We start from the raw sequence: 129,206 nt of genomic DNA on the forward strand, positions 1-129,206 counted from the left end.
CTAGACAGGAGGAACACAAGTGGGAAACGGGGTGAAGGGCCCAGCCAAGACTCCCCTAACCACCAGCCTCCTACAGGCACAGAGGATGAGGACCCGGGTTCAGAGTGAGAGGCCCCACAGGATGCTTCCCTGAGGGTGCCGCCTCTTCTCTTCCGGGTGTCCCAGTGGACCAGGCAGCATGCCGACTCTACCCCGCGCCTCCTATCCTCGACACTGGCATTCCAAGCCAGGCCCACAGTGAACTCAGTGAGTTTCTTCTAGGACTCTCGGCATCGGGCAGTGGTGGTGTACAGATGTGCTGTCGCCCTCAAGGGCCGGAGCGACCCCGCTCTCCCTCCCACTTCCATGACAGCACCACGGGGCCAGCCTCGAACTCTGTACCCCACACCCGGCACACAGTCGGGACCCAATAAATGAATGACCAGTGAGTGGCTTCCTGTGTGATGCGGGGCAGAGGGCGGGAGGCCGGCAGGCCAGGAGAGTTTCCAGAACTGCAAAGACTACACAGCCCAGGGACTGTTCTCCGGTGGGGAAAAAACCTTGGGACACAGGAAGAGCAGGGAAGAAAGCAGGAGTTATTTCAGAGTGGAAGCTCCAGAGCCCAGCCTGTGGGCTGTTCCCCGCAGGGTGAGGAACACAGGGGTTCAACTCCACGTGTCTCCTGTGGAGGGGAACTGGGTCCCAGGTCACTGCCAGTTCTCCCGTACAAGGCGGCCCTGCATTGTCTGCTTGGCTTTCAGGACAGGCTGTGGTCCTCGGCCAAGAGCTCCCAAGGAACGGAACAGCTCCCACCTCCCATCGGCCTCTGGTACACAGGCCCTCGTCCCTGTGCTGAGGCAGGGAGGGCACAGAGGACTCCAGGATGCTTGGAAAGGCCACAGCCCAAAACGAAACCCTAGGGGAAGCCTACGGAATGAGAGGGGCTGGACTTTGGCTGAGCTGGATGTGGGGCTCAGCAGTCAACAAGATGCATTTTATTCACTAGACTACAAAATGCTTAGCTTCTCCATGGCCTTCTCTCCAAATAGGAAATGTGTTATTCTGGGCATGTGATTTTTTTTTTTTACTTCCTGGTACTGGGGATTGAACCCAAGCCCCTAGCTGCATCCCCATCTCTCTTATTTTGTTTTTGGAGACAGGGTCTCACTAAATTGCTACATTGCTAAATTTCTTAAGCTGTGCCACACTTGGTCTAGGCATTCAATTCTTTGTGATAAGGGACAGGGATGGAGGTCGGGGTAGGCTGTATTTTAAAAGGAAAGGAAAGCCAGGCGTGGTGGCACATGCCTGTAATCCAGCACTTAGGAGGCAGGGGCCAGGACTGGCATGAGTTCAAGGCCAGCCTGAACTTCATAGTGACACCCTGTCTCAAAAAGTCAAAACTAACTAAATAGACAGAGAGGAAAGCCAAGCACAGTGGCCCATGGCTGTAATAATCCCAACTATTTGGGAGTCTGATATAGCCAGATCATGAGTTCAAATCCAGCCTCAGCAGTTTAGCAAGACCCTTTCTCAAAAAAAGAGCTGGAGCTGAGTCTGGGAAGCTGAAGCAGGAGGATCACAAGGTCAAATCCATGCCGGGAAACTCAGTGACTCAGTGAGACCCTGCCTCAAAGTAAAAATAAAAAAAGGCTGGAGATATAGCTCAGGGCAAATGCCCTGGGTTTGATCCCAGGAGACACAGCTAAGTGGCAGAGCACTTGCTTTGCGTGCACGAGGCCTTGGGCTCAATCCCCATTACTGGGGAGAAGAAAACGACATTAGTAAGTAACAGGAGCTCCTTAGTGAACACAGTCCACTCTCAAACTCAGTATGTCCCAACACTGACATCTGATCTGTGTCTTCTAATGGCACCTGATACACTCAGCTGCCAAGGAGTCTCCTGCTCCTCACCCACACCTCCCCTGGCTCTTGATCTCCCCAAATCTGCCTCAAACTCATCCACCTCTGCCCTCCTCACTCTCACCGCTAATGGAAGCCACCTCCACCCACTGCTAGGGCGCAGTGGCCTCTTCACAGACCTCCTTGCTGTCCATTTTACCAGCCACCCACCTGTTCTTCCTCCACTGTGACCTTTCGAAGCTGGGAAACCAGCTCATGTTCAGCCCTCTGGCCAGCTTAGGAATGCTGTCCTAGGCTCAAGGCCCTGTGCTCTCTGGTCTCTCCCTGCAGTGACGCTCACCATCAGTGTCCCGACTCACATGCCACACGCTTGCTGACTGGGGTCTGGACACAGGCCCGATCTCTTGCTTATCCCAGGATATTCAGACCCAGAACAAAGGCCCTTTTTAAGACTCAGCGTCCTAGTTCCCAAGCTCAACTAATTCCCTTCTGCTATGCTTTGACAATATTTTGTCCCTCTCTCTTATTGCTCATATTAGAAACAATACACATTTAGCATGTTTTCTCCAGGAGACTGGCAATCATTGGTGTATCAGCATGTATCATATACAGGGCCACTGCAATGGCACCCATAATATCTACTAACTGAATGTATGTAATGCATTCGGCAGGTGACAGTGAGCCACGCACCTGAAATTACACAGGAAATGAAGGCCAGGCACTGAGCCAAGATGGTTTCATGCCATATAAGCCCAGCCTGAACATTTCCAAGTCACAGGTGTTATGACAAGGATGGCTCCAAAGCAACTGCTTTTTAGCTGTGCCCATTTCCCGAAGTCTGAGCCCCCACATACCAGCCCAAGAGGCTCCTTCCTGATGAAATCATTTTAGGAACTGTTACATCCTTTCTCCCTCTTGGAAAACCCCAATGCTCATTAGCTTACTGAAGGTTTGGAGAAGGATGTAAGTCAGGAAACATACCAGTATTTAACTTGGGGTGTTTTCCAAATTTATTTGACCACAGTGGCCCTTTTGCTCATACTTTGGTATTTAATGGAACACATTTGGGGACAGCTGGAATAGAGGCTTTCCCAGTAAACAGAGGAGGGATAATGGGGTGATCCAACTGCAGGCGGAGGCGATGTGTAAGCGATGGTGGAAGCTATGTGGGTTGAGTCAGCTTATGGAAAGGCTTGGAAGCCAGGATAAACACGAACCAAGCCAATGAACTAAGGGAGCCACATACATTCTTGAGCAAGGAACTGCTGGGCCCAGTCTTCACTCTTCCTGACCCACTTAGGGAGGTGGCTAAGACTCCTAAGGTCAACCAGAGGCCTCAGAGGAATCTGACTGACAGCTGATAATGCTGAGTGGCCAACCTGGGGCTGAACTGAGTGTCACGTGCGTAAGGACAGCTCAAAGTGGGCATTCTCCTCGGCGCACGCCTTCCAGTCACAGGCCAGGGGCTGACGGTGACAACAGGGCCAGACCCAACCCCAGCCATTTAGTTTGAGTGCTATGGACTCATTCCAAAACGTGGTTTAGAACAGTTGGCCTCTCAATTTCACAGGCTGGTGGGTCTCAGCTGGATGTCTCGTTAGCTTCCTGTGGCATCAGCAGGGGGCGCTCACAAGGCCTTGTTCTGGGATGGCCGCCTCCAGGAAACCTTAGTGTGGGGTTTTGGTGCTAACTGGAGCGCCTCAGCTTACCTACCATGGTATTATAGGCTTTCTCCTTGCTCAGCAGTTTACCTCAAGCTTCTGCTTTGGAAACATATTAGCTCAGTGGAAATAGCAAAATGCGGAAGTTACTAGAATGCTACTTCCATAACATTCATCAGTCAAGATACGTCACAAAGCAGTCTGCCTGCACTAGGAGAGGAGGAAAAGCACACCAGTTATTGGAAGAAGCAGCTCACCCACGTAGGCGTGGAGCAACTGTTGGCTTTGGAGATACCTGGAAGACTTTTCTGACCACTTTGGAATAAATGGGGGTGCTGTGCTCAGAAACAGGAACAAAGACTGGCTTCTTGGAATGAACGTAACTTTTTGAGGATAAAGGTGTTTATATCACACAGGGAACACTTGGGAGGAGCCATGGAGCCAAAGTTGAACAATAGCATGGGCTATTTTCTTCACTCTTGGGCACAAATAAACAAGCCCCCAGCCCCCAGGTGGTGGTGACATGGCATGTATCTATCGGTATTGCCCAAGAGGGAAGAGACAGACCGATGTGCTAGCATCGGGGCATTTTCACCACTGGGTGATCCTTTGTTTCCTTCTTAGTGACATTTGCTGGCATGGCTGAAGACACCACAAGGGAAGGGAGCAATTAAGCTGCCCCCATCAACAGGAAACGGTCTGAAAGAGGCAGCCATCCACGTTTGGAGCCAAAAGTGCTGGAGAAAAACCAGCTGAGGTCCAATTCTAGAATTCCATGATCCCAACGAACAGCAAATGTCGTTTCTAAAATCCCAGCACACATCACAGACTATTATTTAGCAGAAGGGGTTGTTGTAGTTCATTCTTGTGACACACAGACCTGTCCATTTTGTCCATGTGTCCCGGTGCGGCCCATTGGGAGGAAGGAAGCTCATGGCGAGCCACAGGCAGAAAGCATTCCTGGGGCTTTTCAAACCAGGGCTTCTTAACCTCCTGTCCAGGAATGGACTTCAAAGGCATAATTTCCTAAACTGCAAATGTGCTATTTGCATAGGTGCATTAAAAAAAAAATCCAGTGTTTTGATCAGATTCCCAAAGGTCAGAAGCAAACAAAGCAGGTAAAGAGCAAGGCTGCTGTTTCACCTGCCACCTCATAAAAACCCTCTGTTGCTTTAATGCCAGGACCTCAACTGCTTGTCCAGGACTAGGCAGTGAGATTGAGGACTACCCTTGAGAAGTCAACACACATCCAAAGAGCCGTCTTCCTCTGCTCCGTGTTCCGGAAGGAATGCGAACAGGGAGCAAGCTGTGCTTGAGCTCTGTATCCTGGCTTTAAATGCCACGTGGCCCCAACCTTGACCTGGACCAACTGGCTTGACGTGGACAGCTCTACTCCAGGTCATCCCCAGCCCCAGCCGTGCAACCTGTCAGAGCTGTGGGGACCAATAAAGGTGAAGCCGAGTCCAAGCACCCTGCCCTCTGCAGGGTACACTGTGTCACTAAGAAGTACCGTGACTTACTATTCCTGTGTGAGAAACCGGACAGCAGCGGTGGCACCAGGACCAGAGCTCATGACAGTGTTGTCCGAGTATGGGATCTGGACTCCGAGAAGTGAGGCTCTCATTCTATTGCTGCTACTTACTCAGCAGCGGGACCTCTGTGAGCCTCAAACCTTCTCATCTGGAAAAAAGGGATCTAATCTCTACTTACAGCATTATGAGAACTGAAGGGAGCGAGCAGGCACAGGGCCAGTCTGCTCCAGAAGCGGAAGCAGGGCCAGAGCGAGGCACGTCTTTTGCTTCTTGGTTTCACCCTCTGGCCCCCAACTTGCTGCTGCTAAGATCAACTAAAACCAACTTATTTTCTGGGAGTTTCCACCAGCTTCATCCATATCACTGCAATGGAAGCCTGAACAAGGACTATCTAGAAGGGAGAGGAATCAATTTTTTTTTTTGGTACCAGGGATCGAACTCGGGTCCTTGCACTTGCACTTGCGCAGCAGGCGGCAAAACCACTGAGCTAAATCCCCAGCCCAAGGAATCAATTATTAAGGAATCACAATCTCTTCCACTGGAGATGGAAGAGGCAGCTCCAGATGGGTGATGGGTTTCAGGAACCAGATCCTTGAATAAGCACAGATTTTTGCCCTTCTCAGGAAAGAGTCTGAGCAGCTTCATTTACGCACATTTTTAGGTGAAGTGTCACAGGGAGACAGAGCCTCACTCCAGGCGGCCAAGGGAAGTGAATACCCTTCCCATACCTGTAGGGGTCCATGTCAGAAGTCTTCATTAATGTTCAGGGTAGCAGCCAGCCTAGAGGTTTGCAGTCAGTCTGTGGCACAAAACCCCAACACCTGTACCTCCCAGGATTCCAGGCTCACGGTCCATATTACCTACTTCAGTATTTTCAACATGTGAAGAGCAGAATTTCTCTGCTACAAATATTTACAATAGGGAGATTTGGGCACACATTAGTCTAAGAAAAGATGAATACAAGGGTCCTTTTACAACCATAAGCTTCTCTCCGTCTCAACCCCCACCCCTCAGTAAGAGGCACATGGGATTTTTTTTTTTTTTGAGTCTTGCTGTGTTGCCCTGGCTGGCTTCAGACCTGCAATCCTCCTGACGCAGCCTTGGTAGCTGGATCTTTGGGCATGTTCCACCTCCCCCACCTCTACAGTAGGATCCTAGTCTGCCCACAGGGATGGGTTCTCAGTGCTCCCAGCTGCAAGGAGCAAAACCATCCCAGCAAACACATTTCCCACCTCCTCCTTCCCATCAGAGAGGAGAGCGTGCCCAGCCTTCCTCCCTGAACTAGGTAAACGCCCCAGGAAATTTACAACTTTCAGAAATGTAACCTGAGAGAGGGACAAGGATTAGAGTTGATCCAGCTCACTACTGGCTGCCTCCCATCAGTACCCACTGTACCCCACCTCTCCTAACTTTCTGCTGGATCCTCTCCCCCAAGAGCAGAGGGAAATGACCTCAGTGAGAGAATGAGTCATGCTGAGCAGGCATCGCTGTGCACACCTGTGAGCTGGCACCGAGGGAGGCAGATGGACCGCGGCCCCCGAGCCACACGAGCTCAGGAGCGCTCCCTCTACAGACAGCTACGTCCCAGGGAAAAAACGGTCCCAGAGCCGCCAGCGCATCTCTCAAAGGTTTCCTGTCAGAGAGAACAGGTCCCCAGTGTGGTGACGAAGCAGCAGGCCGGCTGTAGCACTGCCACCCACAGAAGAGAGCCCAGGAGAGAGCCGTGAGCAGAGAACATGCTTTATTGAGTAGATATAGAAGAGCACATTCTACCACACACGGGGAAGGATGTGGCGTCTGTAGAAGGCCTTCACCCCTTAAGAAAACCCCCAGTGAAGTTGCTTTTGGATAAGGTTGAACAGTGATACTGGAGGGGAGACGCCACGGACCATGCTTAAAACCAGCTCCCCGCAACCCACAGTGAGTATCAGCAGTGTACAGAGATGACTAGAGCAAGGCACAAATGACCAGAGTCGGGATTGTGGGGAGGGCGACATGTCAAACGTCAAAGGCTGCCCCAAGATAGCAGGTTCTAATGGGCGTGGGAGAAATTAGAGGGAGCATCTCTTCCTGTACTCGGACAACAACGAAGTAGGAAACCAGAGGAGAGGGGGACGGCGGCACATCCCAAAGAGGAAGAGGAGGGAGGAGGAGCTTTGAGGGGTGGAAGTACTTCAGATCTACAGGAGGGGGTGACGCTGCTGGAGAAGCAAACCTCGGCATTGCGGCCACTCTGCCTCACTGAGTCACAGGCTGCGATGTGGAAACCATTTCCGGTCACTCTCAACTTCTCCCAGAGGCTCAGGGCAAAATCAGTGTGACTGATGTGCAAGTGGAGGGTTGTGCAGCAGAGCTAACCAGTTACCGTAGAGCATGATCAAGAGAGCTGGAAAGTATTTTGGCACCTGCAAAAGTAAAGGGGCCAAGGGACAAAAAGAGCATGTTCACTTCAGGACACTTTTTGGTGAAGCGAAAAGAAGCATCCGTTCTCTTCCGCCAAGACTCTGCCCACTGCCCACAGGTGAGCACCGATCCATATGGAATCACCGCCTTATTCCTCTCGCCATCATCTGATTCAGATGGATTATTCGCTGTGACCGAGACTAATGCCTGGGAGGCTCTTCGCAAGTCCTTTGCTCTGGTCAGCCAGGTAAGGACAGAAAGGGAGGCATAAAAGGGAAAGCGAGGTGCAATCTGAGGTGAACAGTCCCAGGTGCTGCCCCTTCCCCACCACTCCCCAAACACGAGTGGGAGGAGTAACCGCAAAGGTCCTGCCGTGGCAACCGCATTGGAGGTCTGGTGACCAGGTGGCAAGAAGCACTAGAACGAAGCTCAGAGGACACGACACACCTCATGGGGCAGAGGACACGAGGCGGAACCAGTGACTGGACAGGTACAGTACCGGAACAGAACTCCTTGGGTCAGTGCTACGAGGGAGCCGCACCATAGGCTGGTGCGGGTCCCATCCAGGCAACCTCACTGAGGCCGAAACAACAGTTCCTCAGAACCAGCGTCTGCAGTGATCACGAGGGCGGAGCCAGGACAGACCCGAGGGGCGTGGCCTTCCCAAAGGGTACTGCACTTGCCAATCAAGAGAGCAACAGAAATGACAGACAGATCCCTAAGGGATGGATTCCTACTGCTGGGGTTCGCTGGCTCAAAGAGTGATGGACCACTTTAAGTGCCCTTGGGAGGGGTCCATTTTAAGCAGCTTGGATCCATGGTTTTATTGGAGTTGGACCGTTTGGCCTCTTTGGCTATCCACTCATCAATCAGGTCCTGGGAAGAACAAGGAGGATTATTAGACGCATGCAACATGCATGCCCGGACACAGATTCCAAAACGACTACTGGCCAAGAAGGAATCACCAAGAGGTTAACAATATGTTTAGGTACAGAAAATACTATGTTTGTTTCTTCATTTGTGACAGGGTCTTGCTATGTAGTCCAGATTGACATTGAGCTATTATATAGCCCAGGTTGGCCTCAGACTTGTTGTGATCCTCATGCCTCAGCCTTCTGAGTGCTGAGATTATAAGTATGCGCCACCACAAACAGCGAAAATATTATCTTTTGATCTTTGAGCTGCTTTCCAACCTAATCCATTTCTTCCTTCCTTGCCTGTGATGAGGAGTGAAAATTCTTCATCAGTTTATTAGATGTAGGAGTCAACTAAAAAATTTAAAAATGAGCATGGGCTGAGATGAAATTTGTGAAATAATCTAAGGCTACTTTTTCTACACTAGGAAAACCATCAAATGATAGAAGTGCTGTGCAACATAAAAGCTGCTTAACTTATGTCATCCAATTTGAGATAAGAGCCTACAAAAAGCTCCTGACAAGGACAAAGCAGGAGGCCAGGGGTGGTGGCCCTTGCCTATAATCCCAGCACGTGGGAGGCTGAGGTAGAAGGATCACCACAAGTTCGAGGCCAGCCTGGGCTACAAAGTGAGTTCAAGGCTAGCTACATAGCAAGACCCTGCTCAAAACAAAATGCAACAAAACAAGGTAAGGGAAAGCTTAATATTAAAGCCAATGTGGGCCTCACTGCCAACTCAAGAAACGAGGCCAGTGGAAGGTGCTTGTACTCGAACCACTCCAAGGAGGGATGTTCCCTTCAGTGGCCAGGCCCATGGGCCTCTGCTCTGAGTCAGGGGCACTGGACAAGAAGCAAGCAGCTGCTAAAAGCCTCACCTGCCTCTTTAAAACCAGGTGTTTTCCTTTCCAATACTTGAGCATTTGAAGGGCTTGCAGAGTGCTGACAATGTCCACGGGGTTCACAGCCGTCTCCTGGCTGATTTCTGAAACAGAAGAGCTCCTGAGAACCTGGCCAGACTGCAGACCCCACCTTCCCGACGGTCCTTTCTCTCGCGGGGGGGGGAATCCAAAGGGCTAAAATCTTTGGTACTCAATGTTCAGAAAATGTGCACAAAGCATGAGTTTCACCAGTCCAAGTAACTATTTGTAATACTTGCTGGGTATTTCAGCAAGAAGCTACTCTTGGCCCCTCAGAAGTCAAGGTTGAATACAGATCAAACTCAATGCCTCAGTGTTTGCGTGAAAAGGCAGGGATACCTTTCTTAGGGCTCCCACATGTGTCAAAATACTTGAAATTTTTCTTCTTGACTTTGGTAAGGATTAAAGTGCTGGCAACTCCAGAAAGGAGAAACTGATTCCTAACCACTCCAGGACCCAAGGGAGGGGCTCTGCAGTGGCCCCTATTTGGTGGGCCATCTCTTCCCAGCTGCAGGAAACAGTGGGGCACTGTCTTTACAGGGCCAAGTGGGAAAGCCAGAGTATAGAGTGGACGATTAACCATTCCCAGCAGTTAAAAACAAACCTTTGATAGAAATCTCTTTGCCTTGGAAATTATGCAGGTAGCGGAGCAGCACTTCTTTCCAGTAACTGCGATAGCTTATGAGCCCCAGATCTGAGAGCGGTCGTTCTGGGGAGCCGACTTTTTCCTCCACTTTGGAAAGTAAATAACCTACCAGGAACAAACACAGACTTTTTCTAGCAACACTGTAGCTCATCCTAATAGCAAAGATCAGTATGCTAACGTGGTAGGCTTAATTAAGGACAATCCATTCTGTGGTACCCATTGGGGTTCAGCCATTCAATGAGACATGTGGTGTCGCCACTCTGTAACATGCTCCCTTTGTATAAACCGAAGGGGAGAATATGTAATTGTATAACTTACATCAGGCACTAAAAAACCCCTGGAGCCAGGGCCAGGGATTTAGCTCAGTGGTTCCGCCGCCTGCCTCGCAAGCGCAAGGTCCTGAGTTCGATCCCCGGTTAAAAAACAAAAACAAAAACAAAAAAACCCTGGAGCCAGAGGTCAAAAATAGCCAGGTGTAGGGGCTGGGGATTTAGCTCAGTGGTTTCACTGCCTGCTGCACAAGCTCAAGGACCCAAGTTTGATCCCCGATACCAAAAAAAAAAAAAAAAAAAGCCAGGTGTGGTGGAACACGGCTATTAATCCCAGCACTAGGGAGGCTAGGGGGATCGTCCCGAGTTTAAGGCCAGCCTGGGCTACATAGTGAGTTCAAGACCAGCCCGAACTATACAGCAAAACCCTGTCTCCCAAAAACAGACACACAAAAATGAGAAAGATGGGGAACAAAAAGGAGAAGCCATTTCATTACATAGCTTCTTATGTATTTGAAATCTTTGAACTTCACTTATTTATTTATTGAGGCAGGGTCTTATTATGTAGCCCAGGCTGGCCTCAAACTTGCAATGATCCATCTGCTTCAGCCCCGAGTGCCGGGACTATAGGCGTACACCACCAAACCGGCAAAAGAAACATTTTTATGGAACAGATCCAACTGTTGATCAGAGGCGTTGTGTTCTGGGCCCCAGCACAGTGACTCGAGTCTGCAGCTCTTCTCACCACTGTAAGCACATCAGTCCTCCTGGCTGGGGAACAGCCATGCGGCATCACACCTAGGGGCCACTATAAATCACCAACAAGCAGCTCAAAAATGGAGCACTAACAAACTACAAATGACACTTGCTCACAGAAGAGCCCAAACACGACACTTTATTTGGAGGCAGCTGAGAGTATGTACTTCCAGGGACTCTGTTTGTCCTGCTCTGTGCTTGGCTGTGAGTGATCAAAAAAGCCCCGAGACTGACTCTGGGGTAACACATTAAATTTTGTGAGCGGACAAATTCACAAAGTCCATAATGAATGAGGACAGTGGTGCAATGCTCAAAGCCTGTATCAAGTACCTGGGTTTCCTCTAGACAAGTCCTTAAAAGAGTTAAATCGCAAATATCAAAAGCCCAGATTTGAGGCCTTACATATACATATGCTGTGTTTCAAAGTCTCAACCTGGGATAATCCCAAAGAGCTTATTGTATTGCTCTGCATTCCTACTCATTAAGTACTAGCTCTGGCTCCTGGACTCATTCAGTATTCAATGTGAATGAGGCAGACAGACCATGTCCAGGTTTTCCCCACCTGCTCATTCATTTGCTACACACATGCCAGGAACTGTAGAGATGACAAACAACTTTCATGGGGTGCCTGGCTGCCTCATGGAGCTGATGAGTTCGCACTTTCACTTACTGAAATCAATGAGCATCTTGCCGTAGCCCTGTCTCATGTACTGAGGCATGGTAAGGATACAGGATACGTTGTAGTTGAGGAATGAATTCTTTTCCTAAAATCAAGAGTAAATAGAATAGCAGGTCACATGAGGATTTGGAGCTAAAGGTGCCCGCACCCCCACAGACACCCAATAAGGCAAAACTCTTTTTTTTTGGTACTGGGGATCAAACTCGGGACCTTGCACTTGCGAAGGAGGCGCCGGAACCACTGAGCTAAATCCCCAGCCTACCGCACCCTTTCTGATGGCCACAGTCTTGAATCCCGGGTTTCTCTAGCCCTGTGACTGCCAGTCTCATTTGAAGGGGCCGGCTCTGGCTCCTTGACAGCCGCAGAGCAAAGCGAGGTTAAGGCTATGGAGTCATTCTACAGCAGCTCTCTTTAAAAGCGAATTTTCAAAAGGAGACTGTCTACCAGAAGAGAAGGGAAACAAAATATAAGTCCTTATTTCTGAAAGGGGATCGAAAAATGACCAAATCACATCTTCTATGATCCATTTATTTGAAATGTCCAGAAGAGGCAAAGTTATAGACAGAAAGACTAGGAGGGGTGGGTGGCAATGGGGCCTCACTGTTCTTGTGTACAGCATTTCTTTTCGAGATGATAAAAAACTGACAACTGCACTGTGGTCATATAACTCTGTGAATATACTAAAACTATCAAGTTGCATTACTTGGAGGCAGTGAGTCGTATGGTATATGGATTTTATTTCAATTAAATTGTTATGCTAAAAAGTCATAACCCAAATCTGCCACAGAGCCATTGATGCTCAAGGGGCTGTGCTACAAGCCCAGTGCAAGAATCAGGTGATCGGAATTTATTCTTGGTTTTAAGCTAGCGACATAGATGGCAAAGCCGGGAGAGTTGGCTTGACTACAAGATGTGGGCTTGAGGGTTAGTAGGGAGAGCTGAGCCAGTAATTAATAGGCAGCTCCAGCCCACAAGTCCAGAAATGAATAAACCAGAAGCTTTTAATAAAGACTTGAACGTTTTCATTAAGCTATCTGACACATGGGTTTGCCTTTTTTCTTAAGGGAAGGGCTGATTGTTATCCAGGGCATGACCTCTTCCCAGCAGGGACCTGAGCCCCCAAATGCACCCATTCCCTGCTCCAGCCAGGAACTTCATCTCCAGACCCCGCTGACCTTGGAAAAATATCCAATCAGGTGACAGCCAGTGTTGTCCGCTTCTGTCATAACGTAGAACAGGAAGGGCTCTACATCATAGTATAATGTCTTGTGGTCCAGAAATAGCTTGGCCAACAGGCACAGGTTTTGGCAGTAGATCTAGAAGCAGAGAAAGAGTTTTTGGGTGGGCCGGTGGGTTCCAAACCTAGCAGACAAAAGCCTAAAATTGATGGCCGTGCCATTATTATCCATGACGTGGAAGGAACTCTTCCAGTGCCAAAGTGCATGAACTAACCATCTTCTTTTACAAGGCGGGGTGAAGATAAAACACCCTCCTTTGGACACCTGTGTGCTCAACGCCACCGCCACTGCCACCGCCACCCTGGGTTTTCTCCTGGGTTGCCACATCTTACTTTGTTTTTCTTGCCATCTACTTCGAACACCGAGATGGAGCCTTTGCGATATATCTCATCTCCAGGCGGGTGTTTCCACACACACTTGGCCTGCAAGAGAAAGAGTTCACATCAGGGAACCCAAGTCTACTTACGGGAAAGGCACCACCTCAAAGGGAACAAGAACCACATGTCAGAGTTGGTTAACTTGAAGACATACAGCAAAAGAGATTTCTTTTTCCAGTAAAACAAATAAAAGCTTTTAAAGTCACAGCAATATACTCAAGGCATTTTTACAGCAGTTTGGAACAAGTTTTCTGGATGACGTTCTGGCCCTGTCTCAGCCCAGGAGATTAAGATCATCTACTCTGTGAAAGTCATCAATAAGAACACCTTGGTGTATTATAAAACGCCTCGCACCAACAGGAAATTCTTAAGCGGCTTATTTTTAGCAGCTTAGAGTGACTAAGTAGTGTACTTTACTCTCACCTTTACCAGGCTGTTTTTCAGATTAGAAAAGGGAGCCACAGTGATAAAAAACCATTAACCACTGCCTGTCCTTGTGCGTGCAAATATGGACTCTGTCACACAAGGGTATAAGGGAAAGTCCTTAGCTTCCAACCAAAGCCAAGCGGCCTGGCGGAGTAGCGGGCAGCTGGGAGGCAAATGGCCACAAGGGGGCACAAGGACCCCGTTTCCTCACACAAGAGCACAACGTATAGAATGATTTTTCTTTTGGTGGTGCTGGTATTGAACCTGGGGCCTCATGCATGCTAGGCAAGCTCTCTGCCTCGCAGCTGCACCCTTAGCCTTGCCAGAAGGTTTTTGTTTTTGTTTTGGTACTGGGGATCGAACTCAGGTTCTTGCACTTGCAGAGCAGGTGGCAGAACCACTGAGCTAAATCTCTGGCCCTTGCCAGAAGTTTTAACAGTCATCCACTGCTGTAATTAGGCGAATTCTTGAGCGGTTTTAAGTAAATACACTTCAAAATGCTTAAAAATAGTCATGGTGGTGCCTGTTTGCCACGCCAGCTACCTGGGAGGCTGAGGCAGGAGGATCAGAAGTTTGAGCTCAGCCTGGGCCACTTAGCGAGATTCTGTCTTGAAATAAAGAATAACATAACAGGGCTGGGGACGCAGCTCAGAGAAAAGGCCTGGGGTTCAATCCCCAGTACCTCCCCAAGAATGTTTTTAAAAATTCTATATATGTGGGACATTTTTAATTAAATACTTTTCTTGTGTTTTTTTTTTGTCAATCAAAAATCACAATCCTTAAGGATTGAGCTGTATAATGGATGCTGAGAAATGGGAAGAAAGTGTTCAAATGGGAAGGGGAACAAGGGAGGAAGGAGGGAGAAAGGAAGGAAGGGACAAGAAAACAAGTGAAAATAGAAGGAAAAAATGGAAACAGAGCTTTTGTACAGAGGGAGGAGAGGGGGAATGGGATAAAATAAAATAATCACAATCCAATTTGGAAAATGTAAACACAAATATTTACTAAAGGGGATCATTCTGAATTCCATCCATCATTTGTTACTGTCTCTACCCCTTTACCCACGCTGGCTCTTTCTGACCCTAACTAAATTAATGAAACCATCAGATCCTGTGTTTAGAAGCAGAAGCCAAGGCAAAGACAGAGCACTACAGTGATCACACCAGAGCTCTGGGAAGCAGAAAAGTGATCGACTGGAATCAGTTTGTATTGCTTAGTTGGTCTGAATTTACCTAGTTTCTTGCCCTGTTGGCTATTTCACTGGTTTGTGTTACTAAATAGCAAAGAAAGAAGTGCAAGTGGTAAGGAGCCCATATCATTAGTTTTCATCTGAGGCCTACAGTCTGTGCCAGATCCAGTCCTGACACCGCCTCTCTGTGTCCCAGTGTCCCCCAGGCCATGGCCCCACTGCCCTCTGGCAAGGGCGCGGGAGTTTCAAGGGCTTAAACGAAAGCAGCGGCCCTGGACCACAAACCCACAGACCTTGTGCTCCAGAGCCAGGAACACAAAAAAGCAGTGCCACTCAACTGGGGAGCAGGCCAAGAAGGACAGGAACCACAGGAAGCCTGAGTTGTGAGTGTTTAGCATCACAGAAACCCCAGAAGATAAAGATGGGGAAGAAGAGACACCCTGGAAGGTCCCCAAAACTCTTGCTATCTAAATAACAAAAGTGCTTCTGTCTAAAGAGGGGTCTCCACCCCTTGCATGTTGCCCATCCCTACTTCACAACAGAAATTCTCTTAAGACAAAGCTTTTTATTCCATAACAAGGGAAAGAAAAATGGGTGAAAGCTGCAAAAAAATCTACCAAGCCCATTTATCAATGAGAAAGTCAGATTCAAGTCTTGATTTTTTTTTTTTTGGTATGGGGGCTCGAACTCGGGTCCTTGCACATGCGCAGAAGGCGGCGAAACCACTGAGCTAAATCCCCGGCCCAAATGGATAGTTCATCCTTTCTCTCTTTTTTTTTTTTTTGGTACTGGGGATCGAACTTGGGTCCTTGTGCTTGTGCTGCAGGTGGCAAAACCACTGAGCTAAATCCCCAGCCCCAACAGCAGAGTATAATAAAATTAAAAAACATATTGTTTACAGAAAAAAATCAGCAAAGTCAAATTCTTCAAAAGTCTGAATTACTAGGAAAAGCAATTAAGGGAAGAGGATGAAAATATTCATGTTAGTAATAAGAAAGGTAAACTTCTTACATAATCTGAAAGTGTTAATACTTATTTTCTTTAAATAATGTTCTTCCCAGAAGGCATAGTGCATCTGTGATTATCTGTTGGTATTTGAAAGTCGTGAAGATTTTTCAGTAATATCTATTGAATTAATTGTGATTGCCACGGGCATGTGGGAAATCGGTTGGGATTTTACTAGTAAAGATTTTCTGTATTTTAAAATAAAAACCAAAACCCAAGAAGACTGACTGAGGTACCCGAGGATACACTCTGTTCATTTCACAATCTGTCACAGTAAATGCACTCATTCACCACCCAAAAGGTGAGCCACGCTGTCTCTGCCCTGCCTAATAAGGCCCTGTACTTCCGGCTAGTCTGGGACTTGCAAAGCCTGCGGGCAGAGGTAATTCATATTCTGAGGAAGGAAGAAAAAAGCCAGGGCGGTGCCCGTGACAGGCTGTGGTTAAGGCCTTCTGCCGCTCTGGCTGCCACGCAGCACTGCCCAGTCCGCAGCCTGAACACTTGGTCCTGACACGCAGACATGAACTCCCTGCACCTCACCCCATTGCTGTGACCACTGGGAGCTGCTAGGAGTGGGGCCTGTGTGGGGCCAAATCCGGACACACCATAACGTGGCCACCACGGTCCAGGCAGAGGAACCCAAGCCAACTCACCATGTGCCGGCGGAGTATCGTTTGGCTCTTCATGTATTTTAAACAGAATTCACACATGTAGAGACGTCCCAGCCGCGCATACTCCTCAGGATAGGGAGAATGGTACCAAGTATCGAGCTCATAGCGGCCAAAGGCGATTGTTTTAATCATGTTGCTCCCCTCTGTAATTTGCCCTTGCAGCCTTAACTTCTCCTATTGCCAAGAGAAATCAAAAGTCAAAGGAGGATTAGAATTTGTTGTCTTAAAAAAAAAAAAGGAAGCTCGTGTGCAGGTCACCATGCTAAAGTGATGAAAAAACTCAGGACAGATTTGGCTTCTACCCACGAGCAACTCACACTAAAGGGGCTCAGTGGGGCAGGTGTGTGGGAACCCCCACCTATGCTGTCCAGAGCCCAGGGCTCAAAAGTGGCTCCCCTGCCACCTGCAGGGCCCCATCAGAATGAGTCTGGAATACACACTTTTTTCCCTTTCATCAGCCTAAACCAAACTGAATCCAAAAGGTAAGCTACTAGATATAGGCACTCTACTCTTGCAAAAATTCTTAGACAAGATTATTTAGAATGTGACTTCCTTGCCTACAGAAGAGTTTTATAAAGTCACGTGAATCTCAGTAACACGGACCCACCATACCCACTTATAGTAGGCTCTTTCAACAATGTTTTTTTTTTTGGTACTGGGGATTGAACTCAGGACCTTGTGCTTGTGCGACAGGCACCGGAACCACTAAGCTAAATCCCCAGCCTCAACAATATTTTTGAAGTGTAGATGGAAATTTAATCTTGCAATCGAAGAAGTAAACATGTCTGGTTCTCCAGCTCCTTCGGTGGCATTGAACTGACCACAGAAGTGGCTTGGAAGGGGACCCAGGTGGAGGGCAGTGCAAGCAGCTGGGAGGAAACCAGCGGCGGCAGCCTAAGTCTGCAGGCAGCCAACAAGCCCTGGCTCCTGTTTCTAACCAATCTAGTACTGGAGAGAATTTTACACGAGTGGGAAGGGTGGTGGTGGTGTGCGGATTAGAGGGACTACAGATGAGATTCACTTTATAAACCGAGTTTCCCTGGTCCCATTTGCATCTGTTAAATCAGAGATAAACCCAATCAATAGAATTTTCTTGATGCAAATTTATTAAAAATTCTGTCTAGGAAATCAAAGTCGAGCATGAACTGAATGTAAGTGAAAAGCAAAGACCTGTAAAACTCGTCCTTGTCAAAGTTTAGCTTTTTGGAGAAAGTCTCGCTATATAATCCAGGCTGGCCTCGAACTCATGGTGATCCTCCTGCCTCAGTCTCCCAAGTGCTGGGATTACAGGCGTGTGCCACCACACCTGGGTTCCTCACTGTCAAAGCTTAATTCACAACAGTAGCCAGACATAGTGGTAAGCAGCTGTAGTCCCAGCATTGGGGAGGCTGAGGCAGGAAGACTGCTGAGCCCAAGAGTTCCAAGCCAGCCCATGCAACTTAAGCTCCATGGCATAGTGGGAAGCCATCTCAAAAATCAACAATAAAAAACATATACTGACAACATTTTGCCTTCACTGTTACTCTCAAGGTTCTAGGGCAGTGGTGATGAGCCTATAGCACACGTACCACAGCAGGCTTTTGGGTCATTCAAAGCTCTAAAAGGTTCGCCATCAGTTTCCAAGCAAAGCAACTACTGAAAGATGTGAGGGAACCCTGCAGCAGAGGTCCTGCTGGGTTAATAAGTAGACAAAGGAGAAGGACACTTGGCAGTACCTAGGTCCTCAGAATTGCCAATTACCGCAAGGAGACAAAAGGACACCCCACGGACAATGGTGCCCACCGGAACTTCCAGCTGGGGTGGAAGGGCAGGAAAAAAAAAGCAAGGAATTCGAGTAAGGGAGATAACAGGGAAGGACAATCTCCAAAGAAGGACAGGAGATTTAAGCAGCAAGGGACATTTACTGCCCATCAAACTGGTTGCTAATCATTTTTCTTGGCCATTCGAAATGCCTTCTCCAAAGGCCCTCAGCTCGGAGGTTTTAACACTCACCAAGTCCTCCGAGGCCCGGGCTTGTGCTCTGCGGAAGAGATCCAAGTCATACTCGCTTGTCAGGTTTTCTAAGAGAGGTTCCCGAGTGTTTCCGTAGGTCTGCCTGTGCTCCTAGGAAAATAACCAGAGCATGACACTCTGCTTCTAACTTCACAGCTCTTTCCTCTCGATGGATGACCACCGCAACTCTAATCTACTCACTTTGTGTCTACACACGAGGCGACAGGGACTGAGCCCACAGCAGACTATTTAGTCCACCAGACGCCTGCTACCCACCCTAGCAACGCCCCCAGAGCCCCCTACAGCTCCGGAAGGGGGTGTCTTCTATCTCTAAGTGCCCACCTGCACCACCAGAATCTACGCCTCCATTTCTCCAGGAGAAAATGTTGCAGGGCAGTATAAAACATGAAGCCCGGAGGCGCTACAAATCTCGAGTCCTGAGATCTGGCCATGCTCTGATCTGATTTTCCAAGCCTCCAGGTTTAAAGATGTCAGACTGGAAGGAAAGTCCACCGGCAGCCGGACGGAGCAGTCCTTTGTAAATCCTTTCACGTGACTCCCTGTCCACCAAGGGCATGAGGCTGCCTGGGGAAAGGTAGGAGCTTCTAAGGCCAGTTTCTGGGCTGGGCTGAGTCAATAGCAGCGCGACCGTCTAGCCTGGACAAGGCCCTGGAGCCCAACACTGCCAAAAACAAAACCAAACCAAGAATCACAGAGTCAGAACTCCTAAGTCAAACTATCCTAAATCAGGGGTATCTGCAGTAAGGAGGTAGACAGAAAAACAAAACAAAACAAGAAGATGGGATTCAAGTGGCAAATTTTGTTATGTCTATTTTACCACAATAAAAATTATTTTAAAAACAACAAACCAAAGGAAAAAAAAAGGTGAAAATAAAATTGTCAAGTATGGCAGCGCACACCTGTAAGCCCAACACTCCGGAGGCTGAGGGAGGAGGATTTGCCAGGAGTTCGGGGCCAGCCTGGGCTACATAGCAAGACCGTATCTCCAAAAAAACATTGAAACATAACAAAACTCCAAACCAAGTCCACAAGAAAATTCGGCTGTACTGTTTTTAAAATGTCTTACTAAATATTAAGCAAGACTAAAAAAAGAGAAAAGTCATAGAGAATCAAAAGCATAAAAATAACCCAGTTTTAAACTAACTTTCAAATCTTACCATGGCCATCACTGTAAGTACCCTTTCCCTGGGAGAAAATCAGACCAGGCAGCTTCGCGGTTAACTCTGCTTCTAGTCCTTCGCTCCGGGCTCCGGGCTCCACCTCCTCCGGCAAGAGGCCATGGAGTTAAGTGGACTGCACAGCCCGGGAAGAACCAGGAGGTCCAGCACACATTGGCACTTGAAGAAGCCTTTCACCTGGACCATTAACCCTGTTAAAACTGCTTCCTGTTGATCTGGTTCCACAACCTATGGACTCTGTCACCTACATAAGACTTAGGTTTTAAGGATTACTCATTTCTTCTAGTTTCATGAATGTCAAAAAAAGATCTTTTGTTTTTTGTTTTGTGAGACACAGTCTCACTGTGTAGCCCAGGTTGGCCTCGAACTCACAGCGATCCTCCTGCCTCAGCCTCCCCAGTGCTGGGATGACAGGCATGTGCCACCACACTCGGCAAAAAGATCTTTTAAAAGAAAATCCTATACGGCATTTTTATAAGAAAACCTGATCTTAAATTTAGTGAAAAGCAGGTATTTGTAAGATTAAAAACTGCATAAACTTTTACGTCAGATGCTTTTTCTACCTGTATGATTTTGGGCCAAGTTTTGTTTTGTTTTGGTTTGGTTTGGATTTTTTTGAGAAAAGGTCTCACTATGTAGCCCAGGCTGGCCTGGAACTCACAGTGATCCTCTTGCCTCAGCCTCCCAAGTGCTGGGATGACAGGCGTGTGCAACCACACCCGGCTCAGTTATATCTTCTAAAGCCCAGTTTTCCCACCCATAAAACAGTAAAACACCATCTGTCATACAGGGCTGCTCCATGGAGTAACACGTTCATAACAGGACCTCAATTCATGCCTCACTGCCGGGCAGCTCAATCACCAGTGCCATGTGTGCGCATGCACGCGCACACGCGCGCGCGCACACACACACACACACACACACACACACGACTGTCCCGTGCGTGACTGTCCCGTGCGTGATTTCTAACACTAGTGGTTCAGGCCACTGGATGGGACAGCCATGCGTGTACCAGTGGGGGTTCGGGCCAGCAGGAATGTGTGCTAAGGGAGCATCACAAGCACTCAGGAAATGGCAGCCCTGTATCATGACTCCACTACCCAACTCGTAGATGGGCAAGCACACGACATGCCACCCCCCAGCCAGCTGCTAGAGCCCTCCCTGGGGCACATACCCATGCAGTCTCACACCACAGGCATTTATACCAGCAAATTCACTCCCACAACACCCCACCTATTGGCCTGATCTGTTCATTCCGGGTTATTATAAAGACTGTGAGGACTGTTAAAAGCCGTGCTATTCAAAAATCATACATTTAATAATCTATTCAAATGATTAAAAAGCACATTCCACTTCTTCAAAAAAATTAAAATACTCATCAGAAGAAGACTAAAACAATATATAGCTAGGCTGGTGGCGCACGTATAAAATCTTAGGACTTGGGAGGCTAAGGCAGGAGGATCCCCCAAATTCAAGGCCAGCCTGAACTACACAGTGAGACCCTGCCTAAACATTTCTCTCTCGCTCTCCTGTCTCTGTCTCTCTCTGCAAGGGTCTCACTAATTGTGGGCAGGCTGCTCTCAAACTTGTGCACTCAAGAGACCCTCCTACCTCTGACTTCCAAGGAGGTGGGATTACAGGGATGTACCATTATCCCCAGCTATTTGTAGGATCTTCCTAAGTAAGCATGTATGTATTAATACATTTACAATAAATCTTTACCTAAGACTCTAATTTTATGCAAAAGAAGTTGAAAATTTTTTAATGAAATGAGAAAATTAGTTTGGAACATTTAAGTAAAAAGACAGAATTCAAAGGGTAGGAGTATGTATAGTTGGAGTGTAATTATGCAAAAAGCTAAGATATGTCCCAAAATGCAAGCTGTGGCTACTTTTCAATAGAATTCATCTTTTCTTCTTCTGTATACGTTTCTTTTTTTTTTTTTTTTTTTTTTTTTTGGTATCGGGGATTAAACTCGGGACCTTGCACTTATGAGGCAGGCAGCGGAATCACTGAGCTAAATCCCCGGCCCCTACTTTTGTTAACTGTTCCTTTTTTCCCTCAGTATGGTGATTGAACCCAGGGCCTTCATGCTGAGCTACATGCACCTCCAGCCCTTTTTTGAGACAGAGTCTGGCTAAGTGGCTAAACTGCCCAGGCTGGGCTTAAACTTGCAATCCTCCTGCCTCAACCTGCCACAGAGCTGGGATTACAGGTGTGTGCCACCACACCAAGCTTGTTCCTTATTCTTTTTTTTTTGGTACCGGTCGAACTCAAGTCTTTGCATTTGCACAGCAGGCGGCGAAACCACTGATCTAAATCCCCAGCCCCCTTATTCTTTACTAATTATGTACATTATTTTCAAAGTTTAAAAAAATGCAATGATATACACCACCCAACAAATACTTTATACTATGGAGGAAATTTATTTTTCCATTTAAATCAGTAGATTACTGGAAATTTGAATATTTGTCCTTTATATGAACATTTACCAATGTCATGGTATTGTTCTCGTGCAGTGATGGTGAACCTTTTAGAGCTTTCAATGATGCAAACAGCCTGCTACAACACACGTGGCACAGGTTCACCACCACTGTTCTAGTAGGTAAATTTAGTTGTTTTTTTTTTCGGTACGGGGGATTGAACTCAGGACCTTGAGCCTGTGAGGCAGACAGCACCACTGAGCTAAACAGTGGGTAAATTTAACACTAAAATTATAGGGAAAGGACTGGGGTGTAGCGCAGTGGTACAGTGCCCAGCATGCGCAAAGCCCTGGTTTGATCCCCAGAACCTTTGAACAAATTAACAAACAAATAGGAAAGTTTTCAAACAACTAGAAAAATCAATGGGTGTTTTCTTTGTTTTTGTTTTTTTGAGATAGGGTCAGGCTGGCCTTGAACTGTCTGTAGCCCAGCCTGGTCTAGAATTCAGTGATCCTCCTGCCTCAGGCTCCCAAGTGCTGGAATTACAGGGGTGTACCACCACACTCAGCCAAAGTTTTAAAAATATAGATTTCAAGCTGGATGCGATGGTGCACACTTATAACCCTGCCCGGCTACTCACTTGATAGCCACATGGAGAAAAGAGCAAACTGAAAAATCTGAAAAGACAGATGCCTAGAGCAAGAGAAGCAAATCCAATAGCCGAAGTTCGTGCTAATAGGTACTGAACTTCTCCTCACCATGTATTTCTCTTTCTGTTCTTTGCTCAGTCCAGAATTTCTTTTCTTCCTAAGTTCAGCCACCTTTTCTTTATATCGCAGCTGCCTTTCTGTTGGTGCCTAAAAGGAAAAAAGAGAGAACTGAGAAAGCTACATAGAAAATTCATTATGAAGCCAGGCTTCAGAAGTGTCAAAATCAAAGCAACAAAGCTTTTTTCTTTGTTTTTTTTTAGGCAGGGTCTTGCTGTGTAGTTTAGGCTGGCTTTGAACTCACAATAAAGCCCAGGCTGGCCTCCAGCTCTTGGCGATCCTCCTGCCTCAGCCTCCCAAGTGCTGGGATCACAGGTGTGTGCCGCCACGCCCGGCAAAAATTTTTTAAAGGGGAAGAAAATGCCAGCACATTACAGTCACATTGTGACGAATACAGCAATTTTATAATTCCAAATTAGGGTTCCCTAGCACCCAGATCATACCGTTACTAGGAGTTAAATACGGGTTCAGAATAACAGTTTTTAATAATAATACAAATTAAGAATAGTAGCCTCTACCAAAGCAATAGGAATACAGATTCTTTCAACACAATAAGCATTTACCGAATGCTGTTTTTGAAGTAACGGTTACTAGCTAACAGTGACACAAAATAATAATTTTGCAGCTATACTTACAGAGCACTTCTTACCTGCCACCACACACTGGGGACAGCACCTACTCACACTTAATGCAGCTCATGACCTACCCAGGCAGGGTTTTTTTGTTTGTTTTGTTTTTTGAGACAGGGTCTCATTATGTAGTTCAGGCTGTCCTTGAACTCCTGGAGATCCTCCCGCCTCTGCCACCTGAGTGCTAGGATTACAGGTGTGCACCATCACGGCCACCTTTTTATTCTTTGAGACAGGGTCTTCCTCTATAATCAGGCTGGCCTCAAACTCAAAGAGATCTTCCAGCCTCAGCCTCCAGAGTGCTGGGATTATAGCCATGTGCCACCATGTCCCGGCAGGTAGGCATTTTTCATTCCTCTTTTTTTTTCCCTTTGCAGTACCGGGGATCTGAACTCAGGTCCTTTGCACTGAACTACACCCCCAGCTCTTTAGTTTTTCAGTGTCTTGCTATATTGCCCAGGTGCAATTTTTCTACCTTAGCCTCCCAGAGTGGGAGGAATACAGGTGTCCACCACCCCACACACACATCATTCTTTTTTTTTTTTGGTACTGGGGATCAAACTTGGGACTCTGCCCTTTCGAGGCAGGTGGCCGAACCACTGAGCCAAATCCTCAGCCCTTCTTAATGAAGAAGTAAAGTTTAGGGAGATTAGCTGACCTGCCCAGGGCAAGTAAGAGATCACAGCATTCAGATCCAGATCTGTTTCCTCACTTCATCCTGTTTCCTCTGCCATACAGATACTTAGATGATAAACTATGTACAACACAGGCGGACAGCAAGAATGAGGCAGATTCACTGCAGGCAGGAGCAAACTGGAACAAGTCCTACTTCAGCTAGGAGCTGCAAGAGGCCTCGAAGGAGAATTACAACCTCCCTGCTCGCTACATGTACAGAGTTCTGGGCAGGAAAAGAGCAAGAGGAAGACTAAAGCCATTTAGAAAGGAAGGAGGGCCCAAGCACTGCCAACATGGCCTGAATCTTCAGGAGGCGGGAAGATAGTCAGAGCCAGGGTGCTGCCTGGAGCTCACAGGAAGAGAGAAGTGACCTGGTCGACAAGTGTCAGGTGCTGAAGAAGTCCCTGGTGACCTTGGACATGGGCCAACAAGGGGAACGGGGTCAGAGGGCAAACTATAACGAGTTAGCAAAGGAGCGCAAGGCGAGGAAATGGCACAGCAAGTGCAATTTTTCAAATAATCAAGAGCATCTTTCATTACTCTTATTACTGAAAGTAGCATGATCCCTCCACTTAGGAGGTAGAACATTTGCTTTGTGAAAACTATTTGGAAAACAAACATCATCTTTCTGAATTTATGCCTGGAAGAGCAATTATTTAGATGAACCCTGGGAAACAAGAGGCCCAAATGGGCCAATGAAGACAGTTATGGGCGAAGGAGACCCATGACATAGATCTCCACCTGTGGGCGGCCAGAGCATCACAAGGCCCGTACCTGGTGCCTGGTTGCATGCCTGTTGTTGTCATCTTGCCTGTGGGACAGCATCCTTTCTTCTATCTGCTTATCCCGGCTCTGTGCTCTCACCTGCAACCATCAACAACGTCAATAAATCCACCCGCTCCTAGGACTGCGTTTACTTACAGCATAAGAACACGGTAACTATCCCGGAAGTTACATTGTACTCTGAAAGCAGAAGTACACTTGTCATAGTCTTTAAGAAAGAGGCACGCAAGCTTCACGTTACACTTTCTCAGCCATTGACTAAGGATCAGAGAAGCTAAAGGATCACAGCCAAATGGTAGCAAAGCTAATGAAGTCTGATGACTGAGCCTGGATTCTTTCCACATAAAATGGACAAGAAACCTCGAAGAAGTGCAATAGAGTAAGGAAGTACAAAGAAACAGAGAACCTAAGTTCCAGCCAGGCACAAAGATGTGTGCCTATAGTCCCAGATACACAAGAAGCTGAGACAGGAGGATTGCTTGAGCCCAGGAATTCAAGGACAGCCTAGGCAACACAGAGCACGCGAAGGAGAGGAGAGAGAGGAGAGAGGAAGAGAAAGAAAACCTACAGGAAACTGAACTCTGTAGCTACATAATCTCAGACAAATCCCATCAGCTCTCAATAGTTTCAATTTCATCATCTGGAACTGAGATCTCACATCCAACTGCCTCTTCAATTTCACCACTAAAACAGCAGTGCCACAACAGAGCAACTAATACTCCCCACAAATCCGATCCACCCAAACCTCCTTGATACCAATAAATGAAAACACCATCTCAAAAGCTGATGGGGTGGGGGATTTAGCTCAGTGGTGCCACCACCAGGCGCAAGGCCCCAAGTTGATCCCTGGTACCAAAAAACCCCAGAACAACAACAAAAAGCTGATCAGGTTAAATAACTAGAGTTACCCTTGATTCTTCTTTTCCTCACACCTCATATTAAATCCATCCGCCAGTCTAGTAACTTGCTCCCTTCCAAAAGCCACCGAGAATCCTGGATGTTCTCAGGCTTCACACTGATCCCACATGGGCTCGGGTTACCACTTCCTACCAGACAGGAAGGGTGGTCCTCGAGTCACTCATCTACCCGACAATCCATTCTCCACTCACTAGCAAGTTATGATTTCAACAAAATGCTTGTGAAACTGTAACCATCTCTGCTAGGTCCTCCAAATGCCTTCCGCTGCCATCAGAAATAAAAACATACTCCCTAAACCAGGCATGGTGGCACACATCTGTAATCCCAGCACTGGGGAGGCTGAGGCAGGAGGATCTCCATGAGTTCAGGACCACTCTCAGCTACACAGTGAGTTCAAGGCCAACCTGGACTACATAGTGAGACCCCATCTCAAAAAACACTTGGATCAAAAAAAAATTAAAAAATAAAAGTAAGGGCTGGGGATTCAGCTCAGTGGTTCCACCACCTGCCTCACAAGTAGAAGGACCTGAGTTTGATCCCCAGTACCAAAAAAAAAAATTAAAAAAATAAAAAATATAATAAAATAAAAATTATAAAAAAAACAAAACTTGGATCCTACTTCCTCATCTCCCATCAAACTCCAGCCAGACAGCCAAATTTCCATCCCTCAAACCCAACAGTGTGTCCACACCTTATGGCATCTTCACTTGCTATTCCTTCTACTTCACTACCTCTTCACCAAGACCTTTACATACCTACCTGTCTCTTTGCTGTCATCCACAACCCAGATCAAATGCCAGTGTTTCAGAAAGCCCTTCCTTAACCACACCCCCAGCACAAGCAGTGTGTTCTCCCCAACCCCTAAAAGTCACTGCCTTTAGTCTTGATTTTTCACAGTATTTATCACTCTAGGGAATTCTTTGTTTTTTGAGACAGGGTCTCCTTAAGTAGTTCAGGCTGGCCTCGAACTCACAGGGTGCTCCTGCCTCAGCCTCCCAAGTGCTGGGATTACAGGCGTGCACCACCACACCCGGCTCACTCTAGGAGAATTCTTCACTGATTAATTTTTAGGCATTGCCACCTCCCTCCCGGAGAGTGTAAACTCCCTGAATGTAGTCTTTTACCTTCTTCACTGAACCCTGAGATAACTGTAACCCAAAATATAAACAAGGAGCAAACAAAAGAGAGATAATAGGAAGTGGATAGATATTTCTCAAATGCAAGGGGGACCAGGGATTTCGAGAGAGAAGGACAGGGGATGAAAAAGGGAATCAAGATGTGTTCCATTCATGCACCAACTCCACACAAGGAATGTGAACATCATGTACTACAAACATGGACTCATTAAAAAAATAGATGGCTAACTAAAAATGGCACCATCACTGACCGAAAGGTTTACTGGGACTCTCGCGTGCAGCCCTACACATGCAGAGGATTTTTAAACACTAAAGCCTTCGCTGGGCAGGAGATGCACGCAGCTCAGTGTAGAGCCCTTGCCTAGCACGTGTGAAGCCCAAGACTTGATCCCCGGCACCGCAAAAAAAACAAAACCAACCAAAGAAAAACTAGAACTATTTAGAACAGGGTGAAACTGTCCGGTCTTCCCATTTGGGACTCTCAGTGTAACAAAGATACTTCGTGTTCAGAAATTCTCTACCCTCCAAGCACACGTTCCACAGACAAAGACGGATTATGCTAAGTCTCACTGCCCTTATGAAATAAGAAAATTCACGACACAAGTATTTTCCTTTTTTCAGTATTTTCTTCCCCAGACTGAAATTTTTCTTTTTCTGTAACTGTTTTTATTCTTTTTTTTTTTTGGTACCGGGGATTGAACTCAGGTCCTTGCGCTTGCAAGGCAGGTGGCAAAACCACTGAGCTAAATCCCCAGCCCGTTTCTATAACTGTTTAAGTAACACGCTGATATAGTTACACGGCAACTTTTTTTTTAAAGATAGGATCTTGCTAGGGCCAGGGATATATATAGCTCAGTGGCACGGCGCCTGCCTCGAGAGCACAGGGTCCTGAGTTCGATCCCCAGTACCAGAAGAAAAAAAAATAGATAGGGTCTTGCTAAATTCCCCAGGCTGGCCTCAAACTCAGGATCCTCCTGCCTCAGCCTCCCAAGTGCTGGTATTACAGGTCTGAGCCACCACAACCAGCTAACAATTTTTACAATTATACATTTGGAAGATTTTGATGTAAAACCAACCACAGTATAAACTGTTACATTTAAAGGTACATAAAAAAGGATCTATTAGAAGTAGATCACAGTTATTTTGAGAGGAAGAAGAACCCAGCGCCTGGCCAGCTTCTGAATCATGGTGGCAGACTCACTGGTGCTTTGATCTTACTGAAGACCACAGGAAGACAACAGCAAGAGCCTACACTGAGCAGAAAAGGCTGCCCTGCTCACAAAAAGATTTGGAATGAAGTAAACTAAGAGCAGAGTTCTCAATCATACAGTCCATATCAACAGTGGATGTATACTACTGTGCTGAAAGACTAAACACATGAAGAAATGTTCACCCTGTGGTCTGCTTCTCTATTAGAGAACAAGTTCCTGAATCAAAAAGAACTAATGTTAGCTGGGAATCTAATTTTCCTCAAAATGAAACCTGCTCGGACAAGCACAAACCTGGGACACAGGCTTTGTTGGCAAAGTAACAACCAAAAACCAAGACTTTAGTTTAACCAAAGTACTTAGGGTGACCTGCCCAAATACTCCCCAAGCAATCTATCTAATTAACATGTTCAATTCTTGCTTCCCTATAATTAGTTCTTTGGTTTCACCCTTGTAGAAGCAACCCAAGAACATTCAAATGGAACCTCAGGCTCTACTCTCAAATCCATTATCCATATCCCAAAGGTGACTAATTTCAAGAATTTAACAGAAGAATTAGCCAGGAATAGGTGTGACTTTGAGTAAGAAAAAGGAAAAGTTTTCTGTAGAAATGGACAGAGAAAGAGGAAAAGAATTATGGAAAAAATTTAAAAAGCAAAATACCTTCATAGATTTGGAAAGAGAAAATCTAATGCATATATACCGAGATCACACATCTATGCAAATTATGCCTTAGTACAACAAGCATGTCCCTAGCGGTCTTTGAAGTCAATTTTCTATGGAAAATATCAATGCACTGGTGGTCAGTGTACCAAATAGTCTATGTTCATGTCTTCCAAAGCACTCACTAAATATTGTAACTCTTTTGCCTGTCCAAGCAGTTTTCAAAAACACATTTTTTTTTTTTTTACTATTTCTCCACTAAAGCATAAGGACGAGGACCTGGCCCATCTTGTGCACCACTACAGCCCGTGTGCACCCAAGCACCAGGCCACCAGCAAGCTCTCCCCGAGGTGCACAGAGAGAAGAGAGGGCGGTTACCTTGCATTCATCAGCAGAGAGGTTGTGATAGAGCGGGCATCCTGAGATGGAGAAGTGTCGCTCATGTTTCCCAGTGAGGTGTCCTGTTAAAGAAGGGGAGAGGTCACTCCTGGAAAGACGTAAACTCCAAAAACGACATTTCTCTCTACAGTGAGCCTGTCTGCTTGCTATTCCATCTTTATGGATCAGACTGAACCAACAAAAGGTAAGTGCCATTAGGATCACAACTTGTACCCAACAAAGTCCTTTTCTTTCACAGAACACACTTGGCAATCTTTTAACATACCTGTGTATGTTTAATATAAATTGTAGTTCCTTCTATTCTGATGATATACATACTACCAAACCCCAAAATGTCATCATGAAGCATTCATTTATAATAAGGCACAAAACTACAAACAGGTACACTTTTTTCGTGGGTTAAATTAATCATGTCATGTATAAGTGTACTAGTCTTTCTACTATGTGATACTATCCAATTTAAATTTCATTCCTTTCAATAAGCTTTTGAAACTTATGAAAAATGGAGAAGAAAACAGCCTATTCGTCATATAAGCCAGCACTCTCAGAGACTGAGGCAGGAGGATGCCAAGCTAAGCAATTTAGGGATTTAGCAAGACCCTTTCTCAAAATAAAGAATAAAAAAAGGACTGTTGATGTAGCTCAATACAAAAGCCCTGGATTCTATCTGTAGTGCCTAAAAAAAAAAAAATGAACAAAAAACAAAAAAGAAGAAAGGGAATAGGGAATTATTTCCTCATATATATCTCTTCAACCAAGAGGGTTTTTTTGTTTGTGTGTTTGTTTTTGGTACCAGGGATCGAACTCAGGACCTTGAGCTTGCAAGGCAAGTGCAGTGCCACTGAGCTAAATCCCTGGCCCTGTCAACCAAGAGGTTTTATAAGACAGAGTCCGAAAAGGCTGGTGAGACAATGCCAACGGGGTAAAAAGATAAATTAGCTAAGCTGAATTACAAGTCTACAAAAATCTTCACCGTTCTTTCGTGGAAAAAAGAAATTTAATTTTAGGTAAAAGATATACTGAGATTTAAAAACTTACGCAACAGCTGGGTGTGACAGCACATATCTGTTATCCCAACACTCTGGGAGGCTGAGGCAAGCAGACTGCACGCTTGGACCCAGCCTGGGCAACTTACTGACTTAGTGAGACCCTGTCTCAGAAAATAAAAAGGGCTGGGGTAGCTCAGTCCAAAGTCCTTGGGTTCAATTCCCAGGGCCACCCAATTTTTAAAAAATGATATAACATGATTTATAGAGTCAGCTTTGAAGAGCCAAAACAGTCCAAGAATTTGAGGGGATGGGTTTGTGATATTCAGACTGCGAGATCTCTAGGACTGCGTCATTAAACGTGGAATTTTAGAAAGCCATAGGCTTATAGTCACGCACCCCATAACAATGTTTTGGTCAACAACGTACGACATATGTGACAGTGGCCCTGTAACATTGAAACGGCTGAAAACTTACCGCCTGGTGATACCTTAGCCGTTGCAACACAGTACTGTGAGCTGTAGCTCGTGTTTTTGATGACACTGGTGGAAGCAAAGCACTTCAGTGATCAGACACTGTGTAAAGCGTAGTGTTGCTGCTATGCAAGCTTGTTTAGATACAGACATTCTCTCACTGTACTGCACTCTGCAGATAGTACTTTTTTTTTTTTTTAACAAATTAAAGGTTTGGGGCCAATCTGTCAAGCAAGTCTACTGACAGGGTTTTTTCCAACAGCTCAGTCGATCGTTAGCATGTTTTAAGAAAAAAGTATTTTTAAATTAAGGTGTGTGCTTTTTCCCAAAGGTTTAAAACTATAGTATAGTGTATACGTAACTTTTGCATGCACTGGGAAACCAGAATATTCATAGGGAAGGACACCTCCTCTCCCAATGCAGGCCTTCCCACCTTAGACAAAGGCTTAAGGCTGACATCTGCCCTTCAGCTCAAAGCTTCAAATCATGCTGAGAATGCGTAAAAGATTCAGTAAGGGTTAAAAGTCTTCTGAAAACAATGAGACTTATTTATCCAAGAAGAAATCTTTTATTTTGTTTATACTTATAAATACACAAAGCCAGGAGACTTAATACTGAAGTCACAAAAAGCCAGGGGCTCATGTGGACTCTAATAAGTCTCACAGTCTCTCTTTTTTTTTTTTCTGGTACTGGGGGGATCGAACTCAGGACCTTGCACTCCAAATGGAGGTGTGGCACCACTGAGCTAAATCCCTGGCCCTCACAGCCTCTTGATATGAAATCTATTTTTCTCATTTCCTTAGCAGCTGTGGCCATGAGACCATCATTCTGCACTGGCTCTGCTCTGATGGCCTTCATAAGTGGGAACTACATGCCATATAATGAGACCTGGTCCTTTCTGGTTTTGCTTTTTCTGGGAAAAGGAGGGAATTGTTCACTGAGAAAAGCTCTCAAATGTCAGATGTGGTGGTGTACACCTGTGATCCCAGCATTCAGGAAGCTGAGGCAGGAGAATCTCCAAGAGTTCAAGGTCAGCCCGGGCTACATAGTGAGCTCAAGAAAAGCCTGAGCTACATAGGGAAGCCCCGTCTCAAAAAATCAAAAGGAAAAAAAGAAAATCTCTCAAACTCAATGGTCCATCATAGTTAATTTCTTTGCACTAGATTAATTATGAATAAAAACTGAAATACTTTTATTCAAGTGGACCAATCACTATTACTGATAACACTGAAGAGTCTAAGAAGCTAAATCACAACAGAACACTGAACATTTCTGCATGATCCTAACTCCAGAGACAGAGAACCACAGAACCCTGGGCATTGTAAAGCAGGGCCATACTGACCTAGAGAATTACAGCCTGGCGTAGGACACTTCATATTGAAATTGTAGCTCTCATGGAAGCGGCGGCGCTTGGGGCGATGAGAGAGGTCGCTGCCTGAATCCTTCAGGGACATGTCCTTGGCAATGCTCTCATCGTGGGACACGTTGGGGCTGGAGATGTCTATGTCAGACTCAGAAGAGGGTGCGTTTCCAGTTGGAGTTCGAGGTGGTGATTCGTCATGATCGGCTGCATTTTTTGTTTCTAAAGCAAAAGTAATTGACAGAATTTGTGAATGAAGTTCATTTACTTAAAAGTTTATTATTCCCAAGAGTTTAGGGGCTCTCGATCAAGGATTGCAAACCAAATGCCTTCAGGGACTGGGCAAGCTCAAAAAGTTCACTGTTCATATAAAGGGGACAACTACTCTTCAGCCACAGCCAACTACTACTATGGGCAAATGACCAGTTTAAAAACAAGCTATCAATTGAGGTTTTTTTTCAAGACAGGGTCTCACTATGTCATTCAGGCTGGCCCTGAACTCACAGCCATCCCTCCGGCCTCAGCCTCCCGAGTGCTGGGATTATAGGCGTGCGCCACCACGCCCAGCTCAACTCAGATTTTTATATAAAATCTCTGTATTTCCAAATACTGGCAACAAATTTTAAAATGTTAAATAATGTCCAAGCAACGCACCATATTGGTAGGCTAGAAGAAGCTCAGCACCTTCTAATCTCTAAGGCTTTGGGCTTGTGAACCCAAATGTCATAGGCTAACTGAGCAGAGACCACTTCTACTCAGAAATCTGGAGGTAAACAGACTTATGATAAGCACGGCTCTAAGAGAATTGGGCGAAGCCTTCTCCGTCTGTGGTTGAGAAGGCCCTACTCCCTTTGTCCTGTTCCAAGTCCAATCTCATACATGTCAGAGAAACTCCACAACCAGACTGTCCTCAGCAAGACAAAAGCACCAAGCACAGCCAGCTGGCTTTGGTCTGCCTCAGGAATCCCTGTGGTGCCCACACCCTCCTTCGGGGACCCAGCAGATCCTCTGTAATGAGTACCACTCACCTCTATCTGAGAAATCGACCACCTGCTCGGTTTCTGAGCCAGATGAACGCGTCTGCCGAAGGGGGTACTTTTTTGGAGTCACCGGGTTGGGCTGCTGCTGACTACGGGTCACTCTTCGGGTGGAATACGCAGGCTCCTCAGTGCCAAAGGACTGCAAGTTTCTAACGGGGCTGGAGTCTGATCCCAATTTTAAAAGATCATAAAATAAAGGAAAAGAGAAGAAAATCGGTTTTACTTCTTATCCATATATGATTTGTTAGAATGTAGTTGCTCTTCTTCCTCTTCATAGTCCACAAAATGCAACAAATCCTGAGAATATCTATTTTATTAAATAACACATAAGCAAAAGAGTTCAGTTCAGATATAGAGCTATAATACAGTACAGCACAGTGTTAACAGTTTAAGATCTGTAGTTGGGAATTTACCTCAGTGGTTCCGCCCCCTGCCTCGAAAGCGCAAGGTCCTGAGTTCAATCCCCGGTACCAAAAAAAAAAAAAAAAAAAATGATCTGGAATCTAGACTGAACATAATTCAACTCCATACCACAAAAGCACCTAGCTGTGGCATCTTGAGCAAGTTAATCTGTCAAGCCTGTTTCTGGCCCACAAAAAAGGATGTTGGGCGAGGTGGCGCATGCCTTTAATCCCAGCACTCTGGAGACTGAGGCAGGAGGATTATTGAGTTCAAAAACAGCCTGGGGTAGGTAGTAAGTACAAGGCCAGACTGAATTACATAGTGAGACCCTGTCTCAAAAAAGCAGGAAAAAAAAAAAGGAAAGGACATTCCTCAAAGCCCCAGCCTAAAAAAAATATTCTGTTACTAACAGTATGATATAATGACAGGTAAATATTTCCTTTCTTTAGGGGCCTCTTCTGTCTCAAAATAGAAAATCATAACACCCTAAGGATAGGAACACAGCTTCTTAAATTCTTTTGGATGGCAAAACCTATTCTGGAGACTCAGCAGCCCTTTACACCTCCTACCTGATGACAAAAGAAATAAAAGAAATTCAAACCAAAATTAAAGCATATTTTAGACAACACTATCCTATGATAATGCATAAATTGTAAAGACTCGAAAGAAGACTGGAAAAAAAAAAAAGAAAAGACTGAAACCCTCAAACTTTCAGGTGGGAAGTTAGTACCCAGCAAGCTGTACGTCTGCGTGCCCCTGGGGGCGTGTTCACGAGGCAGTCTACATTTTGCTCTTGAGAAAGCAGCCTCACTTAGACTACACTGTCAATGATGCTCCTGGGATTTACGTGACTCTCTGGTCACCAAGTACAAAGACTACAAAGAGACCCAGAACTTAGGCACTTCCGACCTGTCTCGAACATAACTTTCAGGTGTCCAGGGCATGGCCAATTACTCTTTCTAACAATATTATCTCCCTATCTTTGCATATGTTGTTCCCTCTGCCTAGCATAACATTCTCCCATCTTGTAAATTCCTGAGATCTTGTGAGGCTTCCTCTGGCAGGCCTGCTCTAAATTGCTGCCCCACAGCTGGGCTTCCAGAGCACTCTAAGTAAATAAATCTCTGGGCTGGGGATTTAGCTCAGTGGCACTGCGCCTAGCTAGCAAGTCCAAGGTCCCGAGTTTGATTCCCAGTACAAAAAAAAAAAGGACAAGCAAATAAATCTCTGTCAAAGCCCTTTCCACAGTGCATCCCATTACCAATTCACAGGGGGGGCAGGCAGTCCACACCTGTGATCCCAGCACCCTGGAGGCTGAGGGTGGAGGATCCCAAATTTCAGCCCAAACTGGGCAACTTAGCCAGACTCTCTCTCAAAATAAAGAGGGCTGGGGATGTAGATCACTCCAAAAGCCCTGGGTTCAGTACAAAACAAAAACATTCATTATCAATTTACATATCTTTATCATACACTAAACTCTGAGCTTTGTTAAGGCAGGATTTATGATCTTTCTTTTTTTTTTTTTTTGGTACCAGGGATCAAACTCAGGACCTTGCGCTTTCGAGGCAGGCGCTGGAACCACTGAGCTAAATCCCCGCCCCGGATTTATGATCTTTCTATTCAGGTATCCTAGTCTAGCATAGTTATTAAATTATAGCAGCAGTTTATGAACAGGTCCACTGTGGTAGAAACTGAAAAAGTTCTGAAATCAAGATAAAATATCTATACTTCTGTGAAAAAATATCTTAAAAAATGGTTAGGAATGGTTAAGAGAGAATATTCCGACTGACATTTTTCTCCCATTTTGTAACATGCTTATATAGCAGTAACCAATCAACATTAGTTATTCAAGTGCTCAAAGAATATTATAATTTTTCCCTTGACATATTATCATCTATTGATCAGCATTCTATGTTGACTGTAATCCTCTTTCATCCCCCAGGAATCCCTGAGCAAACCACAGGAGTCAAAGCTACCCTCAAATCTAAGCCCCAATGGCTCACTGCACTAGAGACACTCCAATACTTTTTTTTTTTTCTTGGTTTTTTGAGACAGGACCTTGCTATGTAGCTCAGGCTGGCCTGGCCTTGAACTCATGGCAATCCTCCTGCCTCAGCCTCCCAACTGCTGGGATTACAGGCATGCACCACCACGACCAGCTAGTCAAGATTCTTTTTCTTACTATCAAATTCTGGGTATTTACCCACTGATATTTGGGAACAAACAGTTCTATTCATCAAATGTGTATCTAAGTACATTCCAAAATAAAACACGCTTCCTCCCCCCTCACCAGGGATCGAACTTGAGTCCTTGTGCTTACACAACAGGGAGCGAAGCCACTGAGCTAAATCCCCAGCCCATAAAACATGCTTTTACAAGCATTGAGCCTCATGCAGGAACAAGTTCAGGAGACTATTTTAAGCCCCTCAACCCTTCTAACAGAGTGGTTTTACCAAAGGTGATACTGTGGTCTTAAAAAATAAATTACTCAAGACACACCTGTGCCCCAGAGCCACAAATCCTCTATGTATGCAAACCAGACACTACACCAATAGAAGCATTTGTAAAAATAGGCTGCTTCTGCATTTGCCCTACATTTTACCAGATTCTGTCATCTATACCAAGCCAAGGGCTAATTTCCACATTACTTGTACGACAATACAATGACCAGTTAGTCTACGTCGAGGCTCGCTCAGGAAGAAGGAGGATCTTACCTTGGGAACTCTGGCTGAGCCTGGCGGAGGAGCGGGTGACGCGGGCAGAGCGGCGTGATGTGCCATCGCTCTCGGAACTGTCTGTGTGCTCGAGATCTGTAGAAAAATCGGAATCTTCCGTTCCATCTGAACTACTGCCTGCATTCCTCTGCAATACCATAGATCCAGACATTAGCACAGAAGCATTGACTGTATGGGTTTTCATTAGCACTGGAAATAAAATGAATCACAACACTAGAAACACCAAGTTCAAACCTAAGGAAGAACTCCACAGGCATTTCCCCTCCCTCCCCAGAGCCAGCTTCCCTTTATTTGGGACATTTTAATGGAACAACCTACACACAGGCACCTTTGCTAAGTAAATGAAGACAGGAGAATGAATTCTTACTGTATTATTACTAATTATGAGCCAAGTCTATTTGGCGATCAGTACCACTAACTGGAAATGAAAGCACGCAACTCAAAATGGTCTGGCTGACATAAGCACACAAAGGAAAAGTCCAAGACAGTATGGAAAATGTTGGCAAAAGGGCCCCATTTAAAATGTTAGGGAAAATTGAATTCCAAGTCTCCATGAATGGGGATCACATTTTTTTTTGGGGGGGATCACATTTTTTAAAAACCATACACTAGGTGGGGTGTGGCTCAGTGCTAGATCCCCAGCACCACACACACACACACACACACACACACACACACACACACAAAAAAAAAAAAACCCTAAAAATCACATACTATTTCAAAATATGAAGCAGAGCCAGGTGTGGTGGTGCATGCCTGTCACTAGCACTCAGGAGGCTGAACTAGGAAGACGGCTGTGTGTTCAAGGCCAGCCTGGGCTATATAGTGAGTTCAAGACCAGCCCCGCAATACATAGTGAGACCCTGGTCTAAAAAAAAAAAATACACACACACACACACACACCCTAAAACAATGGCTTGTAACTTGACTGCAAAGGAACTTAAGCAGAAAAAGATAAAAATTCTTCTTCCTTATCCCAGCTATCCTTGACATTTCTCCACATGATTGCCAGAAGTACTAAAAAAGATAACTTGTACTCAAGACTAACGGATATTCAAAAACAAGTTTTTAAAAATTCATATTTCAGTTAATAGTTACTTGTTAATTATTACAGTGAACAGCCATAAAGATAATTTGATCAACTGAACATTAACACTATATTTTTCACCAAACTGGAAAGCAAAGAGTATAGTGCTAGAAGCACCACTGAGCTTCAATCTATAAATAGGTCATGTGCCATTGAGCCATATCCCCAGCCCTAAGACTTGGTTCTTTCTTCAAAGAGCAAGCCACTTAGGACTACTTGTGTTTAGAATTCACAATGTTTTAGACTTTTAAAAAGGGGATACTTCACATATACTCTGTAAATAACACTCCATAACGAATACGTCAGTATTTCTGCAGCAAACTATATAAACAGTCCTATTAAATGAGACACATAAAAACTGTTAAGTGGGCTCCAGGTAGCTTAGGACAGCTTTGCCACAAATCAAGTTACTAAAAAACTGAGATTTTCGAGAATGCATTGTATTTGGAAATTGCAGAAAGGGAATTGTGGACCAAGGCAACGATATTCTTTCTGCATTTCATAACATAAATACCACCTACCAACTTAGGTCATTTAGGAGACATTACAAGTGTAAATATTTGAGTTGGAAAGCTTCTGTAAAAAGAGAGTTCTGCAGAAGTGAGCAGAATACCACCAAGCTTTGCAAATATTCCATGAGTAATCTTTCCAAAAGTGAACAGAACTGGGGATTTAGCTCAGTGGTGCCGCCGCCTGCCTCGCAAGGGCAAGGTCCTGTGTTCGATCCCTGGTGGCAAAAATAAAAAATTTAAAAATAAAAACAAAAATGAACAGATATCTCAGAAAGAGTCACAGCAAATAGCTGGGAGGAAAGGGACTCTTAAAGCCACTTGTCCAATTACCCAGATATGCGAATCTCTGACCTCTGACCAGCTCTTCCTGGCTTGACCTTGAAACTACACGTTGAATTACATTTGTTCTACAGCTCTGGCTCTCCCATTGCCTGACAAGTGGCTTGGGAGACTCCATTAGGCTTCCACGTGTTCAATTGTAAAAAAAGATGGAAGTGTTCCTGTGTGACCTTTTAATCCTAAAAAGTTTTTTCTTTTAATTTTACGAACTACATTTTCTAGGCACTGCCAAACTAAGCATATAATGGAAGATGCTGGCTTAGACGCAACAGGCCCGGGTCTGATCCCTTGGGAGTGGGCGCTGGTTCCCCACCACCCACTTCCCTGCTTTGTTGTGCCCACACCTGGGAGGGAAAGCGGCACAACAAACCCCGCCTCTGCGCCTATCAGCATCCCCACCAGGAAGGGCGGGGACTCGGGCCATCCAATCATGGCCCTGGTAAACCGCGCCCCCACGGGACAGACTGCCAAGCCTGGCCAATCAATGCAAGAGGGATCGTTCTCCATTGCCAATCGCAGAGTGCCGGGGCCGGGCCCAGAGACCACCCCCGCACGCGGGGAGGTGACCGTTGACCCAAACAGGCGGCGTCATCAGCCAATCCATATGCTTCAAGACGTTTCATCGGCCAATTAACAATAAGAACGCCTCCGATCCAGGCAAGCAGAGGGCGGGAATAATTGCAAGCATAGGCCGAGGCCCGGTTTGGGCCCACATTTTTCCATCGGGTACGGCAGAAGAAAAGCGAGGGTAGCTGAGCTAGGTTTGGGGTAGGGAGAAGTTGGATCTCAATCATGGTGAGGCATGGCCAACTACGTCACGTTGCTCCATCGACTGTTCTTAGAAACCCGCCATCCCTCTTCTCCCATTCCTCACCTTCCTTCGCGGCATTGCCGGCGGCTGCGGCCCGACGATTCCGATTCGGGCAGCGGCAGCAGCAGGAGGAACGGTGGCTCCGGCGGGCTCCGTGGCGGCCTCTGTAGCAGTCCCAACCCTGCGGACGATCTCAAGTGCCTCTTGCTTCCCAGCGTCTAGAGCTTTCTGCGCAGGCGCCGCGGGCTGAAGCGCTCTTTCCTTCACTTCCGGCTGGGGCTCGCATCACGTGACGTTATGGGCCAGAGAGGGTGCTGGGAGGTTCTTTCCTTTGGGTGAAGCTAATGAGCGCCATTTTGGAATTGGGCAGGAAGTGACACAAATAATAGAACCTTGGGCCGACCATTTTTAGTTTGGTGAGTGGCACCCTTTGTGGGCGTGAGTAGCCTTTCTTGTGTGGGGCAAAAAGCCCAAGAGTTGAAGTTAACGGTTTTCGTCATTATCTTGGGCAAAATTTCTCTTCCCGGTCGTGTTTTTCTGGAGTCAAGGAAGGAAACCCCCAGAACCCATCAGGTTGCCGAGATTTAACCTCTTCGTTGCCTAATTGACTAAAAGACGTTTACGTTTCTCATATAAACTCAAAAGTTAGGCAGGGGTATTTTGCACAAGAAACTGTGTTTTAAGAGCTATTCTTGGGTCCCAAGGGTTTGGAGTGGGGATTTAAATTAGGAACGAAAGAGTAGCGATCGTCAGGAGGAAGTTTCCTGTCTGGTAGAGGAGACATTGTCCTTGCCGCTAGTGAACAGCAAGTAAGTTAGTTGTTCACGTTGGAGGAAGAGGCAGAGCCCTGCTCCAAAAACTAGCTCTGAGGAATTCCCAGTTGAGCTCTGTTTCGAGCGCCCACCTCGTTGTCCCACTGCGTGTGGGTTTGAGAAAGTGGGGCGCGGGGGGGTTCTGTTTCTTGAATGTGAAGGTGCTTTACTAGAGTCTTAGAAACGTGGAACCCCACTCAGCTCAAATAACCTCTGTATTCCATATGCTTGCTTGAGCCAAGAGTTGGAGGAGGGAGAAAGGAAGAAGGAATATTTTTAGTGAAGCTGGAACCAGGAAAGGAATGGATATTTACATAATAATGAAAGGTCCTAGGAAGGAAAGGTTGGTCTGGTCAAGAATATTAGGCCAGAAAAAAAAAAAAAGAATATTAAGCCAGAAGAGCCATCAGAAAAAAACTAGAAAATAGAGAGCAGGCAGGAGGATTTAACCTCCCTAGAGGAAGACAAGAGAAGCAATGCTGGGCGGAGACCGACTGGCTGGAATCCAGGCAAGGTCCATCCCTAAATTAGGATCCTGGAGCCCAGTTTCGACCTGGGGCAGTTAAGATGGAGAGTTCCACTGGAGCAGAGTTGAAAGAACGAAGCAGCTGAAGATAAACACCTGATTGATGTATGAGATGAAGAACTCCAAGGAGTTTAAGTTCCAGTCGGTTTGCCAGCATTCACTCTCCTTGGCAATTGCCTGGGCCGTTTTTGACACAGGCAGCTTTTTTATTTAGTATTTAGGTTTTAGTGCTTAAAATAACTACCTTTGATAACTTGGGTTGAACTGCACATAACAACTTATTTGAAAATGGCTCATGTTTCTTTTGTATCCTTTCAGCACTCATGCATTTAATTTCACACTATTGCTGTTACTTTGTACTTCCTGCTGTATTTGTGAGATCATTCTTGGATGTTCTAGCTCCCTAACTGGTGATAAGGATCTCATATTAAGAGCATATCTTAGGCTGGGCATGGTGGCACACACCTGTGATCCCAGCACTCAGGAGGCTGAGGCAGGAGGATCACAGTGAGTTTGAGGCCAGCCTGGGCCTAAGTTCAAGGCCAACCTGAATTACATAGTGAGAACCTGTCTCAAAAAAAAAAAAAAAAAAAAAAGTATCTCAATTCTTCTGTGTACTCTTTTCTAATAGTGCCCTGTTCATGTTCTACCCACTGTAAATACTTGCTAGTCCGTTAGAATATCATTACCATTCCCATCATTACAGATACTCAGCATTAGTTAATCTCCTACACTGGATTCTCTAACATTGCAGCTGACACTAAAGAGTTTACAATTTCAGATCTGGATGAAGAGGCCCACACATGGAATCCTACCACTTGGGAGGCTGAGGCAGGAGGACTGCTGTGAGCTCCAGGCCAGTTTGGGCTACGTAGTTGAAGGCCAGCCTGGAATACATAGTGAGACCCTGTCAGCCAGGTATGGTGGTGGATGCCTGAAATCCCAGCTATTCTGGAGCCCTAGGGAGGAAAATTCCAAATTTGAGGCCAGCCTGGGTGATTTAGCAAGATCTTGTCTCAAAACAAAAAGGGATGCAGCTGTAACTCAGTATAAAGGCCCTGGGGTCACTTCTCAGTACCCAAAAATAAATAAGAAAAGGTCTGGAGATGTAGCTCAGCATGAAGCCCCTGGGTTCAATTCCTAGTACTGCAGAGGGAGGGGAAGAATTTGGTTTTGCTTAGATATGGTTCTTATCCTTGGCATGTGCACATTCTGTTGGAAAGATGAAGAAAACTAATTCCAGTAGGATAGAAATATGATCTTAAGGAGAAAAATGTGTTCTTGAGAGGACAGTAGACCAGCTAGGTATATTTAGAATAAGGAAGAAAAGTCTTAAAAGCTCTCTGTTTTTCTTTTTAACCAACTATAATCTTTACTTGGAGAGTCATTTTCATCACAACACAATTACAAGCAGGAACTGTTGGCTTCAAAGTCTTTCCCCAGTGACCTCTGCCCATTCTCATCTCCCAGACCCAACATGGGCACAATCCAAAGTTCTCCCCACATTTGCACTTCCTCACGGGCTCTTCTTCTTACTTGAATGTATTTCCCAATCCTCTTTAGAAAGATCTTTCTTCAGAGCCAGACGTAATGGGCCACACTTGTCATCCCAGCATTCACAGACAAGAGGTTCACAGGTTTCAGGACAGCCTGGGCAACTTAGACCCTGCCTCGAAATTTAATAGAAGTTGTGTTTGTTTGTTTTTAATGCCTGGGAATGTAGCTCAGTGCAGAGTCATTTGGTTCCCCCAGTACTGGTGGGAAAAAATCTTCAGAGAGTCTTGCTTGATTTATTCTTTCTAAGGTAGTAGGGCATAATGATAGATTGCACTGACTTAAATAGTTTTCCTCATACCATTGGTCAACACACTGTTCCCTCCTCTCTTAAAGGCAGTAGGAACATAAATCCTATTTGTGGTATTGATCAGTTCTACTGGTGTCCAGCATAAGATATCATATCTTAGTTACTTTCTCATTGGTGTGACAAAATACCGACACCCACAAGTTAAAGGAGGGGAGGTTTATTCTGGCTCATGGTTTGTAGAGGTTTCAGTCCATAGTCAGGTGGTTCTAAGGCAGGGCAGCATGGCAGAGGGGCCTGGCGGGTCAGGCATGGTGGTCCACACCTATAATCCAGCACTCAGGGGCCTGAGTCAGGAGGATCGCTGGGAGTTCAAGGCCAGCCTAAGCTACATCATAGCAAGACCCTGTCTCAAAAACAAAACAAAACAGGGCCGGGGATGTAGCTCAGTGGTTCCGCCGCCTGCCTCCCAAGCACAAGGATCCAAGATCGATCCCCGGTACCCGCCCCCCCAAAAAACCCACCAAAACAAAACAGGGCATGCCGGGGATAAACAGTTTGTGGCATGGCTAGCAGGAAGCAGCAGCCATCAAGGGAAGAACACTCTACTACTGAGCTAGATCCCCAGCCCTTTTTTATTTTTTATTTCGGAACAAGATCTTGCTATAAGTTGCCCAGGCTCAGCTCAGACTTGCCATCTTCCTGCCTCTGCCTCCAAAATAGCTGGAATTATAGGTGTCTACCTAGCTGGACAAGTTTTTAAGTTTATAGGTGCCTTAGTCTTCTCTGTACATTGGGGACACTAATAGTCACCTCACAGGTTGCTGTAAGGAATGAAGGAGGTGATTCTTGTAAAACACTCAGCAAAGCTCCTCAGAGTTAGTGTTCAATAAATGGCTGTTGTCACTTATACTTCCAGGCACCCTAGTCATGGCCATAACATCGTAATGTTTGTGACTATACCTTCACGTGGCCTCAGTGGTGGTTTGCTTCTGTCTGTTCAACCTCTCTGCAGCTTAGCGACAGAGTGATGACCTAGGCATTATATAGCAGGCACTGAGTCACACCAAGATGGCCAGAACACCCTCTTCCTCCCGAAGGAGCTTTGAGCCCAGCAGGGATGACAGGACAGGAAGCCCAAGATCCGAAACACATGGGGAAGTAGAAGGATGAGTAAGGCCTGGTGGTACAGAGGAGGAAGTGGAGTGCTTCATCTGTATACATAGAAGAAGTGAAACAAGAGTCAACATTATGGGATGAATTTTTGTCACTGGACATGGGAAATAGGACTTTCCATGCGAAGGGAATTGAGGTGAGGGTGACTGAGTTGGCGTGGAGTTGAGGTGCTTCCTAGAAAAGCATAGGACTGTTGTTGGGTTCGAGTTCGTACACAGCCCTCAGTGCCCTGCTAAGGCACCAGACCAGAGGTGATGGGCAGCCTCTTTTCTCCTTCTTCCTAATGAGAGTCTTGCTATACAGTTCAGGCTGGCCTGGAACTCTCAGCGATCCTCCTGCCTCAGCCTCCCAAGTGCTGGGATCACAGGTGTGCACCCCCACCCCCGGCACAGTGGGCTGTTTCTGAAGGACTTGAAGCACAGTAGTCTTGTGATCAGACTTGCATGTTAGAGAGCTCTTTCTGGCAGCTGTTAGGGGAATGATTGGAGTGGCAGGGAGACCCAAGGCAAAGATTGGCTAAAATGATAACCTTAGCCAGGGAGGAGGGGCCATTGAGATGAGCAGTGACCGTGGGCACAATCTTTGTGTGTGCCCTTGTATATTTTCTCACTTCAGTCTGTGTCTTGTCTCCCCAGTTACGTCTGTAAGCTCCTTAAAAGATCTCTCAAATTCCTTTTTAAAGGTTCCTTCACCAGTGGAATGGTAAGTGCCATGTTTCAAATACAGTTGCAATGGTTCATGCTTTCTTCAAAGGCCTGGGAGCTCCTGGGGGCTGGGAACCTTGCTTGGGGGGCCACATTGTCTCCAGCTTCTCCCTCGCTGCCTGGTGCCTAAAAGGGCTCAGTAAATCAGGTGGCACTGACTTCTCTGTTCCAGAACCCCCACCAGGTGTTGACTCAGTAAAGGTCTGTACAGAACCAGCCTTTCTCTCCTGTAAGCCTCCTCTTGACCAGCCATGTGCCCAGGCCGGACAGGGAGAGGTGTTTCCTCTGTGTGCGCAGAACTGTCTTGGGAGGTTGGGAAACAGAAACAGAAACATGCCTGGACCTTTTCGAGACAATGCCAGGGTAGAAAGGCTCATCTCCTAACTTCTGAATAAAAGTGTTGGCCTACTTCCTATCACTTTGGGAGAATCTCAGGCTGCTGGGTGCTGACATGACCACGATTCATATTAAAATCTTTTCATTTATAGCTGCATTAAAAATAGAGTTAGAAACTGGACTTGGTGGCACAAACCTGTAATCCCAGCACTCAGGAGGCTAAGGCAGGAGAATGGCCCTGAGTTCAAGGCCAGCCTGAACTGTCTAGCAAGACCCTGTCTCAAAAGAACAAACAAAAATAGAGTCAGCATAGTCACTAATGGACCCTGCTTCCTTTCTCTTGCTGGATGCGGCCTGGCACACCTCATACCTTCTGGGCCCTTGTGAATGTGCTGCTTCTTTCACCCTCAGCCCCATCCGGAGCCCACCTAGGGGGGCGGGAGTTACTGGACAGATCCCAGCAGGCTCAGCCACAGCTCCCCGCCTCTGCAGCTGGGGTTATAAATAACTACCAAAGCTAAACAGTCAAATAACCACATTTTGAAAACTGCTAAGAAAAAAAAATCACTCTAGCCCATCTCAATAGCAATTCTCCCACCCCTCTCCTTCATCCACTCCCTTCCCTCCACTTATCTGCTCCCTTCCCTGATCCACACCCCTGGGGAACTCTGAGCACAAAGCTGTCTCATGATGAAGACATCCTTTTCTATATTTGACAGGGCCAAAGCCCTCCAGGGCTGTAGTTCTAGTTGCATGATGTTGTTATGGCAGCAGAGGCCTCGGGGCAACATATGTTCCTCACTGTAATTGGGTTTTCTCTAACAGACCGGCTCTCCCTGGGTTCTCTGTACCCAAACTCACTTAACCGAGAAGGCCAGGGAATTGCCTTTACAGATGGGTCTTCATCCCACCCCCACCCCCACCCCACCCCCGCAAAACCGATTCCTCTTTATTCCCAAGGATGTAATGTATCCAGTAATGACAGATTGAGATCTTTTAGATTGCAGGCATTTTCCTGTATATGTTCTTGAGCATCTTATATGTGCTAGGCACTGGGCTGGGAGCTGAGAATGCAGTGTGGGTAAGCTGATATCCTTCTGTCAATGGAGGGCAAGTATATATGGGAGGGGGGGACACAATTTTCACCAGCCCTCAGCCCCCTCCATCTGTTCAGAATTACTAACTAGCTCAGTATAATAACACAAAATAAAATTTTGATCTTTTACCTTACCATTACTGCAAAGCAGCTGTATTTTATTTTATTTTATTTATTTTTGGTACCAGGGATCAAACTCGGGTCCTTGTGCTTGTAGGGTAAGCAGCAGAACCACTGAGCTAAATTCCTGGCCCTAAGCAACTTTTTCTTAAATGTAGTCTTCCAATTGTTCTCCACTTGAAAAATTCTTTTTTAGACAGAGCCTCGCTAAGTGGTTCAGGCTAGCCTCGAACCCTTGGGGGGGTCCTCCTGCCTCGGCCTCCAAAGTGCTGGGTGTTGCAGGTGTGCATCACCATGCCTGGCTCTCATGTTTTTATGTATGCCTCTTATATACTGCTTTTATTTCTTTCCCCAAAAATACCACTAGTTCAAGGATACCAATTCAAGATCTTATTCCCAGAACTAAGTGCTATTTTTTAAAATCTTACAATATTAATAAAAATGGAAAATTTGCCCTCAAATGGGGTTTTGATTTTATTTTTAGTGAAGATATACTCTAGTTGTCTGTGTGTTTGTTTCCTTTTCTGTGAAATCCTACTCATTGTTAATTTTGCTAGTGGGGTCTTGATGTTTTTCTTTTAAATTTGAATTAGAAAAGGAAGAAGAGAAATGCTGTGTTCAGGCCACTTTCAGTTACAGAGTCAGTGTCATAAGGCAGGACATTCACTTCATAACTGTTTCTCTGGTATTCTCTGCTCGCTCTTATCCTTTGGCCTCACAATCACACTTAGTGGTGAATTCTGTCAAGAAAACATGCCACTGAGAAGAGTGAGATTGTGAAAGAACGTGTAGATGATATGGATGAAGGTTATGTCCTACTCCATAAAGTGTTGATGAGCCACTTTGAAAGCCATAGTCAGCTGAGCATGGTGGTACGTGCCCATAACTCCAGCATTTCGGGAGCTGAGGTAGGAGCATTTCAAGTTCTAAGCCCAGCCTGGGCAATTTAACAACTTAGCAAGATGTGTCTCAAAAATATTTTTTTTAGGCCGGGGATTTACCTCAGTGGTTCCGCCGCCTGGCTCACAGGCATGAAGACCCAAGTTCGATCCCCAGTACCATCCCCACCCCACCCCCAAAAAAATTTTTTTTAGCTGGGTATCGTGGTGTATGCCTGCAATCCCAGCGCTTGGGAGGCTGAGACAGGAGGATCATTGCAAGTTGGAGGCCAGCCTGGGCTAGGTAATGAGTTCAAGGCCAGCCTGAATTATATAGCAAGACCCTGTCTCCCTGGAGATGTAGCTCAGTGCAAAGACCCTGGGTTCAAGCCCCCATACTGTGGGGGAAAGCCCCTATACTTCATGGCCATAAGAACTGTGACGATAGTTCTGTAGACACCATTTTTCTGGTGATGTGAGAACTAAAAATTTCCCAAAACAGACCAACACAGTAGGATGGAAAATGACCTTGCATTCTGCCATTTATAAAATTCTGCCATTTATTTGTTGAAAGATGCTTTTCCAGGAAAGAGGACTAAGAATGGGTGCCCCTGAGTCACTGACACATGCTGACCCAAACTCCCTCGAGACTGACTGTACCCAAATGTGAGTCAGCTGGCCAAGATGAAGGATGCAAGCCACAGTCAGGAAAAGCATTTCCTCTACTTACCCAAGATGCGCCTGTCCATGGTCCAAGCCCACACCCCGGTTTTGTCAGCCTTGCTCTGACCAGCAGAGGTTACTGACCCCAGCCCTATCTCAGGGCTTGAGGGTGATTTTCTCACCAGTCTGCAAATTACATGAGGATGAGTGGGCACCTGGTCATTTTGTTCCCAGCCCAGCCTTGCCAGCAGATGTCACTGCATCAAACCACATGCTCTGAAGAGATAGATATCTGGGAGCAAAGAGGGCTTCAGGAAGTCTGAGTCTAAACCCTCATTCTCATAGCTTGCACCAATACCCCTGCGAATTATGAAGGATGTGAACACTCATGTTCCAATGGTACCATGGCCCAAACTGCCAGGTCAAGGCCCAAGACGCCAGGAAGAGTCAGAGCTCTGATCCAGAGGCCTCCCCAGACTGAGTATGGAGCGCAGCTGGTGGAGGAAGTGGGCAGGGCTACCAGACCATTTCTGGGGGGTGGGGGTGCACATGATAGAGTTATCTAGGAGCAAGGACTATCGTCTTGGGGTTGTTCCAACCACCACTGTGCAGCTGATACCTTGGGCAAAGAACTCCACCCGCCCTCCACCCTGCTCCTCTGTCCCTTGCCTGAGGGCTGTAGGCTGGGGCTGATCCATTGGTCTGGGGGCCCTTTCATTGCCAGCCAGGAATTGTCACATGATGGCAGCACAGTAGGAAGGTTCCTAGCAGCTCCCATTCCTTCAAGACAAATGGAAGTGGCATTAGCAATCTGGGGGAAAGGCCACTTCTGGCTCTCCCAGGAGTGGCCAGGGTGAGAAGTCTGAAGCCTTATGTGGCCTGCAGGTCCTGCAGTGAGTGTTCTGGCCAGCTCTGTAAGCCCATCCCACGCGGCCCTCTGCCTCAGTCCCTGTGCTGCTGGCTCTGTGGCCTCCCTGCAGTCCCTCAGAGTGCACTTCTGCCTCAGGGCCACGGCGCACACTCTACTCGGCCTGGCATGTTCTTTCCTCTTCCTCGCTTCACCTCTTTCCATTCACCTTGCAGATGTCAGCTTAAATGTTGTCTCCTGCAGGAAACCCTTGCCTGAGACTTCTAGACCAGATCAAGGTCCCCACTTGTACACTCTTGTCACACCATCCTTTTCTGCATAGCACTTGTCTCAGTTTGCAGTTATATATTTATGTGTGCAATGCTACGATTCTTTTTGATTCTTTTTTTTTTTTTTGGTACCAGGGATTGAACTCAGGTCCTTGTGCTTGCGCAGCAGGCGGCGAAACCACTGAGCTAAATCCCCAGGCCAATGCTACAATTCTTTCCTTTCTATTTCCCCCAGCGCTAACCCCAGACTGTAGGTTCCATGAGGACAGTGTCCACTTTACCATTGCCTTCCCAGCGCCTCACAGAGTCCCTGGCACTACTGTAATAGGCACTCATTAACTACTGAATGTATCCCTGAACTCAGGTGCAGGAAGTTAGTTCACACAGTGTTACACGCATTCATATAGTATTTGCATATGAGATACAGTGCCTAATTCTGTACTCTACCTGCTAAGGAAGACATATATAAAGAAAAGTTTTCAGATTGGTCAAAGTGGAGGTTACCATATGAGAAAAAAGATTATGGAAAGATGGTTAGGATCCATGTGTATGACAGACTCCCTGGAGAGAGAAACAGAGAGAGAGAGAGACAGACAGAGACCTGTGTTATTCACCCACATGTCCCCAAAATTGAGCCTGGTACCTGGCACATGGTAGGGGTTCAAGAAATACGTGTTGAACTGTTTGGTTGATAAAGCTTTAAGGGGATAGATTCAACCTAGGGATAAGGTAATATGCAATTATTCACTTGGGAAATTTCAGAGGCTAAAAAAAGCCAAGTATGAATAGGGTCAGGAAGAGTTCCTTTACATGTACAGACAATAGCTACACAATGGACTGTTTCAGGGACATTAGGGCCATTCAGGGCTCATCCCTTGACCTTTTGAGACCATACTCATGAAGGGCAATTACCATGCACTCTCACAAAATGCATCTTGTTTCCACCAGCAGGGGCCACATTCTAAACTACATAAATCACCCACTGGTCTCACCCTCACCCAGGTCTCAGTGTGGTCACCTTCTCTGCCCTCTGCACTCTCGGGCACAGGGTCTCTTGGTCCCTTGGGTGTATTCTACCCTGTTTCCCACCACAGAAGGGAAAATCCCAGAAGTTGGTGCCCTTCAGTCTGAAGTAAAACGGGCTGCATCTCTCGGGGCAACCAGTGCCTGGGCCTGGTATTCCTGAGCCCACAGTGGGGAGGCCATTAGCCTCGCTCCCTGGAATCCCTGCAACCAGCATCCCTGGCATTGAGCCTTCCATCCCTGGCACTTAACCCTCTGGCCCCATAGGAAGGGACCTTTCAAATAGTTTTTCTTGCAGCTATGGAGGGTTCGAAAGAATTCTTGTACGTTAAAAAAAATAAATCCTCCCAAAACAAGAGCTATTGAGCTGCTCAACCTCACTTATTTCTTCCCTCTCTCAGCAGTGTGGAGCTTAAAAAAAAGGTTGAGGATTTGGGCTTATGTCCATTAGCCTTATTCCAGCCAATTCCACTGGTGTCACGCAGGGTGGTAAAAGAGTCCTGGGTCCAGGAAGGGGTGAAGGCTGCATCCTGGCTCAAAGCTGGCCTGAAGGCCCAGGCATCAAGAGAACAGGTACCATGACGCTTGACTGTGGTATGCTGCTGCTTCATGGAAACTCGTCTCTGGTCTTCCCCTCTTTGGCTCGCCACCCCATGCCTTCCTGCAGCCTATAAATCACTAAGTATCAGGTACTGCCTGGAGGACCCTGCCCCCCATGCCTGCTCTGAGGCTCCCTGCCAAGTGGAGTTGCAAACCAAGCACCGAGAGAGGAGAGAATGGGCTGCAGGCAGGGATGCCATCACTTAGCATCCGGGCACAGTGGCCAGTGCCCTTCCCACAGCAGTCAGCAGGCTAGGCAGTGGATGCAGCCAGCAAGTTCTCCTCTGGCTACCCCACCCCAGAGGTGGGGAGACAGAGTCAAAGGCTGAGTCCTCTTCTCTTGATCTTTTTGTGGTTGCAGAATTAAAGCACACTTCTGCTCCTGAATAGATTCTTACCTCCTCTTCCAAGTCCCACCTAATGCCTCCTCTAGTGGCTTCTCTTTTGATCCCCATGAAGACCTTTCTCACTTGCCCTAGCACACTACTGGTCTTTCTTTCTTCCTTCCTTCCTTTCTTTTTTTTTTTTGAGACAGGGTCTCACTGTATAGTTCAGGCTGGACTTGAACTCACTATGTAGCCCAGGCTGACCTTGAACTCATGGCAATCCTCCTGCCTCAGCCTCCCGAGTATACCACCAATTTTTAAAATAAATTTTATTTTATCACATTCATTCCCCCTCCCCTTACCTACTGGCATTTCTTAAGAGTACTGGCAGGCTTTCTTAAAGGGCAGCACCACCCTGCCACCCCCTTTCATCTTTTTCTAATTTCTCCTTAATGGAACACCATCCCTTACACCATCTCCTACACTTCTCTCCTTTCCCAAGGTAGAAAGCTGGAGAAAAGGGAATGCATTTGGCCCCAGGCTAGCCATGACAGGCAGAGACACACTAATGTCTTTGTGAGGTTCAACTCCCATTCTGGGGGCAGCTAGGCACCACCAAACTCACTTCCATTGTTTCTGAGCAATTGAGACACAGACAGTTTCAGGGAGTTCAGGGTTGGGGAAGCAAGAGAACTGGCTTATATGGCATAACTAGTCTGGCCTGTATTCCTAATTCTGACCTTTAAGCTCTGGGTCCAGGAGTGGACTTCCAAGTCTGGGTCCCTCTGACTCAGAACGCTGAACACTTCAGTAGTGATTATGTACAGTCTTTGAAACCAGGCCCTGTCACTTTTAACTACCGTAAGCTCTGTAGCCCATTCCCTAACCTCTCTCTGAAGGTTAAACCTACTGTACCTGCTATACAGAGTAGTCATGGGGAAAGTAAAGTAGTTTAATGCAATCATGTGTGCAAGTTGCTTAACTTATAGCAAGCACCCACCAAGTAGAAATTTCCTCTATGCTGTCATGGGGGCACATGGCCAGCTTACCTGCCTTCCTTCCTTCCTGGAGCCCTGAAGTTACTGTCTCCACAGGGGAGGGGGGTTCCTTGGGCTTTCCAAGAAATGCAGACCCCCCCACACACTGGTTCAGGAACCCCCTTACTTGCCTGGGATGTATTCTGAATTGAGTGTTTTAGAGCCAAGAAATTGACACAGTTGGTGTCTAAACCTGGAGTCAGTATTCAGGACCAACCCTCAGGAGGCTAGAGAATTGGATGGTGCTTTTGGGTGGGACTTCCAGGGAAGGTGCTAACTTGTGCGATATTATCAGAGTGGCATAGAAGAAACAAGGCCAGGGGTTTCCTAGCCCAGCAGAATACAGGCTCCTTTGTGGACTATCACCAGGCCTTTGCCAAAGTTGAATGGAAGTAGGAGTCACAGAGGCCACTGGTGGAATGTACTGGATGGAACATGCCAGGCTCTTCTGCTCCACAACAAAACCCCTCAAGGCATTGAGCCATGAGGGGCTTCCAGAATTGGGTTCCAGTTCTGTACCCTGTACATGCACAGCAGGAGAAACCACATCCTCTGCAAAGAACATGATTCTAAGGTGCCACCCAGCTGCTAAGTAGGAGGGGCATCAGTCCAGCCTTTTGAGACTTTTTTGTTAGAGACATGGCTGCCAAGGCCATTTTATTGAGCCAGAGCCATCTTGTGGAATAGATGTGTTGGGTACAGGAAATCCACAGGAAGATCCTGGAATAGATCTAATTCAGTCAGGACTGAAGTGTTGGCCAGGATGTAATCAGGGCCTCATTTACTTCAATCAGTGGCAGATTTACAGAGATGCTAATATCAGAGACCCTCATTGACACACACTCCTCCCAAAGCCCTATACCTGATTCTATGTTTGTAATTCCCTTTACTTAAAAAGGAAGTGCAAAGTGATTTTTAAGAAAAGAAGGGTTGGGGTGTAGCTCAGGGGTAGAGAGCACTTGCCTAGTGTGCAAGAGGGCCTGGGTTCCATCTCCAGCACTGCAAAAAAAAAAAATAGGGCTGGGGATTTAGCTCAGTGGTGCTATGCGCAAGGACCCGAGTTTGATCCCCAGTATCAAAAGAGAAAAAGAAACAGCAGACCTCACAAACGTGGGGCCTTCCCTGCTTTCAGTCTGCAGGAAATTTGGCCTCAAGTTTCAAGAGTGATCAAAAATACTAGTTGGAGAAACAATCAAATACTTAACTGACATTGAATTAATATGGTTGGAAGTAGTGGTTTGGCGTAGTTGCTGACAGATGACACACCTTGTAGATCCTTTTGCTCAGAGTCGGAGAAAGGATAATAAATGTAAAATGGCTTAGGAGAAATTATAATGCTACCTATAAGCTAGTATAAAATAATTGGTTTACATGGGCATGGTGGCACAGGCCTATAATCACCTCAAGAGGCTGAGGCAGAAGGATTGCCGTGAGCTCAAGGCCAGCCTGGGCTACATAGTAAGACCTTGTGGAGAGATAGAGATGAGAGAGAGAGAGGAAGCGAGCGCACAAGAGAACTACAAAGTGAACATGTAAGTCAAGAGAATCACTAGTATCTGACAAGGTCAGTTGAGGAACATTTGGAAAAAGCAAAATAAAACTGGAAATTGAAGGAAACGTACATAAACTGAATAAGAATCTGTAGTGGTGCTTTGCAGTCATTGGTTGCAAAAGCCCCTTATAGATAACATTTTTGGCTCAAAATAAGCTTTGGAGCTCATGTCCTCAGTCTAAAGGAAATCCAGCACAGACCAACTTGCAAATCATGCGTCCTTTCTGCTACGTTTATAATACCCTTGAATTGGATTCTGATGATACTTGATGCCTCACTCAGTGCGTGGGTGAGAGGAAGGGCGAGGGGTTGAATTTGAAATCAAATGGAGAAATGTCAAAAGTATTAGAACTTATTTGCCCCAGAGGCAGTGACATTTTTGAGACGACTCACACAACAGTAGAGGAAGAGAAATCTGAAGGGGGAATGAAGCAAATGAGCTTTTTAGTTTACATGCAGACCACTGGAGTGGACCGAACCAACACCTCCCCTCCAAGGACTTTTTTTTGGGGGGTGAGGCAGGGCCTTGCTCTGTAATTTAGGCTGGCCTTGAGCTCACTGTGTAGCCCAGGCTGGCCTCAAACTTGGGGTAATCCCCCTGCCTCAGCCTCCCAAGTGCTGGGATTTCAGGCAGGTACCACCACGGCCGGCTTACTGTTCCAAAGACTTTTATCTCTAGGGTTGGGGGTGCCTGAGAAAGTGGATGTAGGAGGTGCTCTGGAAACTAGCTGGCTCCCCCAGAAACGCAAATCACACACACAAAATGGAACTAGAGTGTATTTAATCCATGTTTCTGTGAAGCCACTTCTTTGTGCTGGTCACAGTGCTAGATTGTAGGGTGATAACAAAGACACACCTGTTGTCCTTAGGAAGCTTTTCTGTTTTAAAAAATGAGAAATATCAGCCTAGGTATTCCTGAAACACATGGTCCATCTCCCACAATGACTTTTAGTAACATTAAGGGGGCAGATATATTTATTTCCTGGAACAGTTCCCTAAAAAGATTAGCAAAGTCCTCGGGCATAGTGACACATGCTTATAATCCCAGCTACTCAGAGGCTGAAGCAGGAGGATTGCAAGTTCAAGGTCAGCCTGGGCAATTGAGCAAGACCTTTTCTCAAAATAAAAATAAAAAACTGGGGGATGTAACTCAGCAACAGAGCACAGTGGTAGAGCCCTTGCCTAGCATATGCAAGGCCCTAGGTTCAATCTCTAGTACAGCAAACATCATCACAAATACTTAGGAGGCTGAGTCAAGAGGACTGTAGCAAGTTCGAGGCCAGCCTGGGCTACATAGGGAGTTCAAGGCCAGCCTGAACTACATAGCAAGACCCTATCTCAAAAAACAAAACAAAACAAAAAAGAATAAATAAAGATTAGCAGCATCTCTCATATGTCATGGATCCCTCATCTATAAATTCCTTATACTTTTATTTAAAAAACAGTTTGATTGAAGTATAACTTACACACCACACAATCTACCCATTATACATGTGTATTCCTAGAATGTTGTTTTTGATTTCAGTTAACTTATAGAATTGTGAACCAATATCACATTCCAGCTGAGGAACATTCCACCACCCCAGAGAGTTCTATTGGTTCTGTTTCCAGGTGATCTCTACTCCCACCCCTCACCCCGGGCAAGCACTGATCTGCTTTCTGTCTGTATAAATTTGAATTTTCTGGACGTTCTGTATACAAAGATCATGCAATATGTAGTCTTTCATGTCTGGCTTCTTTCACTTAGCACAATGTTTTCAAGTTCAATCCATGTTGTAGCATGCATTGGGATTCTGCTCCTTTGTATTGATAATAGTAGTCTACCTAAATTCTTGTAAAAGTTATTTATGTGTTGAGACAACACCACCCAGAATGCAGGAGGCCTGGTCCCTTTCATTCTCTGAGTGGCCTTTGGCAACGTCTTCCCTTGTCTGGGTTTCCTTTTCTCCATCCCGTTGTGACGAATCATACATATCTCTATTATGTCCCTTCCAGTTATTTTCTTTTAAGAATTCATGTGCTTTTCATGGGCTGCCTGCCATTCAGCCCAATATTCTAGAATTTTAATGTTTTTCTTATGTTTCCTCTTTACCTGTCTGAAAATTTCTGCCATATCATTATTGTTCAGGATAAGGCCCCTTTATCTTTAAAAAGCTACAATTTAACAAGAAAATTGGATTCCCATTGAGAGCCACAGGAGAGTTCAGGGATGAATGCCATCCCATTCAAATGAAGCCAAGAACAAGTGGAGGACCAAAGAAGATGTGGTGGGCCACTGCAAGGGACAAAACATGTCAGAGAAAGCGCAGGAGGTCAAAACCCAGGCCAGCTGGTTACCCTGGGAGTAACAGGGAAGGGGTTCAGGGAGAGGGCGGCTACCAGGACAGGAAGAGGGGCTAAGGAATCAGACCCCTCCCTACCCTGTTCCCTTAACCTCATTCATTCCCGCAAACCTCCTTCCCAGTCCCTCTCAGGCTGCTCTGCTCCTTCAGTTCTGACCCCATTTCCTCAGGATCTCGTTCCCCGGTTCCCTGAGGAGCCAGGCCTGACATTTCAGACCGAGGCTGAGTAAAGGAGGTAGGTCGGAAAAAAGCACTGTGAGTCCGCGGCGTCTTCTTTTCCATTGCACTATTTTGGAATTCAGGGGCCAAAGACGTAAGTGCATTGACATTTACCAAAAACTTCAGAGACAGGCAGGCCCCCAGGGACCAAGGGGAATCAAAGCTTCTCTAATCTTTGCTGAGCAGTCGCTACTGGGTATATTTTGGAGGATACAAATGTGGAACTCCCATTCTTGTGAGTTATTGTGGCATAAATGGACACATGGAGCAGGATTCAGGTGTCCTGGATGCAGGGCAGAGAGTGCCTTTAGAACCGTCAAGTTCCAGTGACAACCATGGTTAGTCCAGTGGTCAGGAAGAAGAGGCCACAATTCCCCCACAGCCTCTTGTCCTTGGTGGTCCTCTGAGTCTTACTGCTCTTAAACCCTCCAGCCATATAGGGACTGCTTGGGGGGAGTCACTATACCACTGACTCACTGCTGTAGGAAACGTAAGTCCCATTTCTTGAGTCCTCATTTATTTGTGACAGCTGTGGATATCCCAAGACCAATCTGGGATCCAGGGTCTTAGCATTTGCTGTTTGAACCCCACGAAGCAAATAAATGTCCTAGAGATGAAAAATTATCGATATATTTGGTGAATGGAACCTTCCACTTTTGAAGTTTTTCAAGTGCCTACCTCTGACCCAAAGTCTCTGAAAGTAGGAACCAGGTTAGGTCTTTCATCTGGAATAGATCCAACCCAGTGGCACTTTACGTACAAGCCTCAAGGCCTCCTGGGCTGTGAATTCCAGAATAAGGACCACATCTCCAGCATTATTGTCGTTCCTTAGTGCCTAGCTCAGAGTCTGGCATAGTGGTCATTTCAATAAATACGTGACAAGTGCATTAATGGAAGGCAATGATATTGCTAAGGATGGAGGTAGGAACAGTAATGAAAGTTTTCTCAAAAGCAAGAAAACAGTTTGTAACTCCAGGCATAGCAGCACACGACCTCCTATAGCCATTGAAGTGGCTGGTTTTAGGAAACAGACAGGAGCTCATCTTTGAGGTCCTTATCCTTCCATCATACCCAGGCCAGGAGAAGCTATCAGGACAGAGAGGCGAACAAGAGCCACCTGGTTGGGCATGGTACCTAGTAAAGAGAGGACAGATTTCCCTACACACACCTCCTCCTACCCCTTTAGCTAAGGTCAACTTCAGTCTTTTGCTAGCAACTTATCAGGAAAGACCATAACTTTCTGAACTCGGAAGATTCCATTCTTTGGCTGTGCCACCTCCAGTAGCTCTTTTTCCACTGTCCAGGTCTTCAATTCCTGGTACCTTGGCCTTAGAATAAGGTTTAGAATCTCCAAGGCAACAATATGTCTGTACAATGATATGTCATTTTATCTTTTCTTTTTCCAGTACTGGGGATTGGACCCAGGCCCTTGTACATGCTAGTCAAGCCCTGTACCACTGAGCTACACTTCCACCTATTGCCTGACAGCAAAAGGGTGAAACCACTGGTATGTCATTTTATCTTTAGAACAAGCCTGTGGGGTTAATGGAGCAGGGGTGATCTGGCATAGAGAGAAAAAGCCATTTGCCCAGAGTGTTTCAAGATTCCTGTGTTTCAAGATTACCTCTAATATACATGATAAGGTTCAATCAATAAAAACTACTCATCTTCTCCCAAGGCTTCTAAGAATCTACATGTTGAGAGGTCCTCAAGGCTATAGGTTTTCAGGCAAGAACAGATTTTAACACACCAATTGGTTTACCCTTTTGCTGTCAGGTAATAAGTCTAGAGCAATGACGGTGAACCTTTTAGAGCTTTCAGTGATAACAAACAGCCCGCCATGGCACACATGCTATAGACTCACCACCACTGGCCTAGCGTGTTGGTTGGGAAAGTTCTTGAATCTGGAGTCAACAAAATTAGGATGTAAGTCCTTAGTCTGCCATTTATTAACTTGATGACCTTGGGTAAGTCTGAGACTTCACCTATTGTAGAATGATGACGATGATGTTTGCACTTCCTACCTGACATGCCTACTGTGAGAATTAAATGAGATGATATATATGAAAGTTATAAGACACTAGACAAATGTTAACTTTCACATCTCAGCCAGATTTACATTTTTAGAGATTCTTTATGTAAAATGTCAATAGTAAACCTTCTGTGTTCATGAGAAATTTTTTACAACCATAGGGTTTAGGGGCTCGGCTCCAGAGTCAGGCTCCCTCAATAACCTTAGGCATGTTGTTTTTCTCTGAAGCTTCAGTTAAAGAGGATAAAATACCTGTCTCGTAGGTGTGATAGTGAGTATTCAATGAGATAATGTATGCACAATGCTTAACATGGACCTGGCTTGGAAAAAGAAACTTAATGAATGTTAGTTCCTACCATTACTGCTTTTATTAATGAAGATATGAAGCAAGGTGGTCCAATAAGATATGGTAGAGTTCTGAGTCAAAAGGAGTCAAAAGGACTTCTTTGGACTTCAGTTTCCCTCCTTGGACCATGGTAAGAATCTATGGTTTGCCTCTTCCAGATAATCATGAGGGTCTTTAAAAACTGCAGGAAAACCTTGGACTGGTTGAAACTGAGAAACAGTATTAGTGTAAGATATTCTTTAAAAAACCAAGCTAAGTCTATATAGACTAAGTTTTTATCAGTTCATCAGTTTTGTTCATTCCTATCTGCTTTTGATAAAGTGGTCCTCTTCGTGAAAAAGGAGGACAGCATTTCTGCAGTCAACCAAAAAATTCCCATGTCATTTTTTTTTCTTCTCCCATGTCAGATTTTGAAGCAAATCCTTCCAACCTGCAAGAACGCCATCTTTGTGAAGAAACCCTCTCTACAGAATGTCCCTTGGCTTCACTGGTTCTGTGTATGTAGGCTGATTTAATATTCAGTCAATCCTTGGATTTCACTTCCAGTATATCTGCTTCCAATATTTAATCCCAGCATGACATCTCCTCGCCTCACAGCGTGCTCCCAGTGTACCCTCCTTCACTCTGATTAGAGTGGCTTCAGGGAATACCTTCCTTTTAACATTAAACTGGGTAAAAACAGAAATAGAAAGATAAATCTGTAGCAAGATCAAAAATAGAATTCATAGCTAAATATAAATCTAGAGGGAATTATCCAATTATTTGGATGGTCCCTCACCACAGACAATCCAGGGTTGACTGACTTTTGCTTTTTCCATATATAGAACAAAATGGTTAACAAATACAAGAGCAACATGTTTTCTTTTGAAGAGTCATAATTTTTAATGGTACTTTAAGTGCAGCTTTCTTCTCCCAATGCCTTTATATATTACAGCATGTGATTTTCAAAATTGCATACATTTTCTTTGGGGACAATCCAGTCTCATTTTGACTTGTGGGTCAGAGAGCACTAAAGTGGGAAGACCATGATTTACTAATGGAGTCACTTTGCAAACTTTAGGCAAGTTTCTCTGTCGCTTTGGTGTTTCTACTCTGCCGAAGTGGACTTGGAATGGTCGACTCTGCCGGAAAATTCCCACCCCCCCCTTTCCCGCGAGTCCCAGCCTAATTTACCGGCTAACGTGTTTTTTTTAACGTTGGACCAACCTCCAGTAGGAAGCTGGGAACGTGGAGGAAAACAAATGTGAATGTCACATGAGGCAAGGTAGCCATTAAGTGCGCCCATATAATGCAAATCCCATGCAAATGATATACAAACTTTACAGTACTTTGTGGCATCTTAATTTGGAGCTTGCGAGCAGCTCTGAGAGCCTACGAGGATTTAAAACTAGTGTTTTTAGGTTAAACTAAATGTAATGCCTTTTGAAGTTATCACTTTCTCCGTGCTACTGGGGCTCAACAGTTTAAAGTTTGACACTCCGCCCCCCACAAAGATTTCACTGTTTGATTCCAACCTACACCGGCCCCGCCCCTTCAAGCCTGACGTCACGTGACATCATATTTGCATACTACCTGGGACTGGGTGTGACGCTCCCCCTTTCTGAGCCTTTTCATTGGTGGTGCTGAAGAACCAGCCCTTTCGGGACGGTCCAATCAGCGGACTCTTGGACGTAGGACAGCTGGAAGGGGGCGGGGTGGGGTGGGGTCTTGGGTTGGATCGCTAGGCTTACCTACCAATCATCCGCGGGAAAGGAAGAGCCCTTCGAGGATTGGTTGAGGGGGGTGGGCCCGGGGCTCCGTAGGCCAATTAGAGCTCTGAGCTGAGGGGGCCGGTCCCCGTCCCTAGGGCAGATAAGCAGCGGCAGCGGGGGGTTGGGGGGCTGTGTGGGGCTCGTCCTGGGGCTGAGGCAGGCTGGCGTCCGGGCGGGCGATGGCGGGGGCCGCAGCGGGCGGCAGAGGCGGAGGTGCCTGGGGGCCAGGGCGCGGAGGGGCCGGGGGGCTCCGGCGGGGCTGCTCTCCACCAGCGCCCGCCGGCTCCCCCAGGGCTGGGCTGCAGCCGCTCAGGGCAACGGTCCCCTTCCAGCTGCAGCAGCCGTCTCAGCGCCGGGACGGGGGTGGCCGCGCAGGTGAGCCGGGCCCGGTGCGGGTGCTGGGGGAGGAGCCGTTGGGGGAGGGGGCGCAAGGCGGGGGTGGGTACTGGGAGAAGAGCGAGGGGGAAGTGGATGGGGGCGAGGACAGGAGAGGGGGCGCGCAGAGTGTGCGAGGGCGGAGGGAGCGAGAGCGAAGAGCAGTGAACGTGGGGTGCAACCCCAGGACTGTGCAGGGGGTCGGGGGCCGGACGTGAGCGCTGAGAGACCTCGCAGACTGAGGCTGGCCTTGGGGGCGTAACCGAAAAGTGGGGGTCGAGGTTTTGGAAAGGAGCGGTGTGGGATGGGGGCGCCCCGTGCCGAGGCTGCGCGGAGCGGGGAGCGGCCGGTGGGCGCTGGGCAGCCGCACGGGGAGGGGGAGGGGCATGGAGGCGAGCCCGTGGAGCCATGTGTTACTTCTCCAGCTCTGGTTCGGCCCGGCAGCCCTCTCTGCAGCTCTGGAGTCCTTTCCGCACTTCACGTGCGCTTTCCTTGCTGCCACCTCCCGGAGCAGATCTCCGCTCGCTGGAATAAGTTTTAACGGCTTTTCCTGCTGTGCAGACCCTCCGCTGCCCATTGCCTACGTTCCTCTACGTGGCCCCGAAGTTGTAAGTTCCCAGATCACTAACCTGCTTAATATGGCTGTCTCAATTCCAGCCATCCTGTGTGTGTGTGTGTGTGTGTGTGTGTGTGTGTGTGGATGGATGTGGATAGGGTCTGAGCAGTTCTCCCCCTGCTTCCCCACACCCCAGGTGGTTTTGTTATAAGCATTGCCAGCCAACGTGGCAGTGGGGTGAGGGCTACAATCAAGGACAGTGTGGCAAATACCCCACTTTCTGTACGGTACTCATATGTGTCTTAATAGCAGCTTGATGTGGGTGTGGGGAAACTTCGGAACGAGCAAGCTTAACCTTGTGTTCATACTCAAAACTCTGCCGGCCCCCGAAAATGCAGGCACTCAAGGCCAGAAAGGAACCTACTTGCACGAAGAGGTTGGCAATAAGTTGAAAGTGAGGCTTGTGCTTGATTCACACCAGATGTAAAGAGATCATTGCACACTTCCAAAGCCTGAGCCTGTACTAAATGTACAAAAGTCATGGTCCCTGCCATCTTAACAGTTAATGACATTCTCTAAACCAGAGTCTCTGGAGTTTTTGGTGCTTACTAAGCTTAGTTACTGCACATCTCCCTCTGGTAAGTAAGCTGTTACAGTGCCTTACTAGATAGGAATGGAATTAATCAGGTCTCTGAGGTAGAAAGCCCCTGGTGTCTGGACCTCACTGTATACATTAGCATCACATCTCGGAACACACAAACTTGGTCAAATGTGGTAGCAAGGTGGTGAACAACTAGTATGAGTATGTGTAGAAGACAGTGCTGTAGAAGGAGGCAATGCCCACACAAACTTATGCCTATCATGAGCTGTAAAGGAAACCACAAGACCTCAAACCTGTTGGTTTTGTTTGGGCTTCCTTGGAACCAAGGGAAGTTAGAACAACAAGCACCAGAGTCCAAGTCACTTGTAGTAGAAGTCAACAAAAAACCTCCTTGTGTAGTAGCTGGAAATTGACTAGTAATTATATTTTAATAGCAGTTCTTTTCTGACTCCTAAACAGCTAAAAGTAAAAGGGCACACTGGTGGACCCTATGCAAAGGGGAAGAAAGTAGGTTTGGATGCTTAGGTTTTTCACAAGGCTTACTCTTTATAAGGCTCAGGGGCCATAAGATACTGGCATAAACATAGGGAGCTAGACTCCTGCGTAACTTGTCAGATGACTTAGGACCATTGAATGGACTCTTGCTTATGTTTTGGGCTGATTGATCATTTCTCCCTAGGGGAAACCCCAGCATCATTAATAAGGCATTTACCTAGTGGGTGGTAGGGTTATCTGTAGATTTGCACCAAGGTAGGAGAGTTAAAAAAAAAAAAGAAGGAAAGAGTAGCGTGAGCCTGTGTATTTTGTTGTGGCCAACATTAGAGGAATGTACCTGGCCTTTGGTTTTGGGACACATACATCAGGTCTTCTGCATGTTGACTTCAGCTTCTGTGTGTGCAGATTGTTTCCATTCTGTGCCCTTGGGAAGCAGCAGGGATGATTCCTCTAGGCCAGCAGGACATAGGTGATAGAGGGGAAACCCCTTGCTATCGTGAGCCCTTCGGGGATGATGTTGTGAGTTTTGAATGCAGGTTCTGCCACTTATTAGCAGTGTGGCTTTGAGGAAGTTACTCCGCTTCTAAGTGCCTCAGTTTCCTCATCTGTGGATAATGCAGATATTTGCATCATAAGGATCAGAGAGTTAGGAAAGTACTTAGAACAGTACCTGGCACACTTGTGGTGTTGCCTGCTGCTTATATTGTTATTCCCTCCAGTGAGCCAGGCTGAGAGCACTGTTGGCCAGAACCCATTGCCTTTTCAGGCTTCAGAGAGCAAACCCAGATGGATCTGAAACCAGTACTGCAGGTTTTAGAATTTCAAGGCCTCCTCTTGCATTTTTATTCTCATCTTTTAAAATGAGCTTTCTAAACAGAACTCTGAAACCCAACTGTTTAAAAGGCATGTGAGCTGGGACTGGGTTTCAGGAACGATTTAAGTGTCTTCACGGTTTCTGTTTCCCATCCCCAAATAATGTAACACTCAGGGCTGTGCAGTTATTTCTGCACCACACACCCTACTGTGTTCTCCACAAGATATATGAGACCTTGTAAAAAGGGTTATGGTGTAAAGAGCAGGATTTACCTTCTGCAGCTATTCATCCACCAGGGATGTCTTCATAAAGTGAGGAATGGCTTCATTCTTATGAGCCTGGGCTAGGAGTGAGGAAGGCTGAGAAAGCAGTGAGAAAAATGAGGGTCAACTCTTAAGAAAGCTAAGAGCCACTAGTGAGTAATAGAAACCCAGGATAAATTTCTTACTGCAATTGCCCCTTAAATTAAGTTCTCTTTTGTGTCTTAGGTCAGTGGGAGGCTGCTAACTTTTGTGTTCTTCTGGGACTACTGATTGTGGACAAAACAGGACTAGGAGGTGGCATTTTCTGGGATCCAGTCTCTGTTTAGTGTCTCAGTCTCCATATCCCTAGGATGAAGAAAATAGGGGTTTGGTTTGGTTTGTTTTTGTTTGTTTGTTTGTTTTGTTTTTGGTACTGGGGATCGAACTTAGGTCCTCGCGCTTGTGAGGCAGGCAGCGGAACCACTGAGCTAAATCCCTGGCCCTGTTTTGTTTTGCTTTTGCAGTGCTGGAGATCAAGCTCAGAACCTTGGGCATGCTAGGCTAGCCCCATGAAGATAATATTTAATCAAGCATTGCTAATATTCCTCCAGGGGACCAGCCCCACTGAGGCTAGCTGGCTGGCTGGGAAGACAAATGCTGCCTTGGCACTTCCTCTACCCACAAGAACCTTTTTAAAGCAGGGGTTGGCATGTATAGCTTGTAGGCCATATTGGGCCTTCTGCCTGTTTTTACAAATAAAGTTTTACTGGAACACAGCCACACTCCTCCTTTAGGTATTGTCCATGGCTGGCTTCATGTTGTCTGGGACAGAGTTGAGTAGTTGTGATAGACTACGCACGAAGCCTAAAATATTCACTGTATAGTACATTACAGGAAAGTTTCCCTACCTTTTCCCTAAATAATATACCTGATCATTATTCCTATGTGAAGGTCAGTTTTAGTGTATAATATATACCTCCTCAGAAAACCCTAGGAGGGCAGGGAAAACTAGCAAGCCTATATCCCCACACATATTTTAGGGGAAAGGGGACCATCTGCTTCCAGTCCCTGTGGAAGATCAGCAGGCGTGACTCCCCACTCCCACGGTTGTCAGGTAACATGTTCAGTAGACATCACTAGTTTGAATTTACGTAATAGCTTAACTGTTAGGCAAATTTGCACCCCCCCTTTCTTTAATTGCCCTTCTTCTCCACCTAACAACTCAGACTAGTGAACACATTTCAAAATCTAATGGAAATTATGACAGGCATATCTCCTGTTTTGAATTTTTTCTCATTACCTTTTACTTTTCGGGACAGATCCTTGACAGCTAAAAGTAGTCATGGTTACCCTAAAATACTGGCTTCCCCACAGGGATATAGGAAAGGTAGATTATGTCAAATGTCAAGTAGGTTCCCCAGGATGACTGTTTCATGAATATAAGGCAGCATTGTTATTAGCAATGCTATTGGTAATTATTAAACTCCTTTCCTTGCAGTTCTTTGAAAACTTAGCTCTTGGGGGAAGGGTGTTTAGATAGGTATGGAGCCCTATGAAGGAGGTTGAATATTAAAGATCCCAAGAGGAACTGGCCCCTGGTGACAGAAACAGCCTAGGGATGAGAATAGAGTTGGAACTGTCTATGCCAAGGAGCCATCTTACTAGAATGAGGCTTGGGGGTGCAGTTAATATTCTTTAAGAGCGACAGTTGTCCTTCTACAAACTGTGATTGAGGCAGCTTCTCTTTGGGAATCGTAAAACCCTGCACTAGACACTGCTCACTGTCACTTTTACAGCAGTGCTAGCACCAGGCATGTGGTCAGCAAAATATGCGTCAGGAGCATCTGACTCTTAAACATTACCACCAAGGATGATATCCTTGAATTGCATTTGGTGACATCCTTGACAGTTGCTGAACTGTCTTTGTCTCTTTTGTTACCCAAAGGATTGTGGGTACATGTGTTCTTCAGTATTGTGGAAAGCAGAGAATTAAACAGTGTGGGGGGCGGGGCGGGGATTTAGCTCAGTGGTTTTGCCGCCTGCTGTGCAAGCGCAAGGACCCGAGTTCGATCCCAGGTACCCCAAAAAAAAAACAGTAGGGTAAGTTTTTCCCTTATATAACGTAGAGCTGAAAGACCTTAATTCCTTTGCGATAAATAGAGGAGGGGTCCGAACATCAATGAAGTATGGAGAAAAGACATTGTTTTCTCTGATTCCAGATTTGGATCTCTAGGAAATTTGAAGCAAAATTTTCATAGTGATGGTGCTAATTGGTATGGGCTTTAATAGCCAAGAGAAGGCTTTGTTTATATTTTCTGCAGAATTCAATGTATCCCCAAAGGTGTGATGGGTCCCAGAGCCCCACTATTCCATGTTAGTGGAGCTGATAGAAGTAGTGTGTCCTCCTCCAGGTTCATATGATTCTCACGTAGAGCTCTTCTGCCAAAGGATGCAGATTTCACAGGGCATTGATATGTTCTGGGGGCAGGTCTGTTCCGGAAGTTCTTAAAGGCACTGTCACATACATCAAGTGCTGTTTGCCATTGGCTCAAGTGTTCTGACTGGACCCACCTGGGCTGATTCTGGGTCCACAGGCAGTGCGGAGCCCTTCCCAGTCCATCCACAGGAGTGAGAGTGGACAATCTTTGTGGCTGAATGAGCTCTGCCCTCCTCTGAGATGGTAGTTGCTCTTCCTTGTGAGTAGAAGCCAAGAAAGGCTGAGTGGGAAATTTGTTGCGCTTCCCCCGCTGCCTGAGTTGCAGGTTTTATTATTTGGTTTGCAGGGTATGAATTAGCCAAACATTAGCCACATCTATTCACATGGTTAGGTCAAGAACAAATTCTGATCTCAGAGAGGAAAGAGCTCGGGATGCTATTTGAAATTCATAGATTATCTGTGCTCCAGTTCCACCGCCGCCGGGGAGCTTGGGAAGGGGCTGTCCTTCCTGGGCACAGCTGTGTGCTGGGAGGCCTTCTACAGCTGGCTGCGACTCCAGCTCATGGTGCCCACCAGACCTCCTGGTTTTCTGGCACTTTGCTCTCCCCCCAGGGTCATGACACAGCTGAATGCGGAGCTCTGGAGTCATTTAAATGCTTATCTGCTGGCCCGAATAAGCCTCAGTTAAGTTTACTGTGTGGGAGCACCATGGCCAATCAAGGGCAGCTTTAATGAACTTAAAAGAATGCTATCGATGTATTTCATAATAGGAAAACTTCAAGTCGCGCCCCAGGGGCTGTGGAACTGACGTCCAGGCCATGTGTAGACACTTACCTGGCCCTGTTCAGGCACACAGGCCTGTGGGTTTGCTCATGACCTCCAACAGCTGACACCGAGGGTGGATGGGGCGCCTTGGCCTCAGCCCTGCCTGCACATTAGCAATTTGAGCTTCTGGCTCCCTAATAAAAGGGAGAGGTTGGAGGGCTGGGAAGACTCCTCTGAGGGCTCTGGTTTCTCTGAAGCAGTTGGCTGGGGATTGGAAGTTAAGGAGTATTCTCTTAGAGCCACCTGAACAGAGCTTCTTAGACAATGGGCAGTATTTGGCAGAGCACCGTTGTAAATTTAGGGTGCCTTCTCTCTGGCCTTGAGCTCCTATCCTGCGAATTTCAGAGGAGCTGTGCCTCTTACACCACAGACAGCCTGATCTACCACCAGCTCTGGCACTTGAATCCCTCCCTTATTGTCCCATCCTAAATGAAGACCTGCCGGAGAATAATGAGGTATAGGTAACACCTCATCCGTAAGAGCCAAAGGTAGGGTTACATATGCAACTCTAAAACAGCTTGGACACATCTGCAAATGAATAAAATAGGAGTTCAAGCTGGAGAAGGTGTAGAATGAAGGAATATTCAGTGTGCGGTAAAGTTAATTAGGGAGCTACTAGGAGGTTTGGAGTTGGCTTTTAAAAACTCCTAGTGTAGCTGGGGATTTAGCTCAGTGGTTCCGCCGCCTGCCTCGAAAGTGCAAGGACCCGAGTTCGATCCCCGATACCAAAAAAAAAAGTACTCAAAAACTGCTAGTGTATTCTCCTAAGATTAAGTTTCTACTCTCTTCTAAGAGTGACATTGTTGGGGTTGGGGATGTAACGCAGTGGAGAGGATGTGCTTAGCATGTGCAAGGCTCAGGGTTTAATCCCCAGCAGTGCAAAAAAAAAAAAAATGACATTGTGTTACTCTTGTCTGGTCAGCTGTGTTCCTTAATTTTCTCAAACCTGGAAAATTGTGTGCCTGCCTTTTTAAGAGGTAGGCACCTCAAGTTTCAAGTTCAAGTGCAATAGAACTCACTCTGCAGCTTGAACAGATTTGAGTGTTTTTGCAGAGGGAGGGACAGGGCAGATGGGGAGTGTCATGCTCAATAAATACGTGCTGGATTGAGTTGCTGGAAAGGCAGTGGGGAGGGAGCAGGGAGCCACACGTCCCCTAGGCTGTCTTGTAAGGATCTTTCCCATTTCTGGTCTCCACACATGGTTTCCCTCTATAATACCTCTCTTCAGCTACTTACAGGGAACCCCACCCCCTCCAAGTGTTTTCTCTCTTTAAATCACTGGTCTCCTATTCATCCTGGTCACTGGGCTTGAAGCCCAGATGGTGGCAAAGACGTGGCATTTCCATGGATGTCATTGCTAGGCTTGGAGCTTCTGTTCCCAAGACACAGCCAGAGGATGAGCTTGGGCAGTTACCAGGTTGAAGCAGCCGATTTGTAGGATTTTGTTAAAGAGCCAGACCACCTGGTGTTAGGCTTAGAAGTGGATATGGATGGTGGGCCAGGGAGACCGAAATGAATGCTGGGTGTCTTCATTCCCAGTTGATTTGTCCCCACTTCTTGGGAGTGTTATAGCAGGATAACAAAGTCTAAATCAGTGACTTTCTGGGCCGGGGAGCAGAATTTCCTGTAGGCCCTCGGGTGTTGTTCCTCCTCCTTGAGAAATGCAGGGAAGAGGTGCTGGTTGTCGTTCTCCATCCCCTGGACACGCGCTGTCATCCTCAGTCTGTGTTCCTCTGCCCTAGAGGTGGCCACCATGGGTCTGGTGGCTTAGTCCAAGTGGTTATAAACCCACCCAGCTGGGTGTAACTTCAAATGGAGTGCACATGTGATTGGGGGGTAGGCAGCTTTCTTCTTCCTCCTCCTCCTCTCTCTCCTCCTGTGCTTGGTGCCTGTCGGTCGCCCACGCAGCCTCATGAGAACCACCCCTGATAATACATGCATTCCTGGCCCCACAGCTGCAGGCTGGCAGAAACCTGCACCAGGCCCCATTTGGGGATTGTCTGTTTAACTCCAGCCCATCAGATATGACACAAGCAAGCTGGGAGTAGGGTGGGTGTGGCTAGCATGTGGCATGATAGAGGGGATGCAGCTGGAGGGCTTTCGCAGGAGATATGGAGGAGTCTGGGTTGTGATAGTGGGGAGAGGAAGGCGGTGAAGCCACCTTTGGGGCTGCATGTCTTAGCGCCCAGAGGAGCACCTGGGCACTTTCTCAGGGGAACCCTAATCCTGGGTAGTCCTGTGTTCCCAGCAGAAAACCAGAACAGCTGCTTCCATAGAAAGAATGTGAATCCCAACTCTGGAAGGGCCCAACATTCATTTGTATTTTTCAGTGAAATGGAAACTAAAGATAGCTTTTGTTTAGCTCTCACTGCTTATAATCCATTCTCAAATGTTTCTTATTTGTCCTCACAACTGTCCCGCAGGTGCAGGGGGCATTTCCATTTCTGCAGATAAAGAAACTGAGGCCCCGAAAGGAAGTAACTTACCCATGACCCATGACTGATAGAGGTCTTTTGCTTTTTTTTTTTTTTTTTTTGGTACCAGGGATCAAACTCAGGTCCTTGTGGTTCCAAGGCAAGCGGCAAAACCGCTGAGCTATATCCCCGGCCCTCCTTTTGCTTTATTAAGCAAGGGCTCCTTCCACTAGGTATGAGAAGTCTCTTAAAAGTGTCATTCAAGGCTGGCACTCCTGCTTCCTGCCTGCCACACACCTCCAGCCTCAGCCTTTGTCCCCTTCCGCTTGTGTACCTGTATTCCAGGAGACCAGACTCATCGCTTAAACTCAGTGAAAGTGAATTGGAAAACGGGTTGCAGGGAAGTCTGTTCGTCCAGCACCCTAAGTGACCGCCCATACCTTGAGCTTTCTACACCTGTACTTTCCCTGTAAGCTATAGATAGGGGGAGAAATTAGAAGAAGATGGTGACTGCGTTACTGTATGTGTGATACGGTGGTGGCTTTTCTGGTGTTTCTGGCTGGTTTGAGACATGCAGTTTCCTTGTGGAATGAGTAGGTAACCAGGGACAGATAGGGCTCAGAAGGGAGACAGGTGTTCCTGCCTCTGTGGGGTCGGGTTGCGGAGCTGGGCTTGGTCAAGGGCCACGTGCTAAGATGGAGCCTGTAGGAGAGGGTGTCTTTCTTATTTGCAAAAATGAGAAACCCTAAAGGCACCTGGGAAAGGATGTGGGTGGTGTGGGTGGCATTGTGCCATGATGACCGTCTAGTCCTCCATGTAGGGAAACCCCTGGTGCATCCCCCCCGTCCCCACGCAGGTGGTAAAGAATCCTGGGGCACGTGATCCGCCTGAGCTCGCCTCCCCCTTCTGGCCCTAGATAAAGTGGGGAAGGAGTCCTATGACATATAAGCATGCCCAGTAAGGGGAACAGCAGGGGCTGGAGCTCTGGGAGAAAGCTCCAACCCGGGGCTTGGCATCTGGAGAATCACTTGACCTTCTTAGAGGTATGTAAACCTCTGGAGGGGTCGTGGGCAGCTTTTATCCCCAATCAGATTTTGTATAGATTTTTTTTTTTTTTTGGTACTGGGGATTGAATCCAAAGCCTTCCTACTGAGTTACATCCCCAGTCTTTTAAAAAAATTTTTAATTTTTGAGACAGGGTCTTGCTAAGTTGCCTAGGGCTGGGCTCGAACTTGGAACCTACTGCCTTAGCTTCCCAGAGTGCTGGGATTACAGGTGTGTACCACCCCCCCATCCTACCCCCAGCTTGCAAGGAATTCTGAACCTTTCTTTCTCAGTTACCTCCCGCTTCATGAACTAAAATCTCCATATAACAAATACTGTATAATAAAGCTGTTTCTGTGGTTCATATACGTGCCTTGTTGTTGTTGTTTTTTTTGTGGGTTTCATTATTACAAAAAAAAAAAAATTGTAATCAGCAACCTTACTAACTTTTCTGTAGGTTTTTCTGGGCCCTGTCTCTGTACTAGTTCACTTCGAAAGCAGAGCACTTCTGTGCTTGCTGTTTTCATGGTAGGCAGGGAGGGAGCAGAGCTGGGGATCATCAGCAAGCAGCAAGTCTCCTTTGCTTTCTCTTCATCTTTAGCCTCCCATCCTCCTCTGCATAGTTCCCTGTTGTTTTTCAAACAGGACAGCACACCAAACCCCACAAAGGACAGTGTGTGTCTGTGTATGTGTGTGTGTGTGTCTGTGTATACGAGTGGGTGTCAAGTGTGAATGTGGGAGAATGTGTGAGCATGTCTATGGAAAAATGCATATGAAAGCCAGCAGTAAAGCAAGTGAGGCAAATGTAGGTAAAAATTGCATGGGTGTTCTGTATAGTATTCTTAGTCTTTTATCTATACACTTGAAATCTTTTCCAAATTAAATCTTTAACAAATAAATATATGCCAGACTAATTTGAGTGTATCTGGGGCTCTTTAGAATGGAGATTTTCTTCTCTATCCTGGTAACATCTGTTATTCCCCATTTAACAGACTGAGCAGCTGGCACCCAGTGAGGTTACACGGACCCATGTGAGTTCACATAGCACACTGGAGGGAGGCAGGATTTGGGCCTAGGTATGGAGCCTATGGCAGGCCACCTCTCAGGACACTGCAGCTTGTCCTTGTCAGGCTGGACGGGACTGGCGTCACATTCTGAGAGCTGACTGGGCACCTGCTGCTGCAGGTGCACGCCCAGCCCATGGTCCACATTGTCCCGGTGGTGCTGGAACATGTGTGACCGTGCTGGGGACAGAGGTACCTTCCAGGGAGAACCACCCTACCCCCTGCTCTCACTGGGTGCCTCACATAACTCTTCATTTGTCAGTACACAAAATCAGAAGGCTCTTCTGCACCAGGGACTAATACTACTTTCCATTTATATAGTAGAAGGTGGGAGAGAGGGGTATTTGAATTCAGTTTAGAAGGTGATACCAGGTTAAGGCCCAGGCGCACAGCTTTCCTTCACTGGGAACCAGTTGGTGGGTGTGGCCACTGCCTTGGGCTTCTCGGGCCTTGGGCCAGGGGTATGTGTGGCTTAGTGCAGCACATCACACCAAGGGCCACTGTTACATCTTCATACACGTGGACGCGGCCTCCTTTAGCCAGTGATAACCTTCGCTTAACCACGAGGCCCGAGAAGAGCTGGATCTGGGGATCACTGCTAGGCAGACAGAGTTGGGGATCAGACCCTGCCCGTTTCTTCTCACAGCAAACCACATGTTAGGCCTTGTCTGTGCTCCTTGAAGGTTCTTGAATCTTTCTTGTCATTTTTTTTTTTTTTTTTGGTCCCAGAGGTCAAACTCTGGGCCTTGAGCTTGTGAGGCAGGCGCAGCACCACTGAGCTAAATCCCGGCCCTTTCCTGTCTTTTTGCTTCCTGGTATTTTTCCCCAAGCTGCCAGAGTCGGGGTAAGTGACTTAACGTAGAAGGAATGGTTCTCTGAAATGCTTTAGCTTTCGTGTGTGTCTTCTATCTGAACTGCCTCCCTGCTGCTGCCCTAGACTTGATTAATCTGACTAGTTAAGTTGTCCTCAAAGGATTTTTTTCCGTGGCCCCAGCCAGTTAGTTATATGAAATAGATTTGTGAGCATTCACTCTACTACTGCCTTGGCTTATTCACTTAGATTATTTGTCCTTGGGTGGTCATCAAATTATATAAAGTGTCCCCAGGATGCTCTGATATTCCGTCCTCTGCTGTTCTGGCTCTGTCCTCTCTCAAACTAAGTGATGGGTGGATAATAACTAGAATCAGGGCAAGGTGGTGGAGGGTGAGAAAGCCTGCCCCCAGTTTCCTAGGAGCATGGGAAGCTTAGATGCCTGTGATGAGCTGCAGTGTCAGCAGCACTGCTGTCACCTGGGGTGGACTGTGGCAGCTGAGCCTTTGCCTTCTAGTTCTTAGGGGCTTGGGTGAGACATACTGTTTTGGTTTGTTTTTAGTTTTTGGCAGTAATGGGGATTGAACCCAAGGCCCTGCTCATGTTAGGCAGGTGTTTGAACCACTGAGTTACAAGCCCCGCCCAGACACCTTGGTAATTTCATGTCCTACGCTGTGTCCCTGGATCAAGTTCTTTTGCTTCAGGAGAATAAGCCTTTTTTTTACCTGACTTAGGAAAGGTAACATTACCACGAAGCAAACCCCAATTTCAGAATCAATCCAGAGCCACTATGTGGGGATAATGGTGTCACCTTCCAGTGACATGTGATGTTGCCATGCCCTCCTCTGCCCCCGGAAGCACATGTGGAGCAGTGTCTAGCATCTGTGGCAGGCAGGAAAATCTTCCCAAAGTGAGACCCTCCAGGCTCTTCCTTGCTTGTCAGGCTGGTTTACCCCGGAGGCACTGCATAACCTTCGAAGGCCAGTGTTTCAGCAGGCTCCATCCGGGAGTGTCACCCAGCCCCTTTTGGGGTTTTTCCACAGCCGAGACCCAACATGGGAATTTGTCACTGATGTGAGGTCCATTCCGGAAGTTTAGGGCCCAGGTAGGGACTCACTGGGTGGGTTGTTGTGGTCTTTTAATTATCTCCCCTTTGAAGGTGGGGACACAGAATAGAGCTCAGATTGGCAAGTGGAGCAAGGTGGTTCACATGTGTTTTCAAGGACATGAGGGTTGAGAAGAATAGCCCTAATAAGATCGTAGACCCCACACGGAGAGGAGATTCTATGACTATGACCTTTCCGGCCCCCAGGAACCTAATGGAGCAGCTGTTCCTTATCACTGCTCCCAACCCCCAGCCCAGAGCAGAATGAATCAAAGTCAAGGTTAAGAGCAGAGGATCCTGGCAGGGTCCAACTTAGTGAGGTGTAGCAAGTGGGCAGCTCTGAGTTCTGCTTGGGTTCTGCCCAATCACGTGACCTCCTGCTTGTGGCTAGCCACAGGTAAATTGAGCACTATTTATATGCTACTTGGGGAAGGAAGTGGGAGCCTCCTTGGAGCTCACAACACAGCTGTCTGAGCAGTATAGGTATGACAAATCTCCCTTGACTTTGTGCCTTTTTCCTCTTTCACCTTAACTTATCTTGCTCTAGATAATAGCCTGGGCTCTGGGATTTTTATTTTTATTTTTTTTTTCGTACTGGGGATCGAACTTGGGTCCTTGTGCTTGCTCAGCAGGCGGCGAAACCACTAAGCTAAATCCCTGGCCCTTACCCTTTAATAGTTGGGGAACTCGAGGCCCCAAGGAGTCTCAGACTCATTCGGTGGGACCTCCTGCCTGCAGGATTGAGTGGACAACAGGGGACCTGTAATTCCCTCTTCCTGATGCTGCTTATGGGTAGACTCTACAATTTCATTCATTTCTGATGAGGAAGTTCTTCCTTTATTTGGCTAGACTGACTCCTATTACAGGCCTTGTTACTGTCAATTTTTCACACACGTAGAAGACTACTGATAGATTCAAATTCACTTTGCTTGCCTCCTGGGATCTAGCGACCATCCCTCTAGCCATGTTTACCCCTCTTCCCTGGGATCTCTCAGTCTCACAAGTTTCCTTTTGAAGAACAATAAGGACAAATGGATACTCAGGGTCAGTAGGCTGGGTATTCTGAGGCTATATCCAGTTACATCCATGTTTCTGGACTCCAAGGAGCCTCTTAATTCTGGCTACAGTCCTAGTCTTGTTCCTAGGATGACAGGATACTTCTTTTTTTTTTTTGGTACTGGGGATCGAACTCAGGAACTTGTGCTTGTGAGGCAGGCACCAGAAGCACTGAGCTAAATCCCCAGCCCGACAGGATACTTCTTAATGTCTTCCTTCACTTCGTGTCTTTATTCTGCCTTCTTTTTCTTTTTTTGAGACAAGGTCTTGCTATGTAGTTCAGGCTGGCTTTTAAACTTGCTATGTAGCCCAGGCTGGCCTGGAACTTGTGGCAATCCTCCTGCCTCAGCCTGCCTAGGGTTGGAATTGCAGCCATGCATCACCACACCTGGCCTGCCTTGTATGAATTATATCTTCTTGCAAGTTTCCATTCTTTGCCTCAGATGAAGTTCCATTCATGATTCCATTTCTTCTTGCCCACCTTCTCCTGTCCCTAATTAGTCAAGAGCAGGGACCCAGATGAATTTGACCATTACTGGCCATGGTTGAAATGCTACAGGGGTTAGGTTTTACTTCACAGTATATTGAATTTCTATCTTCTTGGATTAAGCCAGCGTTATTTTCTTTTTCCTCATAACTTTATTTTGGAAAATTTTTTATACATCCAGAAAAGTTGTGAGTGCTGTGCACACCCATTTATCCTCCCCTGGACTCATTGATAATTTCTTGGCACAACTGTCTTAGCTGTCTTTTCTCCTGTGCTTGTATGCTTGTGGTTAGATATGCTCACATATGTGCAGATATCATGACACTTTGCCCTATATTCCAATGGTACCTCTTAAGAATAAAGACATTCCTCTATATAACCATAATATTATGGCTAAGGAAATTAACTATGATACCTTATTTAATAGCTCATTTTTCAGGGGCTGGGGATTTAGCTCAGTGGTTCCGGCGCCTGCCTCACCAGCGCAAGATCCTGAGTTTGATCCCTGGTACCAAAAAAAAAAAATAGTTCATTTTTCACATTTCCATTTCCCCTTTGGTGGCTTTGTTTTTAATCTACCAGCCAGACAAGGATCACATTTGGTTATATCTTTTTTTTTTTTTTTTGGTGCTGGGGATCAAACTCGGGACCTCGTGCTTGCAAGGCAGGTGGCGGAATGGCTGACCTAAATTCCTGGCCCTTGGTTATATCGTTTTTAAAAAGAGACTTTTTTATTTTTATTTTTATTTTTTATTTTTTTTATTTTTTGGTACCGGGGATTAAACTCTGGTCCTCGTGCTTGCACAGCAGGTGGCAAAACACTCTGGATTTTTCTTTGTTTCTCCAGGGCAGCATTTAACTTGTTCCTCTATCCCTGCATTCCCTATAAATGGGAAGTTAGATCTTGGGCCTGCTTAAACATTCCTGACAAGACCATTTCACTTTAGGAGGTACCTGATGCCAGAAAGTCCATAACTAAGCATGCCAATTTTTTGTTTTGTTTTCTTTTTTATTTTTTTGGTGCTGGAATTTGAACCCAGGGTTCGCACATGCTAGGCCCTTACTTTGCCACTAATTTATACCTGGTCATGCTAAGATTGACCACACGAAGAGGTATGAAAGTACACGACACGCCTAGTAAGTGGTTAGTGGGATAGTACTTTAGCATTCTATAAATACTCTCATCCCCAGACCCCTTGGTAGGGGTTTTGGCCTCTGTTTATTCTTCCCGATTGAGCTATTACCTTGGGAGTAAAGCCAGTTATGAATTAATGCTAATGGACCATGAGTATTCATGTGAACAGTTCAGAAAAGAAAGGCAAAAGTTTTCATCCAGGTTTTGAAATCATTAGGAGGAATGGAGCCGTCCAATTTTGCCAGTGTGGTTGTCATTTTGTGTGACTTGTGCTGATATTTATTGTGCATTAGAAGCTCAGACATATATTGCTACCTGAAAGTTTGCTCAAAGTCAGAAGGAAGGCTGGATGGAGTTAAAAATAAGTCATGATTTGTTCGCAAAGCAGAGATGATTTTGCTTATTTGAAAGTTATCTGTATTCTTTTACTTTTTTTTCTTTTATTTTTTAACTTCATCCCCGCGCGCACACACACCCACCCACACTCATAGACTTCTTGCATGGAGAGATTGAACTCAGGGCCTTGCACATGGCAGGCAAATGCTCTGTCACTGAGCTATATCCCCAGGGATTTTTATTTTATTTTGTGACAGTCTCTCTAAGTTGCCCAGACTGGCCTTGAACTTCTTAAAACTTTCCAAGTAACTGGGATTCCTGGAATTGGTAGCAATAGGAATCCTTCATTCTTTGTCATCTTCCTTCCCTTGACTGACCCAGCCTGCCCAGTGGATAAAATAGTTCCTGAGACTCAGGGAGGATCTTTCCAGCAAAGAAGGGGAATAAGAACTGGCCAGTCCACAGAGTATTTCCTGAACCGAGGCAGCCAGGAGGTCATGACAGAGTTGACTCTGACAGTGAAATACAAGGGTGGGAAATGTACTTTGAAAAGCCTTCTAAAAAATAAAAAGAAAAGAAAAAAAAAAGAAAAGCCTTCTGTTTGAGCAGTAAAGGGCCTTGCTTTGCTCTTTGACCTTGGACAAATCAGCTCACCTCTGTATGTGGGGAGTGTCGTCCACTTTCCATTTGTAACATCTCAGCTCTCTCTGTAGGAGAATTCATGAGAATTCAGAACAAAAATCAGGGTACACTTTGAATCACAGTTGTCTTCCAGAAGATTCATCATAGATGAGGCTCCCAAATCCCTGGTTCTCCCTTCACCTCCTTTATCTGAAAAGACAAGAACTGACTAATAGGAGTCAAATTGCTGGGAGAAGTGAAGGTATGAAGGGTGCCTGCCTGCCCTTGGAATTTATAGGCTACCCAGAAATCCATCACTCCCCAATAACTTGTGGTGGGGGTTCTCTTAGGGGGAGAGGGCTGCCCAAGAGCTATTCTTGCAGAGGCCCCATGGACCCTAAAGGAAAGCCTGCTCCAATCAGTAACTGCTGGTGTTTTGTTTTGTTGAGATCCTACAGAACTCTTCAGAGAATTCAGATAAAAGGTGAAAAGTTCACACCATTTCCTTTTCTTCTAACTGCTGCTTCTTGAGAACTGAACAAATGTCAAGATGGCAGCTGTCCTAATGCACACACAAGCATGCACTTTGGCCTTCCCCATGGCCTCCTAGCTATAGAGTTAGCATATCCCTTATTTTTCCCACAGTGACCTCTCCAGAAGGGTTTCTTTCCAGCTGCCTCCAGATGTGGTCTGCATCTTGGGAAGTCAGACACGCAGCCAGAAAGGGCTTTCACTGGCTCTCCCTTGAGCTGCACACTTAAATATGGAACCCATGATTGATTAAAGGTCTGCCTGAGAAGTTCTTCCTGTATATACGATTACTAGTGCTCTCTTAGGGGGAAGGCAATACACTGTCTTCGTAGAGAACATGATATTACTCCTTTTTCACCTTTATTTTGAATCTGGTTTCCTGTTTCTTCTCCCTGTTGAGGTTGAAGTTAGCGGTGGTCTGGTGTTGAAGAAGCATCCAAAGCTCCAGGTTCAGTTTTCCCAGCTGGGATGGATGGGGTCTCCGTGGGGTTTCCACGGAGGACTTCTGCCTCTTGTACAGTCATATTGGCAATCTCGGTTTCATCACAACTTCCCTCCGAGACCCATCCCTGAGTGAAGCAGTTTAAGTGGCACCAGACCACAGAGCTCTCAGGCAACAGCCAGCCCTGCTAATCCCAGCACGAGCACCAAAATAGAAAACTAATCCCTGTAAGGCTGCTTGGAGGAACTTCCCCTGGTTACTGCAGATCTGTTCTTGGGGAAATGTTTAGAAATCTGAATCCCTGTTTTACTTTGTTCTTGTCCAGGTTAGCATTTCTCTCCTCCAACAAAAGGGCTGCATCCTGGGGACAGGGCAGGGCAGGACCTGCTCCCTCTGTGTCCCGCCATCCTGCCTCACTGACAGATAAATACAAACAGCAGAACAGGGTGTGGAGAAGCATGTGCAATGCGACCTCATCTTATGAAAAACCTGTACGCATAGATATGTGCATGAGGAAGACGGGGGTGGCTGTTCCCTGTGTGGTCTCGGGGTGGGGCACGCATCGTTTGTATTTTTTAGTTTTTGTTCATCTGCATTTTTTAATTTCCTGTAATACATGCAGTGCTTCTGTTGCAAGAAGCGTTGTTTTCTTTGTAAGAGGGGATGTGAGGGCTGGGTGTGTAGCTCAGTGGTAGAGTGCTTGCCTGGCCTGCGCAAGGCCCTGGGTTTGATCCCCAGCCCTTTCTCCCTCACCCTCAGGAAAGGGGGGAGCTAAGAAGACTAGCGCTTGTAATGCTTCAGAGCCTGACAGCATGAGAAAATGACTCATAACTTGTTTGTGGAATAGCTAGTTGAGTTTTTGCCATGTGTAAGCTCTCATTGGCTGTCTCTCTTGCTTCTGGAGTGGAGTCCTCTCCTGCTGTTTGGGGCCTCATGGTGATGGATGGGTCCAGAGTATCTTGTCTTCCATGTCCGAGGCTTCTCTCTTCTACCTTGACCTAAAGATAGTGAAATAGTGGAACAGCCTCCTCCATGTCCAGCCGGATCCCGATGGTCAGGGGCTGCTTTCTCCGGGTAAATCGCCCTGCCCACCCTACAGGCTTTCTCCAGCCTTGCTGAGAAGAGCAGCCGGACCTGCCTCGTTTCTTGTTGTGGCTTCTGCCACCTTCCTCCTTCTGATCCCATTCCTGGCCTTTAAAGAGCTTTCACTTTGTCCTTCCTGGGGTGGGGGTGCTGGTGTGGTCAGGCCAGAGCTGACTTCCAGCGAAAGGTCTAGGGAGCAGCAGAGGCAAATCAGTGTCCTGAGGGGCATTTGGCAGGGCCAGCCCCTGGGCTTGTACCTGGCTGTGGCTGGTGCTTAGGGAGCAGCAGCCTTCGCCCTGCCAGCAGCTTCCTGCCTCCTTCTCCTGTATCAGCGGTGTTTATCACAGGCTGGCACCGAGTGGGCACTCGGGCCCTTCTCCCATTCTTGCTTCAGGAGCTCATCTGCTGTGTGAGCTCTGTGCCCTGATGATGGGCAGACGCCTGACCGCTGCCTCTCCGCTCAGCCCCTCTCCCCAAAGCTTACAAGCACAGCAGCTGGGACCCGGGACAAGTGGCCCTGGAAGATAGCACCTCCGTTGTCTTATCGCCAGCCTGTGCTGTTTTGTTTTGTGTTTTCCATTTGCTGTTGCCCAAGACCCAGAGCATCCGGCACAACTCAGCTGCATAGTGACACGGTCTGGCCTGGTGCCAGGCGCCTCGCCAGGTGGTTGGGCTGTGGAGGTGTAGCATGCGATGGGCCGATAATGCCCCTCGGGGCTGTAAACAGGACACTCCACCCTGCCGTGGCCACCAGCCGGTGCCCTGTGTCTGCTGCTTGGTCAGCTCTGATACAGAAACCAACTACTTGCTTTCCCTCCCTCTTCTCTAAATCTGAGAGGGGTGCCTTCCAGAAACGAAACCACTTCGTCTCCCAACCACAGGCAGCTGTTGTGACTTCTCAGCGCTTTCCACCCTTTAGCCATACTCGGCCTAGTGCAGGGCAGGACCACTACCCAGACCTTTCCAGTGCGCCCTTGAGGGATAAACCCAGCCCCCTGTCTCAGCCACTCTCCCTGTGAGACTTGTCGGGGCAGTTTCCCAGTTGAGGCCCGTGTCACCGTGTACGGAACTTATGCACTGATCTGTAGCTGCTGGTGCAAGTCTCCAAGCAGCTTTGTGTCCCCTGCACTACTTACAGCAGCTGGCATCCATGACTAGTGTGACTGTCACTAGTAAGGAGAGGGCGTTGACATGTACCTTCCCAGGGACCAGGAGGACACAGGCCTAGGGATATGGTGGCTGGAACTTAGAATGCACATCTTTCCGGGGTAGTCACCTCTTTCCCCACCTTCAGTCCTAGAGGACCGAAGTGTAATCGAGTCTCTTTTCTTTCCAGCATCCCTAAAAAGTCACAGAGGGCACACTGTGTCATTTGCAGAGCGAGTACAGGCTGGGGAGGTGGGTGATAGTGGCAGAGCTGTGATCAAACTGGTGCTCTTCAGATCTTAGGTCCCACTAGATATTAAGGAACCACCCTGTGCCAGTCTGTGGCCCCTTGAAGGACAGCAGTGTCTGGTTTTGGCTTTGGTTTGTATTTGATTTGGGGGAGAGTGAACCCTTGGTTTAACCTTTACTGTTTTGGTGCCCAAGTTAGCAGGTGCTTACCGAACCATTTGGGGGAGGTTCGTGAGATAAGCAATGGTTTGGTTTTTTGTTTTTTGGGTTTTTTTTGGTACTGGGGATCGAACTCAGGTCCTTGCGCTGCGAGGCAGGTGCCGGAACCACTGAGCTAAATCCCCGGCCCTAGCAATGGATTTTTTAAGTGCCCCCTCCCTTACTTCCCAGACATGAGAGAAACATGGCGTGTTAGTCTCCGCAAAGGGGCCGAGTGAACACACCCCTGTGATCCCAGCACTCAGGAGGCTGAAGCAGGAGGATCACCATGAGTTCAAGGTCAGCCTGAGTACATAGTTTAAGGCCAGCCTGAACTACACAGCAAGACCCTGTCTCAATAAGAAGGGGCGGTGTTTGGGGCATGCCAAGGATTTGGGGAGTTAGGAGGGACATTGGAGCCTTGCTGAGGGCTCTGAGATAGAAGAACATTCTGTCTTGGGCTAGCTAGGAGCTGAGCCTCACCTGCACTGGGATGAGTCTACTGTGGAAATAAAGCTGAGACCTAACCTCCTCATTGCAGGGATGGAAACTGAGACACGTCCTCCTGCTGCTGGATTTAGATGCAGTGACATTCTTGCAGGTCTGAAGGTTGAAATGCTAGTGTAGGAACTAGAGTCGGAGGCCAAACTAGGGGCTGTCACAAACTTACTGTGTAGCAAGGTTACCGGGAAGGCAAGAAAGAGCTTCAGGGGGAAGAAAGCCAAGCAGCTATGGAGTCTTGCTCAACGTTGAGTGGCTGGGGATGGATATGGCCGGCAGATTTAGACTCTGTGGTGGAATTAGAGCAGACTTCCCCTTCTAGAAATGATTTTTCAATTTTATTGAAGTTCTTGGGTGCCTGCCAAATGCCAGCCCCATGCTGTAGGCACCGTGGGATACAAAAATAAATGGGAACCAGGCCTGGGCCTCGGGTTGTTATCTAGGAGTCACAAACCACCCTCTCTCCCCAGATAGCTAATTACTAGAAGAGGACAAAGTAGATGGAGGAGACTCAGGGCTTCCTGGGCGAGCCACACAGGGGATTCCCAGGTCCCAAGAGGGAGGCCCAGGGTGGAGGGGACCTGGCATGTACCGGAGTGTGCTTTGTCTAGGATCTAAGTGGGGGAGACATACAGGAGCTGGAAGTGGAACCAGAACGTGGACCCTCTGACTCCCATCTTTGAGGGCTGGGGATTTAGCTCAGTGGTTTCACCACCTGCCTAGCAAGCTCAAGGACTTGAGTTCGATCCTTGGTACCAAAAAAAAAAAAAAAAAGGTCACATAATCATCTTGGGCCAGGGATTTAGCTCAGTGGTTCCGGCACCTGCCTCGCAAGCACAAGGACCTGAGTTCGATCTCCGGTACCAAAACAACAACAACAACAACAACAACAAAAAACCAATCTTTGAAAGAGCTTCAGAAGAGTTTAAGCATGGAAATGTTAAGATTATTGACAATGATGTGTTACAGGCCCACAAGTATTGATTTGGAACAATGTTGGTGATATAAGGAGAAAACACATAGCAAAACAATATATACAGTACGATCCCATTTTTATTTTAAAACATATTTATATACTCAAGGTAAAGACTACAAAAATTTATATCATAGTATGCTATCTCTGGATGTTGAAATGTGCATAGATATAAAATATATCTCCGGGGCTGGGGATTTAGGTCAGTGGTTTCGCCACCTGCTGCACAAGTGCAAGGACCCGAGTTCAATCCCCAGTACCAAAAAAATAAAAATAAAATAAAATATATCTCCTAGAGCCAGGGATTTAGCTCCGTGGTTCCACTGCCTGCCTCAAAAGTTCAAGGTCCCAAGTTCGATCCTCGGTACCAAAAAAACAAAAACAAACAAAATATATACATATATCCTAACTTTTCTACAATTTACACTGTTTGTAATGCTGTTTATTTATTCATTTATTTATTTTTTGTACTGGGGATGAGACCAAGGGCCTTTGCACTGAGCTGGGTCTCCAGCTCTTTTTAAAATCTTTTTGTTTTGAGACAGGGTCTCACTAAGTCACTATGTTGCCCAGTCTGGGCTTGAACTTCCAATCCTTTTGCCTCAACCTCCCAGAGAACTAGGATTGCAGGTGTGCACCACACCTGGTTTAGAAGCCACTGTTAAATTCTTTTAAGTGGGCACATATTATATGATGACGGAGGGAACTGATGAGAAGTATGCCAGGGATTTGATAAAACCTGAAAGTAAAAAGTAGGCTATTCAAAGCCAGGGGTGGTGGCACACACCCGTAAATCTCAGCACTCGGGAGGCTGAGGCAGGGGGGTCATGAGTTGGAGGCCAGCCTGGGCTACATGGCGAGACCGTCTCAAAAACAAAACAAAATGACAACATAAAAGTTGGCTTCTCAGTAACCTTGATTTTGTCCAAGAGAAGGGGACCTCTCATTCTCCAATACTATGAGAATGGCTAAGCAGTTGCTGAAAAGAATCATACGGTCTTTAAAATGTTAAGTATGAGGGTTATGGATACTCGGAAATGGGTTATAAATGGGTAGAAAAAAGGCAGAAAGTGATTAATACATCTCATATTGACCAAAAGTATGTCAAATATATATAAAACCAGACTCAATGAATTTGGAGAATATTTGGTAAATATCAATAAGATTTACCACGTAAACATTTTACACTTGCAGTTCAGTGGGATCAAGGACAGTCACAAGGCTGTGCAGCCATTCCTGTCATCCATTTCCACAACCGTCTGGGGTTTTGTTCTGTTGTATTGGAGACGAAGTCTCTCCAGGTTGCTCAAGTTGCCCCCAACTTGGGGATCTGCCTTTGCCTCTCAAATGCTGGGTTTAAGGGTGTGCACCACCATGCCCAGCCAGAACTTATTTTTCCTTTTTTTGCTACTGGAGATTGAGCCCCGGGCCTTCACCGTGAGCTATATCCCCGACAGCCCCCTGCCCTCTGATTTTTTATTTTGAGGCAGGTCTTGCCAAGTTGCTAAGTTGCCCAGGCTGGGTTCAAATTTTCCATTGTCCTGCCTCAGCCTCCCAGAGTGTTGGAATTTTAGGTGTGTACTGCCAGTTCTGGCTTCTTTTTTTATTATTATTTTTGAGATGGTCTCACTGAGTTGCTTGACTGGTCTGGAACCTGCAGTCCTCCTGCCTCGGTCTCCTAAGTGGCTGGAATTACAGGCTTGTGCCAACATGCTGGGCCAGAACTTTTATTTTCAAATCATCTCAAGGCTGGGGATTTAGCTCAGTGGTGCCACTGCCTGCCTTGCAAGCGCAAGGTCCCGAGTTTGATCCCCAGTACCAAAAAAAAAAATCATCTCAAACAGAAAGTCTGTGTCTATTAAAGAATAACTCCTACTCCCTCTCCTCTTAATTTCCTGATAACCTCTATTCTACTTTCTGTCCCCAGAATGAATCTACCTATTCTAGGTGCCTCCTATAAGTAGACTGACGCAATGTTCGTCCTTTTTGTCTGTCTTATTTTGCTTGGTGTCATCTGTGTCATAGCATAGGCTGCCTACACTTTTTGGCTATTGTGATGGATGCTTGTATGATCCTGGGTGTCCAAATATCTTTTCTAGTTCCTGCTTTCAGCTTTTTGGGGGGTACAGATCTATAGGCAGGATTGCTGGATCATAAGGAAATTCTATGTTTAAATTTTTGAGGAACTGCCAACCTTTTAGTACCTTTTTAATATAAAGCTCTTCAAGTCTGTTTATACCTACAGTCCCCAGTACTTTTTGCTGGGCTTAATATACACATAAATTATCAAGGGATTATTCCACATGTGAGAGCATTTTCTTCTGTTTAAGGGAGTGAGCCTTTACAGAACTAAGATAGAAAAGGGTTTTGAACATGGCCATGGAAAACAGGCTCCCCCCCAGACCACCGAAACTTCTGGATAGTTCCAGAGCCCTTACAGTTTATCAACAGTTTCAACTTTTACTTTCTCCTAGAAATCTTTAGCCAAGGTAAAGTCAAAGGAATGGATTTCTTTCTTTCTTTTTTTTTTTTTTTTGGTACCGGGGATCAAACTCGGGTCCTTGCACCTGCTCACCAGGCAGCGAAACCACTGAGCTAAATCCCAGGCCCAAGGAATGGATTTCTAATTGCATTATTTTTTTTCCATGTAGACAAAAGTCAGAGACACAGGAGAGAACCAAAAGAGTTGGGTATTTTCCTAAGCTGGAATTCTCAGTCTCGGAGTGGAGAGTTGAAAGTAGTTGTATTGTTCTCTTCACCTCAGTCACCTGGGTTCTAACTAGTGCTGAAGGGAGGTAGATGACTCCTTCAGTTACCTGAGTTAAATCTGCATAGTGCGTAGGAGCCCTGCCGTGAATGGGGGAGGGAGGAAGAGGGCAGGAGATAAAAGATGGGAGAAACTTGGGTTTTGTCCACTACAGTCCCCATCCCCCACCTTACACCTTCTTTTTGTTTGTTTATTTTGAGACACTGTCTCACTATGTAGCTCAGGCTGACCTTGAATTCACTCTGTAGCCCAGGCTGGTCCCAAACTTGTGGAGATCCTCCTGCCTCAGCCTCCCGAGTGCTGGGATCACAGGCATGCACCCCCACACCCAGCAGGAGTTCCCTCTTTAATGATGAGAGACTGCTTCTCCCAGGAAATTCAGTGTGGAGGCCTGAAAATTCATGGTCCACTGGGAATAGGAAAAAGATGGAAGACACATTTTTTTTGTTGTTTTGTTTTGTTTTTGTTTTTATTAAATTCTTTTATTGGCACATTGTAGGTATACAACACAATTACATTTCTCATTGGGAACTGTACCTTTACATAATGCATCTTGGTTCTTATTTTTTCCCCATTCCTAGCCCTCCCTTCACGCCCTCCACCCTTCCCTGTTTACAAAGACTTTATTTCCATTTTTTCCATTTCTCATCATTTTTCCTTTCCCTTCTTTCCTTTCCCCTGCCCCTCCCACTACCCCTACCCCTTTGGACCTTTTCTTCCTATTTTGCATTATCGACTATTTATTCTAATCATTGGTACATTTTAGGTGTACAATAGAATGACATTCATCATTGGAAATTTGCACCTTTACATAGTCTCTCTTGGTTCTTATTTTTCACCCTTGCCCAGCTCTCCCTTCAACCCCTCCATTCCTCCCTATTTACAAAGATTTTGTTCCTATTTTTCCATTTTCGCATATTAATCCCATTCCCTTCTATCCTTTCCCCTAGCCCTCCCACTTCCTTCCCCTTTGCCCCTTTTCTTCCTATTTCACATTACCTATTATACATTTAGTCCTTATTTACACTTTCAGTTTCTCACACCAGAGAAACTATTCGGTATCTACACATGTGTGTCCTATTTATTTCACTTAAGAGTATCGCCTCAATGTGCATCCCCTTAGCTATAAATGTCTCTGATTTCTCATTTTTTATGGCTGAGTAGTACTCCATTTTATTAAAAAACCACATTTTCTTTATGCAATCTCCAGTTGATTGGCATTTGGGCTGTTTCCAAGTTATAGCTATTACAAATTGTGCTGCCATATGAACATGGGTGCACATATATCACTGTGGTATGATTCTTTTAATTCTTTGGGGAAGATCCCCAGCAGGGGAATAGCTGGGTCAAATGGGACTTCCAGTCCTAGTTCTTTGAGGTATCTCCATACTGATTTCCACAGTGGTTGCACCAGTCTACATTCCCACCAGCAGTGGAGCAGGGTTTCTCTTTCCCCACAGCCCCGCCAGCATTTGTAATTGGTGGATTTCGTGATAGCAGCCATTCTTTCTGGAGTGAAGTGGAATCTCAGTGTTGTTAGAAGACACATATTAAGTAAACCCTAAATGGTATCAATTGCTTGCAGTGCTATAGGCTCCCTCCCAGTCAGTCAGAGAAGCTCTTTGCAGACTACACTTTCATAGGCTGCTTCAACTTTTAGGAGGACATCGAGGCATGGTGCTTGGGCAGGGCTTCGAGAAGAGGAAGACTGGTTGCCACGTCTCCGTCCTCCGTGCTGACAGCGAGGTGTGCGGGCTGTGCTCTCTTCCAGCCAGCGTCCCGTGCTCGGTGGCCTCAGAAAAGTCAGCGTGTAGGCCTCAGCCACTCCAGGTCCGGCGTACGTTCTCCCTGGACACCATCCTCAGCTCCTACCTTCTGGGCCAGTGGCCACGAGAAGCCGATGGGGCCTTCACCTGCTGTACCAATGACAAGGCCACCCAGGTAACGCAGCGCTCTGCTGGCGGGGTCAGGACAGGGACGGGCTGGCTCCGGGGCCTCCCGCCGCCTACAGGAGCCGTTGGCCCTGGGTTTGGGTGTGCATGTCAGCTTTTTGTCTCTTTGCACCTTACACGAATGTGAGCATGCTTTCCACCTGCCTGGTGGAAGACAGGGGCCAGCCTGGGTCTTCAGTTGGCTTTTAGTATTCATGGGTGGGTGGGTAATAACAATGGACTTGGGTTTAGGCTTTAGAAGATGAAATTTACGTCAGCTTCCACTGCCCCCTTTCAAGTCCCATGGAACCCAGGTTCCTCTAGCATGGTCTTCTCATTAAGAATCACACAGACCACTCTGTCCACTTGTCAGTTTTGGGATAAGACAGTGTTAACCTGAAATCCTATGTGAAATTTTGCAAAGCTGTGTATCCTAATTGGATCTAGGACTTCAACATTCTTAGCAGTGAAGTTGGTAAAGGTCAAGCCACCATTTTTTTTTTTTTTGGTACCGGGGATTGAACTCAGGACCGTGCGCTTTCGAGGCAGGCGCAGCGCCACTGAGCTAAATCCCCAGCCTGAGCCACCATTTTGATGCAGGTGAAGCTACTCCCTGTTCTCAGTGGAAACAGGAGGAGAGCCTGGGGCTCAGGCTTGGCCCACACTGCTCTGCCCATTTGCAGGGGGTGTGGTGGCCAGGTGATAGGTCCCCTGTGCAGGTCACCCTACTTCCTCTTCTGAGCACATCCTTCTGCTTCCTTTCTTTTATCTGTTTTTTGTGACATCCATTTTCAAATGTTATTTAATGAATGTGTGAATGCCCAGGCCTGTTCTTGGCACGTTGGAATGAAGGCTAAGGAAATGAGGACAAGGTTTGTTCTCTCTGAGCCTGGATTCCAGTTCCATGAAGGCCAGTGAACCGATGGCCAAGGGATGAGATGGGACCAGATGTCTGGCAGAGTTTACAGGAAGAGTCGTCTCCTGGGAGTACTCCACCTTAAACCAAGACAATTGTAAAACAAGTTTAAATAACAAGTTCAAATCGGTGGCCCTCTGCTGGGTGCGGTGGCACATGCCTATGGGAAGCTGAGGCAGGAGGATCACTATGAGTTCCAGGCCAGCCTGTGCTACATAGTGAGTTTCAAGGCCAGCCTGCACCACATAGCCAGACCCTGTCTCAAAACAAAAATATCAGTGGCCTTCTTTAGAGATCTGTGAATAAAAAGTGAAGGAAGAAACACACTCCATGTAGCAGCTGGAGTAGGCCTGCTCTCTGGAGTCCTAGGGTTGCCCTTTGTCCTTTGTTAGGGCAGGTAGCATAGGCTATGCTTTTCCTTCACAGGCCGGAGCACAGGCCTGCTTCTCTCTGGGGGCAGTGCTCAGGCCCAGTGACACTAATCAAAGAGGGCTTCCTGGAAGAAGAGGCTGGAAGTGGCTTTGAACACGTAAGCTCATGCCCTTTGTCAGATGGCAGCCTACCTGTCTCCTCAGTCATCTTCCCCCTGCCTTCCCAGGAAGTCGCCATCCCACTCCTCCGTTTGCTGTCACCTAAGTTCAGGTTGGCCTCCAACGGTCCCTGGCTGGGTGAGAACCTGGGCTCCAGCCTGCGTGTTTTTGTTCAGGCTCCAGCTGCAGGCCAGATCTGTTATGTAACAAGTCTGGGCTTCTTGCCACGGCAAGACAGAGGTCAGCGATGCGCCTCCGTGGATCTGGCAAGGCCCCACCACACAGCCTTCCTCTGGCCCCGGGATGGGCTCCAGCCCTCGAGGAACTCTTAGCAACCTGTCAATATTGTGGCTGCAGCAGGAGGTGGGAGAATTCTGGTCGGCGTAGGCATCCACACCAAAATATGCTATCTGCCCATCTTTCATTCCTGCTCTTCCGGGAGTTTTCTGAGCTGCCTGGCCTGGCACAGGCCACCTCCTTTGACACTGGTGTTACAGTGTGAAGGCCTGAGGTGCTGGGCCATCTCCCTGCCTTCCCCCAGAGAGGATGGAGATGGAGAACTTTTACTGGCCGTATGGAGAGTGTGCACAAGGAGAGATGGAAGGGAGGGAGCCAGGATCTTCCGAAGTCCTTGAAAGGTGATATTTAGGGGTTGCTGGGGACGGAGCTCAGAGCTTTGCACATACTAAGCAAATGCTCTGCCACTGAGCTACACCCCTAAACCCCTAAACTGAAAGCTTTTAAGCTGTTAAAAATGGACGGATGCATTAAAAGAAAAATTATTTTAAAAAAAATGGACAGATGCCAGATCTTTCCCCAATTACTCTACGCTACAAAGGGCTGTTCCTCTCCCTACCTCACCTTCCGCCCTTTCTCTTCCAGCCACACCAGTGCCGTAGTTTATTACCTGCTTCCTCCACCGTGGTAACTGCAGGCAGTTGCTACTACTTTCTGACTTGCCTGAGCTCCCCTCCCCCACCCAGAGCGAGCAGCCAGCAGGTGCGTTTGGAGACCACTTCAGCTCTGCTGTTACTGGGTGAAGCTGGCCCTGCAGTAAGGTCAGCAGCCATGGCCATGGTTGTGCAAAACAGCCCCTCCCTCTGAACCCCTTAGAGTGAGCAAGGGCACTGCCCATTCCAATTTCAGACCCAGGCAGCAAGCACAGAACACCTGCCAGTAGGTAGTCAGGCTTCCTGTGTGTGTATGTGAAGCTTCTCCAGAGGGCAGGAGAGAGTTCAAAGCTCTTGGTTCATGAGCCTGTGTCTATCCCAGCTTTGCCAGTAATCCCAGGATTCCCTTCCTGGCTTTTCTTTTTGTGAGTCAGGGTCTCACTATGTAGCTTAGGCTGGCCATGAAATCACTATGTAGCCCAGGCTGGCCCCAAACTTGTTTAGGTCCTCCTGCCTCAGCCTCCTGAGTGCTGGGATCACAGGCCTATACCACCACACCAGGCTTCCTGGCTGTGTTTTAAGCTCTTAGGCAGGCACAGAGTGATCATCCTCAGGTGATTCACAGCCCAACATGGAGAGCTACGTTACCTGCATGTCTGGGGCAAGGGGAGCAGGAGGAATGTGCATGGATCTTATCTTCTTCTAGAAAAGAGGAGGGTGTGTAAATGTGGTAGTGGTGCTCATGCATGTGTTGAACTAGGAGGAGCGATGAGAGAGGGGTCATGGGGTCCCTGAGATTAGCCTAGTGAGTGCAGGGAAGGCTTTGGGCCCAGCAGGAAACACTAGGAAGTCCCCATTCATGGCATGAGTATCAGCGCTACCTGTGGGAGGCCCCTTTGTCTGTGGGGCTTTTCCAGGATTCCCAGGGTTTATCCGCATGCATTCCCCTCTCCGGCCCACCTGTCCCCAGGTCAAAGCCAGCAACCAAGTGCTTCAGCCTGGCTGCTCCTGGTGGCTGAGCCAGGGATGGCAGCACACGCTGGTGGCTGCAGTCACCAGCTCTCTTCTTGCTCTGCAAAGCATTTGCATCTTCCTGTGCTCTGCTGGAGGGAGGAAGTGGTCTTGTCACAGCTGGGGTGACTGTTTGAGCAAAGTTCCCCTCTGCTGTCATCCTGCCCACAGACGGGCCCCTGGGTGCCTGCCCTGCCTGGCCTTTCCCTTCTCCCCCTCCAGTCTCCGAGTGTAAGACTGTATGTACTCTTTGGGAAGAAGTAGCCTAAGTTCTCGACAGGCCTCAGGCTCTTGAACCTGAAGGCCAGAGGCAGTGGTGGGCATGCTGGTTTGGGAGGTGTCCCTACCATGTGCCATCTTCTCTCCCCTTTCCCAAGCCAGAGCCTCAACATTCAGCCATGACATGTGATTCACTATGACCGTCGTTTTACTTTGTGGGTGTGCGGGCCTGGGCACAGCGCCTGTTTTCCAAACTGGCGACCAAGACCAACATTCAGTCTATTGTTTGACAACAGCAGCAAATATTTGAAACCAGGGCCATGATGGAAAACCTGAGGTTTCCTAGTCAGTGTAGGGCCAGAGATGGTGGCCTTAGCCACATGCAGCCAGAGTTCTCAGTGCTGGCCAACGGACCACCCTCAGAGCTTCCCCTGCCTTTTTGTTTGGCCAGAGTCCTAAGGGCTGAGTCCCTGGTGAACACGAGCGTATCACAGTTCTAGGCCAGGTGCCCTGCTGTGCTTCCACACAGGTGCAGGCAGGTTATGTCCCCAGCGCCAGTCCTGTCTGCCTGTGAGGCTTGCTCAGGTACCGAGGACACCTGAGATAGGATGGCCAGGGCTCTTACTGCCACTGGTCATGGGGTCTAGGTAGAAACTTAGCTGGCTTGGCGGCTGAGAAACATTTTCTGCTCTTTGCAGCTCCATCCTTTTGCTGCTTCTTGCTATATCAGGCGGCTTTTTGGGAAGCTATCCTTCACCCCATGCCCAGTTCTCCTTCCACATGTTGCTCTGGGACCTCAGAATCCCAGGCCGCCTGAGTGTAACCATGTCCAGTGTTGCATAATCAAAGCATCAGCGGTATAGCTTGCTGCTGCCACTCCAGGGTAGGAAGCAGCCCACTTCTCCCTCGGCTGCTGCCTTGGGCCAGGGGATGACATAAATCCGTCCTGGTTTGTGAGTCCCCTTGACAAACACGACTCTTGGGTCTTCTTGCTCAAGCTCTGCTCTGCCTCCCAGGGGTCATCTCGAATGATCGCTCCTGTGCTGCTCTGCAGCCTGGCCTGACCCTTGCCATGACCACCTCTCTGAGGGGTGGTCTTTCTTCCCTGTGACTTTTTGTGCCCTGAGGAGATCTTGATCCAGTCTTCTGTGGTGAGAAGGATCTTGTCCTGCCAGGGCACTAGAAATAGGGGGACATGGTGCCCCTGACGTGCCTGGTCCAGTGGAAGTGGGTAAAGCCCACACCTGTGAACACACCTGCCTTAGTGACACTTGGTGCCATGTAGGAACAGCTTCAAGCACAGGACATCCTCCCGGGTCAGGATTCAGAGGCTGCGCTGAAGGATGACCTCAGACTTACTGGTTTGAACAGCAGATGTTTATTCTCTCGAAGTTCAGGAGACAAGAGCCCGGTTCGGTCTCCGCAGGCTGGGAGGTCAAGGTGCCGGCCAGATCATGTGCTCCCGGCATGCTCTTGGGAGAGTCTGTTCCTTGCCTCTTCCACCTTCCAGGGCTGCCCTCTCTCCTTGGCTCACAGCCACATGGTCACTGCAGTCTTGGCCTCCCCGTCAGGGTGCCTTATCCTCTTCTATGTCTGTGTGACCCCTCTGCCCCTGTCTTACAGGACACTTGGAATGGCAGATGTCCTTTAGGGCCCACCCAGCTAATCCCAGAATCGTCCTCCCATCCCAGGATCCTTAACTAAATCACATTTGCAAACACTTTGCCATATAAGGTAACATTTATGGGTTTTTGATATCTTTGGAGGCTATTTTTCTTTTTTCCCCCTCCCTATTTGTTTATTCAGGGGAATTCAACAGATGGTTGAAGGATTAGAAAAAAAATAATGATTTTACATGCTCACTCTACAATACACCAGTTATACTTAGTTTTGCTTCATAATCCTTTGATATTTTTCCTATGGGCATATATCATTTTATACTTAGAAGAACAAATATTATTGCCAGTCGGGATCGGGAAGCATTAGAGACTGCTTGGGAAATCCTGAAAAGCACAGAATAGAAAAGAAAAATCACCACCTGCACTATGGACAGTTTTCAGCCTGTCACCCTTAGTGACCTCCTCTACTGTCTCATTCTCCTCCTGCCACCCTGCCGCCTCGGGGTCCTCAAACACACCGGACTGGCCCTGCCTCCCATCTTTCCTCTTGCTCCAGCCTCCATCTGGATCACGCCTACATCAGATGCCCGCAGGCCCCACTCCCGGGCCTTCTCCTTTTTTATTTGCATGCTACTCATTCATGGAAGACTTCCCTGGCAGTTTAAATCTCATCCCCCTGCCCAGGATTCCTGTCCCTTTTGCTTGCTGCATTTTTCTCACTAGCACACATCACTATTTAAAACATGGTCCACATGCAGTGTGAACTCTAGGAACCAGGGAGTTTTGTGGTTTTGTGCATTGTTGGGTCTCCTGCATCTGGAGCAGGCCCTGGCCACTGTGTGCATCCAGTACCTGTTTACTGAGTGCCTGAGTGACTTCCACCTGAGCCCATCTGCACAGAGGTGACACGGAGCAGAGGAGCAGCAGCAGGAGGAGACAAGTCAGGACAGCTCTCTGACGAGGGGATAGCCCTGGGTGGGTCATCCTAGGCAGAGAGGCCAGGCTTAGAGGGCAGGGTTCAAACAGGAGAAGGAGATGGGCTTGCCTGGGCAAGACAGAGAGCCCCTGAGATAGAGGAGGGGATGCTGGCGCCCAGGGCCTGGGGTGGGTGTTGAGACAGAGGTGGCCTGGACGGGCATCCACCCAGAGTGCCAGAGTCCTTGCTAAGCAGAGAGAGGTGGATAACTGCACTGGGCGAGGAGAAGATCCCAGCTGCCCTGACTTCCACACCCTCTCTGAACTCGTGCAAGCCCACCTCCTGCTCCCCCTTCGCATGTCCTAGGAGCTGAGGGAGCTGAAGAGTCTTTAGTCAGTGGCAGCAGTCTGAACGTGGCTGTTTTTCTCCCTCGCCACCTGTGAGCCCAGGGGTCAGGGAAAAGCGTCAATACCTTCACTGTTGTCCTTTCTGCTCAGTGGCCTCTGCCACTTTTCTGGGGATCACAGGTTTGTGCGGGGCTGAGGGGTTTGACTATCGAGCTAGTAATCTGCAGGCTTGGCTTGGCACCCCAGGAAGGGAGGGTGCGCTGTGTCTGCAGGGTCCAGGTGGCCGAGGGAGAGGGGGGCTTCCTCCTCCCTCGGCAGCACATGCAGCCACCTTTGCTGAGGCTCCAACACCCAGGTTTCGGGAGACACGGGCATCCCAGGGCCTCAGGGGACGTTGCCCACATTACCATGGGGACTTGGTCTCTAGCACCTGAGGAAGCCAGGGCAGTTGTCTCACCTTTGCCATGTCACAAAGCCCTGTGTGGTGGGCAGCTGGGAGCAGCAAGAGCCAGGGGCTCGATCCCCAGCGGCCCCTCCTGTGCAGCTGTCAGGGCACACGGCCAGCCGCTGTGACAGTGCGCCTTGCACTGCCCTGCCAGGCTCCTCTTGCAGCTGTTGGTAGTGAGTCGTTGTGTCCCCCACCCCCACCCTCCCCTTGTGTTGCAGCAACCCCTCGGGGGAGGTCAGCAGATCTTGTGGAGGAGCCGGTTCCCAGGCCCTCGTGTTTTTTGGCAGCCTGTGTGCAGAAGTTAGAGGGGAACTGGTCCCCCTGGAGCGCTCCCCTCAGCCCCTCCCTTGGAACGGAGGCAAGGATGTTAGTGCGGGTGGGATCTGGGCCTCGTCGACCTTGTGCTTGGAGCCAGCAGATTCCTCGGTTGGTGGGAGCTTGGGAAGTGGCTCTGAGACTCCCCTCATCTCCATCGTGGCCCGTGTCTTCCATGTCTTCATGCAGCAGGGGAGGGAGGATGGCAGAGCGTGAGCCCTTCCTCGGGATGGGCATGGCGGGCCAGGCCCAGGGGAAGCAGGAGCAGTAAGGCCAGGCGGGGTTAGAAGTCAGGGCTGGCTTCAGAGTTCTGGCTCCTTCCTTCTGAAAATGTCTCTTTCCTGCACATTCAGGAGGACTTTGGGGTCCTCACACTCATTCTGTGTGCAGAAGAGGATGAGGCCACAAGCTTGAAGCCTTTGCTTCGCTGGGAGAGATGGGGACTATGTTGACCTTTTTCCTATTTTACCAAGTAATGATTCCTTTCTGGAGTCCTGTCTGTTAGCTTGTTTTCCTTAGGTTCCAAGATCCCAGGCCTGTGCTAGGCCTAGAGAATAAAATGCAGATTGCCGAGCCCATCCTCGCTTGGAGCTGGTTAGGAGAGGAGAGTCAGTGCTCGTCCCCATCATTGGGAGCACCCGGAGTAGTGGGGAATCTGATACCTGTGTGCAGGTCAGCACGGAGAAGAAAAGAGTTGGCCCAGCAGGTTTATGGCCAGAAGGCAGGTGCTTCTGCCTGGAAGGAAAAGCAGGCTGGGCATGTTCAGGAGGAGGGTGAGCAGATGCAAGAAGGAAACCGTGCCTGTTTCCTGGGCCCACACTAGCTTATGAGAGCTGTCACTGTGTTTTTCTTTTGGGGAAGGGGTGTGTGTGGTTAAGACGGGCTCTCCTGGTGTAGTTCAGGCTGATCTTGAGCTCACTATGTAGACCAGTTGGCCTTGAACTCATGGCAATTCTGCCTCAGCCTCCCGAGTGCTGGAATTACAGGTGTGCGTCACCATGCCTGACTAATGTCCCTGTTTCCCCCCTGCAGACGCCCCTGTCCTGGCAAGAGCCTGAAGGTGAGCGGACTGGCTCCTGCACACACAAGCGGTCGGCGTCATGGGGAAGCACAGACCACCGGAAAGAGGTACCCGCCCTCATGGACTCTCTGGCCCAGGCCGGCTGCCTGTTTTCCAAGCCCTAGCACCATGCCAGGCCTCTGCTCTAGGGCGACTGTACTTGCAGTCCCTTGTGCCTCCCAGCCCCTTCCTAAGGAGAAGGCCTGCTCTAAGGGGCCCAGGCCCTCTGTGAGGGAGTGGCCAGGCGACAGGCAGCCGGCACAGGGCTGGAGCTTCTGTAGTGCAACTCGAAGGTTGGATGGGGATAAGCTGTTCAGTGGCCGGGGAGATCAGGGAATGAGTCCCTGGGGCTAAGGAGCCCCAACCTCATTTACTGCTTAATGGTTCACCAGCCTAATTTTGCAAAGAAGGGGACACACACTTTGTCCTCACCCTCCTTCAGCCCCAGGAGAGCTGCAGGGATGGAGGTTGAGTAGAGGCCATCGGCTGGATTCTGGGGCTCCCAAGCCAGCTCCTCTGATGTGTCACGTGGCAGATCCTAAGAGGGGCGCTGCCAGGTCTCGCCTTCAACCCCATCCCAAACAGAAGTTGCTCCTGTCCTCCCCATTGCTGAGAACAGTAAGAAAATAGGAAGTGGTTACATGTAACTTTAATGCTCAGAGGGAATTTAAAACTACTTAAAGTTTTCCATGATCAGAGTGGGCAAGTTGTTCACACTCAGGGTAGGAAGTCATGGCATGAGTGATCTGCAGTGGGCAATTAAAAAGCACTTTCTTTTTTTTTTTTCTTAAATTCTTTTATTGGTACATTTTAGGTATACAATACATTTACATTTATCATTGGGTGCTTGTACCTGTGCATGATGTATCTTGGTTCTTATTTTTTCCCCATTCCCTGTGTGCCCTTCACCCCCTCCACCCTTCCCTATTTACATAGACTTTGTTTCCGTTTTTTTTCTTTTCTCATAGTTTTTCCTTTCCCTTCTTCCCTTTCCCCTTCCCTTCCCACCACCCCTACACCTTTGGACCTTTTCCTATTTCAAATTATCAGTTATTCATTATAATCATTTTAATCCTTATTTACACTTTCAGTTTCTCACACTAGAGAAACTATTCAGTGTTTACACATGTGTGTCCTATTTATTTCACTTAAGAGTATGGCCTCAATATTAATCCATTTAGCTATAAATGTCTCTAGTTTCTCATTCTTTATGGCTGAGTAGTACTCCATTTTATAAAAAAAAACACATCTTCTTTATCCAGCAGTCTCCAGTTGATGGGCACTTGGGGTGTTTCCAAGCTTTAGCTGTTACAAACTGTGCCGCTATAAACATGGGTGCACATATATCGCTGTGGTATGATTCTTTTAATATTTGGGGAAGATACCCAGCAGGGGAATAGCTGGGTCAAATGGGACCTCTAGCCCTAGTTCTTTGAGGTATCTTCATACTGATTTCCACAGTGGTTGCACCAGTCTGCACTCCCACCAACAATGGAGAAGGGTTCCTTTCTGCCCACAGCCCCGCCAGCATTTGTTATTGGTTGATTTCTTGATAGCAGCCCTTCTTTCTGGGGTTAGGTGGACTCTCAGTGTTGTTTTCATCTGCATCTCTCAAATGACCAGTGATGTTGAACATATTTTCATATGTTTATTTGCTGCTTTTACTTTTTTGTCTGAGAAATGTCTGTTCATTTCAGATGCCCATTTTTGAATTGGGTCTTTGAATTTGGGGGGTCTGATTTTTTTCAGTTCTTTATATATTCTAGATAGCAGTCCTTTGTCTAAAGTACAGCTGCTAAAAATTTTTTCCTACATTGTAGGTTGTCTCTTAGCTCTGTTGGTAGTTTCTCTTGCAGTGCAGAAGCTTTTAAAAAGCACTTTCAACCCAGGCATGGTGGTGCATCCTGTGATCCCAGTACTTGGAGGCTGAGGCAGGAAGATCACCATGAGTTTGAGGCCAGCCTGAACTACACAGTGAGAAGCTGTCTCAAAAACTCCAGAAGGGGAAAAAAAACACTTTCTAAACTGGGCATGGTGGCTCACCCTGTAATCCCAGCACTTGGGAGGCTGAGGCAGGAGGATTCCTACAAGTTCAAAGCCAGCCTTGGCTACATAGTGAGTTCAAGGCCAGCGTGAACTACATAGCCAGACTCTGTCTCAAAGAGAAAAAAACAAAACAAAACACTTTCTTCAGTGCTGTAGTCAGAAGTTTTCTGTCCGCAGGCAGCAGATCTACTCCTTGAATTCCCTTTGAGCTCACATTTATGCAGCTCTGCTTCCCATGAGCATTCACCAGTGGTGGGCAGGAAGGTCCAGAATTCCAAATGTGATGGGGAAAATATTCAGAATCGTCACAGGGTATGGGAATCTGACAGTATGGTCTTCCTTCTAGAGAGCCAGTGCTGCCATAGTGTAGTTGCCTTTAAAGCAGGGGAGGGACATGTGTCCATCCTTCATGGTCTCAGGCCCTCAGGGTGGTTGGCAGGGCACTCTGAGGGAGAAACTTCCGTTGGCATTCAGAAACTCCATGATCCTGCTACTTTGGAGTGGTATGCACGCCTTTGCCATCTTTGAAAAACAAAATGGTCCCAGAGTTGCGTATTTTCAGTTTTCTGGATCCTGATCTGTCTATGATATATGGCAATTCAGAAAATCAAATAGTCTAGTTGTTAAGGCATGCAGTATATCTGAATAACCCATCTCCCAAGTTTTAACCACTGCTGAGCCACTTTGAATGGAAGATTAAATTCCACATCCCTTTTGTGGCCCCTCAAGGGCCCGTGGCAGGGGCACACCTGGGAGGAGGGACCCAGTGTCCCGAGTTGCTTCACCCACCCCTCTTGTCCCACTCTCTGGCTGCCAGATTACCAAGTTGAAGCAACAGCTGCAGCGGACGAAGCTCAGCCGCAGTGGGAAAGAGAAGGAGCGAGGTTCCCCCCTCCAAGGGGACCACACTGTGCGGGGAGCACTGAGGGTGAGTTTTGTCCCCCAGCCTGCTCCTGTCTGCTTCCATGATGCTCACAGAATTCTCTCGAGTCCGGCAGCTACTGAGCCCACCATGTAGCATGCTTTTGTGGCCACCTGGGTGGCCAGGTGGCTTTTAGCCCAAACTTGGACTGGTCTGAGTGACGTCAGAAGGGTTCATTGCTGTTCTGCATATCTGTCTCCTCCTCCCCATCCCCATGTGTCTGAGACAGTGACCCAAGAGTGACGCTAGGGCCTCTCAGGGCTCTAAAGTGCAGAAAAGCCTGCCAAGTGGAATGGGCCTGGCTGCAATCTGTGGCCGCCCCAGACGGCCCTTTCTTCACTTGGTCCTGCAGTGTGGGTGGACGAGGTTGCTGTCCAGGACAGAACCGATAGCGGTGGAGCTTGGTGGGGCTTCCGGTGATCCTTTGACTCGCCTCCTCCTCAGGCGTCCCCTCCCAGCTTCCCCTCGGGGTCCCCGGTCCTGCGACTCAGCCCCTGCCTGCACAGGAGCCTGGAGGGGCTCAACCAAGAGCTGGAGGAGGTGTTTGTGAAGGAGCAGGGAGAAGAGGAGCTGCTGAGGGTGAGTGGTGGCCTCTCGGGCTGTGGCTGCATGAATGGAGGAGCATGAGCTGAGCTCAGCCACAGCAGAGGTGGGTGAGTGGGTGCAGCTGGGGAAGGCCTAGTGTGGTGAGTGGAGAGCAGGGTCCCCAGCAGGACGGACAGGCCGGGCATCATTCTCCCGCCAAGCTGCCAGCTCACGTTCCCTGAGTCCTCAGCACTGTCACCCACCTGAGCCTCAGCTCGTGCCACCCTGCAGTGACGTCGCCACTTCCTTCCTGCGCTCTCTACCTGGTGACACGCCCCCAGGCTTCGCCCTTCATGCCCAGCTGCCCCCGTGTGGCCGTCTCCTGCCCCGCTCCCATGCTGAATTATGTGCTACCTTTTTTGCAGTCCCAGGCACATTTTTATACTGACGCAGGGCACTCCGGGAGCGCCAGTTAGGCACTATTCATGGAATTCCAGTGGGCACACTCAGTTCATGATTTACCTACTGGTTGATTTTTAACTTGGGCATATGCAGGATTTCATGTACCCTCAAACACATGCACACCATGTAGTGAGCTGGGCGTCCGAAAACCAGTGACTGTTTACAGAGGAGTGACATGGGTATTTGGCCTGTGTCAGGCACTGGCACGCTTGTCCTGAGACAATGCACAGCACAGACAATGTCCTGGTGCCTTGGTCCGCCTGTGTATGTTACCTTTGTGTCCCCAGAGCCCAGCACATAGGTCTCTGTCCTACTGCTGAGGCGACACACTGGCCACACCACACGAGGGCTATGTGATTATCATGGGCAGCCTATGCTGTGGGGAAAAGAACAGTGCTGTGGGAGAGCCAAGGCACCCCCTAGATTGAGGGGAGGCTGGGGAGTGCATCTCTAGAGGAAACGTCGTTCAGTTATCACTGTGGGTTAGGAAGAGAGGCCGAGAGGGAGGGCGCGGGGAGTAACCTTGGGGTCACTGAAGAGTTGAGGACTGAGAGCCTCTTCCTTCTTCCTCATCAGATCCTTGAAGTCCCTGATGGGCACCGTGCCCCGGCTCCTCCCCACAGCAGCAGCTATGATCACCCCCTCCTCCTCCTGGAGCAAGGCAACCCTGCCAGCTCTCCCTCCATGCTGCTGGCATCCCCCCAGCCCTCTGGCAGGGCCAGCCGTGAGGAGCACCGGGGTGCTGTCGAGGAGCTGGCATCCGTCCCCAGTGACAAAGGTAAGGCACGGTGCTGAGCCAGCAGGGTTGAGCCTGAGCTGCCGGAGGCTCCACAGGAACGCTAAGGCCCAGCAGTATTACTCATGAGCCACTAGAATATCCTTGTACGTTATCTTCTTTCTGCACACTAAACTAACAACAGTAACAATGGTCCTTCATGTCACATTCTGGTTTGTAGTTTACAAAGTCTTTGCACCCATGCTTTTACTTCATCTTCACTGGAATCCAAAAAAACAATCCCTCCTGTCCTGGTGTTTTGGCTGAAGTTCAGCCCGCTGTAGTGGAAAGCCAGGGTGTCTCCGTTCACATGTCCCTTCTGCTCACAGCAGCCCCAGAGGTGGGCTGGTCGAGGGCATGGGCTGACAGGACACAGGTAAATAGAGCATGGGCTATGAAGGAATAAAGGTGATATAAATACAGATAAAGTCAATATTTGCAACCTAGGTAAAGTACATTGGCTTGGGGAAACATGAGAGGAGTTTTACCCTCTAAGTGGCGTTGTGTAAAGGTTGCTTTGCACAGTTGGGACAGCACTGCTGCCCGGATGGAGGGACAGATTTGAGGACGCGGCAAGGAGAAGCAGCGGTATACTGGCTGGTAGGGCATTGCAGCCTTGGGAAAAGGCAGAGAGGGACAGCAGGTAGGGTTCCTTTAGAGTTGCAGTCCCCACCCGCCTCCTGGGAATGCAGAATTGGTAGGAGACTTTCTCTTCCCATCAATTCAACTGTGTAGTATTATCATTATATGCCATATATATTTGTAAGCTGCCTCAAAGGTGTTTTTTTTTTCCAAAGGTGTTTTTAAGGCAGAGTATGAAACACACCAGCCTCATTCGGGCCAGGGATCTAGCTCAGTGGTGCCGGCGCCTGCCTTGCAAGCGCAAGGTCCTGAGTTCGATCCCCGATACCAAAACACAAAAAAATAGGAAATGCAAAACCCAGCCTCATTAGCATAGCCACTGCCACCTCCTTTGTCGAGTACCTCCCAACCTTGCGCTGTGACACCCAAGAAAGCAGAGAGCTTCCTTTGTCCCCACCACACTCAGCCCTGCTCTATTTGCAGCCTCCTCTCCGGGCCACCCGGCCTCCCTCGAAGACGGCAGCCCATCTCCAGTCCTTGCCTTCGCTGCCTCCCCTCAGCCCAACCACAGCTGTGTCTTCAAGCGGGAGCCCCCAGAAGGCTGTGAGCGAGTGCGTGTGTTTGAAGAGGCAACGTGAGTTCCTCCAATGGGCAGGATGGGAGACGGAGGGACACAAGGGGAGGGCCCCGTGTGACCCCTTCTTCAGTCTTGGACTCTCTTCTTGTCTAGCGGTGTTGTGTTGTCTACATCAGATTATCAGTATTACAGTCTTTCCATGATCAAACTTGTTGACATGACCTCCTCGGAGCACTTCAATCTTTGCTTATCATTATCTCCATAGAAACCCACTCCCTGCCCACATGCCAGCCACAGGCTCAGCAAGAGCTGGAAAGGAAAGATACTCAAAACCAAAGCCCAAGCCTTTTGTTCTGTGTTTTTCCATTCCTGCAGAAGGTGTGAGAATTTTATAGTCCAGCGTCAGAAAGGCAGACAGACTGACAGCACACACTAGTAGTCCTTCACCCTGTGGTGTAGTAATTCAAGTGTCATGAACTCACAGACAGAAACTTCCAGTCCTTGCAAGTAAGGACTGTAGAATATTCTAGAACCCGAGTGAGTATTTCAGAAGCCATTCTTCTGCGGATTCTTATGGATCCCTCTGATTAGCAGAGAATTTCAAGCTGGGCTCTCCAAAGAGCCACACAGCCCCTGAAGCAGAACCCTCTGGCTTCATCTTCACCGAGTCAGATTCACACTGGAAGCTGTGGTTTCGTGGCAGCCAGGAAGTGTAGTCACGGTGTGCCAGTGAAGATGTAGCTGGCACTGGCTTTCAGGAGTTGAGGGCACCATTTGTGTCTCAGAGAAGGAAGAGCACACCCTCTGGCTGTAGGAGTTATGGAGCGATCTGCCACCAGCGGGGGCTTTGTGACTGTGGTCGCTGCTGCCTGGTAACCCTTCTGGCCCTGGGTCCTCCGAGGAGTGTGGAGGGAAGAGGCCGCCTCTCATAGCTCCACAGACCTGGGTTCCTGGCCTTCCCTGCCTCCCTCCACGGGACAACGGAGTGGTCCCAAGCTGGAAGTGTTGGTAGAAACTAGGCTGTTGCTTGCTCCACCTCTTCCCCAGACTCCTAATGGCAGACGCAATCTTAAAGTTACCTTCTGGCTCCTGCCTCTGCACCCACCATGTAAGAGAGCTGGCAACCACAGGTTATTTTCTAGTTACCCAGGGTTTAAACTTCAGCAGCTCATGGGCTCTCTTCAATTGACCAACTTGCCCATTGGAAAGTTCATGTGGGCAGTGATTCTCTTACCACATTTTCCTCTTCTGAGCTGCTGTCCCCTCTCAGATTACCTGGATTTCCCAGGGAAGAAGTCGGGCTGCCCAGGGTCTTGCTGGTTGCAGTCACATTCTTCTCGGGCACACACCAGCATCCCCTCCCTGCCTGGTTCCCCACCCTTCAGCAAGCAATCTCTGCCAGGCGACACCTTGCTGCTATGGAGACTCCCTTCCTGCACAGCCCAGCACGTGGCCTGCCACTGCCTGCTCCCTCTTCTCACTCTGCCAGATTTCTGCTCTCCTCACACCTTGCTTTTCTTTTGGGGGGCCATGGATTATATTAGAATTCTAGGATTAAAATGGAAATTAATGTGCTAATCTGTTCAGAGTGTATTATTCTGCGTATATGGTATACTTCAATAAAAAATGGAAACGAGAAAGGGCCAGATGCAGTGGCACATGCCCATATCCTAGCACTTGGGAGGCTAAGATAGTAGGAGTGCCATGAGTTCCAGGCCAAGCCTAAATCACACAGTGAGACCCTGCACCCCCACTCCCCCACCCCCCGCAAAGGGAAAGGTAATCAATGGGAGCCATTAGGGACAGTGCCACCTCCCCTCTGTCTTTCTGCTGGAAGCCTCCCACCAGTGCTCTTTGGGCCTTCCAGCATGACCAGCCACTGCCCTTCGTCATCACAAGGATTTTACTCAGGAGCCTGTGGACCAACCTCCTTTATCCGTCCATTTCCCCCAAGTGGTCAGAAGGGCAGGGGTGATTTTTCCCATATTCAGCGCAAGGGAGCCATGGCCAAGGCCATGTGGCAAGTTGGGACCCGGATCTTGCGAGAGGCCTGAGTGCCTCTGTCCTGGTCCTAGCTCTGCTCTACTCCCGGGAGCAGTTTTGACGGTTCCGCCTTGCAAATGTGTTCATGAATCAGATTCCTTAGGCCCACAGACTTAACAGGAGCCATTTATGCCCCTAAGGGGACATCTGGCAGTGTCAGGAGACAGCTGGTGGGGGAGAGGGAGGACACAGTACTGCTGGCACCCAGTAGGCAGAGGCCAGGGATGCCACTAAGAAGCCTGTGACGCTGGAACTCTTAACCCTGCACACTGTCTGTGGGTCCAAGCTGGCGCTTCCACCTTCAGCCAGAGTCCTAGAAAGTCACCATGCCTGGCTCTGTCCTGAACACCATCCTTCCCTGATGAAATCCTTGGGTGCAAAAGGTTCCTATCTCTTCTGAATCACACTGTTGGAAATTATCCCTCTGTTTCTAGCCAAAGGCTGTTGCTTAGCCATATTTAAAAATGATGGAAGCCCGGCATGGTGGCACAGGCCTCTAATCCCAGCACTCAGGGAGGCTGAGGCAGGAGGATTGAAAGCTCAAGCCCAGCCAGGGCCGCTTAGTGATTTAGTGAGATCCTGTCTCAAAAAATAACAAGGGGCTGCGGGTGTAGCTCAGTGTGAAGGTGCTGGGTTCAATCTCTAATACCAAAAACAAAACAAAAACAGTGGAGACCTGAGGGGTCTGAAGACCGTGACCTTTCATTTTTTGGCCGAGTTCCCACCCTGTTTGACCAGAGACCCAGCTCCCCTGAGGATGCCCTGCTGTGGCGACGTGTCTCATCCTAGCTCACTGGCTGTTTCTCTGTGTACGTGTGGGTCTGTCTCTCTCCATCCTCCAGGTCCCCAGGCCCTGACCTGGCCTTCCTGACCTCCTGTCCTGACAAGAACAAAGTCCATTTCAACCCGACCGGCTCGGCCTTCTGCCCCGTCAGCTTGATGAAGCCCCTCTTCCCCAGCATGGGCTTCATCTTCCGGAACTGCCCCTCCAGCCCAGGCTCGCCCCTTCCCCCTGCCGGCCCCAGGGTTCCACCTCGGAAGGATCCAGAGGCCTCCAAGGCCTCCCCACTGCCATTTGAGCCATGGCAGCTCACCCCACCATCAGAAGAGTCCGTGCTTTTCCAGAGCTCCCTGGTGGTCTGAGGGGACACCCCTACCCCCCCCCCCCACTCTGTACCGTGGAGACCAGTGCCTTGGTGGCAGGCCACTCTAGCTTCCCGAGCTGGGGGATGGATGGAGAAGCCCCTCCCTCTCGGCCTTCGAGCACTTTCATTTATTGTGTCAAAGCCCTGGGTCCTCTTTCTGATGGACACCAGCCCCCGGCAATTTGAGGGGACCTGCCTTCTTCACTAGCAGCTGGTGGCTCACAGCTCACACCTGTGTCCCTACCACTTCCCTCCCTTGGTGGACGCTCAGCCAGAAGACCTGGAGGCCCCCACCCCAGGGTGTGAGTCCCCATGACTTCTAGGAAGCTCTTGTCATTGTCATGGAGGAAGCTGGTGACAGATTTCCTTCCCTCTCCACCTCCCAAGACAACAGAAGAGCAGACCAGAAGACAGAAACCCCATCCCCAAGCCTCCTCCCCCTTTGGAGGAGCTGACCAAAGTGGCCCTAGACGGCCAGGACACTTAACCAGTTCAGCTGCTGACAGAGGGGCTAACCAAGCATTTTCCCAAGTGGCATTTTCATCTCACGTTCACCCTGACTAAAGATTGTCTTAAGCAGCAGCCCGACCCCAGGTGGGTGGCGAGGAGGGGAGCAGCTGGCAAGTGGTGGCTCTGCTCCCTCCACCCGCCCCAGGGCCGGCTTGGGTTAGAAAAATGCCGATTTTTCTTGTATCGATGTAGAAACTCTATTTTCTCCCAAAGACACTATTTTTGCAGCTGTTTGAAGTTTGTATATTTTCCGTACTGCAGAGCTTACACAAAATTGAAGAATGTTAAAGTTCGAGTTTTCTTATCTTGTGTTTAGAGGTTTTGTTTTTTTTTTTTTGCAGATCTTGGTGTTAACAGACCAAATAAATAAATAAATAAATAAATAAATAAATAACTATTCCCAGCAGCTTGAGGTTCTGTTAAATATCTAGGGTGGGAGGAGCACAGTAGAAATGAAGGGTAGTATATTGATTGCTTCCCTGTCTACAAGGGAAAGAGCCCTTATTTAACACACAATCATGCTGGTCTGGGTGCTGGATGGATGGACACCAGGCTTGGATTCTTCATTCCCAACTACCCATAAACAGACCCAGGAAATGTCGAGACTGGAGAGTGGTGTGTGCTAGAGGTGGGGTGAAGGAGTCATTGGGGAGTCCCCCATTCTTCCACAAGTCTGATAAAGCCCAATAGGGAGAGGAAATGAGGGTGGTCAAAGGACAGACTTTGATGTGCATGCTTCTTGCACTGACAAGGGGGACACAACCAGGGAATGGCATTCAGGTGGATTCTCTTGGCACAGTTTTAGGGCACTTTTGGATCCTTTTTGAGATATTCTTCCCACCTCAGTGAGTAGCCACACAGTGTGGCCTTGGAGGGCACAAAGAAACTCTTGTCCTTTTGCAGCCTCTCAGTCCAGTGCTGCACCTGTAAGAGCTGTTAGGCTTTGGGGGGAAATGGGAATAATCACCCCAACATTCTGAAGTGCTTTGGAATTTACAAAACATTCTCACAAAAGATTTATTATCCCTTCTGTATGAGTGGAAAGCTGACTGCCTCAAGGGCAGTCACAACAAGTACAGGTGTATTTGTCTCACAAGACCTCAGGACAAATCCCTTGGCCAGGCTGTCTCAACTACCATTCATTGGCTTCATAAAGCACCAGATACCACCTCAGGTGCTTTCCATAAAATGTCATTAAAATGACAACTATCCAATGAGAGAAATGTAGTATATCTCACTGTGGTAATGAGGGAAGGTCAAAAAGATTGAATAACTTTCCCCAAAAGACACAGATGCAAAGTGAGGGAGTTAGGATTGGAAACTTGATCATTTTAATCTATTGCCCATGCTTCTAGCCACAGAACTCTCCTGCTTGTCGTAGTTCTGTTAATTTCACGGAGGAAAATTGATTCAGAGGTCAAGTAAATCGTCTGAGGTCCCAGCTGGTAAACAAGCAGGTCTGGGGGCCGGGGATTTAGCTCAGTGATTTCACTGCCTGCTGCACAAGCGCAAGGACCTGAGTTCGATCCCCAGTACCAAAAAAAAGATCTGGGACTGGAACCCAGGTCTCTCAACAGCCACTATTTGGTTCCCTGGAGGTGCCAGTGATTGAGTAAAGTAAGCCACAGGGCAAGGCAGCAAATGTGTGGGGCATTCCCCCTTCTCCCAACAGAAAGGAAATGGGGCCGGGGATAGATGTCTGGCTTGCCCCCAAAGCCTTAGTCAGGCCCCAAGCAATGGGTGTGGTGCTACCCAGTGTTTCCTTCCTTTCCCTGAAGCTGTGCCAGAGGAGCAGGATGCTAGAAGAGCAGCCCCCAGTCCAATGGGCGCCAGAGAACCGGGCCTATTATTAAGGTTGGGAGAGACAGCTGCAGTTTTGGGTGGTGGTGAAAAGACTTGGTGTCAGTCTTGCTCTGGGAATTCCTTCCCAGGTGGAGATCCAACACTTGGATCAATAGGAGACGCTCAAAAATGGAAAAGCACCTGGAGGTTACAGGGCGCACCCAAAGGGTTTGCTTCATTGTTGGTGAACTAGAAGTCCTTGAAAAAAAAAACTCACTTAAATAAGCTTGCATTTCCCCCTCCAGGATGTGATTAAGTAAAATCTAAGTTGAGAAAGAGTAATGACTAATAATACCTTAAACTTGTACAGGACACTTTACAGTTTATAAGACACTTTCACAAACCTCAGCTCGTTTAATCAGAACCAGTTAAGGGACGACGGAGGCGGGGGGTACTATTAACCCTTAGTTTACAGATTGGGAAAACTACGGCTCAGAATTTAGGGGACACGTGTAGGTCTGCAAATGTCTTGAAGTGACAAGGGACCTGACCTAGCAGGAGTTTAGGGGCATCTCATTTAGGAGCTTAATGATTTATGTATCCGGGTCGGAGCTACGACGCTGGGCAGCAGCTAGAGGGCGCTGAGGTGCCATTAGGAGTTTCTTGGCGTTAGGACCCAGCGAAAACCCGGCGGCTGACCAGTGTAAAGACAATTTGATTTACCGGGCAAGCTGCACCTCCTCTTTCCTGCTCCACGGTCTCATCTTGGCACAGCGCAGCCAATTAGTGACCTCCACATCCTTATACGTCATCATTCCACGCCCACGTATCTCCTAAGCCACCCCACCGAACTCTGGGTTATAGTTGTCCTCGGCGATGCCTGATCGGAAAATCTCGCAGGCAAGGCCACAACCTCAAGACAGCTGAAGCTCCTGGCCATCAGGAACAGAGCCAAGGTCCCACAGTCAGTCTTCTTTCCTAGAAAATGATTTCTGGGTTTTGAGGAGTTTTCCTCCTGGCAACCCAGAGCTGGCATTTCGGGAGGTGGTTTCTGGGCCCTACTGTGTGGCGGTCGCATGCAGCTCCTATGAGGCCCCTGCCGCCGGTCGGCGATGTCCGCTTGGAGGTGTCCCCGCCGCCGCCGCTCCCGCTGCCGGCTGTGAGCGGGTCTCCGGTCGGCTCGTCTGGGCGTCTCATGGCCGCTAGCAAATCCCTGGTGCCCGACCGGCTGCGCCTACCGCTCTGCTTCCTGGGTGTTTTTATCTGTTACTTCTACTATGGGATCCTGCAGGAAAAAATGTGAGTGGACCCCCGAATGGGGCGCAGCCATTCCCCAGTCCAGCCCCCACTGGCAGGCCCAGGCCCAGGCCCATTTGTAAATGACCCCAGTTATCCTTACCGATTCTTCGTACATCCAAAGGAGCAAGGTAATTCCAAAGCTTTCAGTAGCCCGGCATACTAGATGATAGTGAAATATACTATTTTCTTCTCTCTTTCTCCTGTGTTTCGTTTTAGAACAAGAGGAAAGTATGGGGAGGGAGCTAAACAAGAGACGTTCACTTTTGCCTTAACTTTGGTCTTCATCCAGTGTGCGATCAATGCAGTGTTTGCCAAGATCTGTGAGTACCTAGATAGTAATTTGCTGGGAGGTGTTCCCCTCTCAGCATTCTGGGTGGTAGACGTTGATTTAACCTCGAGGTCTGAGTTTCCTAACCTCCACCTACTTTGCACGGCTTCTCTGTTTAAGCTGTAAAACTAATGACTTTGAAGTGAGAGTAAAATGTTATTTTCTTAATTTAGACCAACATCTAAGTCGTAAGTGTGCAGAGAATGGTTTTCTGTGGTCCAGATCCCCATTGAGAATACTTAAAACATTTTTCCCTTTGTCCCTTTGACTTTGTGCATCAGCTTCAAACACGTTTTAAGCTTTCTTTGTTCCCTGGAGACTAACAGCAGGGATAAGTCGTCTCTTATCCCTGAACGAAACCTCCACCTCTCTCTGCATGTGATCTTGTGGTTGGGTTAGGTGGAATTGGAGGATTGAATCATTTTCAGAGATTTCTCAGTCTAAGAAGACAGAAATAGCTCATGTCTTATTTGACAGACAGATTGCTTTCATACAGCTTCAGCTTTTGCTTAGTGGTCCATCCTAGCCCCACCAGGTTTCTCTTGTATGTTTTTTTGTCTTCTCCTAGTGATCCAGTTTTTTGACACTGCCAGGGTGGATCGAACTCGGAGCTGGGTCAATGCTGCCTGTTCTGTCTCCTATCTGGGTGCCATGGTCTCCAGCAACTCAGCACTACAGTTTGTCAACTACCCGACTCAGGTGAAACCTCAGGGCGGGACAAAGGTTGGCTTAGAAATTGTTTGAAAAGGACCTAGGGTTTTTTTCCCCTCGGATCTGCAACTTAAATAAATAAAAAGGAACAATGCTGGTAGACTATGTTTGAGAAATTCAGAGTGTGTACCACCATACAGCTGGGCTTTGGTCATAGGTTGGGTGGTGACAGAGCTGCTTCTGAGGCTGAGGTCCCTGGTATAAGTCCTGTACTTGCTCAACTTAACGTGGCACCTAGCTCAGTTCCTGGCACATCACAGATGCTCAGAAATTATTTGCTGAATTTAATTTCAGGTCCTTGGTAAATCCTGCAAGCCAATCCCAGGTAAGCAGAAGAAGGTGGTCTCCATCTTCTGTCTTCACCTTTCCTGGAGTGAGCTCTCTTCCTCTGCTAGAACTCTGTATCCCTCTGGGTTTCATCATCCCATTATAACTCTCTCCAGGAACTTTACAGTTCCTTCTAGCCCTTCCCCCTGCCCATCCCATCATCTGTCATTTGTACTACTTCCATGCAGTGCCCAGGCTGGTAATTTCCAGTGGGAGGTAGAGACTCAACCTGCTGCACATGGGCAATCAGTTTGGGTGTTCCGTGTGTCTGCACAGTCATTACATGCCCTAAGTTCCATTTTGGTGATGAGTTTTTTCTCTCAACCTCTTTCTACTCCCTTGCCTTATTCTTTCCTGGACCTTTCACCTTTGTTCTCTACTTTCCCCCCATCTTGTACTCGGCCCTGTTGCTCAGTCATCTTTATCTAGATGCCAGCCTGTCATTTCTCTTATCTTCTCTAGACCTTCCTTCTCAGACATTCTTTTTTCCCTGAGTCTTTTCTTGGCTCCTGGGAGGAGGGTACTGGGGTCAGTGATGCCTGTGGATACCTGAGTATTCCACTCTTTTTTCCTCCCCTGTAGTCATGCTCCTTGGGGTGACACTCCTGAAGAAGAAGTACCCCTTGGCCAAGTACCTGTGTGTGCTGCTAATTGTGGCTGGAGTGGCCCTTTTCATGTACAAACCTAAGAAAGTAGTTGGGATGGAAGAACACGTGGTCGGCTATGGCGAGCTGCTCCTGGTATGCGATCCTGCTGGGGAACACAGCATTTTCTGGCAAATTTAACGAAAGACAGCCCCAGCTAGGCAGGAGGCCAGTTACAGGGCTCAAGGGAGATTGTGTGCTCCTTGCCTCCATTTCTGGTCTCTGCTAAGGTCATGGTGGGAAGCCTGAAATATTTAGCTCCGGCTCAGCTCTCCTGCTGAGAAAGGGATCACTCAGCCCGGTGTCCAGTTCCTGTTGTGACATCATTGAAAGCTAAAAAGGAAGGTGTGCAGTGGCACTCACTGTGGCTTTCCAAGAGCCAGGACAGACAGCAGTGAAGGTAATATGATAGGAGCCATTGCTTATGCATTAGGCACTGTTCCAAGTGTTCTGCATATTAATTGGTTAATTTTTACAACAGTCTCTTAACACAAGTAGTATTGTCTCCATTTTTTTTTTTTTTTTGGTACCAGGGATCGAACTCGGGTCCTTATGCTTGTGCAGCAGGTGGCGAAACCACTGAGCTAAATCCCCAGCCCAAGAGTTGATTCTTTTTTTTTTTTTGGTACCGGGGATCGAACTCAGGACCTTGCCCTTGTGAGGCAGGCAGTGCAACCACTAAGCTAAATCCCCAGCTCCATTTTAAAGATCAAGAAATTGGGGCCAGGGAGGTGAAGTCACTTGCCATCATTGCATCCTGTTTAAGTGAGAGAGTCAGGATTCCGGTCTAGGCAGTCTGCTCACAGACTCCAGTCTGAGCACTGTATACTCTCCTTCAAGTTAGGAAGTAATGTTGGCACCTTCAGTGGGAGGAGGTGGATGGCTCACCCCTGACACCAGCGGGAAGGCAGTACGCAGTTCATGGCATTCAGTGAGCCTGTCAGTCCAGTGCCTGGGGAGGGACGGCTAGTGAGGTCTCTCCCTGGCCTCCGTCTGGGACAGATGGCAAAACTGTTTGAGGGCTCCATCTTCAGAGGGTGTTTTTTTTTTTTTTTTGGTACCAGGGATTGAACTCAGGACCTTGCACTCACAAGGCAGGCGAGGTACAGGGAGTGGCTTTTTGAGGAGCCTAAGGATGAGAATCTTGTGTCCTGGCAGCCACCTCATTGCAGGCTGCTTTCTTTCCTTCCCAGCTGTTGTCTCTGACCCTGGACGGACTGACAGGTGTTTGCCAGGACTACATGCGAGCACATTACCAAACAAGCTCCAACCACATGATGCTGAACATCAATCTTTGGTCGACGTTGCTGCTGGGAGTTGGTAAGGAGCAGTTGTGCTGTTCTTCCCACAGATCACCAGAGGGCAGACTGCTCTCGTTCGGTTGATCCCTTGCTCAAATGCCAGTGCTAACCTTGCACAGGCCAAGGGTCCCACTTGGTCCTATGCCCTTCTGTCCAAGTCCTGACAAACTTCCTGGAAAAACCTGCGTGGGGCGGGACCTGCCGGCTACCTGTTACTAACACAATAGGGGTAGATCTGAACCCACTGTCAGGGAAGACACACATAGTAAAACACTGGGGTGTGGGAGACTTCCCTCCCAGGAGGCAAATGAGACATTGACTCGCAGGAAATAGACTTAGGTGTGTGCTGAATGCAGTTCAAACGTGAATGTATTTGCTCTGAAATCAGTTTCCTAACTTTCACCTCGGCACAGGGAGGAAATTTTTGTGTGCAGCACACTGGGATTAAAGGAGGGTGCTGCTGGTGGCTGGAGGTGACCAGCGCCAGGAGCGTCCTTAAGCCAGAGATGTGTGGGTGGCTATCTCCACACTTCAGAGGGCCCCTGTTTTCAGTCTCTTGGGTAGAAGTAACTCATTAACTTGGAAGCCTTTCTCGCAAAATCAAATCTTTAGTTTCTCTTATCAGAAAAATATACTACGAGGCAGCCTTGGTGGTGTAGGCCTGTAATCCCAGCATTCTGGGAGGCTGAGCCAGGAGGATCACAATTTCCAGCCCAGCCTAAACTTGTGACTTAGTGAGACACTGTCTCAAAAAATTAAAGTCTGAGGATCTGGCTCAGTGTGAAGGCTCTGGATTCATATCCCAGTACCCTCTCCAATATTTATATGTGTATGTGTACACACACATGCACACACATTTGAGAAAGACGCATGATGGGAGAGTGCGCACAAGATGACCCTTCACTTTGGACTTTTCCTTTTAGGAATCCTGTTCACTGGGGAGCTCTGGGAGTTCTTGGGCTTTGCCGAAAGGTACCCAGCCATCATCTACAACATCCTGCTCTTTGGCTTGACCAGTGCCCTGGGCCAGGTGAGTTCCTAAGAGGGGACAGTGTGGCCTCCCCTCTGTGGCAGGATCAGCCAGGAGGTCTGGCACTGTGGACCTCAGGGCGGCGCCAGGAGTCACCTGACCCACCTTCCTGACTTCCAGAGCTTCATCTTCATGACAGTTGTGTATTTTGGTCCCCTGACCTGCTCCATCATTACCACAACTCGAAAGTTCTTCACTATCTTGGCTTCTGTGATCCTCTTCGCCAATCCCATCAGCCCCATGCAGTGGGTGGGCACCGTGCTTGTGTTCCTGGGTAAGTAGCCCCCAGAGCATCATCTCTGGGCCACACAGAGGGATGATGACAGTTTGATAGTTTTTTTCCTAAAATGTATTTGTGTACCCATAAGATTTATTTAATTATTTTAGAGAAAACCTAAAAGCAAAAGAAGCAGCCAGGCTCAGTAGTGCACACTTTAATCCCAGCACTCAGGAGGCTAAGGCAGGAGAATTACCTAGGCTGCATAGTGAGTTCAAGGCCAGTCAGAACTACATAGTGAGAATCTGTCTCAAAAAACAAAAACAACAAAAAAGAGCAAAGGAAGCATTATTTCTAATGCAGCCTTCCTAGTGTACAGTTCATCTCAGTGATTTCCTTCCAGATCCTGAGCAGGGCAGAATTATGCATACTCCTTACCGATTCACGATGCTTTGGGTGAGCAGAGAGAAACAGCTTAGGAAGTCTGTGTGTGTGTGTGGTACTGAGGGTCGAACCTGGTGCTGCTCTACCTCTGAGCCACACCCCCAGCTCTTTTTATTTTTCATTTAGAGACAAAGTCTTGCTAAGTTGCCTAGGGTGGGCTGGAACTTGGAATCCTCCTGCTTCAGCCTCCCCGGTAGCTGGGATTCCAGATGTGTACCACTGTACCTGGCAGCTTAGAAATTTTGACTCTTAAGTTTCTTTTGGTCTTACTGTATATTTTATCCATGAATACCAGTCAGTATCTTGATGATTTCTTTTCTTTCATTTGATGCCATTCTGTTGTCTCTGAAGAAATTACAAAAAGACATTATCCAAAGTTTTGAAGAACCGAAGCTGACTTTCCAGTCTCCGGTATACTTCATGTGGCTCCCAGAGAGCTAAGCCCATTTTCTCCTTTCTGTAGGTCTCGGTCTTGATGCCAAGTTTGGGAAAGGAGCTAAGAAGACATCCCACTAGAAAGAGAAACTACCTCCATCCTTGAATGCTTACGTGACTATCTCCCAAGCTCCTGGGAAAATGGACTCAGTAGTGATACAGGACTGGGTTCCAGTCTTGTTCTTTTTTTTTAAATCAAAAGAAGTAAAATCACATTCTAAAAAAAAAAAAATCTTGGATTATAACAAGATGCATGGGCAGTCTCTGTTCTCAGTGCAGATAAAGAGGGAGGGGAGCCGAGCCCGATGCTCTGACCCCATGGCCCTCTCCTTTGTGCTTAGTATGGCCAGGTGGGTGAGCCCACAGGAGCCTGTGCGTGACAGGGCGAGCTTGGAGCGAGTGTGTGGTTGTGGCAGCAGCTCAGTTCTGGGGATGAGACTCTGAATGTGCTGAGGCAGGGGGCTGTCTTTGGAGGCAGAGCATGTAGCAATCGCTTCTCAAAGCTTGGGCGGACAAGCACAAGAAGTGTTCTCCTTAAGAAGTGCCTCGAGCTGGGGTGAAATGAGCCCAGAGTGTCACATTCTGGTGGGTTTTCTCTTGTCCCTGTTGCTGGCTCCCCCAGGAGACCATGTGTAGGGTAAACAGCTTTGGAAGGTCGATGCATGCACTTTTCCCAATTCCGATTCCCTCCCTCCATCTCTCCGTCTGTTCTCAGACCACCTGGTCCCCTCAGGGAGGCTGGATCAGTCCCTCCTATTCCCCTGCCCCCTTCAGCTACTGAAGCATCGAAGTCCAAGGTGTCCTGTGCCAGCTCCTGTCTGTTGAAAAGGATGCTGGCGGAGGGCACAGCGGCTGAGGCCTGGCACAGAGCTTCTGTCGGGTCTTCTGGGTGGCAAGGCAGGAGAAGGCGGAGCTTGGAGCAGAGCTGCCTGCCCACTGCTGCCTTCTGAGTTGGAAACTGCAATCCTCTGAGGACCAAACTTTACACATGAAAGTGCATTTCCACCAGCTGCAACTTTCCCTCCATCTGTTCGGCAGCCCCAGCCCCTCAGCTATCCAGATGGGAGCCCAGCCTCCTTCCTGAGCACTGTGTGCCAGCGCCACCTCCCGCCAGCCTTTCAGGCCCTGCCCCCCTTACACATTGAGCTCCCCAGGGTCCCGGGTGTTGCTGCAGCCCTGCCCCGATGGGCCCCCTCTCATTCAGAACTCCTCAAGAGTTCTAAGCACATCTGGCTGACCTTCCTTCCCTCCCTATGGGTGTTTTCATCTTGAAGTTTTCATCAGGGAGCTGCTTCCTTGTTAGACTGATAGCTCCTGCTGGCTTCTGTGGATTGGTGAGGGGGTTAGAGCTTGTTCCCAGGGCCAGGGACCTACAAATCATAGTCACCTGGGCCTCCTCTTAATAGGTGACATCTTCCTGGCCATCAGACTTGTCTCTACTTCTTCCCCCTCCCATTCCCAACTAGTTTCAAAACTGCCTAATTCTGGGCTGGGGATGTGGCTCAGTGGTGCCACGCCTGCCTGGGAAGTCCAAGGTCCATAGTAAAATCTCCAGTACCAGAAAGAAAATAAAAACTGTCTAATTATAAGCCAGGTATGGTGGTGAGCTTCAGTAATCCCAGTACTCAGGAGACTGAGGCAGGAGCATCACCATGAGTTCCAGGCCAGCCTGGGCTACATAATGAGGGAGAGACCCTGTCTCAACAAAACCAAAAAGCAAAATTTGTAATTCTAGTCACCAAGAGTGAGATGGTTGGGGAGCTGGGACTGAACCGCTCAGTGTGGCTCTCACCTGACCACGGGGAGACAGCACTGGGAACAGAGGGCTGCTTCTGACAGTCATTCTCCTGTCCTCATCTAACATCTGTTTCCTTCTGGGTGCCAGGCAGGAAGTGTGCTGGGCAGTGAGAGTAGTGTAAGAACCGTTCTTACCCTCTAGGGGGCGCCCAGCCTACTGGAAAACGAAGCGTGGCACCTAAGAGGTGCAGGGGTAACAAGGTCAGGCCTGAAGGGGAAGTGTAGGAAGGTGAAAACGGGAGTGGCTGGAGCTTTGGCCCAGCTGCCAAGCAGGAAAGGGGTTTGCAGCTGCCTTCTCTGCCTTCACCTCAGCCTCTGGTCAGTTCCAGAGAGAACACAGGCGACCAGAGGTCATTTCCAGGAGTGCTCGTGGCAGGACAGTGGCTTTCAGGTGAGGTGTCATTTTACCCAATCTTAAAACCTGTCGCAAGCTGCCAGCTCCTTCCGGGTGGCACAGTAACCTGCAGCATCAGAGAGGGCCGGATTCAACTAAAAGCTGCTAACAGGGCCGACATGTGAGATGTAGACAAGTTCAGACAGAAGCGTTGCTGATCACTAACCATGGGCGGCTGATGGCTCAGGTTCCTGAAGATCAAAGAGCTCTCGTCTGCAGTTAATTCTCAAGTCTGTGCAGAAGGGAGGCAACCAGCGTGCAGATCTTCCCTGGCCCTGTGTTTTCAGTTCAGGGCACATTGTATTTATGTCTGTTTTGGTCAAGCACCAGATCTGCCTCCTTTGCTGTTCCAGCTCATGGTAATGTGATTTCCCATTCCTGTGCACCTCTTAGCCTACAACAGGGGGAATGACCCACAGATGTGATCTGGGGTACAAGCCTAGGGAAAGCTATCCTGGGATTAAGGGTTAAATAAAAATCACTGGGTTTTGTTGTGGTTTTTCCAGATAAGTTCTCACCATGTAGCCCAGGCTGGCCTCAAACTCTCAGTGATCCTCCCGCCTCAGCCTTTCAAGGGCTGGAATCACAGGTGTGTGCCATCATACCCAGCCAAAAAATATCACATTATTTTAACTTAAAGTGGCAAGAATTAAACATTAACTGGATAATTTATCAAGTGGGTACTTAGGAGTAGAGTGTGTTTTCTTACTGCCCTGTAACACCCTTGTGAAGAGAATTGAACAATATCTGTACTTTCAGAGGTGGGAAAACCCGAGAGAGTGCTAGGTGACCTGCAGTCCGTCTTTGGGTATGTCCCGAGTTCAGTGGCCTGTGAGGGCACCTCAGGAGGCCCATTGCCTTGGCCGTCTGGCTCCCCTTGCCAGGGAACAGTTTGCACATTTATGAGCAGAGACTCATTTTCCCCAGATACCAGGGCAGGGAAATTGTCCCAGGTCTCTGCAGGGTCGTTCAACCCTTCCCATCGAAAACGCACCAGCTGTCTTCAGGAACAGTGAGTGCACGGATTCCTAGAGCTCCTGCTTCCCCAGCGCATGCCATTCAATCCTCCGGACACTCCTGGGAGAGCTCAGGCCAAAGCAAGTCCCCACATTTGGAACAGGAAGCCTGAACCCACCAAAGTGTTTCAACTAAAGGTCACGGGGCGTGGGAGGGTGGGCACCACGGGGAGGCCCTGCTCCACTTCCCACTGCCAGGGCGTGGGGAGCTCCTTGGCCCTTAGCCAGCTGAGCCAGTGGGCCCCAGCTGTTTGGATTTTCTGGAAATTCCCAGTTGAATGTCCAAGTAATTCAGGGAACTGACACAGGTATGCTGGTTTTTATTTTTTTCAAATATATTTGGGGGAAAAAAACCTATTATAGTTTAGAACAGGACATTTTAACTCAAAAAATTTAGCAACAGCTATCCACCTTCTTCCAAAGAAATTATAATTTAAAATAATACTGCTGTGCTTATAATAAATTGTTAACTGAAGAAAACCTCCAGCAGATTGTACTCTGATGTTTGACAGTTCGCTTGATACAACCTGCGGTTTGTTTTTGCTTTTTTATTTTGATCTCACGATGGAGTTCATGGTGGCCCTGAACTCACTGTACAGCCCAAGCTGGCAGCAATCCTCTTACCTCAGCTTCCCAAGTTCTGAGACCACAAGCGCTATCATGCCTGGCACCATCTGCACTTTGGAGGCTGCATTTCCCAGCGGAACTATAATGTCAGATACTCATTCAGACAGGGATGGAAGCAAACTGCAATGAGATTTTTTCCGTAACTGAGAACATTCCGAAAGTCCAAAAACTACATCCACTGTTCTTCCCCCCTCTGCCTCACCTCTGAGGGGCCAGGAAGAGAGGGCAGCTGTGGAGGCTTCAGAGGCTTCCCAGGAAGGAGGCTCCACACAGCCTGCACGTTCAGACGGTACCTTTGATCCCCAGCTCTGGGCATCCAGATCCATCCTGGAGGGTTCCACCAACTCATGCACTAATTTGCGACAGGCACAGTCCTGGGCCTGGGAGCCAGCAGGCTGTACCTGCTTCGGGCAGGAAGGGAGAGCCGAGAGGGACTTGGAGAGAAGAGTGATTCATTCAGTGCCTTCCATTCCACCACGGCACAAGCCCACAGGGCTGGTGGATTTGCTATCTGAATATGCCTGGCTCCCTGGGAGTTCTGGAGAGGAAAAAGAGGGAAAGAGCTGAAGGCATTTACCACAAGGGGGGACGGTGTGTTTTTCCCTGCTGCCTCTGCTGGTGTTGTGCCTGGCTGCCCAGAGTGAGCAGGATCACCACATTTCAGTTTCAGTTTTGACCAGATGCCATTTCTCCCAACTCTACTCTAGAACCGCCACAGACTACAGCCCTACAGGTAATGTGTTACTCATACATAAAGGCTGGGAGCTCCCTGTGGTGGCACATGCCTGTAATCCCAGCACTCAGGAGGCTAAGGCAGGAGGATCGCTGTGCATTCAAGGCCAGCCTGGGCTACACAATGAGACCCTATCTCAAAAAAAAAAAAGCCTACACCTCTCTGCAGATTCACTAGGGGCCCCATTCACCAGCACCACCATAATCATGGAATTCATTTAATTAAAGAGTGATTTCCCAAATAGAGCTGTATAACTGGGCACCACTGCAAGATGTGAACATGTCAGCCACAGCTCTGCTTGGGCGGAGGGATGAGGTTGAAGATGCAGAAAGGCCCAAGGAGATTGACCCGTCCAGTTTAATTTCTAGTTCTTGCCTAGGCCCTGCACATGCTATCTAGGGCTGCCAGGTTTAAAAAATAAAAATACAGGATGCTTGGCTGGATTGGAATTTCAGATAAACAAACTCATGATTTTTTGGTATAAATATGTCCCCAGATTCAAATTCAGCCAGCATTCTGTATATTCTCTGGCAAGAGTTTGTAACATTAGTCATTATCACGAATGTTCTCCTGGGCCCCTCTTTTCCTAGGAAGGCAGCTCACATACATCACAACTTGCCATTCTGTGCACAACGCTTCCAGGTGCTTTTGTTCAGGGCCAAAAATGTTATAATTTCCCTGATGGCCCAGGGAAGGTGCAGTCCCAGACTTGGTCAGCAGGGCGCGCCATATTAAACTAAATCCCAGGCGAGTTCCAAGGGCTTCAGGACGGGGAAGCGGGTTTTGAATCGAAGGTTCTATTTGCTGCTTCTGTCTTCACCCTACCACCTTGCCAGAGCTATTTCTGTGAATCAGGAATCTGATCCTGTCACTCTAGTCCTAAATCCTTTCCAAAGTTCCACTGTTACCTTCTCAATGCAGCACAAAAAGCCCTTCAGGATCCGAGGGGTGTCTATTTTCCCTGCTACTCCCAGCTTGCTTGAGCCCACCCACCTCACACTCCCAGCACCCCCATTCACCAGGAACTAGTTACAGTTTTCCTGTATGCTATTTATTGTCATGCCCGAAGTTCCCGTTGTTTGGAATTCCCTTTTCCATTTGGTGCTCCCCCTCGTGACTTATTCATTCAGCTCCTCTCCTCCCCAGTCTGCACTGAGCGGGGCTGGGTGGCACCCACTGCGCCTGCAGCCGTGCATACCGTGGAGCTGGATGCCAGCCGCAGCACTGTTCACATTGGGGGTGGGCAGAGGAGTCAGTAAACAAACAAATAAACAAGGTACTTGAATTTAGTTCCAGGGTTAACTATCTGTCTTCTTCAAGTAGAGTTGACTGTTCCCTCCTCGGCTTCCACACTGAGGGTCCTAAACCTTACACCTGTTGGATGATCGCTGACACGTGCATGAAGAAAACAGCTAGTTTAAGTTAATAGTGAAGGGAGTGAGGCCCCGTGACAAAGAGTTCGTGTCCTATCTACGGGGTGCAGTGGCTTTCACTGCCTCCTGGTTGCTGCCAATTTTGTTAAAAGAAGCTGGAAATCCTAATTTTTACACAAGTGCACCAGATTTTGTGCAATTCTTTGCCGGCTGAAGCTAAATGCACCTGTAGGTCACCAGATTGGCACCTATCATACCGTAGCACTTAAGGTAGTGCCTATAGTCTTTTGAACCCCAAAACTCTTATCTTTGTATCTTCAACCCCTAACCTAGTGACTGGCTTTTGGTAGGTGTTCCCTAAATGTTTGTGGGGAGGAGGGAAGGGGGAGGGAGGAGACAAACTGGGAAAAACAGTTTGTTGTTGGAAGTTCTTATTGCCATTGCTCTGGGCATGGGACAGATGGAACAAGAAAGCCTGACACAATTTATTGCGCTGTGTGTGTGTGTGCGTGCGCGCGTGTGTGTGCGCATATAAGTGTGAGTTCCCATGTTAGGTGTGACAGCTGGAAAATGTGTCTCAGAGCCATCAGGTCCTTTCTCAGTGGGCTCTCAAGCTTTCCCTCCCGGTTCTTGCAGGATGCGGGGAGCAGAAGCGTGCAGGGCTCACAGTGGACATCCTGGCTTCCTTCCAGGACTGGCGGCCACTGGCACAGAGATCAGAAAAAGCTTATAGAGGCTTTTGGAACCAATGGATGCGTCCTTGGGGGAAGGTGTCTGACAGATGCTGCCACCCACTGCCTGCCCACTGGAGTGCCCACTGCATAGCAAGCAGTCATGCCAGTCAGAGTTAAAAGACTCTCTCTTCTTGCTTGTCCAAAATGAGATCATCAAAATGGTCCTTCACCCTGCATTGAGGGAGGAGGCTTAGAAGTGATCCAAACTCCCTGGCTAAGGAGAGGGGTAGGGGTGGCTTGCAGTCCTCACTGTGGCTCCCAGAAGCGGAGCAGATACTCAACCCCATAGTGGCCTGCTGCTTTCAGCACTGCAACGCTGGCCTTTTTAATCCAGAGAGGATGCTGCCTCACGCCCACACGGAGCAGGCTGTGTGGGTTCTCACTGCCCTGGTGAATAAGGACATAGCTTTGAAAACAGACTTCTCAGGCTTCGGAACTATATTTTATCTGAGAAGTAACTAGATCATTCAGGAACCAACGCCTCCATCTTGGGCCTGAAATTTCTTAGGAGGCTTGGAAAACATGATTTTCTGAATGGGACAGAGCAGAAGCTACTGGGGCAAGTGAAGTAGGTTGGAATCAATCTCCGGGCTGCTCTATGGGAGTTTCTGTCCCCTGCCTCTCCCTCTTTCTGATGAAAGAGGTACCTTCAAAGCCAAAGCCAGGCCTAGCCTTCACAGAGCCTCATGCTGACTCCCCAAAGCTCTGCCTGCAGCTTTGAAACAAGACTTTCCAGGAAGCAATCTCTCCCCGAGGCGGTGCCATGCCGGTCCAATCCACCCACATGCTGCGCTCCAGGTCTGGCCCAGAGTGGCCGGCGGACCAGAAGGAGGCCAAGGCACTCGGAGGGCTGTGGTCCTGGGCTGTGGCCCACCCAGGGGGGACGGGGAAGGAAGACCAGAGACAGAGGAGTAAAGATCCTGCATTCTTTAGGCTCTGGCTAAGGAAAAGGTCAGAGAGAATCAAAAGTGGCTTGAGTCTTCCAGGTTCCCGTCTCCAAAGACAACACTAATCATCCTTCCATTCCCAGAAGCAGTGATCACGGGAAAGTTGGCGGTCTGAATCCATTCGCACAGTAATGTCCAATCCACACATTCAGATTTCTGGTCACATTGGAGGGGGTAACCGCTGACCCCTGACTCGAACCCCTTTGCTCCCCACTTTACCTCCTTGGATTAAAGGGAAAATACAGCTCCCCTCTCTTTTCCCCTTCTTCAAGGCTACCTCTGATCCCTACCTCCCTCCTGCTCCCTCCTTCCCTCTGCCACTGTCTTTCCCTCCTTCTTTCCTCGCCTCTCGCTCTCTGCAGTTCTGACAGTGAATCCTTGCCTTGGCACGGGCCCTGGACTGCTCGCCAGCCCTGCTGGGTTCCTCTCTCCCTTGCTGTAGCTTCTGTCCAATTATCTCTCTGGCCAGGCTTGTTGGGAGCCTTCCCCTCTGGCTGCCCTGCCTCCTTCCTTCCATCAACCATGATTAATTTCCATTTGGGGGTGGGGGTGGGAAGCCAGCTTGAATAAATGGGGAGCTGTCTGGCAGTCCTCCCAGGGTTCTGCTCCAGCAGAGTTAGGAGGCTCTCAGGAAAGATGACACTGTGGCACAGGCATTAAGGGCTGCGGGATCTAGATTTGACGATTGTGGGATCCAAAGCTTTTTAGAGTGAGCCAGTGCTTAAAAACAAGGGCCAGCGGTGGGGAGGAGCCGAAGCCCTGGCCATGGAAAACAAAGCTGTGACTCAAAGGTGTCATCAAGATGTTTCCTTGCTCATCCACGTTCCTGAGTTTAACGTCTTTGGCTTGGGAATGAACTTTGAGGTTCTCCAGCATTAGATAAAAATAGAGCTCATAAATGCCGTGACAAGCACTTTTTGATAAGGTGGCCTTTTAAGGGAAGACTGGCTCCCCGCAGAGGGTCTGAGTCAGGGTGCCTCTGGGACAAGGGTTCTGGGTCCTCACAGGCTGCTGACCAGCCGGTGACCAAGCCATGCAGACAGGAAGAGGAAGCCCAGGAATCAAGTTCTTCAAAGGAATACTTCCTTCCCTCACACCATCACTTATTCACTCCACAAACATTTATCTGAATGCTTGCTAAGTGCCAGAATGTGGCTTGCTGCTGGAATCACCACAGAGAAAAAGAAAAGAAAATCTCAACGCACTGAAAGCAGTTTCCTGAGGAGCACAGGGAGGGAATCAGGCAACCACAGGGAGAGTGCAGGGGAGGAGAAATAGGGACAGAAACTGATCAGGGGTGTGGGACAGGTGACAGCTACCTGGGGGGGACAGCTGGATAAGCCAAAGGCTGAAGAATCAGCAGAGCATTGAAAAGGGTGAGGTAGGGGCGAGGGCAGGGAAAAGTGAGAAGAAAATTGAATTTGGTCGACTCAGCCAGTTAAAAGGTCTGTGTCTGACCGGAAGTGCTACTGCTAAGTGGGCAGAGACCCTTCCTCCTCCTCTATTAGAGACTTCTGGGGTTGTTTTCCTAAGGGCCATGGGCGGTGACAGAAAGCTGTATGGGAACAAGTAACTCGAGCAGATGGGGACTTCAGAAAGTTCACCCTGGCTGAGAGTCCGGGGTGAACTGTGAGTTGGGGTCAGGGCCGGGGAGACCAGAGGCTGGGAAATTTGGGATCCAGGGACGAATTAAAAAAGAAAAATTATTAGCAAGCGCAAGGACCCGAGTTCGATCCTCGGTACCAAAAAAAAAAATTTATTAGTACATGTTTGTAGTACATAATGATTACATTCATTGTGGGGCATTGGTGCATGTATATAACACATCTTGATTCTTTCTGTTTCTCTTTCCTCTCCCATCCCTCTGCATTCCCTCCGTCTCTTGGTAAAAATAACTACTGCATTTTCCATATCATCTACCCACTTAAATAAATGTACAATTCAGTGACTTTTTTGGGGGGGAGGTACTGGGGATCGAACTCAGGTCCTTGCGCTTGAGCAGCAAGCAGCAAAACCACTGAGCTAAATCCCTGGCCCTCAGTGTCTTTTTTGTGTATTTACCAGGCCATCCAACTATCACCTCGATCTAATTTTAGAATTTTTGTCCTCCCGAAGAGAAACTCCATAAACAGTCTTTCTCTATCCTCCTCCTTCTCCCCGAACATCCAATCTTTCTGTCTCTATTTGTCTATTCTGGAGTTTATATAAGTCTTTAATATATCTATATAAAATTTTAATATATAGTCTTCTATGATGGAGTTTTTTAACCTAGCATAATGTTTTTTGTTGTTTTTTTTTTACTGGGGATCGAACTCAGGACCCTGTGCTTGGTGAGGCAGGCACAGTGCCACTGAGCTGCGTTCCTGGCCCTAGCATAATGTTTTGATGGCTTACCCAAAGAATAACATGTGTCAATACTTCATTTTACTGCCAGATAATATTTAATTTATAGATGTACTACATTTTATTACCCATTCATAATAGGAAGATCTATGTTTGGATTGTTTGGTTTTTTTTGGTACCAGGGATCAAACTCAGGACCTTGCACTTGCTAGGCAGGCGTGGTGCCACTAAGCTATATCTCCAGCCCCTGTTTGAGTTATTTTGACTTTTGGAATAGAATGCATAATGCTGCCTTGAATGTTTTCTGCTTATTTGTTTGTTTGTTTGTTGTGTGAGACAGGGTCTCACTCTCTAGTTCATCCTGGCCTTGAACTCACTATGCAGCCCAGGCTGGCCTTGAACTCATGGGGATCCTCCTGTCTCAGCCTCTGCCTTGAATGTTTGTTGATAAGGTTTTTAATGGACATATGTTTTTGTCTCTTGTGGATATAAACTTGGAGGAAAGGATAGAATTGATTGATCATAAGGGTTCTATGTTTAACTTTGGTTTTGCTTTCTCTTTTTGGGACAGGGTCTCACCATGTAGTCCTGGCTGGCCTCAAACTCACTATGTAGCCCAGGCTGACCTTGAACTCATGGAGATCCTCCGCCTCAGCCACCCAAGTGCTAGGATTACAGGCATGTGTCACTATGCCTACTCTGTTTAACATTTTAAGAAACTGCCAAACAGCCAGGGATTTAGCTCAGTGGTTTTGCCACCTGCTGCGCAAGTGCAGGGACCCGAGTTTAATCCCCAGTACAAAAAAAAGAAACTGTCAAACTATTTTACAAAGAGCAGCATCTGAGAATTACAGTTCCTCTACAGCCCCATAAACACTTGTTACCCATCTTTTTTATGCTTATTGACCATATTTGTATATATTCTTGGAGAACTTTCTATTAAAATCTTTGCCTTTTTTTTTTCCTTTGCCCATTTTAAAATCAGATTTCTCTGTGCTTACTTTGGTAGCACATATACTAAAATCAGATTTCTCTCTCTCTCTTTTTTTTTTTTGGTACTGGGGATCGAACTCGGGTCCTTGTGCTTGTGCAGCAGGCTGCAAAACCACTGAGCTAAATCCCCGGCCCCAGATTTCTCTTTCTCTTAGTTTTTATTTATTTGTTTGGTTTTTGTTTTTTTGAGACAGGCTTTCAGTTTGTAGTTCAGGCTGGCCTTGAACTCACTATGTAGCCCAGGCTAGTCTCAAACTTATGGTGATCCTCCTGCCTCTGCCTCCTGAGTGCTGGGATTATAGGCATGCGCCACCAGGCCTGGCTTTTTCTTAGGGTTTTTTTTTTTTTAATTTTTAAAATTTGTGTTAGCTGGAGGTGGGCACACACCTGTAATCCCAGCACTCGGGAGGCTGAGCAGGGGGATTGCTTTGAGTTCAAGCCCAGGTTAGGCTACACAGTGAGTTCAAGGCCAGCCTGAGTTACTGAGCAAGACTCTGTCTCAAAAAAAATTTTTTTGTGTTAGCTCATGTTTGCAGTGCACACTGATTACATTCATAATGGGGAGTTGGTTCAGATCTGTAGCACGTCTGAGTGAACCATCAGAGCCTGGTGACGAATCAGTTGAGGGCGCCTGTGTAAGTAGCTGGGTGTGAGTCTGGGGCTTGAGAGACTGGCCTAGCTGCAAAGTGGCTGCAAACTGGCTGGGAGGGCTTTGTAGCCGTGGATGGCGGTGGAGCAGGAGAGTGAGTGAGTGATCTCCAGGCCAGTGAGCCAGGATCCAAAGGATAGCTAAGAAAAGGGCACAGAAAGTGGACTCGGAAGGAGCAGCCAGGGAGTGGCCCCCAGCGTACACTGCCCCTTCTCCTGCCCAGAGCACCCTGACTTCCTTTGGGAGATTTGCTCCTCCTTTCTCCGTCCTGTGGTTTCGATGTGTGGCGGGGGGGTGCTGCTGGGCTCTGGCCAGCCCCCCACCCATCTCACAAGGCCCTCTGCTCTCCAGCCACACTGATTCTCCTGCAGCTTCTCAAAGACACCGTGTCTCGTGTCTGCTCTGGTTGGCATCTTTGTCTGTTTTGTTGTTTGCTTTTTTGCCATACTGGGGATTGAACATCGCACCTTTACACTGAGATGCATCCCTGGCACTTTTCTTTTTTTGAAACAAGATCTCTCTATGTAGTTCAAGCGGGCCTTGAACTCATGGTGATCCTTCTCTTCAGCCTCCCAAGTGCTGGGATTAGAGGTGTGCACCACCATGCCTACTTTTTCTTCCCTGTTTCTTCTCTCTCTCTCTCTCTCTCTCTCTCTCTCTCTCTCTCTCTCTCTCTCTCTCTCAATTCCTTTCTTTGTTCCTTTCTTTTTTTCTTGACAGTTTCTCACCAAGTCACAAGTTGTCCAGTCTGGACTCAAACTGTGATCACCTTGCCTCAGCTTCCCAGAGTGTTGGAATTACAGAAATGCATCACCACACCCTGCTTATCTGGTCTGTTCTTCTTTCCCATTTGCTGTCTTCATCCTCTTTGTCCACGAACCTTCCATTCATGCTTTAATCTTTGCCCAAGTCTTCTTTGACATTCCAGACAAGGTTCTGTAACACATCCATCCATCCACCCATCTATCCATCTATCCATTCATCCATGCATTCATTTGAACCAATCACTTCTGTCCTTGTGTCAGATTGGACACATATCCTGCTGGATATAATGGAGAACAAATAGGTCCCTGTCTTTAGAGAGTTCACGGTCTAGTAGGGGAGACTAACTGTATACAAAGGAATACAGAAAACAATTACAAATTGTTGTTAGTGTTTAAAGGTGGTGAACAGAGTTCCATGATAGGGAATAACAGGTTTTGATTATGAACAGGGTGTGGCGTAAGAGGATGAGATTAGGCTGAGACCTAAAAGATGAGTTCTAGAAACATACAGATAACTGATGTGGCTGGAACAAAGACAGGCAACAGAGCATCGTGACAGGACTGAACATGAGGCTGAGCTCCTGTAGTTGGGAGTAAGAACTCTGGATTTCATTCTTGGTACAATAGCTTGGTACAAAGATTTTAAGCAGGGTTGCAACATGGTCTGACTTGAATTTTGTTTGTTTTGGTTTTTCTGGAGACAACCTCTCACTATGTAGCCCAGGCTGGCCTTGAACTCACAATGATCCTCCTGCCACAGTCTCCCGAATGCTGGGATGACAGGTGCGCACCACTACGTCCAGCCTGGCCTCTGATTTGAATTTTAGAATGCCCTGGTTGCTAAGTGAAGAAGGGATTAAGGGTCACGTGAAGGATTCGAAAGACTGACCAGGAACCCCTTTCTGTGGAACACACAGAAGAGGATGGTGGCTAGAACCCTAAGGGGACAGGAGAGACGGAGGGAAGTCAATGGAGTCAAGAGATACTTTGAAACTTGGATTTATGGGAATTCCTGATGGAGCAGAGGGCACCAGGGGAACCAGGGATGGTGCCCGACTTCTGACCTGAACGACTGGGAAGAACCAGGTTTGTGGGCTTGGCCTGCTTTTCCCTATTGGTCCCCTCTCTTCCTGTTTTGTTTATTTTGTCTTTTGAGTCAGGGTCTCACTCTGTAATTCAGGCTGGCCTTGAACTCACTACGTAGCCCAGGCTGGCCTCAAACTCCCAGTGATCCTCCTGCCGCAGCCTTTCATAGTGCTGGGATCACAGGTGTGTGTTACCGTGCCCAGCAGTTCTTCTCTCCCTTAAAGCCCCTGGACAAATCCACAGTAGCCCAAAGGGTCAGAAACCCCATCATTTTAAAGCCACTGAGGGCCAGAGATTTAGCTCAGTGGTTCCACCGCCTGCCTCGAAAGTGCAAGGTCTTGAGTTCGATCCCCAGTACCAAAAATTTTTTTTTAAAATAAATAAAAATAAAAACATAAAGCCACTGGATTACAGACTCTTCAAAGTTCCTTCCAGTTATAAAAATGCTTTTGTTCTGTATTGAAAAGTCTGTGGGTAGGGACAATGGTTCTATTTCCCCTGACTCATCCAGAGTACCTGGGAGAGCCGTGTGCCAGAGAGCGTTCAGTAAGTGCCAGTTGACTTTTCACTTTGGCAGAGATCTTCTGTAATTGAATTTTAGATTAAATTCCTTTTATAAAAATGGGATTCTAACGTAGAGTAAACTTTCATTTGAAATCAATTCACCTTGATCAAGTAGAGCCATGGCAAGGATAATCTAAAATTTTAAAATCCAAAGTAATTCCTATTTGAGTGGAGGCAGAAGAAAACTTTTGTTTTTGCTAAGCTAATTACCTACTTTTGGGTAAATGTTATTTTTTGAGTAAATGCTAATAGGTGGCAAATCAATGCTAGTCAGAATAGGACCAAAAAACTTCCACTGAAAGTAATTCATAATAATAAATACACTCTGGGCCAGGGATTTAGCTCAGTGGTTTCACCGCCTGCTGCGCAAACACAAGGACCCGAGTGTACAAAAAATAAATAAATAAATAAATAAATAAATACACTCTACTCTTGGTGATATAGTCTTTGTTAAAAACAAATATTAACCTTCTAAAATTTATCTTGAAGTAATGATTTCAGGTAATTTTTAGACCCATTTTAAAGATAAATGAGCCAGGCACGGTGGGAGGCTGAGGCAGGAGGATCGTCAGCAGCCTGGGCTACATAGTGAGTTCAAGACCATCTTGAACTGCATATCAAGACCCTGTCTCAGACCGCTCCCATGCAAAAAAAGAAAATTGATCATTGATAGACCAATGGAAGCACAGTACAAAGAAAAATTTAGCCTCCTAAAGAGCAGACAACCAAAACAAGGGTTTGTCCTTATCTCCTATTTAGTCCTGCCTGCCTATACCTCTCCTACAGCTTCAAAAGAGGGTTTGCTTTAGACTTTGTTTATCATCATTATCAGCAAACACCCCACATGACTGTGCCTTTGCTTACTGGACTAGAGAATGGAGCCAAAGATCCTCCTTGGCAGAATAAATAAATTCCAGCCATCTCAAGGTCTTTGGGGACAGATCCCTTGCCTAGATCTGGCTCATGATGGCCCATGAACACTTTGTCATTTGTGTTTTGGATTAAGAAAATGAGTTCTGCCTGTCTCCTACCATCACAAGGAGCAGTGAATTGAATTGGTGCCATTGTAAACTCGATTGTTGTTGCATAGATAAAAGCCTTATTAAGTCCCTCATGAGGAGAAAAGAATTTTATTTGGAGGAGAGAGGGCCAAGGAGGGCTTCTTGCTTGTTGTGGTTATAACAACAAAACATTAAATGGAGGAAATAATTAAATAACTGCAAGTTTTTTTTCTTACCCAAACCTCGTCAAGAGGCTGCGTGAGTTTTTAATTAGTGCTGCATTTTCAATAAATCCGTATCTGTACGTGGTGCCGATTCTTTCCTGGATAAGAAAAGATAATAATGAGAATCCTATTTTTCAGTCCCACACTAAAGGGATGCCTGGTGTATTTAATCATGCTGTAGAAATCCTGGCAGCTTTCTCTGAGCTCAGCCTCTGCTCTAATTACATTTCTAGATTTTAGTAAATTGAAAGGGAAAATGTAGGAACAAAATAATTAAAACCAAAGAGGAAGTGCATATTAAAAAGGAGAAGCTGTTTAAAATTCTTCCACATAGTGTTCCAAGGACATCTACAATCATTTAATCAGATCCACACCAAATCAAAGTCCTCTGTTCAGAGGCTGATAGGATCACATCTCAGGTGGGTGGCCAGTCCCTGCAGGAGAAGGGAGCCTTAGTGTGCTGATGGACATGGGACCGCTTTGCCATTTCAGACCGCTGGGGATTCAGGCCCACCCCAGACCAGCTACTGGCACAGATTCCCCTGGGCCAAGGAGTCCTCTCCCAGATCCTGGGCAGAGTCTGGCTAAAGTGAGAGGATTAGCCTGAGTGGTGAGGAAGCTAAAGGCCCTGCCTCTAGTTCCCTCTTTCTGTCCCCCTTCAACATCCCCTTTCCCTGAGGACTTTTTCTTCCTTCCCTGCCTTCCTGTGAAATCTAAGGGGAAGAGAACAGGTAACTGAACAGGCTCAGTGAGACCAGGAACAGGCTACTTAGAACTGGTTACTGGCTTGCCTCTGAGGCATTCTGAATTTTTTTTGGTACCGGATATTGAACTTGGGTACTTGTGCTTGCGCAGCAGGTGGCAAAAAAACCACTGAGCTAAACCCCCACACCCCCACCCAGCCCAGCCCAGCATTCTGAATTTCTAAAAGAACATAAAACCTTGCTGAGTTTCGATGAGTGAATGTTCACAGTGAATGGTAGTCTGACCAGACAGTTTCATGCATCTGCCTAACAGGTGACCAAAGTTCTTTTGGTTTGAAGTGGAAGCAGGCACACTATCATTGTAGAATTTAGTTTCCATTTTAAAACTGTATCATTTGGGCTGAAATATGGGTTGTGCATGCTCTAGGAGTTGGGAGTGTTTTGTTTTTGAGTCCTAGAACATTTTAAGCAGAGGGATCCTAGGGTCTGCTTCTGCAGTCGAGAGCCTGGGGAATGCACCCTGGCACCGTTGGGTTTCTCTCCAAAGCCCAGCGGCTTTGCTCATGGCTGCCAACCTTCCCTGCTGAACAGGCTCACCAGCCACCTGGCGCCAGGACACATGTGGCAGGGGACAGGGAGCACTGTTTCCTGGAGACAGTCCCACAGGCCTGGCAGGCAGCAGGCTCCTGGAAGCTGTTCCCAAGGCAGGGCCCACACACTTACCTCTTAGCCCGAGGGCTCTCTTTTTTTTTGGTACCAGGGATCGAACTCGGGACCTTGAGCTTTCAAGGCAGACATCGGAACCACTGAGCTAAATCCCCGGCGCTGGGTTGTTCTTTTGTGTCCAATGCTCTGTGAGTTGTGGATGTGTGATACTACCTCAGTAGGAAAAAGAGCACTACTTCTGGATTGACTGATTCGGTAGGAATCATTTTATTTTTTCATTTAGGAATAATTTTTGAAAGCTTAAGCTAAAGAACTCATAGCAACAACAAATATTCTGTCACTGACATTAGTACTAAAATACGGAGACAACTTTTTTTTTTTTTCCATTCAGGGCCAAGCTGTTTTGAGACTTTTATTCAACACAAGAATCTCTTAT

General features: G+C 47.7%; 4 protein-coding genes and 1 long non-coding RNA gene across 11 annotated transcripts in view; 4 read left to right on the top strand and 1 right to left on the bottom strand.

Annotated features, from left to right (window-relative positions):
• The window catches only part of Tac4 (tachykinin precursor 4), a 7,537-nt gene extending 6,498 nt beyond the window's left edge, over positions 1-1,039 (top strand). Inside the window, exon 5 of one of the 2 annotated variants that reach the window (XM_087202534.1) lies at positions 741-1,039. In XM_087202534.1, coding sequence (XP_087058660.1) covers positions 741-835 — 95 coding nt within the window. In that variant the 3' untranslated portion in view covers positions 836-1,039. Of the gene's footprint in view, positions 1-76; positions 429-740 lie in introns of those variants that run through there. The other variant, XM_013077799.3, reaches the window with a different exon arrangement.
• Positions 1,040-6,759: 5,720 nt separating this feature from the next.
• On the bottom strand, positions 6,760-39,317 carry Kat7 (lysine acetyltransferase 7). Of its 2 annotated transcripts, XM_004859661.4 has the most exons (15): positions 39,127-39,317; positions 36,294-36,441; positions 33,166-33,342; positions 32,120-32,359; positions 29,298-29,380; positions 24,986-25,075; positions 22,899-22,997; positions 18,519-18,629; positions 16,509-16,700; positions 13,191-13,280; positions 12,796-12,936; positions 11,612-11,705; positions 9,875-10,021; positions 9,229-9,335; positions 6,760-8,314 (listed from the first exon to the last, which is right to left on the bottom strand). In XM_004859661.4, exons 1-15 carry the CDS (start codon positions 39,139-39,141, stop codon positions 8,213-8,215), a joined length of 1,836 nt encoding a protein of 611 aa, XP_004859718.1. In that variant the 5' UTR covers positions 39,142-39,317; the 3' UTR covers positions 6,760-8,212. The 2 variants fall into 2 exon arrangements, with proteins under 2 accessions (XP_004859718.1, XP_004859719.1); XM_004859662.4 differs by lacking the exon at positions 24,986-25,075.
• A 14-nt stretch (positions 39,318-39,331) lies between these two features.
• On the top strand, positions 39,332-59,458 carry LOC110344783 (uncharacterized). The gene is made up of 3 exons (XR_015447821.1): positions 39,332-44,080; positions 56,818-56,918; positions 58,197-59,458. It is a non-coding gene; the product is annotated as an uncharacterized LOC110344783 (long non-coding RNA).
• A 204-nt stretch (positions 59,459-59,662) lies between these two features.
• Fam117a (family with sequence similarity 117 member A) lies at positions 59,663-104,043 on the top strand. 2 transcript variants are annotated; one of them, XM_021239970.2, is made up of 8 exons: positions 59,663-59,915; positions 85,509-85,789; positions 94,023-94,118; positions 96,914-97,024; positions 97,463-97,597; positions 98,582-98,783; positions 99,846-99,996; positions 102,825-104,043. In XM_021239970.2, the coding sequence occupies exons 1-8, from the start codon at positions 59,720-59,722 to the stop codon at positions 103,123-103,125; spliced, it is 1,473 nt and encodes a 490-aa protein (XP_021095629.2). In that variant the 5' UTR covers positions 59,663-59,719; the 3' UTR covers positions 103,126-104,043. The 2 variants fall into 2 exon arrangements, with proteins under 2 accessions (XP_021095629.2, XP_004859717.2); XM_004859660.3 differs by having other exon boundaries at positions 85,620-85,789.
• Positions 104,044-106,294: 2,251 nt separating this feature from the next.
• On the top strand, positions 106,295-112,403 carry Slc35b1 (solute carrier family 35 member B1). Of its 4 annotated transcripts, none has more exons than XM_004859659.4 (9): positions 106,295-106,718; positions 106,935-107,038; positions 107,615-107,745; positions 108,052-108,082; positions 108,667-108,824; positions 109,922-110,048; positions 110,953-111,059; positions 111,180-111,333; positions 112,184-112,403. In XM_004859659.4, the coding sequence occupies exons 1-9, from the start codon at positions 106,507-106,509 to the stop codon at positions 112,234-112,236; spliced, it is 1,077 nt and encodes a 358-aa protein (XP_004859716.1). In that variant the 5' UTR covers positions 106,295-106,506; the 3' UTR covers positions 112,237-112,403. The 4 variants fall into 4 exon arrangements, with proteins under 4 accessions (XP_004859716.1, XP_021095748.1, XP_087058673.1 ...); XM_021240089.2 differs by having other exon boundaries at positions 106,430-106,718; positions 107,582-107,745; XM_087202547.1 differs by having other exon boundaries at positions 106,511-106,718; positions 107,640-107,745.
• Positions 112,404-129,206: the final 16,803 nt, after the last annotated feature.

This window comes from Heterocephalus glaber, unplaced genomic scaffold (genome assembly GCF_053883595.1).
Source record: "Heterocephalus glaber isolate CG9 unplaced genomic scaffold, H.glaber_assembly_v1.0 deba00001773, whole genome shotgun sequence".
Classification (NCBI taxonomy): Eukaryota; Metazoa; Chordata; class Mammalia; order Rodentia; family Bathyergidae; genus Heterocephalus; species Heterocephalus glaber.

Excerpts from the sequence above, each read along its gene's own strand:
- Fam117a (XM_021239970.2), top strand. The coding sequence starts at position 59,720 with ATGGCGGGGGCCGCAGCGGGCGGCAGAGGCGGAGGTGCCTGGGGGCCA. Across the intron at positions 59,916-85,508 it reads GGACGGGGGTGGCCGCGCAG|GAGGACATCGAGGCATGGTG; the intron begins GTGAGCCGGGCC and ends TTCAACTTTTAG. Across the intron at positions 85,790-94,022 it reads CCAATGACAAGGCCACCCAG|ACGCCCCTGTCCTGGCAAGA; the intron begins GTAACGCAGCGC and ends TCCCCCCTGCAG.
- Kat7 (XM_004859661.4), bottom strand. Across the intron at positions 32,360-33,165 it reads GGTCGATTTCTCAGATAGAG|AAACAAAAAATGCAGCCGAT; the intron begins GTGAGTGGTACT and ends CTTTTGCTTTAG. Across the intron at positions 8,315-9,228 it reads ACCTGGTTTTAAAGAGGCAG|GACCTGATTGATGAGTGGAT; the intron begins GTGAGGCTTTTA and ends TGTTCTTCCCAG.
- Slc35b1 (XM_021240089.2), top strand. The coding sequence starts at position 106,507 with ATGAGGCCCCTGCCGCCGGTCGGCGATGTCCGCTTGGAGGTGTCCCCG. Across the intron at positions 107,746-108,051 it reads TTGTCAACTACCCGACTCAG|GTCCTTGGTAAATCCTGCAA; the intron begins GTGAAACCTCAG and ends ATTTAATTTCAG. Across the intron at positions 111,334-112,183 it reads CACCGTGCTTGTGTTCCTGG|GTCTCGGTCTTGATGCCAAG; the intron begins GTAAGTAGCCCC and ends TCCTTTCTGTAG.